Genomic DNA, 139,558 nt, shown 5'->3' on the forward strand with positions numbered 1-139,558 from the left:
ACTTCATTTTAGGACCAAAAAGATCCAACTTCAATCTTGAATCAATTAAAGACACTCACCTATTGGTTGAAACCGTTGAGGACTCTACTATTTTATTTTATTTTTTATTTTGATTGGCAAGCCTGTTTTAAATGAAACCAAGAAAATGATGTTTGGGGTGGGTTCGATCCCAAACCTCTTGTATCATCACTAAGGTTTTACCAACTTTGCTAGTTGGCACCTGCGGAGACTCTCAACTATTAGTTAGGCATGTTGGTGGAATTGACTATGACTCCTTCCTATTGACTGTTTTGTGCATATTGTAGGTAACAAATGACACAATTTTCCAGTCTATACACGGACGATAGAAGTCGCCCTTTTAGATGTTACATCCAACACTTCTGATCCTTAGTTGGATTGGCAAATTGCTTATGTTTATTGCCTAACATTAGTTAGTTGGAAAGTGAGATCCACGAATTCAGCCACTCCATTCGTCTCTCCGTATACATGTAAGAAAAACACAAACACTAAGGAAGAACTTAAACAGGGGTTTAAACAAGATGACCGGGACTCCTCGGTCTTGTTCAAAACTTGAACTTCCCTTAGAGAAATCAGAGTATGTGCAACAGTTGTAGGTCCACACATTTGTTCTGTCTTACCTAAATCACTTTCAAATATTTGAAAAGTGCTGTAGCCCCACCACTAGGACCCTCTCAAATTCATCTCTAATTATTGCACCATGTCCAAAGACTGGATTCGATTTATCCATCGTATTAAGTTTAATATGCTCCAATTCGGTGGACTTGCGATGGTTTTGGTTCCTTGTTCTTGATCTGTAATTGCAACCACGATTTCTAAATAGATCTTCTAGTCACCATACACGCCGGTGACTTCAGTTATTTGGCTTTTAAGTATAGGCCACCACAAGTCCATAACACACAGGAGCGGTTTGTTTTCCAGGCATAAGTGGCTTAAAACATCACCAAGGTTCTCGCAATCCTCCCGTTACATAGAAAAATCTACAGTTGCACATACTGAAGGGCTTGCCGATTTTAAAGCACTCGGTTTTTCTATAAAGCCTTAGTGCAGAGGACATCTCCTATTGGCATTCCTTGTGTCGGTGGTTATAACTATAAAGTGCTTCCTTCCATAAAAAGACTTCTCTCAAGTGAGCTAAAGAAAAAGGTCTTCGAGTTCTCTCTTCTTTGGACAAAGAAAGAGACCTAACTAGTATTTCTTTTGCAACAATCTAAATTGGGAAATGATAGACTATTTAAGAAGACCTTACAACATGTAAAAAGAGTATCTAGGGATAACCAATTTTTCCAAACTAATCTATATCACCTTGTCTTTGCAAACGCATGTTGCCTTGTAGACACTCTTCAAGTGAATTTCTTAGTCTCTAGACAATTAAGTCATCTCACTAAATGTATAATGTCGATAATCTCAGTAAACTGTCTCCTATTTTCTAGACATGGTATCAAAGAGGATCAGATCCATCTCTGCCTTTTCTGTTCCCCAAAATATAGGTGATTACTTAGATGAGATAAAATTTGGTTGTCTCCCGTGTTCGACTCTCTTTGATTGTTGAAGTATCAAAGGCCCATGTATAAGAACTTTGGTTTAAGTACCTAACATGTACGCATAAAATTGACGTACAGACACTATGAAACACAGACACCGAAACAGGACATGGATAAGCCCCGACACGGGTACGCGAATATGACACTTTTCAAACAGTAGGATACGGACACATGAAGGACACGTAAACAGTTAAAGAATATATTTACACAATTGAAAATTAACATTCTCCATCAGATTCAATCTAATCGTCTAGTTCAAAGCATGTCCAATTTTAACAGATTAAGCAATAAGCAGCATAACTTCAGTTGGGTCCAATTCGCCCCTCTTGTTTTGTTTTAAACGAAAGTGAACCCCTATTCTCGAAAAAAATTCAAAAAAGCGAACAAAAAAACACAAATAGTGCCCCCGTTGAATTCGATTCATTCTCTAATATTAAACATCGTAAGTATAACTCACAGTGAAAACAAATTCTCAGAGTCGATCGAAGTTCCCCGAGGAATTTGACCATAGAGTTGATTTTCCTCGACAGTCTCTACAATATAATAGCATGGTTAGATTGGTTCGAAACATTACACATGTATGTTAATGTAATAAAATAGGAAAACTGGAGGTTCCTTACATCTCCATAACACTTCTCGATTTTCCAAACTCTGCTTTAATGTAACCAAATAATCTGTTCTTGCTAAGAATTCTAGTGGATAAACATACACGCCTTTTTCATCTGCCTTCAAAGAAATCTGCCAAAGAAATCATACACTGAATATCACATGCATTATCAAAGTTTCTCTTTGCAAATGTTATGTATTATAGCAAGCAGGGTCACAACTAAAAGTTAAAAATAAAAGATTTATGCGTAATTTAACTATATTGATAGTTCTAGTTTGACCTTAAGGCTCATGCATCGAACAAAGCCTGTTACCCTAAAAATTCAGATTATGCGTAATGATGGAGCCATATTTAAAATTCAGATTAGAAATTTATAAATTATGCCCTAATAATAATTATGTACACTCAAGTCGCATTGCATCATAATTTTTCTACAAAAGAGTAAAACCCGATAGATCTGATTTTCTTCTACCTTCAAACCCTAAATCTAGATTAGAATATAAGTAATGCCTCTCTATTTTCACTATCTCTATCCGTGCATTACGGTGTAAAACCGACATGGCTCTACCCTTCCACCATTTTATGTTGTGGGTGTAAAATGAGACATGGCTATACCCTTGTACCATTTTACATCACTCTCCCCCTCTCTCTCTCTCTCTCTCTATATCTTGCTCTCCTCTCTTGCTATCTCTCTTGTCCATCTTCAATTAGATCAAAACATCAACACTCTTTCTGAATGGTGAATACGTTTCCACACGGATTGACTCGTGAGTTTGGCAAAAAGTTGGGTATACCCACGACACATGCTAAAGGAATATCACACTGGCCCAAGTTCCTAGGTTCAAAGTATTTGTGACTAACACAAAATGAAGATATCCTAGCCTTAATATAAGCAGATAAAGCCCTCTTTTATCATATTAAGCATTGTATTCCTTGTTTACATTCTTCATCGCTAATGGTGATTTCTTATTAATAACAGTTCAATTAACAAAAACAATCAAATCTAAAAATATGGCTGCAATATGAATCCCTTTATCTCCGGAAAATAAACTCTTCAGATACTTTCAAATAAAGTAAACGAGAACAAATCAAGCGAAATTTTGAGAGTGCCTGTCACTCCTATCCTATACATATTAATCCGTATACAGATGATTCATAAGATGTTACCTGTGGTACCCATCTCTTGCCTATTGTCATCAATTCCGAGATATAAACACTTACAACCCTGTAGGATAGAGATGACACCACAAATTTACATCAGAGCAGGCCAACCAAAGTGGTCAAGAAAATGATCATAGATCAACTCTACAGAGGAGAAGAATGCATGCCTTTATGATCTTGCGATATCCATTAGGTCTCCCACGAGCTTTTGTTGTGACCTCTAACAAGGAGATGTCAGAAAGAGAACTTATTGCTTCACCTCGAAAACCAAAGTTTTCAGAAGGCACATCCAGTTCAGCCAAGCAGTGAAATTTTGATGTTGCTTGTTCACATCCAACACAAAACTCATTACAACAAGGAATAGCAAACGAAAAACTAACCACATTGGAATAATCATTGCACTATTCATTCGGTAAAAGAAATTGAAATGTAAACACTCCAACTTGTGGGTGGGTGTCGATGTGTGTGTGTGTGTTTGGGGTGGAGCAGTCTTAAACACGGAGTAGAGGATCAGTTAGAAAGGGGGGAAGAGGAGGAATTTGGTACATTACCACCACACTTCCTTTCATTCTCAAAGAAACCCTTTTCTTCTCATATTCTCCACCTTTGAGACCCAAGCTCTGATTGCTTCCCCGTCTTAACTGAGAAGAACTACACTTGTAATTGGATTATATGAGGGGGATATTGGATTAAGTCAGAGATTCTAATTTAATTTATTATTTTTAATTTAGAAATTTTAATATTCACGATTTATTCACCGAAAATTTTAATTTAGAAATTTTAAATTCTAATTTAGTTATTATTTTTAATGTTATATTTAATATTCACGATTTATTTACGCTTTTTGGTCCAAACAAACAATTTTAAAACGTAACAAATTAATTCTCATATTTGGCAAAATTAAAGTAACACTTTATATATAATTGTAACACTTATAAAACGTTAGGAACCTAGTTACACTTTAAAACCGTTACTAAGCAAAAAACTGGAGCGTTACTAATATCCTGTTTTGGTGTAGTGATGAATGATAAGAGCTCGTGGCCACATGTTTGGTCCATAAGTCGGTCGATTCTTGGTAAGGAGAAGTTGTCCTTAGGAGTTTTCTGATTTAGGTTGGTAAAGTCCACGCAAAGGCGAACTGTGTCATTCTTTTTTAGGACTGCTACTATGATAGCGACCCATTCAGGATAGTTGACCTTCCTAATGAAGCCAACTTTTTTTAGATTTTCGACCTCTTCATTGATTGCTTTTCGAAATCTAAGGGATAACTTTCAAGGTCATTGGCGAACTGGTTTAGCATTTTGGTTAACATTTAGCTTATGACATGTAATATTGGGATCAATTTCATGCACCTCGATATACGACCAAGCAAACACATCTTTATTTAATGATAAAAAGCTTACAAGTTATGCCTTGAGAGTAGGATCAATGTTAGCTCCTACATAAACGAACTTAGGGTCATCATCAGTTCCTAGGTTGACATTTTTCTTCATTTCAGGATGAGCAGCCGCCTCAGTGGGCTGACCGACCTCTGGGGTCTTGGTCTCTTGAGGTGTCTCTTTGATCTGAGAAGGTGGGGCGACCTCTGGGTCATAGCTTTTGAAGCGACTTCCTTGACCAAGCCCCTAGTGTTCTCCCTTGGTAGATCGCTTCAAGGGGTCTTGGCCAAGGTTTTGACCTCAGAGATGAAGTCTTCTGCGAGCTTAGTTTTGGCGATCTCTCATTTGGATCGATCATGGCTGACCTGGGCATGTTCATCTCCTTAAGGGTGCGGTAGAATAGGATGTCGTACGAACTGCCTGGGTCGATCAATATGCGCTTGACAGTCCAGTCACTGATTTTGACGTGGACCTCCAAGGCGTCATTGTGTGGGAGACACACCTTATTGAGGTCGGCCTCAATGAAGGTGATGTCTCCTGAGTTGCGGCCACTTGTGCGTGGGATGGGGGCCGCTTGCGAGGAGAACTGGTAGACTTCTTGGAGGGCGCCTACTCGTCTCCTTTTCTCCCTGGAGGACGTGACAGAGTTGTCCTGGAAGGTAATCATGTTGATGGTTTCGTTATTGTCTCTGTCATAGGAGTGTTGGCAACGCTCATGACGAAATCGCTCACTGGAGCGTCCTCTAGCATGAGAGCGAGCTCTATTGTTATTGCAGGGTAGAGTTCGGCTGTGTTTTCTGTGAGCCATGAGTTTGTGGCACAGGTCGCCATCGACAATATTAGTGTAATGTTTGATATGCCCTACTTCAACGAGGTCTTGTAGGTAGTGCTTGAGCCTGCGACATTCGTTGGTCTCATGACACTTTGATTTGTGGAAAGCGCAGTACGACTTTCCTGGTGTGTCTTCTGGCTGTTTTACCTCAGGTCGGTAATAGGTTGCTGTTTTTATTTTCTCCAGTATGTAGCTCGGAGATCTTGTAAGCACTGCGAACTCTCTTTCGGTGTGGGTTCGGGTGCTGGTCTGCTGACCCTGTTGCCTGGGTTGCTTCTTAGAAGATGGGGAGCTATCTGAGATCGCAGCGGCCTCACCTGCTGCCTCCAGTCTTTCTTTTTTGAGGCCTTCTGCAAGCTTGATGTACTTCTCTACCGCGCGTCGCATTACCGCCAAAGGCGCCGTTGTTTGGTGTTCCTTCATGAGCGACCTGGACATATTAGTGTTCTTCCTGATCGTGTTGGTGAAGGCCACTATAGCGAACGACTCCTTAAGGCCGCTCTCCATGGATAGTAGCTCTGTCTTGAAACGTCCCAGAAAGGTGCGAATTGGTTCGTCACTCTTTTGAGACAATTGGAAGAGTGAATTGAGGTTGGCTGTTTTACGTCTGTTGTGGACGTACTGGATGGTGAATTGGTTAGTTAGTTTTTCGAAGTTGTCGATTGAGTTCGGTCCCAGCGAGTATAACCAATCGAGAGCTCCATCTTTTAAGCTTGCTGGAAACAAGCGACATTGCAGGTGGTCGAACTCCTGCGCACTATAGAGTGCAAGACTCTGAATGTAGCGAAGCGGGTCGACGATGGATACGCGTCTTTGCCATCGTACATTGCGAACTGAGGCTGAATGAAACCTTGGGGGGAGGGTTTATTGAGTACCTCAATTGTGAAGGAGGACGCTCGATACGTCTTCAACATCTTCTGAACGACCTGAGTAGCATCATTTTTGACAGTGCTTTGTTCGATCCGCTGGGAGAGGTTGTTGATTTGTTGGTTGACATCGTTAATTCCATTCTCAGCGGTGATTCCATTCGGGTTCTGGGGCTCGACCTGAGTTTTTAATGTTGCGTTCTCTTGCCAGAGCAAAGTGATGCTACCGTTCATGGCTTCCATCTGGGTGGCCATAATTTTCAGTTGATCCTGGAGGCTTTCTATGCTTCGTGGGCTTGAGATTTGTTTGAAGGTTTTTTGGTTGAAGGGTTGTGAACTCAAGAAATCGAGCCACAGACGCACCAATGTAAAAGTTAAGTTTAGTTAACCTTACTCATGCAGGTAATCTTTGGGAAGAAAGGTGTTTGATGTGGCGCCAAATGTCTTTCCTTTCACACCAAACAACTCATCGTGAAAGTCTTGAATTTCGTTTAGGCAACATCTTTACCGCTTTTCAACTCATAGGTTTGTAAAGATGGACGCAATGGTTACCTAGAAACTACAACAACTATTACAATTATTGTAAATAGAAATAAAATGAAACACAAATGAATAAAAAGAGAAGTGCAAAAAAAAAGTAAAAGAAACTTGAACAAATGTAAGTGAGGATTAGGCCTATAATAAGGTTGTCTTCTTGGGGAAGATGAAGACATCCTTATTCTGGGCCATCAAACAGTCGACAAACCAGTAAAACCTCCCCACAGGACTCCACCAAATAACGCCGCATACGGGACTGAGTCGGTTTCTCAGGCATTGCCACTTGATGGAGGCAGATACAGTGGCAAAGCTGGCTGTTTCTTGTCCCATGCATTAACTTTTTCATTGCGCGCTTGGATTATAGTTTCTGCATTGATGGTGCGAATATTATAATCACTGCTCACAAAATAAAAACATCCATTGCAGAAGACGGCATCATCAAAGGCACATACACCCAGGTAACTTGTTTGCCATACATCAAAACCTGGAGTCCAACATGCAAAGTTTCTACCGGCACTACCAAGGAGTACAATCACACAGTTTGCCGCATTTGGAGATGTTGAGACTACCATTTTTCAATACACATCAAGCACCACTGGCAGTAGGAGTTTGGTTCTCGAAAAAGGATCCCAAAAGGAAATCTCTGGCTTATAAATTATCTTTTTTAACACTATTAGCCAATCTTGGATAGATCCCCAACAGTATCTCCCGAAGGCTTCAGGAACTTTTAGCTCCCAGACTCTATTTACTAGTATACTAAACTAACTAAAGCATGTTCTTACCTCACTGTCATTTTGACCACAAAGCATAAGCCACGGAAGTCCAAGTTTCTTCTGGGTGGGAGGGACTGAGGCAAGTACGCACCTCCATGTTTCACAGGCAGCACCCATGGAAATAGCAGATACTACAGGTACTCGTTTTGAAATGGCGTCGACGAGACCCTCAGGAAGTCCTGCCCAATCACGGACTTTGGCTTTTCGGTCATCTTTTCTCTTTTAAAATAGCTGCTTACACACTCTCTTTCTTTTAGCCATTGTAGCAAATCTACTTCCTGCATGCAAAAAGGCAGAGCACTTTGGAACGGTGTCGACAAGACTCTCAGTAAGTCCTGCTAAATCACGAATATTAGTTTTCCGGACATCTTATCTCTTTTGAAACAACGGCTTACGAGCCATCTTTCTCTTAATTGCCATTGTAGCAAATTTACTTCCTGCATACAAGATGGCAACGCGGGTAAAAGTGGGTAACAAACTAACAAAAGTGGATTTACATTTGTGAAACTGGTTAACGTAGACTTCTCACTTCTGCACTTGGGCAATCAACACTACTGTCACCACTCACCACCATTTCCTTCGGATTACAGACATTGTTAAGAAGGTATGTATAGCTATTTAGATCATGACAATAAACTGAAAGCAGCTAAGCTAGGCTTTTATCCAATCAAATATCAATCTCCGTATTTGTGCTCAACAAGTCAAACCATATAGGGGGCAGCAAAACTAACATAATGCCACTTGCAAGTTGGATGAAGAAACCTCTCAACGCTCTGATCTTCAAAATTAAATATGCCAAAATCATGACACCCGTATCCTTTCTTAAAAAATCCCCAGGAGTGATCAATGAGGTAGATACAGTTGGGCTTGCATCCCGAGTCATCAACATAACGAGATGTAACTGTTGTACCCTAAGAACAGAGAACGATCACCAAGGCTGTTTATTTCCACCCACTTCTTGTTAGGTGTTCCAAAATCTAACTTGAGGACCTTGAATCCAACAGTTATATACAGCTTGTTATTATTTATTTATTTATTAAATTTACTACTGATGTTTGTGTTGTAATGCCTAGTTTTGTTGTTATGGCAGGTTAGATCTTTTGGCATTTCGGGATAAGAAAAATGGGATTAGATGATTTACTGTGTAATAATAAGATTACAATTATTTGTTTTCTATCGGCAACCAATAATATAATTACAATACCTGTTGCAAATATGAAGAGGAGGATTTTGGTATCAACGAGAATCCACAAACACGATCACAAAACTCCCTAACTCCCTCATCTCCAATATAAGTCCGTAAAACGGAAACTGACACTCACTCCAGAAAGGAAACCCCTTGAATTTTTCCTCTAATAGCGGGAAACAAGTTTGATTTGTCAGTCTAGTAGGTTGAACAAATTCTTTATCTGATGAGGAAAAACATTGATTATTCAGGACCTGCTCAAGGCCAAGACAATATTCAGCAATGTCTGAGCAATCATGGAAGAATGCATCCATACAGTACGCTGGTGAAAGACTTGAACGTTCTCATCAGCATTTCAGCTTTAGTTAAGAATCACAGCACAATTATACTTGCATCGATATAAAACTAGTCAACTGAAAACACACGATGATGTGGGTACACAACTACATTACATAAAAGCGAATGAACTAAGACATCTTTGACACGCTACATTAAAAAGCATACAAGCAAACTGCTACACAAAGCTACTTACAACTTAAATATGGCTTACCATATAATTCAGTACAACCCAGCTTTCATAGAATATGATAAAAAAGAACAAAGTAAAACATTTGTGTACAAGTGCAACTTTCATTTCAGTGGGATCATCTCACAAACTGCTCTTTGCCATTATTCCCTTGCCTTGGGTCGGGGATAGAACCATCTCTAAGATTGCATAGCAATGCGTCGCGTCCAGTTAAAACATTCTGGAAAAACCCTTCCACCTCATTCGAAAGAAGATCCAGCCCTTGTGAAAGTCTTTCCATCTTCTGTCCCAAATCCAACACTGAAAACTTCAACGCGTTTCAGCCTCCATAGCATTCCCAACTTTAGTCAGGGACTGCAACTTCTTCACACTAGAGCCAACTGCTTCCACTTCTTTCAACACTGTTGTGTTTCCATCTGCAAACAAACTCCTAATCTCTCCATTTACATTAAACTGCATGTCATTAAAAGCTTTCGCCCACAATAGTTTCTCAGAAACCTCCAAACTCATTAGTGTCCTAGATGACCCAGAAAAAGCTGCTGAAAAAACACTACACACAAATATTGTCACAACCTTAACCCCATACATAGCACGCATCAACACCCTTCCTTTGGCAGAGTCCTTAATTTTGGGATAATAAAGAGACGTAGCAAGTGCATGCAAGACACTAGAAACGCTGTCAAGCGTTGTATTTCTTGAACTGTTCTGTTGCATCCATTCATGAAGAGATGTTTTAGACTGGATAAGCTGCGCCGAGGATGGGGTGGAACTTGAGGAATCTAAGGAATGTTGAACACATTTAAGCAACAGCTGGCCTTGGCTAAGACGGGACATCTCTGAGTTGAAGGCAATACAGATATCAAGAAGCCTCACACTGTTGTCCAGGTATACATCCATCCATTTCTGGTCCCACTCAGAAACAGGGAACTGAAGCTCAGTGATGAGAACTTTGATTTCAGTATGTATCTCGCAAAGAGACTTCATTGCTGAAGTCATCCACGATAAGCTCAGAACATCATTCTTGTCTTTTGGCCTAAGACTAATCAGCTTATCAGCCAAGGTTTCCTCAAATGAATTTAACAGTGCCAATAGACTCGGAGACAGGTAAGACTCCTTGGGAAAAATCATCCGGAAAGGGTTCCCAAAAGGGAAGAAAGCCCTTTGCCCATCATGTGCACGACTCATATCAACTGCACAAATAGACACAGAAAACTTCAACCACCGCTGCAAGTAAAATCCTTCGATAAGTTCTGATACAATCAGATCTATAGTAGACAAAAACCATTTTGGCCTAATATATGAGCAAAATGGAATTAGGAACCTCAAAACCAGCACTAAGTACATACAAGCAGTGATCAATACTAAAAGGATCAATTGACACAGAAGTCTCCAGTATCAAGGCTGTGTTGCATGGGTACAGTATGAGTGCCGGGTTTGGACACGGGTACAGCGATTCGGACACGGCGAGGTCTGCTAACCAGATAAACAAAATAAGACAAATTCTACCGTTCAAAATCAACAAAAACCACCTACCCCTCATTTACAACCCTTAAACTTTTATTCACACAAAATTTCCTAAGAATATATACACTAGACATCTATCGTTTCTTAATTAACAGATCGATCTGCATCGATACATACCAGAACTAAAAAGATTACAAATCAGATGTTACATCAAACTAAACTCTAAGGTACAGATCTAAGTCAACTCTACTTTTCAAGCAAAGATATGAGTTAAGCAACCAATTCAAAACATAATTAAATACATAGATCTAAACAATTTCACCTGGATTTGATTAACAGAAAACAAACAACACCAAATTTCACATATGAAGACTCTAACTACAAATAAAGATGATGAAAAAATTAAAACAGTTATAGAAAGATCGAAATATGGACCTTGGAATTTGTAATGAAAAGATCACCGGATTTTACGAAGAAGAAAGTAAAGGTTTTTGCAAATGCATAAAAATTACTAAACCTAAACCAACCATTTGCTTAAATGATCCAAGGCGTTGAAAACGATTTTTTTATTCTGATGGAAGTTAGTGTACGCGTGTTATGTTACTACGGACAGATGTAGGGTTTATACATGCTTTCACCGAGATATTTCTGCCCATGAGAAATGGATAATAAGATTGGTACATGTTGGAGTAGCAGATACATTTTATAGAATAAAGACCTTTTCTTTCAAACACGTCTGCAGTCTGCTTCAAGGAGCCGACAAGTCTGACAACGGAAGGAAATTTCTTTGCTTCCACATGAGGCGTGAAACGTAATCCACTCGTCCATCGCCATTTTTTAAAGGATAGACTAAAACGCATGGTCCAGCACAAAAAAAACGTCCGAATTCCAAACTTATCGCAACCTTTGATTAATACTTAGAGCATTTTTAGGAGTGATATTTTTCTAGTATCAAACACTAATTTTTTACTAACGTGGTGTTTTTTTTATTTTCAGGAGAGTCACGTGTTAATGAAAACACCAAACCAAACACCAAATCGATCAAAATTTGGTTTCTGTTTTGGTGTTGTATCAAATCTCCGCGGTTTTTCTAACACTGCATGAGCTTCGGCTTCTATGGCGCGGTTTTGCCAAAACTGCGTGAGAGATTTGAAAAGAAAATAAATAAGAAAGTTAATGTACAACACATCGTGCTGTTTTCCCAAAACCGGCGTGGGGTTGGGCCTGTCAGATGGGCTTTATTGGCGATCCAAACCGCATCATTTGATGTCGAAAATTTGATGTTCTCCTAAAAATGGTTGGTGTTTTTTGGGTTTGGTGTTCGGTTTGACTCAAAATTTTAGTGTTTTTTTTGTTTCACTCTTAAAGATACTCTTAGGTTAGATTCAATGTAATGGCTTCGTATTCTCTCAAAATCGGTGAGAGTTGCGGTGGTTTTCTCTCTCTATCTGCATTTAACTCTATATATAAAAGTTATTATCGAAGAGGAATGGAGAGTACAGTCCACGCAAGTTGAAATGGCGTGGTTTGTAAAATTTCATATGGTGTAGAATGTTAAAAACAATTTCATACTACGCCATTTGAAGTGGAGTGGTTTGTGAAGTGTCTCCACCAAACCAATTTTGAAATACAATTTCACTGGTCGAAATGGCGTTGAAAAACAGAGAAACGTCCTCTTTATCTGTATAATACTGTTTTTTAGAGGGATAGAAATGCAGATTACAGAGCCATTGGACTCAGCCTTAGTAAGTTAGTAGACATCCTATCCTGGCCAAATGAGGTCTTACGAGCAAGCACGCTCTTTTCATTCATCAACGGAGATGTAAACAGAATAATATTAATCCCATGTGGAACTATGCCGGCTTGATTATAAAGTTTTAATTAAATGTAATGTAAACAGAATAATATTGTAATGAATCTCAAATCACAATCAAAAGAATCAATATTATGTGTTCTGGCATCCCAAAAGAAGTTTTGATCCCAAGACCCAAATTTAGTCAAGTCTTCAAAGTCTTCAACATGGCTGCTTGCCTGCATCTCTCAAGGGACTACGTAACAGTGTATTTGATACAGCCAATACACTCTGTATTTAGTACCTTGCACTCGGTTTTGTGTTGATACAGCTAAACACAGCTGCTGTAGGCAAATGGCAGTATGGGACAGGGGACCGGGCCACAGGCACCAAGTGGTAGTTGCATTTGAAAAGCTGACAGCAGACAGAATATAATTCTAATCTCCGGCCAACAACCTCAGAAACGTTTGAGATAGATATTGTCTTCTTCTATAATAACTAACCAATTGATGGAGAAGCGTCAAGCATCTAAATTGGCTTACATCCATTATCGAAAAAATCAAAATTGGCTTACATCTTTGCTTTTCGGTTTGACCATTGACATGTATATTTTCTTGTGAAGAAGATGAATAACATGTCATGTAAACACTCGTAAGTTGTAATTGATTACATTTTTATGTCAAGGGGCAAGTAATATTCTGGTTGATATGATCCTAACAAAAATGAATACAATGAAATGAATATAAATATAATTATGAACCCTGAGAACATCAACAGAACTGATAATCAGTCAGCAACATAACATACTTTTATTCATCTCCTTTTTGCTTGAGTATGGTGATTGACACTACTTTGTTCTTGAACTGTAGGAAATTCAGACAGTTCTTTCTCAGCAGTTTTCGGAAGCATATGATCACGCCGGAAAGTGGCAGATTCTTCTGCAATCCGCCGCTCCTGCAATACAAGCAATGAAGCAAAGTTACGTAAGATTGTGATAGATGGGAGCCAGAATAGACTGGGGATACATTAGTAACATCCATAGCATTGATTTTTTGTTATATAAGAAGGGACTGGCTGACTGGGGAATTTGACACTTGTTCTTCAATGTGGACATTTTTAGGTAATTATGTCAAGAACTTGTGTCTCTGTTATGCGTCAAATGTCACGTTTCAGAATAAACTGGACCTATAGATGACTGTGTTGTGTGTGTGTGTATGTGAGGTGATACCGCATGTGTATATATTGGAGACACTTCTTCCTTGATGCACGCCAGACGCAACCAACATAAGCTTTTTATTGCATAGGTCAACTTCGTGTGTGTTTGAGTGTGTAGATCTCTCCAACATAATAACCTGGACATATAGGTGTCTACGTGTGTGTGGTGACAACTTACAGCTCGTACTAGCGAATCATCTGCTTCAAGCATGTGGATGACAAGTCCCATTTTCGGCCTTTTCTGAGCATCAGGGTCGACACAACGAAGAGCGACTAACAGAACCCGTTTAAGTGACTTTGAAGGCGGCATCTCAGGCAGCTTTGGATCCACTACTTCCTCTGATTTGCGGTTTCCAACCATACTCTTCAGCCAATCAACCAAATTGACCTGCAAACAAAGTATTATTTACTTCATTTGTTTTCTAGGAGAAAAAGAAAAGGAAAAGTGGTTACGGAAATGCCACATTGATTAAAGATAAACCTCTTCACGCTGGGTCGACTATGATCAACAGGGTTCCTTCCAGAAATTATCTCCATCATAAGTATGCCAAAGCTATAGACATCACTCTTCTCGTTCAACATACCAGTGCACGATATTCAGGTGCTACATATCTGCAAAATCCAACTACTTGTTATGATTTGCTTTTGTGAAATCAAACAGTTGTTTGAATAACGACAATCACAAAGCCAAGTTAATTATAACAACACATCCATGTGCAAAATGTAAGTCCAAACATCATTAGAACGAAAAAGTAAAAACACAAAAATATACACAAGCAACAGACTAACCCATATGTTCCCATTACACGGGTTGTCACATAGCTATTCTCAGAATTTAAAAGCTTCGCAAGCCCAAAGTCTGAAACCTTGGCATTCCATTGTTGATCAAGTAGAATATTGCTAGATTTTACATCCCGATGTACGACCTTTGGTTCAAGACCCTCATGAAGGTAAGCCAAGCTGCAAAAACATCTGTGTTTAGCACATGTTGAGAGTTTTATTATTAAATAAAAAGAAAACAAACTGTGACTAATTCATTGTACCCTTTAGCTGTTCCAAGGATGATGTTCATCCTAATTTCCCATGTTAGAGGACTGACTAGCCCCACATCACCATGAAGCCACTGGTCGAGATTACCATTGTTTACATACTCGTAAACAAGCATCCTAATAAGTCGAATAAAAAAAAAAAAAAAAAAACTGTAAACTCTCAATTTATGTAACCAACCTTAAATCCAGATGAGCAAGCAAACTTCCTAATAAAATGAACAAATGGTTAATATAATAATGAGAGTGGCAATACCTGTAAGCTCCCTCAACACAATAGCCAAGCAGTCTGACAAGATTTTTGTGTCTAACACGCCCAATTGCATCTACCTCTACTTTAAACTCTTTCTCAGCTTGCCCTCTGATATTTAATCAGTTCATTAAGTAAAATCAAACACCCTTAATCAAAACATAAGGATGCAAAACCAAAAATACAACAACTACTAAACAGTCATTAATGATCACTTGTGCAAAAAAGGAATTGTCTACTATAAATAACTTAAAATTAACCACTACAAGTCCTCACTATAATTATACAATGCCATAAGAAGTAAGTCAAACAATGCATAATGGACTAACAATATAACAAAAATGTCTAATGGCCCAATGGGGTTTCCTAATATACCGAAAACAATAAGACCACCAATTCTACTTACTGAATTCAGTTATCAATTATGGCACAGGTTTCTTTTATTAAAAAAATTGATACCCCACATGCATATATCATCAATTTGTTTTCCTAACCAACAATTATCCCCAAAAAGATCACATCTTTAACAGACTATATAACAAACTGAGCAATTGGGCACCTGTTATTCAATAAATTCTTGACAGCAACAATCATTTTATCAGGCAAAACGCCGCGATAAACAATCCCATAACCACCTTCACCAATAACATTCTCATCAGCTAAACCATTAGTAGCAGCTTCAAGTTCTCTTAAAGTATACCAATGACCCCAACCCAAATGCGAAACTTCAGGTGGTCCACTAGCATTATTCATAGAAGCTGAATCATTATTCCCATTCGTAGTAGATCGACTTTCTCCACTCGAATGCCGATCAGAAAAAACCACTCTATGTTCAGCTTTCCCTATATCAATCTGAATCTCTGGTAAACTGGGTCTTGATTCGAAATGGGAAATTTCTTGTATCTCTTTTGATATAACAGGTGATGGAGAAGGGTGTTGTTGTAAAGATTGTTTTTTTGACTTTGAAGAACGTTTACAGAAAGAAGATATACAGAAAAAAAGAGAGAAGAGCATTAGTACTATGAATGCACCAGCACATATTCCAACTATTACCCATAATTGTAATCCGAATATTGAAGTTTTTTCTGATAGCTCTCTGTTTATAAACGAAGTATCTATCGCAGACATTGTTTTGTTTTTTTTGGTTTAAAGAGAGATGAGTTTTCGATTGAAGATTTGTTGCATGGTTGTTGGTGATGGAAGAATGGAGAGTGAGAAGTGTTGGAGTGAGATCTGTGATCTTTTTTTCTTCTGTGTACTGCTTTCAATATACAATAATAATGGGTGTGGATGTTGTTGGTGGTGTTTGTTTTTTTTCTGAGTTTTGAGTTCAGTGTTAATGACGCGTGTGTGTTGGAGTATGGAGTTATTTACTTCTTTTACGACTTTACCAATACGACTTAATTGCCACTTGTCTTGGAAGGCCCAAAATATCGAATTACCAATACGGTAAATATTTCTGTATTCAAAATCCGATATATATTAGAAATATTGGATATATCTATTTTTTTTGTGACCATTCCAAATTATTTAAAATATCATAAATATCAGTAAAAAAATATCGTAAAATATTGGAAATTTATATTAAAAAATGGTAAAAAAGTCAAACTATATATATCGTAAATATCACATATATCAGTTATATCAGTGATATAAAATTTTATATCGGAAATTCCGATATATATCGAGAAAAAAAAGATTCAGTATTCAGTAGATATATATCGGATATATCAATATTGGTATACAAAAAATGATATATATCGAATATATCGGTGATATTTTGGGCCTTGGTCTTGGATTTCGCTGTAAATATCGGATAACTGAAATTTCATAACACGCCGCTATCCAAATAATACCGGTTAAACTTTGATACTTATTAAGATATCTTTATACAAAATGGGGCTGAGAAGAGAGGGATGAGTGGAGAGGGGAGAAAGAGATATTGAAACGGCGAGGAACAAAGAGAAGAGATGAAGAATGAGGACAGACTAAGAGAAACCAACCAAATGACCTTTTGTTCAAATACCCCCCTCGGCCCAGAACGTTTGCTCCGCTCACTTGAAAATGCTTCAGGAGTTCGGTAGACTTTGTGGATTGAATTTGTTCAAGCTCAAGTGCTCAACTTGTTACTTGAACGATTCAAGCATAGTTCGGAATTTCGGAATTCCGACAAATTCAAAAACCAAAATTCATCAAATTTCGATTGATTTCAGAATAATTAATATTTTGACTCTATATTTGGAATTCCGATTTTTTGAAAAACCAAAATATTGGATGAAATTCCGAAAAAAAATTCGGAATCACAAACACTGGATTCAAGAGATATTTTTAGACTCCATTGAAATTTAGTACCAGCTGTGAATTGTGAAGATTGTGTTTATTTGGTGTAGTTTGCTCCTTTTTTTTTTTTTTTTTAATTTACGGATGCTGTGGATTGTGATTTGGGAGCGGTCATTGTCATGTTATCTGTAACGGTTAGGACGTTAGGTACATCCCCAAATTTGGAGATTTTTCAGTGAATTAGTTCAAAAGATAGTGTACAACAAGCAAATAACGTCGTACCACATGAATCAAAAAGCTTCAGTTGCTTACAGCATTAGTCAATTTTCAACAAATCTAGTTTCAAAGTGGCAGATTCCATAGGTTAAATATTCATTTGTCGTATGAGAATTTGTTCTGCTAATATACAGCTCATACCATTTCCATGGATGCTCCATTTGTAGTGGAATAAAATGACGCTCCATTTAAAAGAAGAAACTTTTAAGGTGAAATTAAATATTGTATTCATCAAGGTAGAACTAGATCAGGTAAATGAAAACCCCTCTTACAGAGAATATTATGTCTGCAATCATGGATGAGTTACCCGTCTCAATCAGATTTGATGTCATGTTTTTTATATTTATCCAAAAACCCAAGCGTAACAGCCGTTCTACCTGCGTGGACTCTAGCGTTCTAGGTAGATAAAAAAAAACTGAAGTACTTGACAAGGTAAATTTTCATGAGAAATCCAAGCAGAGCAGGATATGGGAATGTCTAGAGATCACTTGCAGGTACCTACTAGTTGCATGGCTATTTTAGAGGCATTGAGAAGGCAATTCAGAGAGTTTGGAACTTGGAAGAGACTATGGATCGATTCTGATTCAGAGGCTGCTAAAACAGCTTTTGGATCATCTCAACTCCCTTGGGTTCTGAAGCCAAGATGAGAAAAGTACATGAAGGATCCCCACAAACTAAATCTCAACCACCCCCCAACACACACACGGATGACCAAGTGGGAAGGCATCAGGATTCAGGAGTCTAGTACTTGGCCCTTGTAACTTTTGTTCTTTTCAATTAATAAATTTTGCTAAAGAACAAGGAAAATTTTCACATTCAACAGCAGGATAGGAAGTTAACAATAAAAAGCAACAGGATAGGAAGCAAAAATGATGTCTTATTGCAAATCCCTGCAACAAGAACTCCAAAAAATGAAAATTTCGTCCCTACAACTGTGATAAGATTAACAATAATGTGTAAGGTGGTTAATTGTCTCACAAGGACTATTAACCAGTTGAAGGCTATTTTGCGTTTTATACAGTTTTGTACAGTTAAGATATCTTTGAGGCTAAATAATCCAGCCAATCATCACTGCTCCACGCCAAAATTTGCTGACAGCCAGTCTATGGCTGTGCACTTCCTCGAAGGCATACTTGCTTTATGGAATCATGAAATGGATCCTTTACAGGATGCAGCTTGATCTCAAAAAGCTTTGACCATAGTTTCCCAGTCACTGAACAGAAAAGTTGTAAAAGGTAACTGTATAAGAAATAAAAATGAAAGGTCAATGAAATAGGACTATCCTAATTACGTTTCCTGAGAAAACACACACACACACACAATAGTTAAGTTCCATACCTTCCCTGTACGTATATCATCCTTCCTGACAGATGACTGCAATTAGTGGAAGGGAAGGTAAATCGTCATTTGATGAATTACAATAAAATAAACCAAGGAAGGAAAAAAAAAATGCAGCACAAAAATGCCCCCTCAGAAAAATTACTGAAGAAATTAAGAAAATATAGGTCTCTAAACTCCATTTTCAATTGGCATATGGGTACGAGTGTTGAACTCCATCAGGGAGAACGACTATCCAAAAAACTGGATTTGAGACAGCATGTTCAAGCCCTATCAACATATCCTCTTAAGTATGAATTTGATGTAAATATGTAATGTATTTGTTCAGGGGCGGAAAAGTTGGCTAACCTGAGTCCCCCTATTTTGCTCAAAACCCAAAAGTACACTATTCACTAAAAAAAAAGTGAGAATTACGAACCCCCTTTGTTGAATCTTGCATCCGCCCCTGTATTTGTTAAAAGACCATAAAAACAAATACATACAAATTACATAGTTGTTTTTTTTCGGTAACTTTAAAGTAATAAAGAGAAGTGTGAGTACGGAGAGAAGAAAACAGAGGATGAGAAGAGTGTAGTTTTTTTGGCTCATTAAGAGAGAGGCAGAAGAAGAAGCCATAAAAGAAGAAGAAGAAGTAAGAGTTTTGAAATTATTTCTTCTCCAATGACCCGTATGCCATTGATGGTGATATTCACGTATCAAAACAGATACAAAAGTTAAAGCAAAAATGACATAAAGAGAAGATGGCGTTGTAAGAGATCTATATACAGAGAGGGAGAGAGGCCAACACAAACAGATTTGAAGTGGTAAATATGCATATGCAGAGATGCTCCATTTACACTTTTGATACTTAATAAGACTGGAGCTAGATCTGGTGAAAACCTCTTATATCTGCATTCAAAATGATCTGTCCGGTCTCGTTCTATTTCTATTTGATGTCTTGTCTGGTTATCTTTATCTGGATATCTTGTCTGGAATCTAGTCTTCTAGCTAAATATACAGAACAAAAGCATATGACAAGGTAAACATTCACCATCAGCAACGGGATGGGAAGCAGAAATGATGTCTCATTGCAAGTCACTGAAACAAGAACTCCAAATAATCCTTACAACTGTACTAAGACTTGTAGTATGTAAGGTGGTTAATCATCTCAATACGACTATAACCAAAAAGGCTGTTCAACAATGTTAGTTTCAATCTGATACAATTTAATTGGTATAGTTCAGACCCGCCCAATCATCAGTTCCTCACTGCTTCAGGTCAAAATCTTACAGACAGCTAGCTAGACTATGGTTCTGCAAAACGGAATGCTTGTCCTCGAAGGCATAGTTGTTCAATGGATCCATGAAACGGATCCCCTACAGGATGCAGCTTGATCTCATAAAGCTTTGGCCAGAGTTTCCCAGTCACTGAAGAAAGAACGTGTTTAATATCAACATGACATATGAGATATAAGTGCTCTATCCCTTTCTGCTAAATTTGAAATTTCCTCTTTTGACTCTCAGAAAAATAAGAAGGAAACTTATGACACTCGAAACGAACAAAAGGGTAGTCGATCACCGCCTTGTGTTACATAAAACTAATTCATTTACCGCTAAACAATTACGAGAACAATAGGTAGCAAGCCTCTTAGGCTAAGTCCAATGGTTTGGTGCGCCATCCCGCCAAACCACAATAGCATAGTGTATACAGTTAGCGGCTTAGCGTTTCCCAATCCAATGGTTTTTTTTTTTTGGGACTCTTCAACCGCCATTCCCACAGGCGTGTGGAAAAAAAATAAAAAAAAAAAAAGATTTTTTTTTTTAGGACTCTCAACCGCCAGTGCCTATGGCGGGTAGGATTTTTTTTTTTAGACTCTCCAACCGCCATTCCCACAGGCGTGTGGGGAAAAAAAATTAAATTTTTTTTTTTTTTTTTTTGACTCTCTAGCCGCCATTCCCAAAGGCGTGTGGTTTAGATTTCTTTTACCCGCCACTTTAAGTAGCGTGTAGACTTGATGCTATCCCGTTAAAACTGACGCTATATATAAGTAAATTTATACCGATAGCGTTGGCGGGTTAGCGTTTTGACGCACCATTGGATCAAAATTTCCGTGATATTTGGTGTTTTGCCGCACCATTGGACTTAGCCTTAAGGAGTTGTTTCACGCAACCCTTAACACTTGTAAATAGACCATAAACATTTATGCAGGTCAACCTTTGAGGAACCTTATGGACATTCAGCATAATAAAACAGTACGAGTTAAGTGTGTAGAAAAATTAACTTTTGAGAAAGCATGACTACCCAGTATCTACATGTACAGTAGTAAGGATCAGTGTTTGTAGAGAGTAAACAAGGCTCCCAAACTTGTTATTTTCTCCTCATTAGAAGACCACTGACATTGCTTCGACATATGACGTAGCCTATGGTACAACAAGCTGGATTGCTATGGAGCTTCCTAATGGCTTTGTGCGGCTATGTCACACTAAGTTGCACTGCGTCTTATTTTAATCAATTAGAGTGCCTGAAACATTGCAGGTGCGGGCGTTCTTCCTAATGGTTCAGAACTTTGTAGTATTCAATCTATATCCCCAGAGATTCATGTTATCTAATGATATATCATCTAAAGGTAAAGGGGTAAGGCATACCAAAAGGCGGTTCTTCTCACTGTCCCATGCGATTCCATTTAAAACATCAATCTCCTGGTATGCATGAATTTTTCAATGTCAACATAGAGGTAACAGAGCATAAAAATTGATTTGGTTTTTGCTAAATGCTAACCATATTAGTTAATTATGATTTTTTTTACAATTGCATGATACTTACTCGGTTTCCAGCTTGAAACAACTGCTCCCTGGCGAAAAGCATAAAACCATAGAATAAACAAACAGATAGGTCAACTTCTAGAGTATATGGAAAAAGTTTCTCAAAAATCAACAAGACCCATTCTATAAAACTTGAAGAATATTAGTCATTGATGAGAAAACCAATCAAAACAAACCTTAGAGTGGGTAGGAGAATCCATCCAAGTACAATTCCATCTTTAGGTGAAATTCGAGCAATGCAATCGGTCTGCACCATATAACAGAAAGGTTTCCTTAAGGTACTAATTATCAGACAGGATTAAAACATATTTTTATATCTCCTATATAATAAAACTCAAGGGCAAACCAACTGTGCAAGTTCTGAATTTGGAGCAATGGGAGCATAAAGACAAAAAGATAGTTATGCCTGAAACTAGTATAAACTTTTATTTGCAGAAACTGTAGATATAAAGCTCTTGAAGATAAAATTGAAAGAGAAAGCCAACAAAAGAAGTTGTGGCAGGAAGAGATGGGGGAAAGTGTGGGGATAAATATGAAAATTGTCATTGCCTCGAATGTTTGTTCTTGTTCTTTTTCAAAATTCCAAGACGCCATAACTTTCAAACCTAAGAGTTGTTTTTCCTACAACATAGATGCATTCAAAATGCACTTACCGTAACAAACTTGTTACATGATGGAATGAACAAACGGGTTAAGTATAAAGCACTAGCAAATATAGAAGAGAGAAAAGATGCATACCGACCAAACATTCGCCCAAACTTCACCATTTACATATTCCAATTCATTGAGATTATGAACTTCATAGCCATGGTATTTGACAATTGCTTTCTCTATGACTGCATTTACCAAGCTATTCAGAAAAAAAAGTACAATCAAGATGAAAGCAACTTGTATCATACAAAAGGAAAGGGGGTTGCTATATGCTGGAGGACCTTTAAATGTCTGAGGACTCAGATGATATAGTGTAGAAGATCCATCACTCCCAAATAACACTTTCCCATCAGTTGCTAGACCCCAACCATCCCGCATCTGATGGCTAAATTTTTCAAACTGTTTACATGAACGGGAAAAATATTAAAAAAAAAAATGAAGAGCTCTCAATATGCATGTTCATTCATACACTCTTAAAAATACTGCTTTCTTTTTATTACTAACAAAATAAATGAGTTACTTCACAACCAGAATAGAAACAAATTACGTAAAGGTGAAGCACAAACTTTGCTTAGATTATATCGATCATATATGAAACCATTTTTCTTCTTCCATGTCACTTGAAACAATCTACAAAAGTAAATGAACAAAACTCATTAAGATCGAACATCCGCAGATTCAATAATTTATGAAAGATGAAAGAGTTAATGAAAGGATTAACGCATTGAAAATTTCTCTAAAAGCGCCACTTTACTCTGTTACTTACTTCTAGACCAGAAAAATCACCTTCAGTTCACCAAAGAAAAAGAAAATCTAAATCCCCCCACAAGATGACATCCAAGTGAACATCTAACGAGGTAGAAACCCACCCCCCTCTCCCCCGCAAGATGACATCCAAGTGAACATCTAACGAGGAAAAAAAATCAGGATACTATTATTACATACTATTTATTATTATTTTTATAAATAAAACACTAATGAGCCTACAAAAATTTTAACTATATGATACAAAAGAAAGCTGAACTTTGTTACTGTCTCCGTACAGACCTGTCACCAAGAAGAGTAAGGCCCTCCCCGAAATCAGAGCTATCCATTTCTTGAAGTACTTCAACCTAATCAAGAACAACAGAACATACAATCAAAGGGTAATTAATTTACCAGATACAGATGTATAAAAACAATTGAGACATGTTATTATGTGTTATGAAATAGGGTTATCCTAATTGTATTCTGCACGCTGCACAACTTTATACAAAAGTGTAAGGTCTTTTGTGTGCATCCGGAAAAAAAAACTTTAAAAGTCGAGTTCAATACCTTTCCTGTACGTATAACAACCTTCCTGATAGATGACTGCAATTGACAGAAGGAATGGAAACCGTCATTTAATAAATTAAGATGAACCAAGGAAGAAAAAAAATATACAATGCAGCACGAATATGTCCCCTCAGAAAAATTATTAAAGATATTAAGAAAATATAGGACTCTACACTCCATTCTGTATAGGTATACGGTGAATACATGTGTCGGAAACCATCAAGGAGTGCGATTTGAGACGGGGATATCCAAATCACTGAATTTGAGAGAGCATGTTCAACCCCCTTATCAACATATTCTGTTAAGTACGTATTTGATGTAATGTATTAGTAGAAACTAGAAACTGATTGGCAGAAAAATACATAGTATGTGACCACTTCCTCTATTGTCATCAATTCATCGTGTTTGGTGTTACCTGCACATTCTGATCTTGAAAACTAAGTTTTATCGAGGCACAAGGCATAATAAAATTGATTTCACTACAACTACTTGTCATCTGAAAAATATATATCAAAAAACGTAAAAAGAAATAGGATATACCTGACCATAAAGACCAGTTGATTCGAACAGTGTATCATTTCCAGCATACAAAAGCCCCTGAAAAAAAAACAAGTCATTTCTCAAAAATTTAAAGACTTGAATTGGAAATTGTATTAATACCTGAGTGAAGGCATTTGGATCGTGAGGAAACTGGTTGACGACTTGAATAGAGGAAATATGAGAGGAAGGGAATGGTTGAATACTAGTTGTTTTCTTGGGCAACTTTAAAGTAATAAAGAGAATAAAGAAAACGGATAGAAGAAAACACAGAGAGAGAAGGAAGTATCTTTTGGTCATTGTAGGAGGAGAAGGAGAAGAAGAAGAAGAGTTATGAAGACTCGGTCGCTTATTAGTTCTTCTCTTAGATAAAGAGTTTGCCATTTATGCTGGACTTGACGTACCAAACGGATTCAAAATATAATAATAATAATAATAAAAGATATGTTCAGGAATGAGGCTTCCGCTGATTCTTTGTCTACGTTTGAACCTCATTCCGTTCGTATTTCCAACGTCATTATTTTTTATCTCGGAACTTCTGCTGAATCGGTGAGTTCAAAACGAAATTTCAGTCACGATTTATGTCTAGAAGTCAAACCTCCCCCAGGGAACTAAGGGTGTGTTTGTTAAATTTTAGAGAAAATCTAAAATGTATGTAATGGAATGGCTGTAGGTGTTTGCGCGAAAATGGAAATGAATAATAATGCCACTTTACATCACGAATAATTGTATTTTGGTCAAGGCCCATCTATTTATTTCATTTCCTTTTCTTTCCAAAAAATTTCGGTACCGGTGCGCAGGCATAATTTTGTTTCCATAGAAAAGTCTTTCTAAACTAATAAAACTATGGAAAATGTAGACTATTTTCCTTTTCCTTTCCATAATGTTTTCATCATAACAAACACACCCTAAGTAGCACAAACACATTTGTGCGTTTTTCTTTAAAAAGTAAATAGTTCTATATTTAGAGTGCATGAATATGGGCCTTTGCAAACTACGTCGTGATGCAATACACACGTACCTTTTGCCGTGATGAGTGGGCTTGATTCTTGTGCACACCTACAGCCGGCGTACAGTATATTTTCTCAAAAGTAAAAATAGAGGTAAAATCATCAATATAGTAAAAGAATGGCCTTGATTCTTGCGCACACCTACAATACTGTAGATTTTTTCAAAAGTAAAAATAGGAGTAAAATCATCAATATAGTAAAAGAATTTTTTAAAATAAAAATAGGGGTAAAATCGTCAATATAGTAAAAGAACAAAATAAAACAGTCATAAAAAGTGAGGGATAAAATCTTCAATATATAAAAAGGACATAGGCAAAACTGTCAAAACATGTTTATTAAAGCTAGATGTGATTTGAGTGACATATTTGCCCCTATATCAAATTGTATTACTATTTTTATCAAGTGAGCGGAGGCGAACGTTTTTGGGATAAGTGGGGTACGTGGGACAAAAGATAGTTTGGTAGGTTTATGTCTGTCTGTCCTCACATATTCCTCTCCCTCTCAACCAAACTCTAACTCTCTCTCCCTCTCCACCCACAAACCCATCTCTCCCTCTCTCTTCTCCACCCTCCTTTCACGCCCTCACTGTTTAGTAGTTATCTAGTATAGTTTATTATTATTGGAGATTAAATTATTTATTAGGGGCAAAACAATCATGAAAAAGGTGACCCAAGTCACACATAAAAAAAATAAATGTGTTGTACTGTAGATCAAACTGCGATTTTTAAGTTAGTAGAGATCAAGGCCCAAAATATTGCTGATATATCTGATATATATTATTTTTTTTGTACACCGACATGTATATATTCGATATATATCAACCGAATATTAAAATTTTTTTTCTCCAATATATATATCAATTTCCGATATAACGATATATATGATATATCCGATATAAATTGTTGACTTTGATTGATATATTGATGATATTTTTAATATAATCGATGATATTTCTGATATATCGACATACAAAACAAAATTTTGACTGGTCAATAAAAAAATATATAGATATTTCTTATATATATCGTTTTTTTGGTACATCAAAATATTCACCAAATTTGATATTTTGGGCCTTAAAAAACAGAGACTATTTGCTAAATAAACTCAAAAACATGAGTGGATAAGTAAGACTGACAAATTTATCCTCAAGGGGAAGATCCTGAAATGGCGTCATCAGCAACTCTACATTCATGTTTCTCCTCATTCCACGGTCAATCACCTATACTTTCATCTCCAATTTCAACACGATTTCCAACACCAAGTTCAAGAAACCAATGTGGGTTTTCAGTAAAGGCTTCAAATGTCGTTCTAGTGGAAAAATCTGAAGCAGAAAAGGTTCAACGTCTCAAGACTACTTACTTGGAGAAAATTGTCCCCTTGCTTAAAGAGGAGTTTGCTTACACTAATATGCATCAGGTAAGACACTGCTTTTCCTCATTTTTTGTAAATTTTCACACTTTAGTTGTTTTTGTGGCATTGGTCGTTGAAGATTGTTTTGTTGAATTTTGTGTATAGGTTCCTAAAGTGGAGAAAATTGTAGTGAACTGTGGGATTGGAGAAGCTGCACAGAATTCTAAAGGGTTAGATGCAGCAATGAAAGATTTGTCTATTATTTGTGGTCAAAGGCCAGTGAAGACTCGGGCGAGGGTGTCTATTGCTACATTTAAGCTTAGAGAAGGTCAGCCAATTGGACTTGCAGTCACACTCAGGGGAAATGTGAGTCCTATTATTTATGCACATTGACATGATTTCTTGAAATTAATAGCACAATGGATCATTTTCGTGAATACCCAATTACTTAGATAAACTATATATAAGGTTTCTGAAAGGCGAAGGGCTAGTGAATCATAATGCCACAAAAGTTGACTATCTACCTAAGATTAAAGGCCTGACAACCTGTCCTAGTATACTTACTAATTTATCATAATGGTGTGCAAGTCTGCCAGAAAGAATATTCAAATAAAGGAGAAGCCTAGATGAGGTCCAAACGCGCGAATTCCATGAATAACCCTAAAACATGACACTAAAAGCGACCAAGTGATCAACCTTGTCTTAAACAAGATATAGTAAGGACTTTGGATTTCATCACATAGACTGTGTCAGTCAGTTGGCATGTTCTAACTCTTTGCAGCTTTATAAAAACGTTGTAAATATAACCTGTTTTTGCTAAACGAGTTCAGTTGTGGTTCCTGCCAAACCTTACCATACATATTCAGACAAACAGATGGTTCCTTAAGTCTTTCGCAAATTTGCTTATTGTTGGGTTGGTAAAGCATTTACTTTGATTATTGTCAATCCTCTGCTATATATATCAGCATAGCTCACAGGAGATGACATATTAGGCTTCCCTGAGTATTTCGCAGATTATGTACTCATTTCTGGACCGACTTATAAACTTGGGGCTTCCTAGGACAAGGGATTTTCAGGGTGTCAGCCCAAACAGTTTTGATGGGCATGGAAATTATAGCATTGGTATGCGAGAGCAAGGTGTCTTCCCAGAGATCCGTTATGATGCCCTTGGTAAACCAAGGGGGATGGATGTTTGCATAACTACCACAGCGAAAACTGATAAAGAAGGTCAAAGGCTACTTGCACTCATGGGGATGCCATTCACAGAGGGTGGAAGCCAAACTGTTGTAGTTCGCAAAAAGAAGTTGAAGAAACATCATTTTGATTCCAAATCTAAAGGACGGAGGTAAAAGTGAAGAGTGTTCTGTTGTACTTTTTGTGTATTCTTGAATTTTCCAATGTCATGTTCTTTCAAACAAATTGTGTTAAAAAAGACAAATAGTTATGGTTTCCCCAAGTAGTGAGATTTAAAAGATACTCCAAGCCTTTGGCAGTTTTGCTTTTGTCTTGGTCAGTGTTGTTGTAAGAAGAATTTTAAGTCTTGGAGGTGTTACTTCTACATTGAAATTATAGACAAAAGAGAGAAGGCATCACTACATTAGATGTCAGTATTAATATCTCAGGGTACTGCATGAAATGCTTTTAGTTTCTGCTTCTTGTTGGAGTCCACCCGTGCTTCTTTACACCGTTTGTTATCAACTGAAAGAGCACTCCTCAAGTCCAGTTAAGACTTCAAAGCACTGATCCAATTATGATGTCTGTTGGTTGATTCGTTCTGTAAAAGTGGAGCAAGCAATGGTATATAATCTAGCTGCAGTGCTAATGCTAATAAGACATTGATGTCTCTCCTATGCAGCTCCAGGATGCCAACTTAGCCGACTGAGTTGAAAATGTAGTCTGTTTCTAGAAAAGCCCTAGTCAGTCGCTACAGGTCAGTGAGTTTAGTATACAATACTCCTCTACCTTTAGGATAACAACCGGTCATTAGGCTGGTTTACAGATGTGATTAGCCTGTTTTTGTTCAGTTTGACACAGACATGGATTTAAATTCCAGCTGTTGGTGACTGAGTACTGAGGAATGAGGATGATACCACATTATGTTTAAAAATCAGCTAGATTTGATATTATCTAACCTCTCCAAGTGTAACCTCAACTTTCAATGGATTTGAAATTTTATGGCCGTTAGTTTTGGATAAAATTTGTCATTTCAAGGGAAATTGGAAATTTTGAATAGCTACTATCTTTTAGTATGCTGATCTCATTGAGAATATTCACACAAAAACAAAACAGTAAAATTCAGATTTTAGCCTCATCAGTCATCACTTATGTCATTATTAATTTTTCATTATAATTTTTATTTTATCTGTCTTTCTTTTCTTTTTCCTTGCGACTTAAATACTTGATATTGATAAGTGTCATTTGTGGCGATATATTGGGCACTTTGTGTGACACTCACACCACTATAATTTTCTTTCTGTTTATCACCGAAACAGAAGGGCGTGCTAAGGTCTGACGTGTTATCCACAGAGATATATTAGTGAAGAAGATGAAGAGGAATCCAAAAATTTCTTGTATCAAATTAGCATTTATGTGTGTAGAGTCTAGAATAACTGGTTCTGAAAACTAATATGTTGTTTTTTGTCATTCTTGGACGTAGAATATAGGGAAGAATTCTTATTTGTTAATGGATCAAGCAGGGGAACTATGGAAGCTCTAGTTGGCCAATTTTATTGGACTAATGTTGTAGGCTACTTGATTGTTTAAGTCAAGATCCCTTTTTTATTCTTCTCAAAGTAAATGATATAAATCTTCATCGATACAGTGCTTTAGGCCTACTGCCTACATCACCCAGGCATGAGTTGCTTTCGTAACTTTTGACTTTGGTTCATATATCCAGAGAACTTGAACCGGGATATTGCATGGTACGCCAGAAATTGATGTTTCCAACTTTCCATTGCATGGTCTGAATGATTGGATAGCATAATGGTCTTCTTCTTCTGTTTCGAATCCTTTCAGGGATTGCTTTGTACGTGTTTGTCCTCGGGTGTTTTAGGGATTTTTCATAATGGGTTCCTCTGCAATCAATTACAAATATCTAATATCGGCAAACACTGTAGTCCAGTCCTTGCTGACGTTAGACGGCATTATTATAAAGTGCTGCCGCCGAAGGGTTGTGGATCCCATCTCTGTAACTGGTTGTTGAGGATGCCATTTCTTTTTCAGAAATTTAGTTTAAGAGTCTTTTAAGAATTTTTTGGACTCGTAATACATAGGCATAATATTTTTAGTTTTTACACCCAAGCTGACCATATGTGAAACAACATATTTCCTCTCTCATAATATCTTAAAAAAAAATTCATAAATTTTAAATGTATTTAAGTTACTTTGAAACTCAACATTTTAAAACACATCTATCTATATCTTAATATTAAAGTTCACACGGGGTATTTTTCGAGCTCAATTAAAATTTCAATAATTCCCTATTAAAACGAGAATTTCTCTCTTATTTGAAAAATAGGAATTTCTTTTCTATTATTTCTAACACTTTTAATTAAAACAGGAATCCTTATCCTTATCCTATTAAAATGAGAATTTCTCTCCTATTGAAAATTAAACGAAAATCTATCGTATCTAATTAAAATGGGAATCATTCTCCTATTAAAACAAAATCTCTCTCCCAATTGAAAAAAGTGTGTATGCACGAGCATACAAGCTAGTATTTAAGTTATTTACTCGTGCGCTGGTTTCTAGGCCCTTGTACAGTACTCTGTGGAGTAATACACCAATATTTTTTGTAGTTATGAAGTTATGAGTGGCCTAGGTTTAAATATTCAATACACCGCTCTCTCTCTCTCTCCTGCGCACACTAGCTTTACTTCTTATAAATCTAAATTCTATTCAAACCAAAAATCTATTTTTCTTGTTGTGGTAGTTATCTTATCTACAAGTAGTTATCCTATTCAATCTTATTTTAGTAGTTATCTTACCACAGATATTTATAGTGGAAGGGTAAAAAGATAATAAATTATATTAAAAAATAACAGGTGTGCCTAGTCTTCAGTTAAAAACTTAGATTCTAAATATTTTCTATAAAACTAGCTTTCGAACCCATCCTACGAACGGGTGTCGTTATATTAAATTATTCTAAAAAATATTAACAACTATTCATAGCTATGAGATATGAAAATTATATTAATCACTTGTTTAAATTTCTTGCATCACTCTCTATCGAACGAAAGCACCAAATCTTGGTAAAACCCATCGATTTATTTTGGTTGTTATGTTTAATAATAGAAGTTTGATTGAAATTTGTGAGAATGCTCAATGTGGCAAAGATGATATTGAAGCTACTTAAATAGCAATACATTTCCAATAATAATAAAATAATTATAATAAGCATTACTTAAAATGCAAAACTACACTTGTCGAGATATTATATTATCCCTATATATAATACAACTATGTTTCTAGGTTAGTTCAATGCATTTGCATCAAGTTTTCAATTTTACGTTAATTATTCTTTGAGGCTAGTTCAATGTATGTAGTTGGATCTAGTAGTTTCTGATTTTCCATTAATTATTCTTTGAGGTTAATTCAATGTAGTTGTATCAAGTTTTTGATTTTCCGTTAATTATTATTTGAAGTTAGTTTAGTACAGTTGCACCAAGTTTACGATTTCCCGTTAGTTATTCATTAAAATTAATTCAGTGCAGTTCCATCTAGTTTTCAATGTTTCGTTAATTACTCTTTAAGATTAGTTAATTGCATTTGCATTAAGGTTTCAATTGTCTATTAATTACTCTTTGAGGTTAGTTTAATACATCTGCATCCAGTTTCTGATGCCCCGTTAATTATTTTTCGAAGTTAGTTCGTATCTAGCTTCCAATCAATTTCCGGTTATTTATGCTTTGAGGGTAGTTCGATGTAGTTACATCCGGTTTCGATTTCTAGTTAACTATTCTTTAAGGTTATTTCAATGCATTTGCATCCAGTTTCTAATTTTCCGTTAAATATTCATCAAGGATGTTGCATCCAATTTTTGATTTCCCGGCCTGTTAGTTAATATATGATTTTAGTTTAATGTAGTTACATCCAGTTTTTGATTTTCCGTTAATTATTCTTTGAGGTTAATTCAATGCAGTTGCATCCAATTTCTGATTTTTCATTAATTATTTTTCGAGGTTAGTTTAATGTATTTGCAGCAAGTTTTCGATTTCCCGTTAATTATTTTTTGAGGTTTGTTCAATGCAGTTGCATCAAATTTATGATTTATCGTTAATTATTCATTAAGGTTAGTTCGATTTTGCATCTATTTTTTTATGTTTCTATATTCGTTAATTAGTCTTTAGATTAGTTCATTACATTTGCATACAATTTTCGATTTTTCATTAATAACTCTTTGAGGTTAGTTCAATATATCTGCATCTAGTTTATGATTTATGATTATTTATGCTTTGATGTTTTAATTAGTTCGATGCAATTTCATCCGGTTTCTGATTTCCTATTAACTATTATTTGAGGTTATTTTAATGCATTTGCATGTAGCTTCTGATTTCCTGTCAATTATTCTATGAGGTTAGTTCAATGCAGTTGCATGTAGTTTATGATTTCTTTTAATTATATTTTGAGGTTAGTTCAATACATTTGCATCCAGTTTCTGATTCATCGTTAATTATTATTTGAGGTTTGTTTGATGCATTTTTGCATACCGTTTCCGATTTACTGTTAAATATTTTTCAAGTATTTGCATCCAATTTCTAATTTCCCATTAGTTATTCTCTGACGTTAGTTTAATACAGTTGCATCTAGTTTTCGATTTCTGATTAATTACTTTTTGAGTTTAGTTTATTGCATTTGCATAAAGTTTTTGATTTCCGTTAATTACTCTTTGAGCTCAGTTCAATGTATTTGAATCTAGTTTTCGATTTTCTTTTAATTATCAAATGTGGTGTGTAATACCAACTTTCTACTTATCCATATGTAGTGTCCTTGTAAACATGACATAAAAATAAATTATGTTTGATTTACTATATTGGATCATCAAAGATTAACCAGTTCCCATTTTCCGTTAATTATTATTTAAATTATATACCTGACTCACTATGTGGGATCTTCAAAGATTATCTACGAACGGGTCCTGTCATATTAATTATTCTAAAAAATATATTCAACTATATATGCATAACTATTATATACGATATTATATTATATTGCTCACTCATCCAAATTTCTTATAACATAAAACCTCAATGCACTCTCTATTAAAAAAAATAACTCATCATTGATAAAACCCTTCAACTTCATTTGTTGTTTAATAATATAAGTTTGATTGAAGTTTTGTGAAATTGTCTAATAAGATGAAGTCCATATTGAAGCTACTTGAATAGCAAGGTGTTCCCAATTATATGAAAAAAGTATATGATAAACACCATTTTAAATGCAAAACTATACTTATCGAAACATTCCCACAACATATAACACAACTATATTTTGAGGTTAGTTCAATGCATTTGCATCTAGTTTCTGATTTTCTGTTATTTATTTTTTGAGGTTAGTTCAATGCAGTTGCATCTAATTTTTTATTTCTTGTTAATTATTCTTTGTTGTAGTTTAATGCATTTGCATCCAATTTCCAATTTCCAATTTCCTGCTAATTATTCTTCGAGCTCAGTTCAATGCATTTGCATCCAGTTTTCGATTTCCCGTTAATCATTTTTTGAGATTAGTTTAATACATTTGCATCCGGTCAGTTTCCGATTTCTCGTTTATTATTCTATGAGGTTGTATTTGCATCTAGTTTATGATTTTCCGTTAATTATTGTTTGAGGGTAGTTCAATGAATTTGCATCAAATTTCTGATTTTCCGTTAATTATTTTTTGAGGTTAGTTCAATGCATTTGCATCAATTTTTTTTTTTGAAATTAGTTCAGTGTAGTTGCATCCGGTTTATGATTTCCCGTTAATTATTTGTAAAGATTAGTTTCATGCATTTGCATCCTGTTTTCAATTTATAGTTATTTTTTTAGGTTAGTTAAATATAGTTGCATCTAGTTTCCGATTTTTCAGTAATTTAATTTCTGAGGGTTAGTTCAATGCATTTGCATCCAATTTTCGATTTCCCGACAATTATTTGTTGGTGTTAGTTTGATGTATTTGCATTCAAGTTTTGATTTCTCGATAACTATTATTTGAGGTTAGTTTAATGCAGTTGTATCAATATTCTGATTGTCCATTAATTAATTTTGAAGATTAGTTTAATGCTTGCATGTGCATCCAATTTTTGATTTCCCATTAAATATTATTTGAGGTTAGTTCGATGTATTTGCATATAGTTTTATGTTTCTCGTTAATTATTCTTTGACATTAGTTTTATGCAGTATTATATATATTTGAAAATATTTGTTATTATTGGGGAGGGGGGGGGGGGGTGGTGTTTCCCAGTTGCTATTATATATTTTGTGATGTTATTTTTTGTATAATTTAATTTTCCATATGTAATTTGTTTTGGTTTGGTTTGGTATATAATTTATTTATGCCTAACGTCTATTTTAACTAAATCAATAGTTATATAATTTATTTAAGCCAACGTCCGTTTTAACTGAATCTCGTTATTCCGCTAAAATTGGAAATTATAAAATTCATAAATTTAATTAGAATATGTCATAATTATTGTGGCATGTGGTTTTTAAAATCCTTAACTATGACTAAATTTTACACCTCTCAAATTGATTCAACTTTATTTGTTAGGCCCATATATATAGTGCATACAATACAATTTTATTTGTTTTTGGTGTACACTATTACTTATTTTATGATTAGTTTACTTTTTTTTTTTCCTTTTTTTCCAATCACATGTGTGGTTAACAAATGCATAAAGTAAATGTTCAAGCAACTCAATTCATCTTTTCCTTTGTTTTTTCATAGTTTCATTATCATTTTCTAGAAAGAAACTTTGTTATGTTAAACTTCGTCTGAGATTAGTGTGGAAACTATTCTTTGTGGCGTAAGGGTTTTAGGAAAATCGTTTTTGGTTGAAAATATTATTTTTTGTAATTTTGTTTTTTTTTCCCGTAATTAGCTATATTGTTTATGAAAAGTTGGACACTTTGTGAAACTCTAGATAAGATTGTTTATTTATTTATATCATACTTTTTCACAATTAGTAATAAAGTTTAGAAAAAACTAGAGTTTCTCGAGTGCTCCAAAAAATAGATTGGTGAGGGTATAAATATAATATATATCTAAAAACTCGAATTTTTTGTTTTTCGTAATTAGTATTAGAGTTTAGAAAAAGTTGGAGACTCTGTGAAGCCTTGAAAAATAGAGCCAATAGGACACTTACGCGGATAAAAACAATGTAGAGATATTTAAACCCAAAAAAATTATTGGTCGGGTTTTTGAGTTGTTTTTTTTTAAAAAAAAAAAAAATGAGACTCTCTAGCCCAATTTCTTGATTTCTTTTCATAATGCTGTTGAGAATTTTCCATTAGGTAGCACCAACGCAATACTTAAATTTTGATACAACACTTCAAGTAATGACAATGGCAAGAACATTAGTTTTTTATAAGTTGCGGGAGATGACACGAACAGAGCGAGTCAAATATTAGGCTCAAAATTAATGCTTTAGTGGCCATCAGTGTATGTAAGCTTAAATTATCATATTCACATCCTTTCCAATTTTGCATTGTGACTACTTTTTATTTTTGGTTCGCCATAAGAGCATTCCCAATACAAATCACTATGAGGAGAAATTGAGAGTTTTCACATTTGAATACCAAAAAATCCTTGCTCAATACAAAGGGGACAAAGTTGGTGACTTGTAACTAAGTCACAACGGTGATAACACTTGTTACTGAGATTTTCACTGAGTTGTGAGTTTCGGACGGAATGTTTTATTTCGTCACGTGTGTTTTTTTTTAAATTTTTTCGGATGGAATGTTTCATTCTGTCTCGCGTGTTTTTTCGACTTTTTTTCGTTTTTTTTAAAACTTTAGACGGGATGTTTCATTTTGTCCGGCGCATTTTTTCGATTTTTACATTCAGACGGAATCAAACATTCCATCTAAAGTTTAAAGTCACCTCTGTATTGGGCAACTTTTTTTTGTTTTTCACCACAAAAGTAGCAAAAAAAAGAAATAGTCTTACGTACGAAAAAAAGTTACTTGCATTGGACATGCTCTAAGAGTCATATTGCCGAGTTCGAGAAAGATATAACCTGGTCTTTCAATAAATTATCACAATTCTAGCAAGACAATTTGGACTCTTGCCAAGTATAAATTTGCCATAACTTTTAATCATCATGGAGAAAGCAAAAAGTTCGGCTTACACAAGCTGTCAATTGCCCTTGCTTGTCTTAGCATTCAATTTGCGACAATGGTTTCATTAGGATGATAGTTGTAATGAAGAAAGTTGTTCCAAAATCACATTTAAGCAACTTACATAGCAGAAAACTTGAAACTTGAAACATGCCAAGTTGTGAGATAATCGCTAACGACCATTCCCATTCTCTTAAAAGCATGTACAATGCAACTTGCAAAACACAGTCAATATATACTGCGCGCTTTGGCAATGATACTGAATTTTTAATCGAAGGGCGACAGTACATCTCGTACGTCCTTCCGTTTTACTCAAACAGGCAAGGCGGCCTTACAAGTTTCCTTACAGCTTGCATATTCACTGACAAAATGACAAAATTCTTGTTGTCCCTAGGTCCTAATAATTTGTCAGAATATCGCCTGTATAATTATATTTGCAATTAGCCATGTATACTAAATTTTTAAGTCCAGTGGCAACAGTATATCTCGTCTTTTGGATTCAAGCCTTGCGTGTACTTAAACCCAACCAATAATGATGAGAAATTACCTTGAAACAATTATTCCAAATTCATATGTGCAGCTGAAAGTTTTCACGGAGGTAGTGAAAGAAGATTGTTGTGTCCTGAGTTCCTGACTTATTACGAGCAGGACCACATATGAGGAAAGTGAGATAATTATAGTGGAGGTATTGTATTAGGTCCCATTCATGACTTTGTAATTCAACCAACCAAGCTTTAAAGGAAAAGTTACTAATATTGTATTAGGTCCCAAGCACAGTTGCACAGTTGTTGCTCCTCTCTAAAGTTAAGCATAATCATTTCTCCTTTTCAAACCCTCCTTGAGAAGAATCCTCCTTATTAAATCATGGGAATTTATTTGCTTAATAACTTTCTAAGTAGCCCTTGCTATCCATCTAAGCAAATGTCATAGGTCGTTTCTTTACATCAAATGTGGTGAATGATTTGTATCAATCAGCATCTATCACTCCAGTTTGTCTATCTACGTATATGCAAACATTTTCCTCATTAGACAAAGTACTCGAATTTGTATTCCAAGTTAACTTATCCTCTCATTAACAACTTTCCAAATCCTAGTTTAAGTAACACAATGCAAGGAGGGGGTTAAAGTTTGCATTATTATGGTAAAATTATATACTTCTGATTGGGACGAGATGGTTATAAATTAAACGATAAACAAGTCTTTAATAGGACAAAGGGCCAAAATAACCCATAAAATCACCTTTTTCCATGTTGGGACTTGGGACAATGGCTGGGTGATCAAAATTTTAAGTATCATATCTATCAAAGTATGGCGATGTTCTGTACTGTGACTCTGTGAGTCATCAACATCATATCCATTTCTATTGATGAGAAAAGAATGTCTTTTGGTTATCGAAAAAAAATAAATAAATAAAAGAATGTCTTTAGCAAATAAGGTAATCCACAGGGACCACAATTAAAGTAATTCCATCTATAATCTCTATGTGCAGCTAAATAAGTACTTCGATATGATTGAGATAACCGGCCATATATATAATTGAAAAGGCTTGATAACTTTGTTGATATGAATACAAAAGTTTAGTAGAATTCAGGTTGAAGGTTTACAGACTTCAATTAGATTTACCAGTTATAGAACATACATTCTTCTTTTTTTTTTTTCGATTAGGAATTTGAAAATGTCCAAATATATACAATATTCTGAAACAAGTTTTTGATGGGTCTCACCTAGATATTGTAGGCTAACAATCATGCTCAACCTATGCACATCAGTTATTTTTCTTGTGAATAAAGCATTATTTATGTTTCCAAATGGAAATAATTATTTCTTTAAAACTGATGACGATAGAGATGCATTTACCAGAAAAGAAATAAAGAAACGAAGAAAACATTGTTCTTACCTCTTTTTTAACTTGTCGGTAAAACAGACATGGCCAATAGGCCTGGCTAATGTTAGTGGAAGGACTAATAGAGTCTATAATAGTCTATAGTCATGTCCGGGGTTATGGGAGATGCAAATAATACAAAAGTTTCATTTTGATTAGAATCAGGTTTCTCATAAATAGACGATGCATCATGTTGATCGATGTACATACGTTCACCCTGGTTTGAACTTTAAACCATGCAACACCTACGCGTCTATTAGTTTCACGACATCCAATTTAAGCCCATGCCCGGGACTCAGGGAGTAGGAGCGAGACTTGTACTAGGAATATGTCATGTGCCTTCTAGATTGTAAATTGGTGTCTCTAAGACGCGTCTCTTCAGCATTGCTTGTTAATGTTGCTATAATGAATGATCATAGTTGTGTTATGCATTCGACGTGTTTGTCTTATTGTTTGTGGTCACATCAAGGAACTAAATTTCAGAAGTTTTCGTTAAATTTTTACGATATTTTTCTTTTTCGATGGCCATTGAAACATTTCGAACTCTATATTTTCTGTTTGTAAATTTTCAAAGTAATTTTACGAAAATTTCAATCATGTTTTGGATTTCATTTAGTAATATGTAGTTTTTCATGAAATTTACAGAAAATTTTGAATTGTACAAAGTGCAATAAATAATTTAAATAGAAGTTACTTTTGTCAATGAGTTCGTCTACCGCGAGGATATCCTCATATAGACGAGATCCAAGAATAAAAAACAAACTCACATTCTCTCTCTTCTTTTTTGTTTTTGATTTTCGGACTGTTGGATCACACATCTAACGGTCTCGGAACCCTTATCCCTATAAAGATATTCTCGTAGTAGCCCGGGCCTTTGTCAATTTAACATTTAACATTTAATATTTACTAGTTACTAAACATTAAATACCTAATTTTCTCAAACAAACACTTAGCTTCACCTTACCATCAATCATTTTTGCATTTTCCTTTTAATTTTTTAATTTTATTTTTTTATGGGAGGACATTTGATTATTGAAATATATCATATATGTCTTATTTTGGTCATTTTTTGTGTATAAATATTTAAATTTGAAATAATAGTTGTTATCCATACTTTTTATTTTTGTTGATATATTCGCATATTTTTTTTTTACTTTTCGCAAAAAATTATCGAAAATTTATATATTTTCGTTTTCTGTGTTCACCGAAACAATAACCGAAAATGAAATTTAAATCCTGGGGCACAATGTCACGTCGAAGCCTTTTACACACGAGGTCAAAATCCAGTTTTATCGATATGTTTAATAGAGTTTTGTATAAAATGGCATGTGTTGAGAGGCCCGCACAATGAGTCAAGTTGCAACTGAAAATACTCCTATATAACAATATAAGCAGTCGAGTAGAGAGGTACAGTAAAGTGTGTACTTGGACACTTGGTTAGTAGTCTTAGCATGGGTTGTTGGGGGTACGTGTGAAGAAGTTGGTTATGTAGTAATACAGTGTAGAACGTAGAAAACATGGAATGAAGTTGATGCCATGTCGTTTTAAGGTTAGATGGAATGTTGGGACCTATTAAGAGAATGGGACCATCCGGTACCAGTGTCGGACCCCTTAAACATTTTTAAAAGGAAAGAGAAGCCCAACGTTTCCAAACCATACAACAAACAGCAACGATACAAAGAAATCAACAAGAAGAATTGAAGAAGATTGAGAGGGATTAGCATAGAGAAGTTTGAATTGAAGTCATGGGCCATCATTCTTGCTGCAATCAACAGAAAGTTAAAAGAGGCCTTTGGTCACCCGAAGAAGACGAAAAGCTCATTCGATATATCACCACCAATGGCTATGGTTGTTGGAGTGAAGTTCCTGAGAAAGCAGGTAAACCCCCATATACACCATGTACTCTGGTACACTTATCAACTTCATTTTGGTCTTCTTGAGATGAGAAAACACCTGGTTTTTTTTCAATGCTCTCTTGGATATGTGAATGGATCACAATCTAGTATTGTATTCCATAAGAAAATTAATGGCGGAACCTAGTAATGCAATGGTTATTAATTATGGTTCAATGCCTTCATGAACTTGGAATGTTAATTAATGTATGTTAAGAAGAATCAGGATTCAGGATTATGAGCTAGGGGCTGTCCGTTCATTGTGGAATTTGGTGTACGTTGATGCGAGTGCTTTTAGCTTATTCGGTAACGTACTATATATGTGTTGCCAGTGAAAGTTGCACCTTTCACACTTTTGTACGGTGACGACACCATTATTGAATCCATACAGGCACTACTGTTGCACCTCTTTTATCACAAACTTCAACTGCCTTTTGGCGAAAATGAAGCAAAATTAGAACACATTTTTTTTTTGTGAACTTTTGCAAGATTCATTACTGTACATGTTTATCATAATTCTTTTGTCAGTGTAGGCCTTCAAAGATGTGGTAAAAGTTGTAGATTGAGATGGATCAACTATTTGAGACCTGATATCAGAAGAGGAAGGTTCACACCAGAGGAGGAGAAGTTGATAATCAGCCTTCATGGTGTTGTCGGTAACAGGTTATGTAATTCTTGCCATTTCTTCAGCTTATATATAGTATCTCGCTCTCGGCCCTCTCTCTTTCTGTATATATGATGCTGTAAATAATAATAAATTTATATGTGACTTGGCTGTGGCCATGAAATTATGATCGATGTTGTGTTTTTTTTTTTTTTGATAAAAATTATGTTGTGGATCTTGAAGGCTGGTTGATTGTACTGTACTTAGTTACTTACATACTGACGTTCACAAGGGATTTGCAGGTGGGCTCATATAGCAACTCACCTGCCAGGGAGAACAGACAATGAGATAAAAAACTACTGGAATTCATGGATTAAGAAGAAGATCAGAAAGAGTACTTCAGCCCCTTCCATGACAGGGGTATCAAATATTGAGTCTATTCAATCAAGCTATGGTGTGAATAATCAAGTAGATGTAATGCATCAAGATTTGGTAGCAAAGCTACCAGTTCAAGAAATCATGCTTAGTTCTTCTCCTCAGTTCATGTTTGACACTGGCTCAGTCCATGGGATCGTTAACAGTGGGAACACACGATCCGAAATTTTAAATGAAGCTGCATGCCTAATTAATGATTCTTGGCACATAAATCAACATCAAGTTCAAGCTTCACTTCCTCCTCCAACATATGCTACTTGCATGGATTCAAATTATTTGCCACCATTGTTGAACATGGAAAATATGGTGCCAATGGAACTGCATTCATGTAGCTTGGGTGGCGAAGACGAAATGACGACGACCATGGAGTGCTTACAGAGACAAGAATTTAATGATTGGGTAGAGTCTCATCAATGCACAGGGTTATCTATTTGGGACCAAGTTGAAGCTCAGTTGGGCGGAGGAGTTGCATTACCAGCTGCTTCATCAAATATGGGAGCTATGCTATCATCATACCCTTCTTCCTTTTAAGGCTTAATACCCTTGATCGAGAATGCTTGAAATGTGAGCCTCACTTAACTTAATTATTTAAAACCAAGTGTGTATATATATATATATTTTTTTTTTTGGGATGGAGATGTAATTTGACGACTGAAGAGTGAAATGAAAGCATGCATGAATGTCCATGCATGTTGTATGTAAATTTGGATACAAATGGAAAATTTTAAAATAATGACAACTAAACATTCCACTATAAGCCTCTGAAGATATATAGTGTTAGTTAGTTGCAACCTCACATAGCAAATGTTTCCTTTTTATTTTCCTCAAATCTAATTTATCTATGTCCGTTACTATGTGAGAACTTTGGATATCTAGTATCTAAGGCTTCTAAGCAACCATAAAAATATAAAACACATGTAAAAATATTATTTTTTGGTAAGATATATATATAAAACACATGTGAAAATCTAGATGTCTTGGAGAAGAAAGTTGGAGAAAAGGATTGATCAGAACTTCAGATCGATTTCAAACTATTAACTCCTTTGTGCTATGTGCCTATTCTGCAGATCGACCAACATTATTAGCCTTTTATTAATGAATGCATTATGACTTTTGTCGAATAAGAGGACGAAAAAGAAAGGGACAAGTGACGTGGGATAAGGTTTTGGACTATCTCCAATAGCTACTATGATGAAGTCCTGCATCCGCACGTACAACAGTGTATGCAGATGCATGTTTGTGCTTTTGGACTCCTCAAGTGTTCCAGTTTCTTACACGTACAACTTACCCTGGGGCCCTAATATAATTGACCTACGATTTATGCTTCTCGTCATCGAAAACAAACAACTAAGCTTAAAGACATGGGTGTTTCTCTTATTTTCCCTGCATATACAACAAGCCAACAAGGGACCGCGCCCTTTGGCCAAAGGGTAGAAGAATCCGGACCCACGGTATTGCAAATGTATTCACTTGAACAACCTCCCTCAATTTGGGGAATACAATTTAAGAACTGCTGACCTATTCAACCTTATTTGCTACTAAGGTTTCCCGGGTGGCTATGACCCGGGGATGAACAGACGATGAACAGGCAAGGTTAGCTAACCATCACACTATTACATGAGTTCACTTGAGAGTGTCATGTCATAATTTGTGAAATACAATGTTAACTAAATTTAACATTGTTTTTGTGATGATATATTCTTGTTATAGACTATTGCACTTAAGTTTTATGTGCTGGATTTAATCAAGTATCTACAGTGAAAGTGTGTAAAAAACTAATTTTTTTTAAAATTATATCTCTCTATATTCGATTGTCTTTCTCTTTTCAATTTTTCACCCCACCAATATGCAATTGTTTATTATTCTGAACGGAATGTAAAAATTCCGCTGAATATTTTAGTTTTTCAAAAAAACAACAACAACATAGAATCGAAATATTGATGATTCTAAAATTAGTCAAAATCAAAATATGACATAGATCGAAATATTATCAATTTCAAATTTTTGAATCTCGAAATCCCAAACTATGCCAGTATAACACTAAATAACCAAAAACTATAATTGATGATTCTTAAAATGATTTATATACACTAGTAGTTAATGTAGATATTTACATGTATACACATACTGAATTTGGCTTCTCGATAAATTAAAGAAAAAAAAAAAAAAAGGAAAATTCAGTTTTAATATATAGAGAACTCAGGCCTAAAATGATTTTTGCAATTAATTGTTCTTCTGCTATTCAAACCAAGAACTAATTACTTCGATCAAGTAATTGCCATGGGCTTTATGGTTCTCTTAAATAAAATTGAGATCGAATAAGGCTAGCTAAGCCATTTGTCAAAGTCAACTTCTCGACATTGATAAATCATATCCTAGTGTGATGATGTGATCAAAATCAGACCATTTAAAAAAAAAAAGAAAAAAAAAGTGGGCCCACAGTCCAAATCTCATTGAAAAAAAAACCAAATCTCGTTGGTCATATCCGTTGATAAAAAAATCGGAATAATAATAATAATAATAAAAATAAAAATCCAACAAACACGAAAGAAAAAAAAAAAACAAATCACTCTCTCTTTGAGAAACGTCATTCTCATCTCTCCTTTTTTTTTTATTTCACCCTAGAAATAAATTTCACAATTGACGGATAACATTTTACAGATGAATTAATCTCACCGATTCAGGTAGTTTCCAATCGAAACCCTAGATTTCAGCTCAATTCAAACGTGTTTTTATCAATATATAAATAAATATCGTTTAATGTTTAGTGAAGAATGTGATATTTAGGTATTCTTGTAATTAGTAAGAAAGTGATCACTTGTGGCATGAGGCTAATTGTGTAATTTTGATGATTGGTGATCATTGTTAAGTACACTAGGGTTTTAAATTTTAGACAGTTTTACAGAATTTGATGATGGTCTTGATTTAGGATGAACTGGATTGGCTGAGATATTTGGACACACTCATTTTCTCCGGTTGTGAGAGATACTAGTTTTTGAGAGGTTTGCTGCTGTACTTTGTTGTCTTTGTAGTGCAATTTTGTATAAGCTCTTTTATTGTATTTGTAAAAAAAAAAAAAAATCGATTGTATTGGAATGAGGAGTGAGAATGATGATCAACTTTTACCAGCACAGCTGGGGGACGTTATGCCGGAAGGTCCAAAGTAATATCTCGTTACCTTCATCGCTTATATTACAGTGTTATGGGTTTTTGTTGTTTTATTACTGGAATGTTTGTAATGGATTCCGTTAAACTAATGAAAACAGGAAGTCTAAGACAAGGTACATGAGGGAGCTACTTCTGTCTTTAAGTGAGTTGGATGTTTGTAGCAAGTTACCTGGCGGGTTTGACTCTTCGATTTTGAGGTATCATACTGCTTTGTTTCCTTATGTATTGTGTTAACCATTTCTTCTTCTTCTTTTTCAAAAACAAAGGTATTTGGGTGTTAGTTATTCCCGTGTTTTAAATACTTGGTGTATTGTATCTTTTGCAACAGTGAATTTGAGGATATTTCCAGTACCATACCTGAGAGGTCCAGAATTCCTGGAACTTTATCTTCTCAGAATTTCAGACGTGGTGAATATAGTTCGTCTCCACCCAACAATTATACTCGAACAACCCAGGGAAGGTGGGATACTCGTTCTTCTGGGTCCAATGATAGAGATGCAGACTCACAGCTGGATTCAGAGTCAGGTACCCATTGCTTATTCTAATATTAGTTGATTTTATATGTCCAATGAATTTTTCTCTTACGTATGTAGTTCTGTTTTGGGATAATCATGTGAAACGATGATCTATCCGAATAAAATATCCACGAGTGGCACTTACATAGATAGATATAATTGAATTCATATGATCAACAATAAAATGTTGTTTAAGTGGTTAGAACTGCTCTCATACTTATGCTTGTGATGCTCATTTTTTTATCTTTGCATTTCAAATGATTTTACTTCATTTTATTTCCAAAAAATTCAGATGATAGTGCTTCGATTAGAAGTCATTATAGTCTTGTGCTGGATAGGGGAGAATTTAATTGGACTAACAAATGACATCTTAAATGTCTAAATTTTCAATGCAGATTCTGGAAGGCGTTATGTGAATCAATCTCGCCGTCCTTGGCAAAATCCTGAGCATGATGGTCTTCTAGGAAGTGGTTCTTTTCCAAAACCAACTGGATATATAAGTGCTTCTGCGGTCACAAAAGTTCGAGGGAGTGGTCAGTATCAGTTGAATAGGAGTAATGAACCATATCAACCTCCACGTCCTTATAAGGTATAATTAGAGCGTAATTGTCATACATGCATTTGACAAGCAAAAATGTTGAGTTTCTATGGTTTACTGGTCAAGCAAAGGTCTTGGGAACTATTCCTAAGTTCTCTGGAGAAGTGGGGTTAATAATATTAAAAAGAAAAAAGATAAAAGATAAAAACTTTTTTGATTTCCGTCTATTTTGGGTCTCCTGATGTAGATTTGGTATTCAACCAAGGTTAAATACCAATAAATTTTGACGATGTCATATGTACTATCCATTTTTAAGTATTTACCATTTTTAAGTATTTAAAAGTCTGGTCTTGTTACTTTAATCTGTGCCCGTTTTGGTCTTCTCCTTATCTAATGGGTCACATTTCACCTGCTCCTAGTGGCAATGCTTCATATTATTAACTATTTCATTATCAGTATTATTTATGCTAATTTTATGGTCCAGATTTGTTTTTAGAATCATATAAATTGGTCATAATAATTTCATTTGAAATAACTTTCTCAAAAATGTGAATTGACACTTCTTGTTTCATGGTGTGGATGCATTTCCCCAAGATACCTCTGCCTCTTTGATTTACTTTGTTGTTTTTTGAGTCAAGGAAAACTTGCAATGTAACCTAAAAATCGCATTCAATAAATTTTCTCCTGCCCCCGACATGGGTAGAAAAAACTGAAGCATACTGAAATTAAAATGGCCACCTACACGTTAGCCGCTTGACTTTGACCAGTTTGACCTAGTTGTTGGGGTGGTTGTAGTAGTAGGGTTGCTCATGCTTACTGCTTCATTTTTGGTGGTGAAGTAGATGCTTTGATCGTTTTGTTGGCGTGACCATTCAGGTCGTGTTGGGAATATTGGTTGTCGTGATTGTGATTGTCGACTTGCAATGACGATGTGGGTGGAGTTGGTAGGGCTAAAAGTTGTGTCGAAAACAGCAACTATGGTGGAGGTGGAGATGGATGATCGTGGTGGTTGTAGTGGCGTTGGAGGCGTTGGTGGTGGTTGTAATGCCATTGACTCATTGTGGCTGAGGTTTTAGTAGGGCCACTGGGTTTTCTTATATCGTTTGTGTTGAACAACAATACTGAATAATAATTTTTTCATGCATCAAGCACATAGTTAATATGCCCGATGTGGCCATTTGTCATGGAAGAACACATGGTGTGTATATTTGTGTTTTTCCAACCAAGATACTGGATGTTAGAATTTGAAATACTTAACTCTAAGGTCATTTTACTGAATATCTGACCCAATGCTCCATCTTAAACTTTTTGATTCTTCTTTTCAGGCAGCACCTCACTCACGAAACGCTACTGACTCGATTAATGATGAGACATTTGGTTCGTCTGAATGTTCAAGCCAGGATAGAGAGGAAGAGGAGAGGAAGAGACGAGGTAAATATTTAAAGTTATTTTTTTTTTGGTCAGTCTTTCAAGATCTTTTTTTTTTTTTTTGATTGGCAAGCCTGCTTTTAATGAGATCAGTAACTCTTTGATGCTGGCGGGGTTCGAGCCCCAGACCTCTGGTATCATCTCCCAAAGGTTTTTCCGACTTTGCTAGTCAGCACCTGCCAAGATCCTTTCTTTGCATCTGTTTCAGCTTCTTTTTGCATGTGGAACTTCTCACTTTTTTGTGTATTTGGGCATGGGGCATTAAAGACAATGCCGCTGATTCTGCACAATATAATATGGGTTTGTTTGCTTCTCAGCTTCCTTTGAGCAGTTCAGGAAGGAGCAAAAAGCAAATCAGGAGAAGCAGAAGCAGTTTCCAGACAAACACAAAGAAAATGTTGATCCAGATGTTGCTGCACACTTGGTGGAACCTGAAGATGAGAAGAAGCTTTGGGACAAAAACATTGGATTGGAGGACATTGCACCATTTAATGCACATGGAGATTCTGCCAAGTGTTTATCTGCTGCACAAACATCTGCATCCAGACCGCTAGTACCGCCTGGTTTTACAGGCATGGTTCTGGAGAAGAACATGGGGACAAAATCTCTTATTCCTCAAACGGTATTTTTATTCTTTATATTTATTTTATATAGTCAATAACATTTTATTTATGAAACTTTAAGCCGGCAAGCCAAAATTGGTGCTGGGTTAGACTTTTGGGACATGGATAGATATGACTTCGAAATAACTTTTTTTTCCCCCTTGCAAGGTTGGAAATGCTGGTGGTGACATAAATGTTGGCCAAACCGAAGGTCATCTCGAGGAAAATGGGACTCCTAAGAATCGAAGAGATGAAAAATCTGTGTCACATGCACACACCACTGACCAGCAGTATGGAATTAAGACTGCTCATGCACCCTTTACAGACATCAGCGTGAAGTCTGTGACATTGTCATCGGATGTAGCAGTATATGAGAGTCCGGTTATTGTTGCGAATCCATCGGGTATAAATTCTAACCTACCAGAAGTGTATGGGGGTCTCCGGAATGATGAAGGCACAGACTTTTATGCTGCGAAAGTTCCAGGACATGGCATTATGGGTATAGCCAGCCAAGAGCATTCAACATCAATCCTGGAAAAGCTGTTTGGCAAGGCCTCAGTAGGAGATGGTGTAGTCTCTAGTTTCACCGAGGTAATGACTCTGTCAAGTTCTTGAAAAGAGTTCCTTCTTGTGTGCTTATTTTGTCTAGGATTTCTACGCCATGCTTTTTGCAGATGATGAATTTGGTCATACTGCGTGTTGTTTCTGTTATCCCTAAACTGTAGTTTCATAGAGCCATAAATCGTTCTGCTGACCAGTATTTGTTGGTCCGAGATATGGGTGTCATTCCTCTTCTCCATTCTAAGGTTTGCTCATGCTAGAAACTAATTGCATTATATGACGTCAGGCCGTAATTGTCTTATTTATTAATAATTTACACCAGAAACTATGAATTTGTCTGTGGCTGTTTATTTCCATGATGTGGAGCATTTGTGTCGATCCCCATGCCCAAAATGATCCAACGCCATAAATTTTCAGCTCAACACAAAACAATAACTCTTTATTTGTCTTAGAAACAACTTGCATCTTGTGGTTGCGATTGTTTACCATGCAATGGCACAAGTGTAAATGTGTTGGCGTGGGAAGGCAAAGACATATTGAGAGAAAAATTACCAGAACATGTGGCTAGGAATGAGTGGTACTTGTGGCGAAGAGAGAGTGTTGTTGGTACTTTGGGGTTGTAAAAACTCAAAATGCTATAGCTTGTGATCTACAAGTCTGTTTTCAACAAACTTTGTATATTTGGAACACTCTCGATCAGACCTATCGAGTGACACCAGATTGTTTTTATGCAATTACATGTCTTTGTGGGTGTGCCGAGTCATTGTTCCGATCGTGTGGCCTTCGTGGGCGAGCTGAATAGGCGCAGCCTGCATGACCTTTGTAGGCAAATTCTATATATCCTGGCACTTTTACATTTTTCGACACTGTACTCCATGAATCAATGTTTCATGCAGGTCCTATTGCATACCACTTGGGGGAATTATAAAAGTTTTAGAAAAGCAAGCAGAATCCTGAAAGGACTTTGATTTAGGTGATAGTTGAAGTTATAAAACTAAGAGGCCAAATATGCCAGGCCTATATTTCAGTATTGGTAAAATATGAACCAAATATGAATGAGCCTGAGTTGATAACCCGGTCGTCTAATAGACCCTTCAGTTGACACCCAAATAATGATACCTGCTATGCCGAATGTACCGCTCTAGATGGACTTGCCTGGCAATTACTGGGAAGTGTATTTGCCAAACCTCGTTATCTGGAGAGATGCATTCTTGATGATTATGGTTGTATATGTATAACATGGGATGAAAATAAAGCAATAAGTGATGGTGTTGAAAAGAAATAATGATAAGGATTATGGATGTACTTATCGAACAAGATAGAATATGATAAAATGGATTGTGGATGTACTTGTCTGACAATTAAATCAAGGACTTTGGCTGGTGCTATCTAAATTGAGGTAATTATCTAGAAAATAAAATAAAATCTAAATTGAGGTGGCAGATATATGCTGAATTTCCATCATATAACTTGGAGTTGTGTGGTATGGGTCAATTATTGGTAATAGTGTCTTTGACGTCATGTGAACTTGAGTGATAAATTTTCTGAACTTTCATTGTGGCTGGACTACCTAAATATTCTGCTCCTACTAAAATTGTTTTTCTTACAGATTTCAGATGGGCCTCAACTGAAAATGAATTGTTTTTCTTACAGACTGTACACGCTTTTAGTTTAGACTCAAACATGCTTGATATCAATAATCTGACATCAATAATTTTCCTCTATTACCAGCCCGGTGATGTTAATACAGATGCAAGGAGTGATGTAAATGCAGATACAAGGAGCCACATTCCCTTCCAGTCCTCCAAGTTTACTCATTGGTTTGTGGAAGAAGGTAAGGAAGGCTACGGTCTCTCTTTCATAAATATATATTCATTATTTTAATATATATACTCCATCATATGTTACAGAAAAGAAACCCGAAGATGACCTCTCATCTGGCAAACCTGAAAGTTTACTGTCATTGATTGTAAATGGTGAAAAAGATGGGCCTCTACTGTCTAGAGTTTCAGATCAGAAACCAGCAATATTTCCTTCTGGAAGCAATGAACTTAATGACAAGTCTGTAACTCCTACTACAGCTTCTGCTACAATTGAGCCTCCCTATCAATGCAGTAATCAAGGGAATAATCTGGGAGTACTAACTTGTGAAGACCTTGAACAGTCTATTCTATCAGAGTTCTGTGAAAAGAGACCAAGTCCCAGCCACTCGTCCCAAGCCTGGGGGGCCTCAGCTGCCAAAACGGAGCTGAGACCTGACTTTAACAATCTTGCATCTCAACACCTTTTTTCTTTATTGCAGAAGGGAACAAGTGTAAATGATATCAACCAGGTCCCTAATCGTGAAGCTTCTGAAAATCTCTTTGTTTATGATGCGGGAACTGTTAGCAGTGTTCTCAGTAATGCAAGTGCAGGGGATGTCGGAAAGGTTCCTAACTCCGAAAATAATGTGACTCTTGAAACACTCTTCGGGACAGCCTTTATGAAGGAATTGCAGTCATTCAAAGCACCAGTCTCTGTGCAAAGAGGTTCAGTTAGCGGGGTCACAAAAAATGACGTTTTGGACTCTCAGAAAGTTGCATTTCCAGTCACAGATGAGGGTTTCCCTCCCAATACACCGCAAATATCTACTCTTGAAGGTGTTAGTCATGTTTCAAATCATATACAGCAAAACAAATCGAATAAGAATGAGGAGCGTTGGTTAGACGTGGATGCTCCTCAAAGTAAAAAGGGGTCCACCCTCAATAACATTGGTGCCTTTGATAGATCTCTTGAGGCATTAGATATTCAACTGCCTGAAGAGGAGAGTTTGATTACACTTGGTGATCATGTTATTCCCCAACATGCCATGGGTATGCCAGCAGGAAATGCAAGTGATGCCGATTTATTGTCTTCCTCAAGCATGCCAGTTGATATTGTTGATAGGCTAGCAGCTTTTAGTGCTGTCTTCCAAAAGGAAAGATCTATGATACCGAGTCCTGATAGGGCGCCTTTCCATCGCGGCCCTTATAATCATCCAGAGTCTGAACTTCCATACCAGAATCACCAAGGGCGACCAACTTCACAGTTTGATCGTGTGGAGATGAATCATGGGAGGCCCTTGTTTCCCCCATTAGATTCTCATCCCTCTCATATGAATCCCCCCATAAACATTATAGGCCCAGAAAATGGTGTACGTCCTGAATTTGCTCAGCATCATTTTCCAGCAAATACTGTCCATCCCAACTCTTTTCAACATGCCCCTAATGGTCCCACCAGGTTCAGTCCTCCTGCCCATCATCCTTTGTTACAGCAAATGCACATGCAAGGTAATCTGCTGCCACCACACCTACTTCGGGGAGTACCCAGAGGTCTGCCTTTGTCACCGTATTCTATCAATCACATGCCTGGTTATGCTCCTGAGCCAAACCCAATGCAGAATATTCCGTTTGGTCATCATCAACCGAGCTACAGAAGCCTTGACTTGCCTATGCAAGGTAATAATGCTCGGAATGCTTTTATGTTCAGTTTGCTTTGGTGTATAGTGTTATTACGTAAATTCCGTTTCATATTGTGTGTGAATCCTTTCTGACTTGACAGTGCACAAGTCATGTCTTGAGAAAATCTCCAACCTCGCATATATATGTTATATTTGACTCTATCTTCAAATTTGGCCCTCCTATTTTACATTACTTTTCTTTTTGAACTTATTTTCACTTCTTGTATTGCAGCTCTCGGTGTTAATGGTGGTGGGAATAATCATCCAGAAGCATTGGAAAAGATGATTGAGATGGATCTTAGAGTTAATCTAAAACAAAATCATCCTGTTCCTGGCACTGCCCATAATTTGGGTAGTCATGTTCATGGAATAGATATGGGTTTCAGGTATAGACAGTAGCTGGTGGTGCTGGTCATGATGAAATTATTGTTGGATAGATGCTTCTTCAGAAGTCATTTCGTGCACAGAACTGACACCACATTTTGCATGTTTCACGAGGAATTTTATGTTGTTAGTGTATCATATGAACTCGATTTTGTTTTTGTTTTTCGTACAAATGAATTTCAGTTTTATTTGCATATAGTCTAGATATTTGTGACTCTGTACATGGAAAGAGGGGAAGGGAAAAAAAGATAATACCATCAACATTAGACGAAGAGACTGCCGATGTGTCGTAGAGAGGAAAATTAACACCCTTAGAAGTCCTCAAGTTAAGTTTTCCATGGACTTGCTGATGACAGTTAAAATAGTTTTGATGTGAACCTTCGAGTCTTAGACCAATAGTCACATTTTGAAATTTCAGAATCTCCAGCAACTCTGAAACCGTGAGTGAGGTACAAGAAGCGGGATTCTACAGTAGGGTGAACTAGCGTTACCCCCACTAGATGAGCCAATTAGGATTTCCCTCCATCTAGTTGGGGGAAATTTTAATTGGCTCATCTAGTGGGTGGTAATAGGCTCATCTAGTGGGGGGTAATATTGGTTAACTCTTTACAGTATATTTTACAGTATATGGAGATAAATCCAACTTCAAGACCAAAAGATGAGGCTGGTTCTGAAACTCTGGGTAACATCATCTTCAACAACCTTCACCGTATTTATAGCTGATGACTAAATGTAAGTGCACTGTTTTTCCAAAGTCTTAAAAAAAGAGTTAATATAAGAGCAAGTCAAATTTGGCACCCCAAAATTAAAAAACCAATTACTAAAAGCTAAAAATATAACTAATTACTTGATTTTACGGCAAAAGAGAGAGATAGCTAGAAAGATAAGTGGAGAGTTAACCTACTCATGTTCATAATCAAGAAATTTAATGGAGATTTATATGAAGTAGCAAAAAAATATAGAATTCTAATTTATACTTATAAAAGATTTTTATTATCAACTTCGAACGTTTATGCGAAGGGGCGGAGCTTTGATTTGCAACCTTCGAATTTATTACTAGTCGCCATCGATATTGAATTTCAGATAAACTACTTGCATAAATTTAAACTCTAACAATGCTAACTGACTGCGCAATATTAAGATCACACCATTGTGTTCTTCGTAACTGACTCTAAGGCGGGAAACCTTATATAAACATTGTACCAAACATATACAAAAATCTTAATAATAAACTTGTAAATTATGGTGTAAAATTGCAAATAAGTTACTTTGATATTAAATTTAAGACTTGTAGCTAATTACATAGAAAATACTTCTATAAAATTAAATTCTAAAAACGCCAACAAACGGCGCAACATTAGAGCCTACCAAGAACAGGCCATTGCGTTCTTCGAGTTCGGTAACCGACTCCAAAATCCCATTGCCGTGGAGGCCCTCAAGGATTCTGCCTTCTTTGTCAAGTCGAACACCAATGATTTCACTAGCATTGTAAGAGGGAATTGATCTCCCATTGTTTATTGCGACCCAAAATTCATCATTAGCAGTTCTCTTTATATTATCAGGTGCTCCTGGAAGTTCAGCAATGATTTCGGTTGTGTTTGATTTTGTCCCTTCGAGCCAAAATCTTATAATTCGTGCAGCACCGGTTTCAGCAACTAGAAGAAAGTCATTGTTCTCGCTTAGAGCAACCCCGTTCGCAAACTTCAGACCACTCTTCAGCACCATCACTTTTCCACTCACAGGATCATATTCCATGAGTCTTCCCGTGCTGTCACCAGTTAAGGTGACGCGCAAGTGGTCCTTTCTTGTGAATATGGTGCTGCTATCTGTGAAGTACACCACTCCAGTCTCTGGGTGAATGTCTATATTATTCGTAAAGTGGAATGGCACACCCCCAGCCGTAGAAGCAAGTAACGTAGCCTGTCCTCCGTTCTGTCCAACCCTCATAAGCCCTAAGTAGGCGTCTGCAATATATAGGTCACAAGTTTTCTTGTTGAATTTTAATCCTAAAGGTCTACCACATCGCCTCTCACGGTTAGGATCACGGTTGCCATCGCAGAAAGCCCTACTTCTTGTGTACCTCGGCACAGTCGTTGCAAACTCCCTCCAACGCCCGACGCCGGCTTCCCACTTAAGAATACGACCATCGGACACACTGGTGTATGGACCTTGTCCGTTGCAGTCGAAATCAAAAGCTTCTGGTCCAACCACACCACTTGGTAGTCGGAGGTATTGGTAAGAAGAAGGAATGGGTCGGGTTGTTGGATAGGCTGAAACGGTGGACAAGGGAAACAAGACTAGTATTGAAGTAGCAACAATTAATAACAATGCGAGATTTCTTAGTGATGATAATGATGAAGAGGAGGAGAGTAAATTTTCCATGGTTGGTTTAATGTTCTAGAATTGAATGTCTTGTTCTGTGTATTTCGTCTCTATTTATAAGCTCACGAACTCTCACCACATCCAAGTTCGAGTACTTCAAGTTTTACTTGTTCATCTTGAACTTTGTATTTGTTTTCATTCATTCATGCCAATTTACGGCATCAGATTATGACTTTCCTCAAATCCTAATCCGACTAGAACACAGAAAACACAGAAAACATCCCACAATGTAGAAAGAACGAACTCAAAAGGAGATACAATAAAATTTCGGTAGTCCCCAAGTTCACCTTACAAAAAATGCTGAGCATAGTCCCAAAGTTCACCTTATCACCACTATTCCGAAAAAACTCAACCTATTTCCACTCTCAACGGGACCATAAGCACTTTGTTTTAACTCTCTGCTCCCGTTGGACAAGAAACATCATCGCCATGGCTGATACACCCAAAACCAGTTCAGAACACAATATTGGGCAGTGGTATTCCGTTCCGGAACTGCGTTTACGTGATCACAGATTCAGTGTTCCTCTGGATTACTCTACCAGTAGTTGTTCTACTAAGATCTCCGTCTTTGCTCGCGAGGTCGTTTCAGGTATTATCTCCCTAGGCCTAAAGTTGATTTTAGTGTATACGCACATTAAGTTATAGATTGTATTATGTTATTACAGTGGGAAAGGAAGATCAGTTGCTGCCTTACTTATTATACCTTGAAGGTGGACCTGGTTTCGAGAGTCCTCGCCCTACTGAAGCCAGTGGATGGATAAAGAGAGCATGCGAAGAATATCGTCTTATTTTATTGGATCAGGCATGATTTTGTTGCTAATATTTTTAGAATCTGACCCCCGAATGTCTAATGAGTTGGTATATTGCAGAGAGGAACAGGATTGTCGACTCCATTAACTGTATCATCTCTTTCACAATTTACATCACCAGAGAAGCTGGTTGACTATTTGAAACATTTTCGAGCAGATAATATTGTGAATGATGCTGAATTTACCCGTGTGCGTCTTGTACCAGATGCTGGCTCTTGGACCGTCTTGGGGCAGGTATGTAGAACGAATTCAAAAATGTTAAAATATATAAGAATTGTTAAAGAGGACTTTGCATAGATAGATAGATAGAAGAATAGATTGGAGTAAATGTGGCTATATACTCCTCTCCTCCCAATAATCAAGTCATACCTTTAGCACTCTACTAGTGGAGTGTAAGGAAGCCCAAACCTAAATGGAAGATCGAATATTACTAATCAAGTCTTCAAAAATATGAGATAGCTTGCAGAGTTGCAGGAACCTGTATTGCATTTACACAAAATCCAAGCTATATGTTTGTATGGATTTTTCAACTGAAAAAGCTGGTAGCATAATGTAGTTAACTGAAGTTATTAATTGGCAAAGAAAAATTGAAGTACCTGAAATTAGTTAATACTTACAATTGATATAAATTGCGGAGTGGTGGAATCTATCCAGATACTTCCATGTTGAAGAATTGAAGCAACCTAGGATGAAACGAAGTTTATCATGAGATGTTTCATTTTATCTTTAGTATCACATTATCCATTTATTTATATTCTTTCTTTTAGAGCTATGGTGGTTTCTGTGCTGTTACATATTTGAGCTTTGCCCCGCAAGGACTGAAACAAGTTCTCTTAACCGGTGGTACCCCTCCAGTTGGACATGGAAGCCCGGCAGATGCTAATTATCGGGTATGCTTTGAAAAAGTTTCAATTCAGAATGAAAAGTACTACAGAAGATATCCCCAGGACGTTGAAGTTGTTCGTGAAGTTGTAAACTACCTGGCAAATTCTGAAGGAGGAGGAGTGAGCATCCTTCTTATCTTTTCGGGAACGTAATATGTTCTTTCGTTGCTGAAAATGAGAAAATCACTGCTAATTTCTTGTATTTACCATCTTCCTGTAGGTGCCGCTTCCATCTGGGGGCATATTAACTCCAAGGGGACTGCAAACTATTGGTCTATCAGGTTTAGGTTCAAGAACTGGTTTTGAGCGCTTGCACTACATGTAAATCATAATATATATATCTTTTTAACAGAGAATTCTAGTTTTGGCATTACTTGCATTCATCTAGTGGCTACTACTTATTGTAGGTTTGAGAGGGTCTGGGATCCCATTCTAGTTCCAGGTGCAAAGAAGAGTATTAGCTACTTCTTCTTGAAAGCTGTAAGACTTTCTATCTTCTCTTGGCTTTATTCAATGATTAGTGGTTGTTGCCACAGTTTTTTGGTTAAAATTCAACTGTAGAATCCAAATTTGACCACCTGTTAGTGTGGTCCGACATGACCTGTGATCATGAATTCTTTGGCACTGGATTGATATACAAAGTGAATACAATCTCCATTTCGAAAATTAGCACAAAAAGTACTACATTCCTCATTTCTCGATAATCTCTTCCCCCGATGTATGCATATTGTTTTTTGTGCTTCTTCTTCTGGTTTTATATAACACCATTATTCGCATCTTCTTAACCTTGCTTTTCAAATTGATTTAGACTGTCAGTTCCATGTAGACAGACATTGAAGTTAAATTCTGACCTCCCTCTTCCTATGAGTAAATCACACTGTGATGTTTTATTCAGTACATGTTGTAACTAAAACGCCAATTTATTGGCTGATTTTTACTGTATAAGACAGTTTTTAAAGACTCCGTTGGAAGTATGTAAGTACTTGCAAAGCGGTACTTTGAAGTTATCATATGAGACTTCCCAAAGTGGAAGTTTTGTGAAAGTCAGTTCTATTTATTTCATTTTTAGTTTCCTTTGGAACTAGAAATGAAAATAATTGGAAAGTATAATTCTTGAAATTGCCCAGTGGCCTAATGGTCAAGACTTGGGAGGTTGGGGGGGGGGGCAAAGCGCACACACACACGCAAATACAAATAAAACAAATGTAAGATGTTGATAGCAAGAAATTACAAATGTGAAATAGAACATGATATTGGATATTTGGATCAAACAAAATAGATTATTTGATAATAATATTAATGAACATCAATAAATTTTGACACTTTGAAAGTGATTTGTATGGCATAGAATCACTCCATGAGATGTTAGTTGAAGTATAAAATGTTTTAATTCTAGTTCTTGATTATCATGGCAGTGTATAAGATAGTTGTCTCCTTTATTATATTTGTCAATGTCAATGTCATATAGTATTTTACTTCAGGCATTTGTTAGCTTGACCTACTAGATCCAATTGCTTCTGAACTAAATATGCTTTTCTTTCTACAGTTTGAGAACTTCATGGCATTCGACACAAATCCACTCTATGCTCTGCTTCATGAAGCTATATACTGCCAAGTAATCTACCCTACCCTCATATGCTATAATTGTTGCCTACTTTTTTTTTCCTAATAACGACTACTTGAAAGCTTCCTCTAAATAGTCCATTGATTTATATGAAGGGAGCTTCATCAAGGTGGTCTGCGCACAGAATCAGGTCTGAGCATGAAAGTAGGTTTGATGCAATTAAGGCGGCAAAGGAAGGGCGTCCTGTACTGTTCACAGGAGAGGTGGGTGCAAGAAATTAGCCTGCATACAAAAATGACAGCAAACTCAAAATTATTTCTTCCCAGTTTTTGTTAATTTCAAGAAAAAATGAAAAATAATAAATTCGGCATGTCAAAAGGTTCCAGCCTAGAGCATTTTACCTTTTCCAGGCTGATCAGATAGTTCTTGGCTGAAACCTTTAATGTGAAATCTGATTGACCTATGGTTTGAACTTCAAAGTAAGGATGGTGACCTTATTTGGGTAAAGCATTTATACTACTGTTTCGAGATCTAGAATAGCTAAATGCACTGGCATGAGTGCAGCCTGTTGAACAGAGGCTTGCTACTATTGTTCTACTACCTGGCAGGCTCACGGTACTAGTGCAACTTTAGTACTTCTAAATTAACTTGCACTTGCAATGTTCAAAGATTTGGGTAAATGTGTATTCAGAATAAATGAGAGATGGATATGAAAAGATCAAGACAAGATTATATACTGAATAGGCTGTTGATTTTAGATATTTAGAATTTGCATTAAGAAAAGAAAGGAAGACTAGAATTAACGTAACCTTAGAAACAAACTAGAACACTATAAGTTAAAATTAAGCAGTGATAGTGGCAGGTAGACCTAGAATAGAAGCATGTGGTCATTTGGTGATACTTTTAAGAGGTTCTGTCACATTAGATTATCTCCATTAATGAAACTATTATATGCATTTTACATGGGAGCTAACAGAAGCAGCTGGACATGCTATTAGGTAGAAATCACAACCTTTACATAAAAAGTAGTTTTTCTGTTTACCCAAAGGCATCATGTTCTCTTTTTTCTTTTCTTTTTGTATAATTTCTGCCGCCTCAAAGACATACTATTAGGTGTTTACTGTATTTACTGGATTCATCTTATTGACATCTTGGTTTACTACTACAGATGATATTCCCATGGATGTTTGATGAGATTCACGCCTTGAAACATTTTAAAGATGCTGCTCATTTGTTGGCTGAGAAGGAGGATTGGCCTCCGCTATATGACATTTCTTCGTTGAACAGTAACAGGGTATGTTCCTTTGCTTATTCATCATGGGTTTTGACTAATGAAACAAGTCAATTAAAATCCTAATATTTGATTGTGCAGTTTCCTTGTAGTCACTGATTCTATTCTGGAGACTGATGGTGTGAATGTGTGATCACCTAACCCGCTAAGTAACTATATCAATCTTAACTTTCATTTTGTGTGGGAGCAGGTACCTGTTGCAGCTGCAGTTTACTATGATGATATGTATGTTAACTTCAAGGTGGCGACGGAGACAGCTTCAGAGATAGCTGGAATTAGGCTATGGATAACTAATGAATATATGCATTCTGGTCTGCGTGATGGAGGGGGGTTAGTTTTGGATCACTTACTGGGATTGCTAAATGGAAAGAAGCCTTTGTTTTGACGTGTAACTGCCGTTTTCCCATGTATACATGCTTGGCAGCAGGTCACAGCCTAATTCAGATTTTGGATGCCTCGCAAACGGACTGGAATTGAAAATAAGAGGCATGTATTGATGTATTGATGGATTAGTAATGGATGGTGTTATGGTATTAGAAGTTACTTGAGTGAAATCTGTTAGGGCATCTCCCTCGTATGTCTTTCTTTTTCCCTCTAGAAGTATTTATTTACTTAGAATGTAAGCTTGCGAAGATTATTGCATTGAATTCAGAGCTTATATTGCATCCAACAACTGGTAAATGATAAGCCTTTGGACATTGTCCATAAACGTATTTAATCTGCTGATTACTAATTTACTATGTTGTGCAAGTAGATTGATTCCATATTTAACGTTTCCTCGCTCTTGATCATTTGAAACCCACAGTTTTTTGTCTTTTTTTCTTTCCTTTCATTTTTGGTAGTAACTACACAAGTACCGGAATATTGCGAAGCTCAAAAACTTGAAGCCATCTTAATAAAATCAAACTAATCGGCCTCTGTTATTTTATCCTTTTTATTTGGGCAGCTATAAAATGGGACTAGCACCTCTTTAGATAATATAGGTCACGAAATAAACTATTCGAGACACTAAATAATATGTGTCAATACACTATATAACATCCAAAAGTGTTAGTTCTATTTTACTATTTTATGGGGTGCCAATACGGTGGTTTTTTGTTTTTTTTTTTTTTTGGTGAGTGAGAGCCATCGTTAATACTAGCTTTCGAACCCGTCCTACGAACGGATGCCGTTATATTAAATTATTGTAAAAAATATTAGCAACTATACATAGCTATGAGATATGAAAATTATATTAATCAGTCATTCAAATTTTTTGTACCACTCTCTATAAAAATGAAGCATCAAACCTTGATAAAACTCATTGACTTCTTTTTGTTGTTAGGTTTAATAATAGAAGTTTGATTAAAATTTTGTAAGAATGTCTAATGTGACGAAGATAATATTGAAGCTACTTGAATAACATTACATTCTTAATCATAATAAAAAAATTATGATAAATACTACTTAAAATGAAAAACTATATTTGTCGAGACATTTATTCCCTCTACTTATAATACAAACATGTTTTAGGGTTATTAGTTCAATGCATTTGCATTAAGTTTATGATTTTCATTCATTAATTATTCTTTGAAGTTAGTTCAATGTAGTACATTGCATTTTTCGATTCGTTAATTAATTTATCATTAATTATTCTTTGATTGTTAGTTCATTAAGGTTAATTTAGTCAAGTTTTTTTATGATTTTAGTCTTTGGTTAATTATTATTTGAAGTTAGTTAGTTGAATGTAATTGCATCCACTTTATAATTTCCGTTTGTTATTCATTAAGGTTAATTTATCCAATATTTTTAACAAATCCATCCTATTGCATCCAATTTTTTATATGTTTAATTAATTAGTCTTTGAGATTAGTTTTAATGTATTTGCAATTGCATTTTTTAGCATCAAGGTTCCATTTTATTATTTGAGGTTAGTTCCCATCCAATTAATTTTCCGTTAATTATTTTTTGAGGTTAATTCAATGAGATTTATGCTTTTAAGGTTAGTTCGATACATCCATCCAGTTTTTGATTTTCCGTTATTTATATTTTGAGGTTAGTTGAATGTAATTGCATCCATTTTCGATTCCGTATATTTTTCTTTTTTAGGTTTAGTTTTATATTATTAAAAAATGTACGGTCTATCCAAAGTTAACCATTTCTCATTAATTATTATTTGTGGTTAGTTCAATTTGTTCATCCTCAGCTCAAACCTCCAATTTTTTAACAAAATTTCATAAATAATTAATTATTTTTAAAGGAAGAGGTCAATTCAATTATGCATTTGCATCAAACTATTTGTTTCATAAATTTTTCTATAATAATTATTATAATATTAGATTAATTTAAAAGTATTTGCATTCGAAAAATTCGATTTGTCGTTTATTATTTGATAAAAATTATTTTTCATTTGGATCTAGTTCAAATTCCGCTCAGATTAAATTATTTAGTTTGAGGTTAGTTCAAAAGTGAATTTGCATCCAATTTCTGATTTTCCGTTAATTTTATTTTTTGAGGTTAGTTCGAATGCATTTGCATCCAATTTATTATTTATGCTTTAAGGTTTTTTATTAGTTATGCAAATACATCCGGTTTGGAGTTTAAGTGATAAATTACAAACATGACTAACTATTCTTTAAGGTTATTTGAATTCCCACATATTTGCATTTCCGTTTTAGATTTCCCACCAATTTATTTCAACCAGCTATTTGATTTAGTTTCCGTTTCCCAGTTAAATGTAGTTGTTCATTTGGTTTTTTTGATTTTATGTTAATTATTTTTTGAGTTTAGTTCAATGCATTTGCATCCAGTTTCTGGTTTTCCCATTAATTATTATTTGAGGTTTGTTTAATGTTTAATGCATACCGTTTACGATTTCCCATTAAATATTTTTCAAGGATTTGCATCCATTTTCTAATTTTCCGTTAGTTGTTCTCTGGCGTTAGTTTAATGCAATTGCATCCAGTTTTTAATTTCTAGTTAATTACTTTTTGAGTTTAGTTTATTGCATTTGCATAAAGTTTTCGATTTCCCGTAATTACTCTTTGAGCTTAGTTATGTATTTGAATCCAGTTTTCGATTTTCTTTTAATTATCCAATGTGGTGTGTAATACCAACTTCTACTGATCTATCTATAGTGTCTTTCCAAACATGACAAAAACAAAATTATGTTTGATTTACTATGTTGGATCATCAAAGATTATTTAGTTCCCAATTTCCTGTTAATTATTCTTTAAATTATGCATGACTCACTATATGGAATCTGTAAAGATTATCTACGAACGGGTGTTGTTATATTAATTATTCTAAAAAATATTTGCAAATATGCAGAACTATTATATATTAATATTATATTGATCACTCATCCAAAGTTCTTATAACGTGAAAACCTCACTCTCCATTAAAAAAAACTCACGTTTGATAAAACCTTTCAATTTCATTTTGTTGTTTAATAATAGAAGTTTGATTGAAGTTTTGTGAGATTGCCTAATAAGGCGAAGTTCATATATATTGAAGCTACTTGAATAGCAATAAGTTACCAATCATACAGAAACAGATAAGATAAACACAATTTTAAATGCAAAACTATACTTATCGAGACATTCTCACAACATATAATCCAACTATGTTTTGAGGTTAGTTCAATGCATTTGTATCCAGTTTCTGATTTTCCGTTATTTATATTTTGAGGTTAGTTCAATGCAGTTGAATCTAATTTATGATTCCCATTATTATTATTTTTTAGGTTAGTTCAATGCGGTTGCATCTAGTTTTCGATTTCTCGTTAATTATTCTTTGCAGTTAGTTCAATATATATTTGCATCCAATTTTCAATTCCCTGTTAATTGTTCTTTGAGGTCAGCTCAATGCATTTGCATCAAATTTCTGATTTCCAATTAATTATTCTGTGAGATTAGTTTAATTCATTTGCATACAATTTTTGATTTCTCGTTTATTATTTGATAAGGTTGCATTTGCATCTAGTTTCCGATTTTCCGTTAATTATTGTTTGATATTAATTCAATGAATTTGCATCTAGTTTCCAATTTCCTGTTAATTATTTCTTGAGGTTAGTTCAATGCATTTGCATCCAGTTTATTTTTTAAGATTAATTCAAGTTGCAGTCGGTTTCCGATTTCCGTTAATTATTCTTTAAGATTAGTTCCACGCATTTGCATAATGTTTCCAATTTATAATTAATTTTTCTTTGAGGTTAGTTCAATGCAGTTGCATATAGTTTTCGATTTCCCATTAATTTAATCTTTAAGGGTTAGTTCAATGCATTTGCATCGAGATCCGATTTCCCGATAATTATTTTTTTATATTAGTTTGATGTATTTGCATCCAAGTTTTAATTTATCGTTAATTATTCTTTGAGATTAGTTTAATGCAGTTGTATTCATATTCTGATTTTCTATTAATTACTTTTTAAGATTAGTTTAATGCTTGCATTTGTATCCAGTTTTCGATTTCCCGTTAATTATTTTTTGAGGTTAGTTCAATGCGATTCACAAATTTACATCAAATATATATATATATATATATATATATATATATATATATATATATATATATATATATAAATTGAAAATTTATAAAATTATAAATTTAATTGGAATATGTACGTAATTATTATAGTCAATTATGATTTTTGGAATCCTTAACTATGAATAAATGTTTAAATCCATTGTGGATGGTAACATCAAATCAAATCGAAAATGTTTTAGGAAAATTGTTTTAGCAATTTAGTTTTTGTCTCAATATATATATATATTATATATATATATATATATTTATATATATATATATATATATATTTTATTTATTTATTTATTATTTTTTTTTTTGTAATTAAAATATTGTTTAGGAAAAGAAATGTGTGACACTCTAGATGGGATTATTTTTTCATAATTAGTTATAGTGTTTAGAAAAAGTTAGAGACTCTCCAAAACTTTATATGAGATTGTTTTCTTATTTATATCCTACTTTTTTATAAATAGTAATAGAGTTTAGAAAAAACTGGAGTCTCTGCAAGTGTTCTAAAAAAATAGATTGGTGAGGGTATAACTATAATATATATCTAAGGAATTGGAATATGTCGTAATTATTGTGGCCGTAATTGTGATTTTTTGAATCCTTAACTGAATAAATGTCTAAATCACATAGTGGATGACACATCAAATCGAAAGGGTTTTAGAAAAATCGTTTTCCGTGGAAATTATTGTTTTTAGCAATTTAGTTTTTTGTCTCCTATTTTTTTTTTTGTAATTAGCTATATTGTTTAGAAAAAGTTTGAGATTCTGTGAAACTCTAGATGAGATTGTTTTTTTAGGAATTAGCTATAGTGTTTAAGAAAAAGTTGGAGATTCAATTGTAAAAACTCTAGATGAGATTGTTTTTTTTACATTAAACTAACCTCAAAGTAATTAGCTATAGTGTGTTTTAGGAAAAATTGGAGAGTCTGTGAAACTCTAAATGGAATTGTTTCTTTATTTATATCTTACTTTTTTATATTTAGTAATAGAGTTTAGGAAAAACGGGAGTCTCTATGAGGATATATCTAAGTATAAAGATAAATATTTGTTTCCTATTTTATCTCCTACTTTTTCTTAATTAGCCATGACAAGTGTACACCCACACTTCCTCAATTGAAGAGGGTAGAGCTCTAATATATATATAAATCCTATTTTATTTTCTATTTTTTCTTAATTAGCCATGACATGGACACTATAGAAATGCTTTCTCAATTGAAGAGAGTAGAACTATAATATATATATAAAGATGAGTTACACGGGCAAAACAAAATCGGGTGGATTAAGAATCTTGTTTAAAGTTTAAACTTTAAAGCAAGTGAATGGATCACAGGTGACTTAAATATAAAGAATCTGATTTGTTGGTCCAACACCTAACCAAATTATAGCACCTGGCGTAAAGTCTGACTATCTTACCAATGAGATCATACACCTGGAAGTTCCTGAAATAAAACAGTTTTGCCTACTAGCATGACCTTGTTAGAACATAGATGCCAATGCTCAAAGCTAATTTTTATTTTCATAAAAATGAATCGAGGGGATATACGGATACGCCTCACTTTCACTTCCATTCCCCAAAACCAATACTTCCAGCACTGCAGACGTTAAAGTTGTTCCATGATGATAGAGAATTAGAGACTACCAATTACGATGTTCAAGAAAATATTATTAGTTGAATTAAGGATGACCAACTGATTATTTTAGTCGCTTATGTTGATTGAGTATACAATTAACTGCTTCTTACTTTCTTGGCATTCTTCTATGGGAAGTTCCTCAAAACGGGCTTGAAATAGTACACGACTAGCTAAGCTACCAAATTATTTTAGTGTTACTCACTTTCTTTATGAGTAATTCATAAAACTAAAGTAATTTTCATACAAAATATATAGGGAGTATATATTCTTTTCTTTTGGTAAAAATATTACATCCTTCCTATGGGGAGAAAAACATACATCTTCATGACAAATTTAAAATAGGGTTTTAATTTCATAAAAGCACCACCTATTTTACCAAGGGGTGCCCACTGCCCACACTCAAAACAAAACCACACATACTCTAAATTCCAAACATGTACCATTTGAAAATTGAATAGACACCATTTAAGATTTATAACTTTACATGAAAGAAATTGTTTAATTTTGATAGGTTTGATTTTTATGTTACATTGAATTGAATCTATCAGCCGGCCTTTCCAAACATTGATAAATTTATAATTTTAACCATCTTCCATAAAATTAAACGAATGGGTGTCTTCAAATACTTGATAAATTTTATCAAAATGTTTTGCTTTGACTTCAACATTGATAAGGTGGATAAAAGACTTTTTCTTTAATTTGTAACTTAATACTGCGATTCGTTTGTTTTCGTGTTGGGTTCCTTCAAATTTTGATAAATTCTATAATTCATTCATCTTTTAAAACAATAATAAGAAAAAAAAATCATTGTTGGTAATAAATTTTATAAATCTTTTGAATATTGTTAAATTTCGTATAAAAAAAAGTGTTTTGATTTCAATTAATATAAAATTCTAGGACTCGTTTGTTTTGTGTTTAGTGTGTGGCGTCTATATGACGAAAAAAATGGTGTTTAGTGTCTATATAATAAGTAGGTTTTATTTTCTTATCGAAAAAATGGTTGCTCGGGTAATTAAGCTAAATCATAGTGATTATTAGTTAATTCTTATTTACTCATTCATAACTAGTTAATTGTTATATGTATAAATAATTATGTTTTTAAAATCAATTCTAACATATAAATAGTTTTTCGATAAACCCTTATGGTAGAAATAATACCAAATAACAACCAAATACAAATTAATTTTGGATTTACTGACCAACCCAAAAATAGAAAGAGAAATTACCAAGAGTTAAAATATGGTAAGTCATTTCAAGAGGAAAACTCCATAAATTTTGTTTCTCATTCTTTAAGCTATTTTCTTTTGTTTATGTTTTAACGGGGTCATCTCATTTTCACAATGAGTTAATGGCTTTTTAAATTTTTTACTAAAAACAAAATCAATTATGGGACTCATAATAGATTATTTGTCATAAAATGGATTATCATAATGGCCTCTAATTACTATGCATATATGCTAATAAATGCGAAAAACATGGATTCAAACATAAGTATGATTGATGTGATTTTTCAATAGTTTTTTCTAACTTTGAGATTCATCGATGAAGTACTAATATTTAAGATTGTGGATGCAAGCATGATAGATAGATAATAGAACGTTTTGTTTTCCGGATAATCGGTAATCGAACGTTAGAAGTCCCTGCATATATATATGCTTTGGTGATAACGATATATGTTATATGGGCACGTCGTCTCGGTTCAATAGGGCAGTTGAACAGAAGTAGGTAAGATGTAGTTGGTTTTAGCTTTGGGTGTAAGAGTGAAACAAAGACTGAGTTTAAATTATAAGAGTAACCTCACCATTCTCCCTTCCCACTCTCTATTTCTTCTCACCATCCGGCCACCATACGTAAACTCAAATTTCTTCTTTCGTTTCATCTTATTTTGGATACGAAGTTAATAAACATTTCATGCCTATGGAAGGAAGAGGACATATTCCTCCTCAAAATCCTTCTTATATCTTCACATCATGCTCTCTTCCATTGCCAGCCCTCCCTCCTTCCTTACTGCATGTTGAACAACAACAACAACCATGCCAACAACCCCAACAAGAACCTCATGAACTAGTTGGTGAGATTGACTGGGTTAGCCTCCTCTGTGGGACTAACTTAAACATGCTAGGAGATCCAAACGCGCAAATGGCAAGTGCATCGAATTTAAATATTGGATGCGGAGGAGATGAAGAGTTGAAGGATGGTATTAAGGACAAGGGAAAGGTGAGCAAGAGCAGAACCAAGAAGGTCTGTCGACCGAGGTTTGCATTTCAGACCAGGAGTGCAGATGATATCCTCGATGATGGCTACAGATGGAGGAAATATGGGCAGAAATCTGTGAAGAACAGTCAACATCCCAGGTGTGCTAGCTAATGCTTGCATTATCCTTGCAAAATATCTCTGTATGCGGGTGATCTCCAAAACAGTTTATGCACCATGCATAGATTTATACAACCAAAAATTTACACATTCGAAAATACTATTAACCATGTGTTTGTATGTGTGGTGGTAAGCTCTTCCAGAGAAACTAAAATCGACTCAATATAATGCTTGTTATTACATGTTGTCTTTCAGAAAAATAGATTTCCCAGCACTCGTTTTTCGTCACAGAAACCCTAGAACAGCAAAAAAAAATCGGAAAATTAATGGTTTGCCTCAGTTTTGTTTTTCGCAAAAACAACGTACACCTCTAAAATTAGTAGAAGATCTAGATCTACGTTTATTCCCACCAACAAAAGGAACCACAAATTAGTAAAACAAAAGCTAGCTATCTTCCTTCAATTCATATATATATGTGTCAAAACCATTCGAGACCTTCATATAAAAGATTTCATTTCTTCTTCTTTTTTGTTTCCTGTTAATTAAGTAGTTAATTTTCTTCATAGTCCATATAAACATACTCGTATTCAAGCATTTATATTAATTACCGGCCATTTTTTCCATTAAATATACACACCTATAATTAATCCATAGTTATTTTTTGTTTTACTGACATGGTTTTTTTTTCAAGCATTGTTGACATTATTTATCTTTGTTTGTTCCAACATACGCGACTTGAAGAAGCTATTATCGCTGCACGCATCATACATGTAACGTCAAGAAACAAGTTCAACGCCTATCCAAGGATACAAGCATCGTTGTGACAACATATGAAGGCATTCACAACCATCCATGTGAGAAGCTTATGGAGAGCTTGAGTCCTTTGCTCAAACAAATGCAATTTCTTTCTAGATTTTAGTCTACTGATGTGTATTACAGGACGACCAGGCTAAAATGTGTCTTGTCCTCATATTCCACACTGTTTGATTAACATAAGAATATATGGAACTCTCTGTGTAGCAGTATTGTACATGACATACTGTGATACTGAACTTGATATATACAACTCTCACACCGACATCTCTATGTTTTATCTCAGCTCTAAAGTGTCATATATATAGTAGCTATTTTTCAATTTCAGACTGTCAAAACTAAGAATATATGCAAAATTAAACATATGACTATATATTACTATTTTTTTTATGGTGTATGACTATATATAACATGGACAACAAATGTGTGCAATTATTTATGAATAATAATTACAATAGTTACACATACGGAGATCTTCAAGTGACGTGCATTAGGTGCATATCATATACCCGTATATGATCTGCTTTCTTCTTATCAATGATTTTTCAACATACACCCATCTAAAATGAAAGTTTCTGACAATTATATTGTTTCCATTGTTGACCTACAATAAGAAAGCCAAAGTGACGGTAACAACTATTCATGAGACATTATTGTGCGTACAATAATGTGGGGGTTTTCTGTTGTGCCAACGTACATTGGATTGCAGGTGTCGACTAGCAAAGTTCGGTAAAACCTTTGGGTGATGATACTAGAGGTCTGGAGCTCGAACCCCCAGCATCAAAGAATTACTGATCTCATTTTAAAATAGGCTTGCCAATCAAAAAAAAAAATCATAATCTATTTCTTCTAATTAAGTTCTAAATATAGCATTTCTTCAATCTGAACGTTGAATTGCTATATATAACTCGTAGGTTGTTGTTATAACTTATTACTCAAAACCTCTTTTGCAGGTCTTAAGAAGAACATCCATAGTCCATACTGAATACTGGATTGACACATATATATTTATCCATAAACACCACTAATTGGATAACGTTTCGATCGAAGCCAACAAGAAATGAGTTCGTTGTCCAATTGTTTTTTTCTTTGTGATAATCCCACCACGGCATGTTCATGTTTTAGTTCAGTATACGGGCCTCGGCCCATGACGTCATTTAGGGCCCACGTAAAACAAGTTGAAATTCAAACGGGTCGGGTTAGACCGTAATAGTAGCACCACGTGCTATTTCCCTTGAAAGGGAGGTTATAAATTTTGTATCTACTTGTACGCGCAATGATGAAGGAAAATGTATTAATAAACAACTGGAGTTGGCCATATGACGGACTAGATTACTAGAATACTGAGAAGCATCGAATCGTGGGTATAAAAATCTACAGTATCGTCTCAAACGATCTCACAATTACATGTAGTATTTACAATTTAATGCAACAAATTACTGGCATAGCAGATTAGGTACCGAACCTATCTATCTAATAAGATAGGGTTTTTTTTCCCCCTACAGAACAAAATTATAATAAAGGACGGTACAGATCATTTCTAGCATGATCTAACAGTCGATATGTGCACTAATTTTAATTGTTAGAATCGGGACACTGACAGGAACAACTCCTACTTGGTTTTTCTGGGATTTGTTTTCATCAGGTCACGAGTTCGACTCACCATATCAATTGATCTTCGAAGAAACACAAATCTTCCGATTTTACATTCTCATCAGTTCAATCAATGACGGAACAACTCCCACTTGGTGTTATTGGGTTTTTGTTCACGTCAGGTCGCGGGTTCAACTCACCGTATCTCGATTTTTATATTTTTATTTTTTTTGGGAATTAACTCTACCAACTCAACCAATTACCTTTCCTAAAAACCCTAACCTTTGTCACTTCTAAAGAAACAGTTTTAAACCATCAGTTCTTCCCAAATTGGCGCTGCCCCAAATCTCATCTCCTGAAAATTAAACGATATAATCTCATCTCTCTCGAAAATCAAAAGGAAAGCACTTGAAACCATTATTTTAATTTTGATTTTAACCTTGGTCAGATTCAAATTGTTTCAAGTTGAATATGCAATTGAAGCAATCAAGGTATATATAACGCACTTTAATTTCATTGTTTAAGAAATGGGGTTGTGTCAAATTATGATTTGTATGTGTCTTTTGTGTAGTTGGGTTCCATTGCAATTGGTTTGAAGAAGGTGTTGTGCTTGCTGTCGAAAAACGCATTATTTCGCCATTACTGGTAAAGTTAATTCATTGGAATGGTTTTCCTTCCTTATTGAGCTATAGGTTAAATTATATAATTTTAAGTGAGATTGGGGATCTCTGTGTATGTATGATATGGTTATGGACTAATAAGTTTGGAAAGTTTTTGAGTATAAAAATAAGTTGATTGTTTCATTCAAAAAGCACGAAGATTGAATTTGTTTCATCAGTCTGGTCTTATGGGAATCCCCATGATTCTAGGAGTTACTGTTGTTTGCCACACCCTTTAATAGTGAAGAAATAGTCGAGTCCTACCACACCTAGGACTCACTGATCTTATAAGCTTTAAGCTTTATGTGATTTAACCACGGGTTGGGAGATTGCAGTCCAAATTTTATTTTGCTGAGATTTCCATTAAAATTTATGATGAAACATCACTTTTATTATTTGTGTAAGTTGATTTATAGTCTTCTTCAGATCATTGGTGTTGAATATATTGTATTTTATCCCAAGTGCTAACATAAGTTGATTTATATTATTGGTGTTGAATATATTGTGTTGATTATATTGAGTTTTATCCCAAGTGATTGATGTCATTGAATGTTTTCTTTTCTACCTTTTTAGTAAGCTTGAGAGTGATGTATTGAGAGAATGTATCACCCATATCGTGACTGCTTTAAAGGTAAAAAAAATGAAAATTTGTGGAAACAGTTGAACTTCAAATTAGACTGAAAAACTATAACCCACAGAAAGACAACCGTTTCAGTGGTTTTGTAAGCTTCCCCATATCCCTCAGCGTAAGATGAAGGTCTGCATGCTTGGTGATGCTCAACATGTTGAAGAAGTAAGTATTGGTGTACTTGAACAGATAATTTTTTATACAAAAGTAAATTGCTCATGTGTGTGTTATGACTTATGACAAATTGTTTGAGATGCGGTTCCATTAATTATATGTTCGAGACAATTTTATTTATTTTTTTTTTTTTTTAATGACAACTACTCTAAAGTGAAATTTTTGTGTAGAACTAGAATTGTGCCAATATATGTTCTATGGATATATGCTATGCACACATTTCTATCACATAAATCACATTTGTTATAGTTTTGGTTTGGGAATGACGGTACTGGGTTAGGTATGTTAAAGAGGATGTGAAGCCTCATTTTATTTTTGGTTTGTGATTGAGGTTGAACTAAATAAGGCGTGGGAGGCTCACATGTAATATGCAGAACATTTAGAATTTTGTTAAAGTTATTTGACTTGGGGCCACGTATACTTTTGATTCACAAAATGGGTTGGATACGAAGGTGGAGAAGTCAAGAACGCAATTGAAGGAGAGGAAGAGCAGGGCTAAGGAGCTGTGGAGTTATTATAATTTCAAATATGTGGTTGTACAAGACTCCCTATTTCACCTTTGGCATAATTCTTATGTCTTTTCCTGTTTTGCTAACCAAGGCTGAGGATTCTACCAAGAAGAAGTAAAGGGGATGATCAAGATGTGTCTATGGCGCCTGTTTTTGTTGCATTTGGTTTCATTTTATTTATGAATAGGAAAGACACGAAATTATAGTTTTGGTAGTAGAGCCCATTTGTTAATTCTTAATTTTAAGGTTTTGCATAACCATACCATCTCAATACTTCCAAGTAAGTTTACTCTTCTGAATTCTATTTTGAATCGCATTATTTTTTAACTTCAATAAGAATTCAGTTATGTTTGTTTTAATTTACAGGGTTTGATTGATTGAAATTTGTACGTAATTGATTGGAGATGAGGTTTTGTTTGAAGGTGTAGTAGAGATCGTGTACAATGAATATAAGTAAATGAAATGCTCATGGAAGCTACATTTGAAAACCTCATTACATATTTGTATATTACTATAATTTTTTCTATTGTTGTCAGGTTTCAAGTGAAACCTAAATTGAGGTCTAAAACTAGAGTTTCCTTTTGTTGTCAGGTTTCTTCTGATTACAACTCAAGAGTGTAGTGTTATCGTCTAATGTAGATATTAGATACCCAGTCAGGTTTGGATATAGTAGGCTTGCATGAGATGGAAACTGGTCTAAGCCTACGTGACATTCTAAAAGACACGATTAATATCAACCTGATGAAACCTGATGGACTAGATTGTATGTTCACAAGACCTATGCGCCACAATTTGGCTCCTGCTTTAATCTTGAGCTACCAATGCCTTATAACTGGAAGGTGCCTTAAAGCGAACGACAATGCTCATAATGCATTTTAGGAAAAAAATTATATTTGTACATTTATTTGACACGTACTTACTATATATCCTCACTTTATCATACAACAAATGCAACTACTGGACAATGCAATTGCACAAAAATGTGTCGAACTGTTAACCACTTAACATAATACAGCACTCCCTATACTAAAATCGACCATAAGGGAGAAAATTAATTAGTTTTATTGGAGCTTAAAACCGAAAGAAACCCTACTCAATATACATATGATTTAGTGAAAAAACCATAACAACCATGCGACATGATCCAAGCTTGATAGGATCTGCTATTTCATTGAAATTGGGTCCCGGCAATCCTTCAAGTGCGAAATCCATTGTCAAAATTAAGAATTGGGATATTTTCCTTTTGAGAACTAGCCCTTTTGTAAACAAAATGCTAAAGGTACTAAGTCTGGAAAAATCATATTTATGTGGTTTGCTTTCATGTACCAAGTTAAATTGCTAAAAGTTTTCAACAACACGTTAGGAAGTTCGTATAGTCATTGTTATGTGTTATGTGGCGCATTTATCCATAGGGGAGGACAATAGTGTGCAATCATATGAAGTTGTTCTAGGACTTCCATATCAATATCAAGTTAGTATCAAGTGAGACGCATGAAATGATTATGAAATATAAAACTATTAGAAATGGTTATACCATTGATCCATTGCTACATGGAGATAGTCTTTTGAAGAGTTATTTAAACGCAATGTATCTTGAGTGCCGACTGGCACGGGCATCAATGTTGAGAATGTGCATACGAGGCTATTTCACATAGTGTCTTTGGCAGCAACTATTGCACCACGGTCTGCATCCATCTTCTTCCAATCGTCCAGAAATGCCAGAATGGAACTTCCCTATTTGATGAATCCAAAGAACCCTACCAAAAGTCATATTACTATAACTGCGAACTCCTTTGCAATGCAGTAATCTCTTGACTTAATCTAGATTCAGCAAATAAGAGTATTAAATAATAAGGATTTAGCGGAAGTTAGGTTTTTAATTGAGAAGGGATGGTTTTGTTATTGAAAATTTGGGAAGCTGTTTATTTGAGGAGTCGAGCCGTATAGAGAAAGGTCAGAATACAATAAAAATATTTATGCCGGTTTTATTCCGGTTTTAGCCTTCACCCATTTTTTCTTCTTTTTGCAGATGGACAATCTACGCTCCAAATCACTACACATTGAGTTGCATTTGAAGCGCATTGTAGATTTGGTAATTTTACAATGAGATTTTTTTAATTCTTTTTCTTTTTATTTATTTATATTTTTAGTTGGAGCAAATCAGAAAGTTTGTTACAAGGAAGGAATTTGGTAACTATCAATCTCTTTTTAGTAGGCACGTGACTGTTCCTGTTTCAATTCGCTTGAGCAAAAAAATCCCGCAAATCCCGCTGGAGCAAAAAAATCACTCCTTAAAAAGGAAAGAAAAAAAAAAAAGAAACTTTTTAAAACCCGCCTCCTCTACTCGTTCTCACACTCTCTTCTATCTCTTTACATATATTTTAATCGGCATCTCTTTCGTAGGTTTTCACCGTGAGATAATAATGGAAATAAATAAGTTGGAATTCGGGAATGACAATAAATCTCGTCTCTATTTTGGGATGATAACTAATGTCTTTAGTCAACCTTAGTCAAGTTTAGTTCAATTTGATATTTTAGTTTCCAAGTACTTATGCTCCATAATCGTTGCTCATTAACGTATTTCGGTTTATTTTCAATAAAAATACATTCTGATTCAAAAATTTGCCGCTAAATCACTATAAATCTAAGAAAACAATTATACAAGCTAGATCGAGTTTAAGATAATTCTATTTGAAAATTACAGATTAATATCCTAAACCACAAAGTGAAGAGGCTATCTCAATTTGATCCCTTAGTTCTCAAGTACTTATACACCATAATCGTTGCTTATTAACGTATTTCGGTTTATTTTCAATAAAAATATATTCTGATTCGAAAATTTGTATGAGACATTTTGTAAAACCTTTTCAACACACAAAAAATTTAATATTGGTCCAAAATCTAGTTAATTACTACAACACTACCATAGGTCCCTTTATATTCTGTAAGAGTAGATTAATAATAAAATAATTGGGTTTGATATGATGCTCTTACATCTATTATAAAAAGATTATGTTGTGGCTTCACGTTTAAAAAACATAGTCAAAAAGTTTAAGGGTTTAAAAAACGGTATTAAAATATTTGAACTTATTTTGAGGGGCGAACCTTTATGTAATCAGAAAATTTTCTTACTGATAATATAGATAATACCGAATATAATGATTATTCAAAACCCTGTCTCCATCTATGCTCAAGACCCACTACAAAACTTACTCAAAACCCAAACATATGCCATCTGTCCAATGGAATTTGTATTTATAAAGATTTTTATTTTAACTTTGTAGGTCGCAATGTAGAACCCCTCGTTTAGAGTTCTTTCATATCGAGGGTTTGCATGCATTGAGATTGAGATAGTGGGCCTGCATGGGTGATGCCCTAATATTGGAGCCATCGTAAATGGGGTCGTTCCCGCTTTTCCCCAAACACAAAACCTCGAACTTAAAAGCAGGAAAGTTAAAAAAAAACCTTTTTAAACCCTATTCGTAGCCACCGCCTCCTTTCGACTCTCTCTTCGCAACTTGTCAGTGTGTAAGTTATGGTTTATTCTTTTCGCTTCCCTTATTTCTATCTCTTTACATATATTTTAATCGGCTTCATATCTCTTTTGTAGGTTTTTCACCGTGAGATAATAATGGAAATAAATAAGTTGGAATGCAAAAAGGAGATACGTTTGACAAAGAAGCCTAGGATTGATGTTCCTCCAAAATCAATGGAGGTAGGTTGTATCTATTTTTTATTTTCTTTTTATTCATCAAAATAGTCCTTACATTTTCTTATTTCACGGATCAGAATAAGGTTTACATTTTCTTATTTTTTATTTTCTTCTCCTATTTGTTTCTAGGCACTTGCAGAGCGCTTTGCGTTAAACAAATCCAGCGGTGATTACGTGATAAGGCCCCCCTCGTCTGGACTCTCCAAAGCCACCATTGACTGCCTTCGTCCTTTCTTCTCTAACCTTGAAGGCGACCATATCTCCATTAAATATGGGGAGTTTCTGAATTCTCGCTGTACTACCCTTATCATCCACTCATTATACTTTCAATCTCTCTTGTACTCTTGCTAGTATGTCTCACATGCTCTATCTTTTGTATAAAAGGTTCCTATGTACTAAGATGTGTTTATGGGATTTTACTACAGTTTTAATAAGTTTTGTTGACATGGATATGTGTCTGATACTAAGTATTCGCATCTGCCACTGTAAAATTTCAAAAATTGAGGTATATCACATACAATAAGAGTGTGTATGTCCTGTCGGAGTATTTTTAATTAAAATATGGCATGTCCTTGTAACATAGGTTTATATGTTCCTCTCATCTGCTGTTGGTTCTTATTATCTGCTATGCGTTTAGCATTTGTCTATGTTATCACATGGACACACCATATGTTAAAAATAATCTGTGTCAGATTTTCATGTAAACACAACGGAGGCACATGGATATACCTCACATTTGAATAGTTTGCCGTGTCAGTCTCTTTGGATCTGTGTCAGATATGGACACATCTATCCGTGTCAATGTATCTTGGGTATCCTTTTTTCCTTCAAAATAAAAACATGAAAATATCCCTTCTCTTCAGTGGTGCTGTTTTCTCAGCCATCAAATGAGATCTGATATTTTATTTTTATTTTTTTGAATGTGGGCTGAGTAAAGTGACTTTTATGTTTTTGACTTGCCTTTTCAGTCTAGATTTTTCGTATTCTAATGAAAAATGCCATTTTCGTGCGCAGATAAGGTTCTCACAGAAGCAAATGTAGGTCAGTTATTTATGAACTTTTTTTTGTTCTTATGCACGATTCAGGTCTATTTTTCTACTATTCATGACTAATTGTGATTGTGACATTTTCCATTAATGATATGATTTCGTAGTAATTTTGCAAGTTATCGTTGCTTATTCCAGTAAAAAAAACTTGTATTTCAATAAACCTATCTGTTTTATTTGCTCCTATCACTCTTCAGGTGAGCATGCGAAGGTGCTAAAGTGCGTGGACACACTGGGGCAAAATCTGGTTGCCATCAAAGTTTTTCGCGGTAATAAAGGTAGTCACGCCGTGGGCGTGGTTGATATGCTCACTCTCCTAAAGCTTTCTATGCATGACAAAGGGGGAGTGAAGTGAGTGTCTTTTCCAAAATCTCAGAGAGCCTTTATTTAGTTTTATGTGGTGTTTCTTTGTGATGTTTCTTAATTTTTTCCAAAAGTGCTGAAGTTGGTCAATATTATTTTTGCAGTTTCGTGCAGATACAAAACTCATTTATGCATTCTAAGCATTTTTGTATTGTAAGTCTTTCGCCACTTTTTGACGGATTAGTTTCTCAAATTATTAAGACTAACGTTGCTTTGGTTTGTTTAAATAGGTATATGAGTGTCTTGGACCAAGCTTATACGAGTTTCAATGCCAAAGCAAGAATGAGCAACTTCCTATTGAGTACATTCGCGAGCTCGGCAGAGAATTGTTGCAATCCATTGCATGTATGTAGTAATTTGTAGCTTCTGGCATTTGTTGCTTATCGCGACAGTCTGTACTCCATTAATTTTTAAACTACTGCCTTAACGCTACTGCTTTTTGTGTTTGGAACTATTTGTTATGGGTAACTTAAAATTGGGGGTACCCTGAGATCTGACAAGCCTGTTCAAATTTTCAGTAATGCATGATCTGCATTTCGTACATGCTAGTTTGAGTCCCGCACATGTACTTTTTGCTTCATATTACAAGGAGAATATCTCCGCCTTCAAGGTCAGTTTATATTTTTCTTACTATTCTGGGTTGTGAGATACTACCGGCTGTAAGGTTTGCTAATAGGAAATATTGGCTGCTTCCCTGTCGAAAGCGTTCTGGTGTATTTGCCCATTATAAAAGTCCAGCTGCTGTGAAACTGATAGATTTTGCGTCCTCGTTTTATGAGTACACCGATATTCCTTGTATAAAATCAAGACGTCCCTACCGTGCCCCTGAGGTCATCCTCGGTATGTCTGTTTTTGTAGTTTCCTTGCTAATATTTGACATAATCTGTTTGACAAGAATTTGCTGTCTGTTTCTGACAATGACATAACTATTGCTTTTTTTCCCTGACAGGTCTCCGCTTGTCCTGTGCTTGTGATGTATGGAGTGTTGGCTGTATTTTGGTTGAGCTTTGCTTGGTGCGATTTTTTATTCTTGGCCGACAGTTTTCCATTTTCGTAACGACATTTGTCAGTCAATTATTAATTCATTGTAATAAATACATGATACTCTTTTTCTTTTGAAAGGGGAAGCAATTGTTTAGGACTGCTGAGGACTTGGACCATCTTGCCATGATGGAGTGTGTGTTTGGGAAGTTGCCACAGTACATGTTACAGAAAGCTGCGTACGTTTTGTTTTGTTAGTTAGGTTTTCCGTTATTTGCCTCACAGTAAGATTTATTCTTATCCATATTGTCGTCTTTGTTGTATAGTTCTAATGCAGAGAGATGCATAAAAAAAAAGAGATGCATAAAAAACAGTGAACTGGAATGCTCAGGTAGTACTTTGGAGGGGAGTATTGAAACAGTAGAGAAGTTGCCGAAACTTAACGTATGTAGTCTTGTTTGTACTTTAAAAGAGTTGGTTCTTTTTGCTAATTCTTTTGCTGAGCTCATCTTTCTTGAAACGTTCTGCAGGAACTGGTACCTGGGAATTTTAAAGATGAGAAAGGGAACTTTATAGGCCTCTTGGAAGGTCTCTTAAAATATGATCCATCTGTCAGACTGACAGCTCGACAGGCCCTTGGGCACCCCTTTTTTAGTGACTTCATTTTGGAAGCTGAAAGAGGGCTTGAGTGGCCCAAAATTTTGGAAGGGCCTTGAATGCCTCTCTTGTTATATTGAGAACCATTCTTGGTTCCTTAAGAAGCTGGGAAGACTCTTTTTCTGTTCGTTCAGTTGTCGATTGTTTCCAGTTTTATGTTTTAACGTGTTCTATTCTGGAATTTTTTTTGAAGTTTTAGACCAATTATATTTGTTGCAGTGGCATGTGGGTATGTATATACCAAGCACACAAATTATCTATGAATGTAAATAGATAATTGAAGGCTTGTTATTCAACTATATAACACGACCAGTATGCCCGTGTCAGCCAATCATGTCAGCACTAGTATATATAGATCCATATAGCTAGAAGAAGGATAGAACTAACACACATGGTCACATGCCCAGTACAAAAAAAAAAGAATCTCCCTTGAATCGATTCTAATTGGCTGTTTGCAATAAAATAACGAGTCTTTCTCTTTTTTTTTTTTTTTTTTTAACCAGCCAATTAAAGTGATTTTTTGTACTGGGCCATGTTGTAGTCGTCCTCACATATTAAAGGGGTAATATTAAATCATACTAGCAAAAGGCACGTGCTGCGCACGTATTCAATTGTGGGCAGCCTTATTTAACTTTCTCATGTGATGAGGTGACCCACCAATGAAGACAAATCACAAAGTTTTGATATTTAAAAAAAAGGAAAGTTACAATTATACCCTTATAACATATGTAAAAAAGACTATTTTATCCCTATTTGTTTGACTTTTCCAAACATAAGAGCATCTCTAATGAGAGGTGTAAACCGTATAGAGTGGAAATTTTACACCCCAAATGTCAAAAAACTCTTTCCAATGGGAGTGTTATATCGTAAGTAATAGAGTACTAGTTGATAGAGAGGGTGGGAAATTCTCCATCTCGTTATCAACTAATAAAAATCCCGGGCGACACTAGAACAGACGTCTGAGTAAAAAAAATTCGGACGTCACTTGAAGTGTCGTCCCTATCTATTTCTAAAGTCACAATTTGAAAATTTTAAATTCAGACGACACTTGAAGTGACGTCCCACTTTAATTTAAAGAAGGACGTCACTTTAAGTGTGATTCGAATTTAAAATTGAACTTTTTTACATTTTTCCATTGGGAACAATAGAGAGTGGATATTTATAGACTCTACAATAATTTACAATTGGAGATGTAAAATCCTAATGGCACTTAGGTGGCGCCTATATGGAGGTGTAATTTTACACCCCCATTGGAGATGCCCTAAGGCCCATTATGATTATAAATTAATTTAAAAAATTATAAAACTACAATTTTGCCCCTACAAAATGACAAAAATATTGCGAAAAAAAAAAAAGAGAAAAAAACTGTGAAATTACCAAAAAAAGCGTAAAAAGCGTGCCGGGTTTAAAACGGTAAAACGGGGTTTAAAGCGTAATAATCCCACGTAAAAAGGATAAGGAGTTTGATTTTCTATAAAAGTGGGAAAAAAAAAAATAGACACATAAAATAAAACACTATTCATCATACCCCATATTTTTTCTATATGGTAAGATATTTAATAACTTTAAAATTTTTAATTAATTATTAATAGTCTAAAGCAAAATAGATGACGTGGAAAAATGGTAATCAAAACACTTTTCTAGCATTTTCTTTAAAAAAAAAAAGTTTTAAACGGGAGATTTTCAAAATCTCCGGTTTTTAAACGCTTTAAAACGCTTAAAACGGGTTTAAATCGTTTAAAAAAGCGGGTTTAAAACCATGGCAAAAAACAGAGCGCCTATAAGAACCAAACCCCGTATTTGGTGAAATGGTTACGATTACAAGAACATAATGAAGACTATAGTAGCTTGTGAAAACTGAAACAGAAAAGATAGAAAATAAATTGCAACAAGAAAGTTGCAAACATCTATCTAATAAGATAGGTATTTTTTTTCTGCACTAAAGGACAAAATTATAATAAAGAACGGTCCAGATCTGTTTGAGCAAGATCGAACGGCTGTTGAGTGCGGAAAAATTATTTTGTTCAAAACTAATCTTCGAGCACTCGAACTCCCAACTCTCCTCACTCCTTTCTTCATCTTCACTTTTCTTCTCATCCTTCACTAAAACACTAACCCCACTTTTCAATTTCCCTTTTCACTTCCTCATCTACGCGTATCATTCGTTTTATCTCCATCTTCACCGCCCACATTCTAAGAAGATAGAAAAACAAAAAGAAACAGTATTTATACATTCATGAAGGAATAATGGGATAGCAATGATTATCAAGGGAATAAGGAATAATGGTGTGACTGTGAGAGCTCTTGGATAAGACAGTATTTATACATTCATGAAGGAATAATGGGATAGCAATACAATCATCAAAGGAATAAGGAATAATGCTGTGACTGTGAGAGCTCTTGGATAAGATAGATCGGACATCATTATGGCAACACGGTAACTCAACTTCAATTGGATCGTCCAACCCAAAAAATATTTTGCTTTGAATGGCCTATGAAAGATCGATAATCCTACCAAGTTACAGTAGAATGACCTCTCACAGGACTATTTACATACGCCAGGTTACACACTCATAGAGCCACGCTTTTCAAGCAACTCTCACTTGGAGAATGTAACTCCTCGCTACCGCTTTTGTTTGTTTGTTTGTTTCGGTCTTGCCAGATTCTTTCAAAGGTAATAATTTTATTTTAAGGTTTTGGATTGTTGAAATTTTGGTGATGGGTTTGTTTGTTTGTTTGTAGATTATATTGAGGTTGCCAGATTCATGTTAAACACCTTATATGATTAATTATGGCTGTCGTTATTTTTTTAGGTATATTACAAGTTTATAACTGTTACCCCAAATCACATTTAGTCATGTTTTTCTATTAACTTGAAAGCCTACAATATACCATTATGTTGTTTAACTGTCATCAGAGTTTTCGATTAATCTTTCAGAAAATTTATGTCTTCCGAGTTGCATTAGTGTGTAGAAACCACAAACTTTTCCATTACTTTCATACTAACCCTAATCACCTCCTTCATTCGATGAGCCGATTGGTGTTTTGAAATATGTTAGCATATTTTCTACATTCAATCGACCCTTTTACAATATTCTTCAGTGATTAAAATGCATGTTTTTAATATTTATTCTCTTTTTTTTTTTTCCAATGTTTAAACTCCTGTAACTGTGGCGAGATTACAGTTACATTGTCACTGTCACTGTAACACAAAGTCAATGTATACTAAAGCTGAATAATAGACTTAATTAAATTATAATTTTCTATGTTAATTCCTAAATATATATGAAAGTCAATGTATTTCAGTGCTTTTCAATTAGGTGTTCTACTATTTACTACTTTGAGTCTTCGGCGTGCTCTTTGATTAGAGCTCCATTTTGATTCTTTAATTTTGCGTGTTTCCAAATTTTTGTGAATTGACACTTCCTAGGCAATCATGGTACATTTCAGTGCTTTTCAATTAGGTGTTCTACTATTTACTACTTTGAGTCTTTGTCGTGCTCTTTGATTAGAGCTCCATTTTGATTCTTTAATTTTGCGTGTTTCCAAATTTTTGTGAATTGACACTTCCTAGGCAATCATGGTTAAAGAGCGCATGGAAGAGAGAGGAAGGGAATCGTTAGTTCACCTAGTCAATTCCATATCACGTCATCCTATTGAACCTCCCAATCTGGTATATGTGCCTCCACATCGAAGAAATGTTGTGCCTCCGGATTTGGTATATGTGCCTCCTAATCGAAGACCAACTGCGACTCCCAATATTTTATTTGTTGTGCCTCCTAATCGAAGATCTAATGCGGCTCCTAATAGGTTATCTGTTGTGCCTCCTAATCGAAAATCTCCCGCGGCTCTTAATAGGTTATCTATCGTGCCTCCTAATCAAACATCTCCCGCGGCTCTTAATAGGTTATCTGTTGTGCCTCCTAATCGACGATCTCCCGCAACTCCTAATGTGTTTTCTGTTATTTCTCATAATCGAAGATCTACTGCGCCTCCCAATCTCTTATCTATTGTGCCTCCCAGTCAAAGCTCTATTGCACCTCCTAATCGGAGATCTATTGCACAACGTCTTCGAAGAGAAAAAAATATCAATCAAAGGATTATAACACAACAAAATCGAAGACGAAGGGAAAAAGACGTTATGTCTGATTACATATCAGATTCCTTTAAGAAGACGAGGTCAACGTACGAAGTTGGGTCCTCTTCATCTATCACGGAAGATGTCACAATGCAAAGTTGTGAGGATAACACTATGTAAGCTAAGTCAAGTGCTTAAATTCTCACTCTTTTGTTAGGTTTCAACATATCGTAAAGCGTGATATATCATAGGTCTATTTTTGCAGTGATCATGATATATATGACTGGATTTGATGAAAGTGAAGAAGAAATTCTTAATCCTCATAGAGGTCATGTGCTTCCAGTTCCAAATCGCCGTCACTTTTTGGGAAAGATGGATGTTCTTTGTCCATTTTGTTCGGCCCTTCATTGGAAAGATGAACAGTTATCGAAATCAAGGCGCAACCGACCTTTATTTGGAACTTGCTGTTTACAAGGAAAAGTTAAGCTACCGCTTATTTCTCCACTGCCTCCGGCACTTAAATCTTTATTTGAAGGATCTAATAAACATGCAAGATCATTCCATGAGCAGATTCGGCAATACAATGTGTGTAATGCCTTTACCAGTCTTAGTTGCAAATTTAACGATCGTGTGTTACATGGGCGTGGTCCAACCTCATTCATCATCCATGGGGAGTTGCGGCACCAAATCGGTTCATTGTTGCCTGATCCGGGGATGGAACCTAAGTTTTCGCAAATTTATATTTATGATCCCCTAGCTGCTTTGGATCACCGCCACAATCGCAATCCAAATTTGTCAAGGGAAGTGTTGAAAACTGTACAAGAAACTCTTCTGCAGACCCACAAGTTTTGTGATATCTATAAGCAAGCATTTGAGGCTTTAACTGAAAATGCTTCTGAGAATAACAATGTTCCGGTCCATCTACACTATGATCCGCGTTCGGATAGACGAAGGTACAATCTTCCGACAACTGATGAGATCGCAGTGATATTGCCTGGAGATGGTAGTAAAGTTGATGACATGCGTGATATTGTACTTCGCTTGAGAGGAGGGCATGAGTTGGAACGGATAAGCGAATGTCATCCCGCTTATTTGCCTTTGCATTATGTTCTTCTGTTTTCTTATGGGGATTTGGGTTGGTCACCTGATTTGAAGTTGTGGGACGTCAAGAGAAATGCTCCAAGCAATGCAAGACTCACCCAATTATTGTATTACGCCTACCGTTTGTTTGAACGACCCACGGAGTACTCATCTATCTTGTTAGGGTGTAAATTGTTGCATGAATTTTTGGTTGATGTTTGGGCTGCATATGAACAGAACCGACTACGATACATTAGACTAAATCAAGACACCATCTGTTCGGATGTGTACAAGTGCTTGACAAATGTTGCACTTGAGGGATTAAGTCCTGATCAAATTGGCCAACGGTTTATTTTGCCTTCCTCGCATGTTGGAAGTCCAAGGCACATGTACGAGATTTTTCAGGATTCAATGGCTATCACCCGGCACTATAAGCACCCAGATATTTTTCTTACGGTGACTGCAAACCCTAATTGGCAGGAAATTAAAGATGCGCTCAAGGAACACCAAACTTCGACACTTCGGCCTGAAATAGTTGCACGGGTATTCGAGCTGAAACAAAAAGCAATTATGAAAGAAATTTTGAAGAATGATATCTTCGGTCGGGTGGTTACATTTGTCTATACCATTGAATTTCAAAAGCGCGGTCTTCCACACATGCATTGCCTTTTATTTCTTGCGCATGATGACAAGATCCGAAACAGTGAGCAAGTTGATAAATTTGTATGTGCTGAATTCCCAGACCCCGACACCCCCGCATTGTTTGAAATGTGAAGAAGTGCATGGTTCATGGCCCCCGGTGGTGATCGAGATCCGAAAGTGCTTCATGTATGGAAAATGGTCGATGCACTAAAAGGTATCCAAAAGAGTTTGTGGAGGAAACAATTATGGATAAAAAGGGTACTCCATTTACCGAAGAAGCGCCGACAACGGCAAGAAATATTTTGTGAAGAGGAAGAATAAAATGGTTAAAGTTGATAATGGAGATGTTGTTCCCTACAATGCATATCCGTCTCGAAATGTTTGATTGCCATATCAATGTTGAAGTTTGTGCATCGTGTCAAGCTGTTAAATATATTAACAAGTACATCTACAAAGGCTATGACAAAACAACTTAACGATGGTGGCGGCAGGAAACAAATGATGAGATTCAAAGAATATATCGATGCAAGGTACATTGGACCAACGTAAGGTGATGACATCTATTTCAGAATCCAATGCATAAAGAGTTTCCAAGTGTCCAACGATTGGCTTCATTTGGAAGGTATGCATAGGGTTGTTTTCAATAGCAAAGAGCCCATGGATGCAATTCTTGCCCGAGCGAGGAGACCAAACTTCAACACCGATAGCTTTCTTTAAAGCGTTGTCTTTGAAGATCCGGATGCTGCGTGCATATACCTATCAAGAGTTTTCACGACACTATGTTTTCCACAAAGACTCTCAAGAGTGGACTCCTAGGACTCGGGGACCTTCCATTGGTAGGATGTATTTTGCAAGCCCCAATGCCGGGAGCCGGTTTTATCTACGCTTGCTACTTCTCATTGTAAAGGGCCTACCTCCTTTGCATACCTTTATGAAGTCGGTGATACCGTGTAGAACACATACAAAGAAGCATGTATTGCTCGTGGGCTGTTGGAAGCTGATGATGAGTGGATACAATGCCTAGAAGAGGCGACGATAATGAAAACTGGAGATCAACTGCGAAGGTTGTTTTGTGTAATTCTTTTAGAGTGTCATCCGTTACGACCAGATCTACTTTGGAGCAAATTTGCATCGAATATATGTGATGATCTTGGACACTGGCTTCGAATAAAGCACGACATCCCAGATCCAACTGATGAGCAAATAACAGATTACGGCTTATATCTGGTGGAACAAGTCCTTTTAGAATCTGGGATCCGGAGGACATTGGAAAATTTTCCACCCATGCCAAAGCCAAAAGAGGATTGGAGCAAAATTGTTGGCAATAAGCTTATTTGGGAGCAACGCCAACTTCAGCATGAAGGCATAGGAGAAGAGGCTGCAGTTGATGTGAGTCGTCTTAATGACGAACAACTTCATGCTTACAATCTAACGGATCGATTCAAGATTTGGTGACAAGGGCAAACTTTTCTTTTTGAATGGAGCAGCTGGTACAGGGAAAACTTTTTTGTATAATACAATTGCAAAGGCCTGTCACAGCATGGGTCTTATTGTCATCATGGTGGCATCATCAGGAATTGCATCTCTGTTATTGTTTGGTGGGCGCACTACTCATTCTACATTTAAAATTCCAATTGATATGATGGATACCACTTTTTGCGGCTTCAATAAACAATCTGACCTTGCTGACCTATTTAAAGAAACAAAACTAATTGTTTGGGACGAGGTGCCCATGCAACATAGATACTGTGTTGAGGCTGTGGATAGAACATTTCAAGATATTTGTAGAAACAAGAAGATATTTGGTGGTATCACTACAGTTCTTGGTGGTGATTTTCGACAAACACTGCCTGTTATACCGTTAGGCCAGAGAGAGAAATTTGTTGGTGCATCACTATGGCGCTATTTCCTTTGGAGTTATTTAGAAGTTTTGCACTTGGTACAGAACATGCGGCTTGAAATGGCAGAGTCCGAGAATGTCGAATTCGCCGATTTTTTGTTGGAGGTGTGCTACTAATGCCTTCTAATTAGAATGTTTTTTTCTCCATTAGTTCCATAGATAAACGAACTATTTTAGAAACTAATGAATTCATTTTTTGCTTTGATTCATTTAGATTGGTTCGAATCCCAAAGAATGCGTACAATTGCCGAATGGAATACGCAAGTGTACCAATATCCAAGAACTCATCTTCTCTGTCTATACCCAGTTGGATGTTATGGACACACCGTCTCCAAATTTCTTAACTAATCGCACTATTCTTGCTGCCCGTAATGATGATGTGAGTGCAATTAATGAGGTTGCACTAAATTTGTTTCCTGGTGAAGCGCTTGAGTATTTGGCTGCAGATAAAATCATCGAAGATGATATTGATAATCCAAGTGGGGCTCACTATCCCATCGAGTTTCTGAACTCCCTCGACCCTTCTAGCTTACCACTTTTCAATCTTAAGTTAAAACTAGATGCCCTATAATGTTGCTCAGGAACATAGCACCTAAAGATGGGCTTTGCAATGGGACACGACTTATGGTGCTTCAATGTGCGAGTAAAGTCCTTCAAGCCAAAATTTTGACTGGAGAGAAAGCTGGAAATCCGGTACTCATCCCAAGAATATCTCTGGCTCCCTCAAATGCAGAGTTGCCTTTCAAACTATCAAGACGACAATTCCCTGTTCGACTAGCTTATGCCATGACAATTAATAAGTCGCAAGGTCAGTCAGTGAAATATGTTGGCATTGATTTGAGGACACCGGTTTTCAGTCATGGGCAACTCTATGTGGCCATGTCCAGATGTACTTCTTCAAAAAAAATATCCGTTTTTCTTCCACCTAATGCAAGAAATTGTACTACAAATGTCGTATACCCAGAAGTTCTTCTCTAAGGACATCGATACCAATGAGAAAAGGCCGGTGAGAAATTAAAGAATGTTACTTTTATTGATTTAGAAAATAAAGAATATATTGTATCCATATATATGCTATGAAAGTTTTTATGATAGTTTTTTTTTGTTGATGATAGCGTGGATACTTAAAAATAAGAATAGAGATTATTTTATTTTGAGAACCATCTCTTTTGTAAACAATATGCTAAATGTATCAAGTCTAAAAAAATCATGTGTATGTGGTTTGTTTGCAGGTACCAAGTTAAATTGCCATAATTTTTCAAATGACATGATTGTAGTCTTTGCTCCATAAGCGGATTTATCCATATGGTAGCGTAATGGTGTGAACAAGATGCATAGAGGGGAGAATGAGAGAAATGAGGAACTTCGATAAGTGGGCGGGAGTATTTATTTTATTTTATTTTTCCCTTCGTTACTAGAATTAGCCCCGTGAAAAATTATGCAAAAAGTCTTTTTAATGTTTAATGAGTTGTCTTTTTTAGTTTTAGAAGTAATTTGTGTTATGTATAAATATGAAGTTATATATTTTGGTATGGTTGATCTATGAGAATTGTATTGTTTGATTTTCGGGTTATGACAGATTTAAGTTTTGAAATGTTGAAAATACAAAGGAGACTCCTGTCTGGATTTTTTTTTTTTTTAAAAAAAAATGATGATGCTCTTAATTGAAGACTCTCTCCCTTTATTTTCATCATTCTCATTCTGATATGTATTAAATTAATGAATGTATAAGAGTATGTGTAATGAGTTGGTTTGTGAGAAATGAAATGCATAGAATTGCAATAATTAAACTCACTTGAGTATGCGTATGAAATGATTATGAAGTATAAAACTGTTGGAAATGGTTATATCATCGATCCAATGCTACCATAGAGATGGTCTCTCTTGGGGTGTTGTTCAAAAGCAATGTGTCTAGAGTGCCGACTGGCACGGGCATTCACTAGTAGGAAATAAGGAGTGATTTTGGGTTGTCAGAGTAGAACTACCGAATTCCACCAATTTGAATAACTACATGGTAGTATGGTACAATTAGCTCCCACACAATATCATGATACAAAACAGGAAATTCCACCAACTTGAATAACTACATGGTACAATTGGCGCCCACAGAATATCTATCTTCTTTTTCATTCTATCTAACAAAATAGGAAAGTGTGGGACTCAAAAGACTTAATCCAATGGTAGATAATCATTCTCACCAAAATATGACTTGGCAGATCAAAGTATTTGGACGGTTTGTGCAATTTTGTTAAGTGCAAACAATACTATAGGAACTATTCAGAAATCAACTAAAAGTCAACATTTGTGGCTGGGCTTATAAACTATTGGGCTAGCCTATAAACTGTTGAACCTTCAAATTTGATATGGTACTGCACAATTGGCTGACCCAATTGATACTATTGGATTTATGGATAATGGGCAATTGGACTGGCCTTACATCCAAAGCGCGCTTACGCCTTGTGCCGAAGGCGCGACGAATTGTTTCACACCGAAGGCGCAACTGACCTTGCATTGAAGGCACGATGAGGTCTCGGGCCTACCCTAGTCAAGATACAAAACAAGAAAATAAGAGAACGAATTTGTAGATAGGTACTCAAATTCTGTCCACTTCAACCAATAATCCCAGTCACCCTTTTTGTTTCTAAAAGAGAAAAAGTTAATGAAAAACAAAGAGTTTAACAAAAGAAAATAAAAATGGAAAATGCAAGGACATTCTTCTCCACCCAGCCACCAAAATTCCGGTCGGAGCTCAGGCCATTTTCTTTATTCAGTTGGAATCGGAACTATCTCACTCCTTCGGCAATTTTTTTATGGTGGGTTTTCTTTTAATATTTGTGGTATGGGTTCCTTAGTTCTTCACTTAAATAGGGAGAATACTTGTAAAAATATCAAAATTGGGTGTGGGTATCTATATCATTTGCGAGATTGGGTTTTGATTTCCTCTTCTTTCTGTCTGGAATCTTTAATTTTCACTAAATTTTGAAATTTTAGATGAATTCGGTCCTTTCATTTACACTACAACTACATATTTTAGTAGTTATTATTTGTGTGTAAAAGTAGCTTTCTCAAATGATTATATGGTACTCTGTATTGAAGAAAGATTTCTCAAATGATTATATGGTACTTTATTGAAGAAAGAAAAAAAGCTCACTTTTGTGAATCCAAAAGAACCGAGGTCCTGCCGTGAACCTTATCCAAAAATAGCTCCAGTTTGGTGACCATGTTAGAAATAAGAAATAGTTACTAATCTATCTAAGAGAAAAGTAAGTTGGAAGAGAACTTGGAAAAAAGAAAATCCTAACAATGCTTAAACATATACTTAGGTGGTGGTCTCAGATATTCATAGTGTAAATAACTGATAAGGATACGGTTGTCCGCTTCTTTCCCTCACCATTTTTTTAATCAATAAGGAGCACACTTACATTGTTAAGGAATGATCACGAGGGTATGATATAATCACAGCATTTAACAAAAGAGTAATTGTTCTCAATAGACATGAGGATGTGTCAAAATTGACAAAATATTTTATTTTCATCATTACATTGTGAAAGGTTGGTTATGACACCGACTTTGTGATTAAGATTTAGTTACAAGAATTGGCTACAGAAGTTCAGATTTTATTGTCAATTGGGCTCACTTTTTAATAGCTAGCTACTAAATTGCCCCATGTTGTCTTAAGCATTGGTTGTGGGTTGTATTTAGCTTCTTACGCAGAAGTGTTGGTTGCATATATGCTTGATTTAGCAATGATCCATTTTGTTTTTACTTATTAATGGATCTATGACTTTCACTATTATTATATTTATGCAGGAACTATCCAATGAAGGAAATAGAGACGATAATATTTTGGCACCTGACAGATTCCCCACCCATTGAAGTTTGCAAATTGAATATTAGAGGCATTAAGAGCAAATTTTGGAGGTTCATTTGAGTAGCAAACCTATTCCCAGTGGTATCTTTGAGTGGCAGATCGAACTATTCCCAGTATAGTAGTATCTTTGAGTAGTAGACTTATAAATCATTTACAATAACCATGTTTTAATTGGGCCTATTTGAAGCTCCATGGGTTCTATATTGGTCATTTGAAATATATTTGTTTGTTCAATGTAATGACACAATTTGTAGTGCATCTTACGGATGATCTCTTATGCATTTTTTGTAGTAATTGTGTAATGGATGTGATTAATTATATGTATTGAATTCATTTAGCTAATGTCTTGAACTTTTGATGTTGACAAAATCAATAAAACTTGAGAACTTTTGTTACTTCAGCCAGTTCATATTAGTTCGCTTTTGTTGTTAGTCGTTGACAATTCGTTTGGTAGTCCATTGGATTGCGGACTGACTTGCGGACATGTCATTTAGAAGTAAAAACATTTGATATCAATTTAGGATCTTAGTTGCTTGATCCAAGCATGTTATAATCAGTAGGACTATTTGCAGAACTATTGATGATAATAATTATGTGCTCATGATCGAATAAGCTAATCTAGCTATGTACTTAGCAAGATTAAAACAAGTAAGCCAAAAGACCCACAAAATTTCTCTCAAGAAGATTGTCATTGGCTTAAAATTGCATTTGCTTTGCTTAACGACGCCGGATGAAGTGTGTTTCAATGTTCATCCTAAGTATACACATGTGTGACAAGTTCTCACTAAGAGCCTAATAGTGCTCCAACAGTGTTTGTATAACCTTTGAGCTTTAGGTTCTTATTGATAGCAATATATACTTTGGATTATAGGAGTTTGCTATTGACTTTTTATTTATTTTTCTAATTCTTATAAAGGGACTTAACAACTATTTAGGTTTTGTTGGCATAAGACATATTTACTCATGGGATTCGAAGCATTTGTGGGTGCATTACTTTTATGGGCATATTGCCGTGTGAAATTGAGTATGTATGATGCACAAAAGTTCAATTTAAATATAAAATAATAATAGAAACATTCTTGATTTTTTTCCAATAAAATTGGGGTTAAAATAATAAATTGACACGATTTTATTTTGCTAAATTTACCCATAATGACTCGAGCATGAGCCACTGGTTAAATCTAGTCTATAATACAAAATGTACTCAGTTTTTTAAGCAAGTTATAAGGGCTTAAGTGGTGGTCCCGATTTCTCGGGATATGTGTTAATGCTTGAAGAGTCCTATTTACCTAATACTAAAGAGTTTTGAAGAGTCCTATTTACCTAATACTCTAAAATAGACAAAACCTTCAAAACCTATTTACCTAATACTAAAGTATCTGCTTGAAAAGTCTTATTTACCTAATACTCTAAAATAGATAAAAACCTCCAAAACCCCAACTAAAAACCACCAAAACCTCTTTTCTTCACGCAAACTCCCATTTTCTTCACGCAAACAGGTGTAGTTATTTCACATATTAAATTATATAATTATTTCATTGTTTAAATACCCCTGTAGTTTCTCCTACTGTTTGAGAAACGTGTATAAATTGAATATGGATTACACAAGGAATGAACAGTCTATAATACAAAACAACTCAGTTTAAGTGGTGGTCCCGATTTTCTGGGATATGTGCTAATGCTTGGAGAGTCCTATTTACTTAATACTAAAGAGTATGCTTAAAGAGTCCTATTTACCTAATACTCTAAAAATAGACAAAACATCCAAAACCTATTTACCTAATACTAAAGCGTCTGTTTGAAGAATCCTATTTATCTAATACTCTAAAATAGACAAAAATCTCCAAAACCCCGACTAAAAACCTCCAAAACACCTTTTCTTCATGCAAACTCCCATTTTATTCACGCAAACAGGTGTAGTTATTTCACATATTAAATTATATAATTGTTTCATTGTTTAAATACCCCTATAGCTTCACCTACCGTTTGAGAAACGTGTATAAATTGAATATGGATTACACAAGGAATGAACATTTAAAGTTGTCTACGTACACTCCACTTCTGGATAAACAAATTGTTCTCAATACATTTACTCGGCTAACATGATTTTCTAAGGCATATTCAGTTAAGTTAAGGGTATCACAATGATACTAACAGGTTCAATTTAAATGTCAAAGAAAAAAAATATGGTAATTCTACTTTGTAAAAGTTAAATTTACGTGTATTCATTTAATTATGACTCGAAAGTGCATGAGCTACGGGTTAAATTCTATTTACATAATACTCTAATGCTTAAAGAGTTCTATTTACCTAATACTCTAAATTACCTAATATGCTTGAAGAATCCTATCTACCTAATACTCTAATACTTGAAGGGTCCTATTTACCTAATACTCTAAATAGACAAAAACCCTAACTAAACCTTCAAAAACCTTTTTCTTCACACAAAAAAACCTTCACTTAAAATCTTCAAGCCAAAAAAATTTCTCATTTTCTTCCATAAAATCTTGAGAACCGTAAACTCAACAAGGGTGCTTCTTCTCCACCGGGCTCCAAGCCTCTTCAACGAGATATAGTTATTTCACATATTAAATTATATAATTGTTTTATTGTTTACAAAATAAACATTACATGAGGGTCAACTTTTCAACTTTTGAAATTGAGTTTAAATAGACACTTTTAATTGTTTTGCAGTTGCGTATAAGTATTTAGTTACTGTGTACTTCAGACGATTGTGTACTCCAAGCCTCTAATATTTTGCTATATTAGCGGCAATATGTTATGTTCCGTTTTTCAGTTAATAGTTATAAGGTCGAGTCTAAAATAGTTATAAGCTAAGGTTTTGAAAACATTTCCCTACATTTAAAGTGGAACAAATACAAAAGCCATTCAAGTCTTCGACAGAAAGCTATAATAATAATAATAAAAAAAAAAAAATCTGAAAATGCACGCATCCCTTAAAACCCCCGATTCTCCAACCTATCAGCCGTCCTTCCCATCTTCCAAATCAACACTTCCCAATATCAAATAAAGAAACAAAAGCATCAACACAAGCATAACTAATTTGAAGAGCCTAAAACCCCCAATTCTCCAACCCTTTTTCACATCTCCCCAAATCAAACGTTTCCCAATCTCAAACGAAACAAAAGCATCATATCTACATAATACTCTAATGCTTGAAGAGTCCTATTTACCTAATACTATAAATTACCTAATATGCTTGAAGAATCCTATCTACCTAATACTCTAATACTTGAAGAGTCCTATTTACCTAATACTCTAAAGTAGACAAAACCCCGACTAAACCTTCAAAACCCTTTTTTTTTCACACCAAAAAAACCTTAACGAAAATCTTTAAGCCAAAAAAAAAAATCTCATTTTCTTCACGCAAAATCTTCAGAGAACCAGAAACTCAACAAGGGTGCTTCTTCTCCACCGCTCCAAGCCTCTTCAACAAGTGTAGTTATTTCACATATTAAATTATATAATTGTTTCATTATTTACGAAATAAACATTACATGAGGGTCAACTTTTTAACTTTTGAAATTGAGATTAAATAGACACTTTTAATTGTTATGCAGTTGCGTACAAGTATTTAGTTACTTTGTAATTCAGACGATTGTTGGTTTGTGAGAATGGTCTTGGCCACTAAATTGCCTCTAATGTTTTGCTGTGCTAGCTGTAATCAGTTATTCAGTTATCACCTATTTTTTGTAGTATAATTTGTCTTGTGAATTGTAAAATATGAGCTACTGCACAATCTTCATTACATTCTCTTATAGATTTGAATTTTTTTTCTTTTCGAATATTTAAATTTGTTGATTATGAAACTCTATCCTTACGATCATATAGAATATGATTGATTACAAAAGGTCTGTTTCACCAAGCAATTTGAATGAGGGTAAACCCGAGAAAAAGATGTAATGACCAAATGACCCTATCACCGGTTGTATCCGGGCTACGAGGCTCTTCTCCGTCATAGGCTCCAAAACAAGGGTGGGGCAATATTAGTTCTGCCTTTGCGCCTTATACTACTTTGAACCTTTGAGGTATCTACCAAGTGTTCCCACTTCTCGAACTGGTTTTGATCTCTTTCGAAGTCATCCACATGCAATCTTGTTGCAAGGTAATCGAGACCGTTAAAATTGCTTTTTTATCTCCACCATACTCGCCGATGCGAAGGAGGAGTCTTACTATCATTTCCTTCTGTGAGTTTTAATTTGGGAAATTGATACTCATGCATTGGACATGAATTAGCATCAAGGGACGATAGGAATTTGACACCATGATCATCGAGGGAAGCAAACATCGAATTGGGCCAAAAATCCATAATAACAAAGTAACAAAGAAAGTAAAGAGCTCCAAGTCCAAGTGACCAAAAATTACTTCTCCTTATCACATTCATTTGCATGTACACAACCGCACCGGTGTTTGGTGTGCTTATTAAGAAGGTAGAATGAACGAAGTACCTTGCCGACTGAATGAAAGAGGCAAAAGCGACAAGAAAATAGGATGCTAACGTACTTGATGGTCACAATTGTTGAACTTCTATCGCCGTATACATTTAGGTGCTATTATTGATGAAGTTTTGGTCTGAGCTTGCAACTTGTGCACCAATGTATGAGCTTAGAGTAATGGAGTATAGTAATGGAGTATGTAACGAAAAGAGGTCGCTGCACCAGTGTTGCTTGAGATTACAGAAATAGCAATACTAATCTCTTTCTGATCAGTCTGGGAATAAGGGTGGAATTTGAGCCGAGGGCTCGGAGCTCGGCTTGGGCTCGACTCGTTTAAGCTCGGCTCGAGCTCGCTCGTTTACTATATGAGCCGAGCTCGAGCTCAAATAAAAGCTCGTGTAACAAATGAGCTTGATGAAGCTCGGCTCGTTTAGTTCAAATAGCATATTTATAGTGTAAAATAACAAAGGGCTCGAGTTTCGGGTTTGGGCTTGGCTCGTTTAATTTCGGCTCGAGCTCTCTCGTTTACTATATGAGCCGAGCTCGAGCTCAATTTAAAGCTCGTGTAATTAGCGAGCCGAGCTTGAGCATGGTAAAGCTCGGCTTGTTTAGCTCGAATTCCACCCTTATCTGGGAAAGATCCATTCAAGTTGTGAGAAAATTTGGCTAAGTTAACAACATTATTAGCATACACAAAAGACGATAAAAATCCTAGTCTTACCTGCATCATCACCCTCTTTACCCAAGCTCTCTTGCTATGATTCTCATAACCTATAGCCGCATACACGGGGATGTTATATGATTCTGTAGAGAAGGAAGAAATGGTATCCTAACATGATTAACAAACAACTTGGAACCAACACCATATCGAGGTATTTCTTGTGCCACTCCATTTTCACTCTTAATTAACTAGCTAAACGAATGCTCTAGGGTTGTTTTCGAAACCGTTGCAACTCTTTTTGGAGGTTTAGGCTATCTTTCAACTTTAAAGAAGCCAAATCCAACTCAAATTCTTTCTCTCAACTCCATACTTCTAAGACTTTAAACTTATTAATTATGATCTGAGAAAGCCCTTAGGAGTGTATTAGCTCGATTTAGAGACACTGTTTACTATTTGTTTAAACAAAGTTTGTCTTAAACTTGATGAAAGCCACCAAGAATAGCTTAAAGTCAGATGGTTTTCTTGTACGGTAAATAATAACCAATTTGCCCACATATATGATAGTTGAAGTGTTGAACTAACTATTTAATATATATAAAAAAGGAGAACCAAATAAATGATATACTACGCTCACGCCTCACTGCAATGCAGTATACTAGTAGTTATAAGGTGGAGTACAAAATAGTTATAAGCTAAGATTTAAAAAAAAATGGAAAAAAATAGTTTCAAAATTTGAAAACATTTCCCTACATTTAAAGTGGAACAAATACAAAAGGCATTCAAGTCTTCGACAGAAAACTATAATAATAATAAATAAAAAAAGAAAATCTGAAATTGCAGGCATCCCTTAAAACCCCCGATTCTCCAACCCATCAGTCGTCCATCCCATCTTCCAAATCAATTCCCAATATCAAATAAAGAAACAAAAGCATCAACAAAAGCATAACTAATTTGAAGATCCTAAAACCCCCAATTCTCCAACCCTTTTTCACATCTCCCCAAATCAAACGTTTCCCAATCTCAAACGAAACAAAAGCATCAACACAAGCATAACTAATCTGATCATCAGACAACCACTCATCATCCCACGTACTCCACGAAATCTCCGACTTCTCGATCACCAAACCCACAACTTCCCTAGCCAAAGATTTCAACCCCTTTCCTACAAACCCCTTTCCCACAGCCAGACTCCTCAAATCAACAGCATTCGCAACACCCAATTTATAATATAACAACAACTTCTCCACATCTTTCTCAATTTCAACACCCACAAATGTATACATGGGATTGTTCAAGAAATTAATCAAAGACAGTGGGACATGAGGCATGTACAAGAATTGGAATATTAAACATTTATGTCCAACACATAGTTGTAACGTTGCGACAGGGTTTTGGGGACGCCATTCGGTATCGAGACCGACGACTAGACGGTTGAGACGAGAACGATGGGTGTAGAGAAGATCATTGATGTATTGGTCAACAACTGATGGAGTGGAGGTGACAGTGGTGTGGATTATATTAGTGTCGATTTGGACTCTGTAGGTTGAATGGGTTTCTGATGAGATGTCAAGATCTTGGATGGTTAGGTTGCTCATGGCTGCTGAGAGGGATTGTAGTCGAGAGAGTGTGGAGAGAGTAGAGTTAGTTTTTTTTTTTTTTTAGAGTGGAGAGTAAAGTTGTTTATGAAGACTTTACTTGTAGGAGAAGTTTAATAAAGGCAAGAGATTCTTTCTTCTCTTTTGATTCTTTCTTTATCTGTTTTTTTAATAAATTTGTTTAGTAAAGTTGTTAAAGTTAGGGTTAACTAGTATTACCCCTGAGCCAATTAGGACTTCGCTCCTACTGGGAAATTAGGGTCTCTCCCTAAACACACGGTCAATTTAGTTTGACTGTTAACTTTCAAGTCAAACAAGTGAAAATTACACAAATGTTCTCATTGTTTTTAAAAATAAAATATTCAATTTTAATTAGGTGGGGGCATTTATGTCATTTTCAGTTGTTTGACTTGAAAGTTAACGGTCAAACCAAATTGACCGTGTGTTTAGGGAAGAGACCTCCTAATTGGCTTATCTAGTGGGGGGTAACACTAGTTCACATTTAAAGTTATACACACACTTTAGAGCATCTCCAATGGGGAGTATAAACCATATAGAGTGTAAAATTTACACCCCAAACATAAAAAAACTTTTTCTAATGGGGGATGGGGGTGGTATATCGTAGGTAATAGAATATTAACTAATAGAAGGGGTGGAGAATTTCCTATCTAGCTATTAGTTGATAAATAGATCGAACAACACTCAAAACAACGTTTGAAAAAAAAAACAATCAGACGTCACTTATAGTGACGTCCCACTCTAAATTTCGTTTTCTTCGAGTGCTTTTGTTTCTTGTATACGTTTTTATGTAAAGAAGTCTCTCTCCACCATGACTGATCTTGCAAAGCAAATCCATGCATGTGGTTGGAATTTATTTGTTGGACTTTAAAAACGCATATTGTTTTCTTTGCTTTTAGTCCTTCTGATAAGAACATTTTCTCTTTTTCTTCTAGTTATGATTCTAGGTGTGGATCTCAATTATTGTTTTTTGTTTTTTTTTCAAATTCATCTGTACCCATGTTAGATAACAAGCTGAACATCACTAGATCTTTGAATAATATTTCTGAATTACAAAAACAAGCACGTATCCCCTTCAAATCATATTGATTTGCATTCTTAGAAATTCTATGATTGATAAATCCAAGGTGTTTAAAGGTTGGGGTAGACGCGAATTCATAGTAGAACGTTCTTACTTGTTTGTTTTCAAAGACTATAATTGCATTGCTGAATCTTTTCGATTGCCATTCCTAGTTCAAGAATGGGAATTGCCTGAAACAGATAGATCGAAGAAGGAAACCATTTGTTTATGTTATTTCTTTTTTATTTTTTATTTTTTCAATTAAACGTTACTTTAATCAACGTTTCTCTTCGTCGAAAAGTCGGGACGTCTTGTTAAGCTAAGTGACGTTTCAATACATTTTTTCTTAGACGACACTCAAACTAACGTCCTTGTTTTAGAATACACTATGTTCTATTTTTCTCCATTGGAGACTATCCAATGTGTATATTTTGGTTCAATACATGAGAGTGTAGTAGGAGGGCTAAAATCCTAGTGGCACCTATATGGAGCCTATGTGGAAGTGTAAAATTACACCCCCCATTAGAGATGCCCTTACAGTGTATATTAAATGTAATTTGATCTTAATATATTTGATTTGGATGTGTTAAACTAGCCAATAGTATAATTTGGATGGCTTTCTAGTGCAGTGATTTAGCACTTGTAATATTTGCAGCCTTTGGGTCGGTTTCTATGGAGGTTGAGGACCTAGATTCAAGTATCTGAGAGACTGGAGAGATGGCGGTATGGGTGGCACAATATATTAGTGACAGATATCAAGCAAATATAGTACACTAGCTTATAGGCCCGTGCATACCGACTCTTTTGAAATTATTTAGATTTTTTTTAGAAAATTGGGACTACTGTTTTAGTCGCTAGCCTGTTTTAGGGTGTGTTTGTTAAATTTTAACTCATGGAAAGGAAAGGAAATAAAATGGGTGGTCCACTATGGAATGGAATGGAATGGAATGGAAAAGAAATAATTTTAAATGGTATGTGTTTGTAAACCTGGGGAAAGGAAAGAAAAAACTGGGGAAAGGAATAATCGTGTTTGTTTGCAAAAGCTATGAAAATGAATAATCAGATTGTCGAGTGGAGTGTATTAGTAGTAAGTCCCTATTTATCTATTTCCTTTCTTTTCCTTTCCACAAAATTTTCGAGTGAGTTAATTTAAAGACACAAAACCTTTTCCATTTGTTTCCATATGGAAAAGCCCATTTCCTTTCTACTTTGGGTAAACAAACGCCTTAAAAACTATGGAAAAAGTGGACCACTCTTATTTTTCTTTCTTTTCCATAGTGTTTCCTTTCCTTTCCATCATAACAAATGCACCCTTAATTTTCTAACAAATTATTTTAATTAAGTTTTAAAAACCCGTTTTTTTTCAATTGGGAGAGAGATCATGTTTTAATAGGAGAATAATTTCCGTTTTAATTAGATGTGTTAGATTTTTCCTTTTCAATAGGAGAGAAATTCCCATTTTAATAGGAGAATGATTCCCGTTTTAATTAGAAGTGCTAGAATTTGTTTTAATAGGAAAATAATTCCCGTTATAATAGGAGAGAAATTCCCGTTGTAAAAAAAAAATTCCGTTTTTCAAATAATGAGAGAAATTCCCGTTTTAATAAGAAATGACGTGGAATTTTAATAGAGCAAAAATATTCCTTGTGGGATATTAAGATATAGATGGAAGCCCAAAAAAAAAACAATACAATTATCGGAAATTCGGAATGTAAAATTTGAGCAATTTGAAGGTTTACTAGTATATAAATATAACGGGATCGATTGGACAAGAGCGTTGTATTATGTATGCCCGCATGTTGGAATCACAGTAAGAAAGAGTGAAAGAAAAAACAGGCCCAGTCCAGAAAAATAGAGATGAGTTAATAATGGGCACACGAGTCTGCTCGTTTTCTTGTATGTATAAAGGATTAAAGGTAATCTAATCACCTGTTTTTCTTTACCTTCACTTTTGTGGTTTTCTGTAAAAGTTTATTATTTAACTTCACTTTTGTATGTTTGGATTCTCATTATTTGTCGACAACAAAACAAAGTTGGACCCTTTAATTTGAATTACAATTTATCTGTATGCGTTCTTAAAGATCGACATTGCTTTTTCTTATTATTCATATAATTGAGTCATCATCTATATCTAAACTGCCTGGATGAGTCAATAAGTAATACATCCAACCAGATATTGTTTCATGTTTATGGAGATATTGCAAAGGTTTATATAGCATTTGTTTTTGGTACTGATTGCTACATATTATTAATTTACCATTTCTAGTAGCAGACATGCATGCCTTTCCTACTACTAGTACTAAACCAATACTGTTCATAGTTGGATCAATCATGGTCCTAACATGTACTGTACACTCACTGTGTTTCGCAAGGCATGCTCTTTTGTTTGTCATAAACTTTGATCGGATAGTACTAGGATACAAGACATTGATTAGAAGGAACTCCGCATTTGTGAAAAAGTCATGAAAGCACCCACATGAGGTCAGTATTGTTTAACATTTGCTTCATCTTTTACAGACGCTAATTAGGAATAAATTTTTACAACTTGCATGTTATAAACTTAAACTTTTCTTTCCGTTTCTCAGTCATCCCAAATTTCAGCAAGATTTTAGGTAGGGCGGTTTCTGTTGAGTGTTCCCTGCGTCCTGCGGGGTGATGGTACAGGTAGTGCTAGGCCTGACTGTCCTAGAAGAGGTTTTGGGGTTGTGTTGATAGTTTGTATTGCCATTCTAGTAGTCGAGTGCGCTGCAGGAGCTGACCATGTCCGGGTTATGGTCGTGCTCGTAGTCCTGTTTGTGGTTGTGGTAGGAGTGTCGCTTATGAGAAATATAATACACCGGCTCATCATACAGCACCTGATTACACTATATTTAAGGTAAGTAAAATTAAAACTGCATCTTGTCTTGTATATGTTCCTGAATACAGCCCAGGGTTTGTAACCCCTCTTTGAAATTTGAACTAACGCCTTTCAATTCATGCACTAGTCTGAGTTTTAATGACTTCAGAAATTTCCATTTGGTTAACACAGTTTTGGTATTTGTATTGTTTTTTATATCTTTGGGGACGGTAATAAAGACTTGAGGAAATAGATATGGGGTTAACTAGATATGGACTGAAGAATGAAGTCTTGGGGATAGGATAAGGTCCTCAAGGAGGAAGGGATTTAGCAGGTTTTCTTTGGATTTTTTAAATAGTGTTGGCTACTTTTCTTCATCTTGTTTGTTGCTGCCTCTTTAGATCCAGTGTTTGTGGTCTGCGACTGGCACCTAAAGAAGTAAGAACAATCTGGAACAAACAGATTGTCATCGTGAAAGGTTATTATTATTATTTATTTATTTATTTATTTTGTTTTATTATTTATTTCCTTAGTCCTTTGGAGACGGTGAATAACATTTGATTTCGAAACCTATTTTTGTTATTGTATTTTCATGTTATCTTTCAAAATAACGTCTCATTGGTTATTTACCCTTTTTCTTAATGAAAACTGTCTTTTGGGAATGATAGATTATAGGTAAGGACCTACGGGAATGTCATAGACGTGCTGGGGTTTGCTTTGTACCTAAGTGGGGGTAGGCGCCGAAGAGAGGCTAAGGACCCAAATGAGGAAGAGGGAATCAATGAGCCATCCTTATGGTTACTTAAGCCTTAGATGGACCAACTTTATATAGTCCTTGTGTTTGTGGCTTGGGACTGTCACCTTAAAAAGGTTACAACACTTTCTACTTCGGCGTCGTTGGAACCTCCAGACCACATGCTCTAGCATTAACCCGTAATGCCTTGTCTGCCTCACCTATTTTGATATTGTTTATATTAAGTTTTTGGAACTTTTAAAAAAGAAAAGATCTTTGGGGATTATCAATTTCAGCGTAATTTTCTTGATGTCATTGTGATTTATCCTTTTTAATTATATAATGTGCAATATTTGTGCTGCTAAAAGTATTTATTTATTTTAAGATGAAAAGTTAAAAAATGAATACTAATTTTTACATGGTTAGACATATCCAAATATTATAATTTTTTGTGAGAATGATTTTTCATGGTGGGGAGATCATATCTACAAAAATTCAGCCTTTAATTCAACTTTTAAGTCCAGGATTTTGCTTGGATTCGTTTACAATGTGGCTCTATCCCTCCCCTTATTTAAATTCTTACTAATCTTATTTTATGTTTGCGAAAAAATTATTTGTATTTTGATTTTGGTAGAGGACTAGAGGGTTTATGTGTTAATTATCTTTATAAGCCTTTTTTCTTTTCATTAACCTGTTTCATTTATTTTCTTAATTCTCAGTTTATTTTCTTTATTCTCGGTTTTTCCTTATTATGTTGTTAATGTTTCAAGTTTTTATTTGCAAAATTAGATTTGAGCTATTTATATAACCGTGCGTCCGTGCATCCTTTTTTTTTTGTAATGTTTTTCTTTTTTTAGTTTCTTATTTATGTTTGTAATGTTTTTTCTGGGATGGTCGATATGATATGGACTTGTTCGTATGGCTAACATATTGTGGGTACAATTGAGAAGGTGCCTTGAGGAAGGGAAAGTTGCCGAAGTGAGGATACCTCCCGAAAGAGGGAGGAGGTGGATAACTAAATTTTGTGGAAGGGACTGAATGAAGGAAAGGACATTGTATTATGCCACATTCTCAGACATTGTGTTTGCAGTTAGTTTGGATCTTGCACTTATGGCTTGGCGCGTCTAGAAAAGACGAAAGGTAAGGTTACTCCTCTAATTGTAGTCTCTAGTATGCTTGATAGATCATCCTTGAAAAATTGTTGTTTATACTTGTCCATTTTTGAGAAAATATGTTTACCTGAAAAAATGCTGGACTGACACCTAGCCTGAGGGATGACGGGTTCTGCCTGGTGGTTAGACCGAAATAGGGTAGAGATGGGCAGGCTGTCACTCTCCACCATCCCCAAGATAGTGAACTGACAAATAATCAAACAAAAGAAAATGAAATACACACAAGATACAAAACGTTTTCTAAGGTGTATAATCTATGGTTTTTGTCCAGAGGATATTTGGTGAGAGTAAATTAATTGATTAGAAGATTGAGTTGAATATAGGGCATCCTTGTATATAATTTAATGGTTTAGGTTTGTTTACCTCAGTTGACGACACTTAAAGGGTTATATCTGGAAAAGACCATCATAATTAGTTCAAGATTCAGAGATGCAGTGTTGTTTAATATAGTGAGTATAAGGATAAGCTGGGTGACCTTTTCGGCAAGCCATTACGTAGTGCTTCCATTACTGCTTTGTATTTCTACATGCTCCATCTTGTGGATGTTCTTTTGGTCTAGTTATTGCATGTAGGTGTAGTGGCTGGACTTGGTCAGACCACATTATAAATTTATAATACAAGGGAAAAGACACTTGTGCCCATTCTTTCTCTCTCTCTGGTATTTATGACATCAGTCAGGGCCATGGTCCCTAGGTACCTTAGGTACCTTTTGTTATAGGCACATTGAACAGTGCCCTTCTGCAGTTTTGTTGCGTTAATTCACATCAACAAAGGTAATTCATCATCTAATTTTCTTTAGATAGATTTTCTTTATTTTTGTAGGAGAAATTTCTTATTTTTCTCTTCTTATTGGCATTCTTCTAAAAGGTTAATTATGTTGAAAAGAGTGGCAACTCTCTGATTCACTGATGATGTTACAATTATCAATCTAACCTTATTCTCGGTTGTGTCTTGAGTTACATTAACTTGAACCATGCGGAATTTACATAGCGATAAATTTTGACTATAAGGTATGCATGTATATATGTATTTATTAATAAAAATGCTTTGTCCCTAAAAATAATCCTGTATAAGAAACCCATTTGCCAAATTAATGAGTTCTTCCCTCAATTGATCTTATATTTAGTGAGAGAATTTGTTTTCCAATGTTGATTGCTGTTCCTTTCTTCCTTGCAAATACTTTATATTTGTAAGATTATTCTCATTGAGCCAGAGGAATCTTACACACCTCTGTAGATTGTGCATGATGCATTTTTTGATAACATATGTTTTCGTATACTTTCATGCTATGATTAAGTTGCCTGTTTAGAAAAAAAAAATTATACTCTTAAGCTCATTCATGAAATTTGATTTGTTAAGTCTTATATTCTGAGTGTGTTGTCATGCACTTATCATACACAGTTTATGGAAGTCATTTTAATTTGTCTGGGATCATCTAATATAATTATATAATGCTGCCTTGGGATATTACATGTCTGTAGATTGTGCTGGATGCCATGTTTAAAATGCAATGTCTTCGTGTTAGTGCTGAAATTCATTGTGCGTGTTTTCATTCCCAATATCCATAGATGACAGAAATCATTACTGACGAGCCTGATAGGTCATCTGCAAACCATAATTGCGCTGCCGCCGAGGGATCATCTACAAATTAAAATTGTGTGGCCTAATGGATCATCTGACCACAGTTTCTTCCCGTGGGATCATGCAAACTATGATTGTGCCACAGTTGCTATCTGTGGGATCATAGAAGCTATAAAGGTGTGGCTCAAGGGATCATCTGACTACAATTGTGCCTGAGGGGTCCTCAGCTGATCAGAATTGTGCTGCTTGAAGGTTCATCTTATGTTTTTGTATATTGTGCTTTGAAAGCATGGTAATATCTTCTATGTTAGCTTTTACTTGATCTCTTGTATCATAAATATTGGTGTTTGTGTGTTTTTCTTTTTGCACATCATACATTGATGATGAAAATTATTACTGTTCAGTTCGAGGGTTCATCATACTGATGTACCTGCCTAAGGGATCATGTCATGTTTTTGTAGACTTTGCTCGAATGCATGTTCCAAGGGGTATTTTTTTTCTTATCTAACTGTGAATTAATCTGTGCAAATTGTTACTTTATTTGGCCCTTTCTTTTTAAAGTTTTTTTTTTTCCCTTAACATTTGCTAGGGACACTGATAGTCATTATTATTGAGTTTGAAGGATCTTCAACAATCGGCTGCCTAGGGGGTCATCTCTGTCCTTTTAGATTTTTCTTGAAGGCTTGTTAGCAGGAAATGTTTTCTACAAATTTTAATTGTTTTCCTGTTAGATGTTTGCCCCCCCTTCTTTTTTTACCAGTATGTCTGCCATGAACATCAAACAGAGACTATGAAGGTCATGACATTTGTGTGAGAGGGATCATTAACAATTGTGCTACCGAGGGATTTTCTTGTTCAGATTGTTCTTGAGAGCATGCTCAAGCTCTCGTTGGCTTATTAAAAAAGTTTTACTTGATTTTATATCTCATCTTTTTAGCATGTTTTCATGCACATCCTACTTAGACAATGAAAGTCTACTGTGCCTGGGGGTTCACCTACGACTGTGCTACTTGAAGGTTCATCTCATCTTTTCATGTCTTTGTCGATTGTGTTTGAAAACATCTTTCTTTTGGACTTTTGAAAAAAAACTGTTTGTGAATTTTGTTTTCTTGCACATTACACATAGACGTTGAGTTTGAGGGATCATCTAATTTGTGCTGCCTGAGGAATCTTATGACGTCTCTGTATATTGTGCTTGAAAGCAATTTTTTTTATAAAATGAGTGTTCTACGGATTTTATGAATTCATTTACGTATTTCCCCTCGTTTTCTACTTTAAGCGTGTTTTCTTGGTATCCTACATAGACGATGATATTGTCATCTAGTCTGGATCATCTACAACTGTGCTGCCTGAGAGGGGTCTTAGTAGATTTTGCACGAAAGCATGTTTATATAGGGTCTTCTTAGGGATTATTGGATCTGCCTAAGGGACCATCGTATGTCTTTGTAGATTGCGGGATTTTTTTTAATTTGAAAACACAAGTGTTTCTTTAGATTTTATGACTTCATTTATGTATGCTAACTGCTTTTTCCACCGTTTCCCCTTTGAACGTATTTTCTTGCACATCCTACATAGACGATGAAACGATCATTGTGTCTGAGGGATCATCTACAAATGTGCTACCTGAGGGATCATCTTACGTCTTTGTAGATTGTGCATGAAAGCATGTTTTCAGAAAATTATTATTTTTTGATGGGTTGCATTATTTCATTTTTGTAAGTTTTTATTTGACAGTTTGACTTCTTTCTAACTTTTTTCTGAGTGTGGTCTTCGACATGTTGACTTTTTAGTATGTGGGTTGTCTAAAACTCTGCTACCTGAGGGACCACTATACCACAGCAGCACTTAAAGCTGTCATCTTTGTACCAGTGCTTGGAGTCCTCAACGTCAAGTCGATTTTATTGACACTTGATGATGCATCCCCAACTCCATTTATTTATTTGTAATGAATTACTGAATTTTGTTTTATACAATTTCTTTAGTGTATTTTCATGCTCATCATACAAATATGATTATAAAATTGACTATTGAGCCTGTTCCATCTTCTACAGCTAGCTGCTTGAAGGATTGTAATTCGCTTGATTGCATGTTTATAGTAAACAATTTTTCTGTATATATTGTGAGTTTGGAACTTAATTGCAATGTGTGACTGTCTATGGGATGATGGTTTCATGCACGATATATGTAGACGGTGAAATTCATTAGTTTTATGAGCTGCCAGTGGGATCAGCTTATGAGAGTGCTGCCTGATGGCTCATCTCACAGAGTCACATATCAGTTTGTTGTGCTTGAAGGTATCATTTCACACTTTGTTGATTGGGCTTATAATGTATGTTTACAAAGAATAGATTTCTCTTCTTATTTTTATAACCAATTATATTTGACAGTGTTTCTTTTACCTTAGTTGCTTAATGATTTCAGCCGCGCAATATACATAGTTGATGAAATTTTTTAGTTTGAGCCTGTGGGATCAGCTGTGGGTGTGTGCTGCATGGGGTATCATCTAATCTAACGTCCGAGAAGATTGTGCTTGCATGGTCATCTCACTCTTGGATGGTGCTTGGATGAGACCTATTTGGTTCCTAGAGAAGCTTGGGATTGCATACGTTGGGTTGGTGGAACCTGAGGTTTATTTTGTGGTAACGTCCTTAGTAGCCAAACGGCTGGAGCCGTGGAGAGAACAAGAAAAAGAGCGAGAATGTTAACGCACCTAAAATTGAGAAGCTCCTAATGTTCAGATGCATGGGATGCCTAATCTGTTGGATGGGCTGAGAGCTGTATCTAAAATAAACCATTCGACTTCTAGCGTGGAATTTAAACCAACTCAATGCGGATTGCTTGGTACAATGTGAGAATTGCTTGTTTGCGCATTTACTTGCTATTCGAGTTATACTGCTGGTGATTCCAGTCTTATCTCCTCAAAACTAGTTAGAGTCCCCCGCTAATCCTAGTTAGAGTAAGTTTATCTCTTAAAACACCAGAATATGTCATTGCTCTATAATGTCATTACTCATTAATGTGTGTCCTTGAGAAGGTGACTTGCAACCATTACAGGGTTTTAATGGTCGACGTAGTTCTCATCAGGCAGTTGAATCCAATGGAAGGGAAAGTGTTTTCAGTACTGGCCATTTGACACTCTTGATATAATATACTGAAATTCGATACTAAAATTTTTGACATCATAAAATTTAGAAAATTTAAAAGCTGAAAAAATAGTAGAATTCTTTCCATGAAGAGGGGGAAAGAGACATAGGCAGATGCAACTATACACGTTTTATTTTTTGGTAAAGAACTATACAAGTTGTGAAGTAGTAGATTCACTGATACATATAGGGAGTCTTTGAATTGAAAATTTGTAATAGAACCTTTGTTGAAAATGTAGATATATATCACTGAAAGCTTCTAAGAAATCACGGTAAAATATTTCCTGGCGTTATGTAATGTGGTCCAACAGTCCAACAGTCCAACCTACTTGAAAACAAACATCAAGATCAAACCCACGACCCGATAGAAGTGTAACCCGGCCCTTCAATCAGACACGTGGCGGTGGGTCCCACCCAACAGCAACAAGAAAAAAAAAAATGCATGTCCTCATTTCCCACTTCACCAACCTCTATATAAACTCCTTCACTATCCCACCTTTCCTCACACTCTCTTCATTTCATTCTAACAAACTTTCAAATTTCAAATCTCTTCTCCTCAAAACCCTAAAAACAAATTTTCTCTTTTTTCAGTACTTGTTCGAAAAAACGATGAGCAACATAAAGTAATCAGCTCGATTCTTCTTCTTCTTTATTATCTGTTAACCTTATTAGTTGTTATTGTTGTTGTTGTTGTTTGTTTATCGATTTGAATTGAAATAACTTGTTGTGTGTGTGTGATGGTGATTAGAACTAAAGACGTGAGCCATAAAAAGCTCATTGAACATGAAGATGAGAGCCATAATAAGAAGGTCATTGAACGTGAAAACAGTGCTGACCCTGATGTTTTGGTGGCCTAAAGCAAGACAGTAGAATGTGGCACTATATGTGTTAATGTTATTAATTTTTTTTTTTAAACTTGTGTTATTCAATATAATCTAAGAGAGAGCGAGTGAAGTGATTTTGTTATTTGACAGAAGAGTTTTATTTGTTTTTTTAGATATATATAAAAATTTGGGTTTTTAAATTGTGAGTTGGTTTAATGTTTTTTGTTTTTTTTAATTGTTTGTAACGAGTGGGGTAAGTATTGTCAAAGAGTTTAATAAGGAGTTGAGTTCTCGGGGATTGTGAATAATTTTGTTATTTGACAGAGGAGTTTTATTTGTTTTTTTAGATATAGATAAAAGTTTAGATTTTTTTAATTGTGAGTTGGTTAAGTGTTTTTTGTATTTTTTTTATTGTTTGTAACGAGTGGGAGTGGGGTAAGTATTGCCAAAGAGTTTAATAAAGAGTTGGGTTCTGTGAGTGATTTTGTTATTTGGTAGATGAGTTTTATTTGTTTTTTTTAGATATAGATAACAGTTTTTGTTTTTTAACTGTGAGTTGGTTTAGTGTTATTTGTTTTTTTTTTTATTGGGGTAAGTATTGTCAAAGAGTTTAATAAAGAGTTGAGATTGTGAGTGATTTTGTTATTTTGACATAAGAGTTTTATTTGTTTTTTTAGATATAGATAAAAGTTTGGGTTTTTTAATTGTGAGTTGATTTAGTGTTTTTTGTTTTTTTTAATTGTTTGTAACGAGTGGAGTAAATATTGCCAAAGAGTTTAATATAAGGAGTTGGATTCTTAGGCATTGATGGATTAATTGAAATCGTGTGTTTATTTTTTTTCTTAAATATGGTTGGTTTATTTTTGTGAAAGAGGGCCCAAATATTAAAAAATTATGTGAAAGTTTTGGAATTGCACTCGAGATTGTACATGGAGAAGTGAAAGAAATTATATTCTTTGATGAGTTTAGTGTTGAATATTTGAGTAGTGGGCGCGGCCGTGAAGTATCATTATGTGGTGAAAAGGAACCAGGATCCCGTCATTTTCAGCTTGCTTCGGGGCCATGAATTGAAATATACTGAGATTCTCTGAGAAAACAGTGAATAATTGTTGTTTGTTACTTTAAGCGAGTAACAGACAACAATTTGGAATATATTATAGCTCTGGGTGGGTACAGCTATAATATATATCTAAAGATATCTAAGGATTTGGATTTTTTTTTTTTTTTTTTGTAATTAGTATTAGAGTTTACAACAAATTAGAGACTCTATGTAGCTTTGAAAAATAGAGCCAAGAGAATATAACTATAATATATATCTAAGGAAGTAAGTGAAATATTCAGAAAGGTGAAAAGAAGGTTTGGTTTCACAACTTTAAGCGAGTTTAAATATCTGATCAATCGTTAATTTTAGTCTTAATAAAATTCAATCTTGTTTGATAGAACACGTTTTCTTTTCTTCGATTGTAAGGTATCAAACAAAATGTCCGAACAAGTCTTAAGATTTTAGATCGAAGTTAGCCGTCTTAATTGTATTTATAAAACAAAATTTTCTCATGGCGACTCACCTACTCGTCTGCAATAGAGGTGTTTAGCCGCTTTCTAGATTATCCTTCTCGTATTTGGAATTGTTTTAGATCATCATTTTCCAAACCGCAAACAAATATGAAGCTAACTGAGTTTTGTAGCAAACCTGACTCTTTCCCACAGAAACCTTCTCACGTTGGTAGCATTTCTCATTAGATACTTAGCAGTACCTCAAAGTGTTTTACCAACGTCGAGTGTTTTAACAGAGGTTCATTTCCGATAGAGGTACATAGCCACCTTCTTAGATGAAAAGTGTGTATAGCAAAATATGCACTTCTGTATATTGTTAAAATTTGAATACTCACACACACTCTTGCTGCATGTAGAAGAAGAAGTTTTTTCCTTGTCTTCATCAACCTACAAAGAAAAACTCAAAAGGAATTAGAAATTAGAAAGGAAAAAAGAAAATGAAGAAGATATGTAATTGGTGATGTTTCAAAGAAAGACAATAACGCCAGTGATTCCTTTAGAATTTTATAAGAACGTAAATTGTAATAGAAAAAGAGATGATAAAAAAAAAATGAATAAAAAACTTGAAGTGCTGAACTAGTGACACTTCTTTCAAACTAAAAAAAATAAAAAAAATCTTTAGCTAATGATGAGAAGAACTCCTATATATTTGGGTGATCTTGGACATACCCATAAAAATACTCCCGTACCCCATAACTAACTCAGTTTTTGCCATACCCCAATAACCGTTTCAATCCAATAATATCTTCCAAATTAATTTGAGATATTTTCAATAGGGGTAAAGAAAGAGAAAAAACAAAAAGACCGAGAGACTCATTCCAAAAGGAAACAACAAATAAAAATAATTGAAAATAATACTCTGGACCTTGAAGAATCTTTGTGTTACTACAGCACACTACACAATAAGAGAACTTTTAATAAAGGTAAAAGAATGCCCAAAAAACAAATTGTTTTTTTCCTCTTCTAGAAGTTGTTTCAAATTTGATTTTTTTTTCTTATTGCAATTACTTCTTCTTCATCATTGTAGAAGGGTTAAAATAGTTTAGTAGAAATATATCAAATTGAAAATTTCTCAAACGGAAAATGAGAAAGACAGCAAGGAACTGCAATGAGGAAAAAATACATTAATGGCTGATGAGTGAGAGGAGGAGGATGACTAAATTCTACAATTTTATCTCTTTCTAATTCCTTTCGTAAAGGAGAAAAAAAATGGGGTAATGACAGAAAAAAAAGGAAAATAATAAGTGCGAAGAAAAGTTTGTGTTTGCTGGAAGGATAAACACTTGTTTTGTTTTGTCTTTGATATACTTAATAAAAGAAAGGGTAATTTAGGAACCTAAATGTGTCTTAAACAATCTTATTTATTTATTTCAAAGTTGGGGTATGAGAGTGTTTTTATGGGTATGTCCAAGATCACCCATATATTTTACAATGAGATTTTTTTAATTTTTTTTCTTTTTATTTATCTCTATTTTTAGTGGGGGCAAATCAGTAAGTTTGTTCTAAGAAGGAATTTGATAACTGTCAATCTCTTTTTAGTGGACACGTGGCTGGTTCTGTTTCGCATGGAGCAAATCCCGCTGGGAGCAAAAAATCACTCTGAATATACATCATGTGCAGTAGCACTTCACTGAACAATTACATTAAAGTGGAAATTTCTGTTGTTGAATTAGGAATCTTATACTCACAGTCTAGATCATAATTTAGGGAATACATATGAAATTGATGAAAACACAGGATGCCCGTTCTAACTGACTTTCTTTCTAAACGGATGACATTAGTGCTGGTTTAATAACAATATGCCTATTCTATAGTCCCCGAAATGCAATTTGACTAATAGACTAATACAACCTTTGATGAATTTTTTTAGGTTCACAACTACGCTTTAGAGAACCTATAAAGGCATCTCGTGCCATAGATCCTCAGAAACTCTTCATCATTGCCATTTCAGGAAGCTAGTTCAAGGATTGTTTAAAGCCGTCTCTCACAGTTAATACGTTGAATTTTGACACGTGATAGGATTCCACATAATGTCCATTTTTTCTATAAACATTTTCTTTTTCATCTCAGAATTCCTAATATGTAACTGTGGCAAATGTAGTGTCTGATGTAGTGGGACATCTACCTCGAAACTCAAAATGAGATATATTTGTTTCTTCCACCATAAATGACAAGTAAGCCACAGTTCTGCTGGACACATTAACTTGGTCTTCTAAGAAACTTAATTAAATACAGGTTTATCATGCCTAGAACACAGTAAACATAATTTTTAAAATTAACAAAATGAAATTGCGACAAATAAGTTTACACTTGATTACATGTTTTTTTCTCTTTTTGATTAATAAAAATCAATATTAATACTATCATATCTTGTTATGCACATACATGTTCACTGACAGAAAAGTCAAACCTGGTATTCTCTGTTGTAGCAGTTCCTTAAATTTAAATTGGAAATTGAAAGCAATTCAAACAAAACCATATTTTAGGAGACAGATTTAATGTTCAGTCTTGATAATAGATGGTTTCCTTATTATCACCTGTCACTTCCGATCAGACTGGAAGCACATAGACTAGTTTAATACTGAGATCCGATAAGGAGAGATCATTCTCTCTAAATTTTGGAGAGATCAAGGCAAATAGCCGTTGGATGGAGAAATTTCTTCGAGATCGAGGTTGTTGCATGGCCCACAACTGACAAACCACACCAAACTGTATGATCATGTCATCCAACGGCCGATATGAAGTGCGCACTAAATTTAGAGGGAATGATCTCTCCTTATCATTTGCCTTTAATACTGTATCAAACTGCAAATCTACAAAAAATAGCAATATATCAGAGTTCACAAAACAACAGATGCTGATGAACTTATTGAAAATTGCAGTATCTAGTGATGGAAAACATGACTTGCACTCGCATTTTGACAACACAAACATACTCCCCCAACAGACAAGATCAGACATACATGTATACAGAGTCAAGCACTGAATGATTGTACTTCTTTGCTAATTTAGGCATACTGTAGATACAGTTGTAAGTTGTATTCACCCTTGGGAAGCTTTGCTGCATTTGGATAGACATCCCCCATGGCATGTACGCGCTGTATTTGAAATTGAGGACGGAATCAGATTTGCAATGACAAGTGGATAAACTCCATCAGTCATTCAAGACTATGAGAGTTCTATATAGTTGTATAATTACAGTAGGGGTTTGTATCTTTCATATGGAACTATTTCAAAAAACAACTCACTACATGCAAATATATATTAACAAACCAAATCAGATATTGGTATTCCATTCATTGATATTAATCATGTGGCTGCGTAACAAGGGGACAATATGCTCGAGGCCAAAAAGAAAGCTCCCACTACAGAGTGCTTTTGGAGCACACATATTGCTGAAAGTAACTCACCAATGTTTATTTTCAAAACAAATTTGGGTAAAAATTAAAGAAAATAAGATGTACGGATCAAACTGAGAGTAGAATTTGCATTGTATTTGCAGTTGCGATATAGTCAGACATATATGAGAAGTTTGAGTTATTGAATTCATGCGTACTTTGAATATCCCTCAAGACAAACTAGAATACAGTACTTATCACGTACCTTATTCGAATCAGTGATCATATAAAACTGGGACTCAAATTTTGTGTCGTATATGCGATTGTTCAATAATGGGAAACGAGGCTTTATTTTAGCTCCATCTTCCAATTTGAACTTGTAACTGCAGGTAACCAATAATAGAAGTACATTATGATATGGCTAATGGGCAATAAACTGATGTATGAAATCAAATATGAATCACTGATCAGGAATGAAAAGGAAGATAAATCAAACACATGTATCACGATGTAGGAACCCACGTTAATGTTAGAGCTAGAATTTGTTTTCCAGAGGGTAATTTGTCACGATCTGCTGGAAGAGCGCTTAGTTTACTCTCACTAGGCAGATATGGAACCCTTACCTGCAAAGCAAAGAAGCCAGAGGTGGCAAAAGTAAGCAACAAATGATCCATATCAGTTGGGTCCAATAAACCTGATGTGAGTGCAAGACCAGAGACATCTGTTGCTATGAAGACCAAGTATACCTTGTTAAGAGTAGCAGAAGGAACGAGTTTTTCAGATGATAATAGAGCTTTGGCTTCAATCCTCACAGGGGCGTCGCTTCCATCAAGCACTACTGTTTCTTTATTGATGTTTATCCCATGAAAAACAATCTAAGAAAGTCATACAAAAACCAAAATTACAGGTGCCCAGGACAAATCTATTATATCTCTCGTATTAAGGAAATCCAAAAGTCCTTGTTCTTTCAGTCTAAGATCTCCAATGAAAGTTAATGAAGGAATATTAACGCCATACACAATCAATTGTACACTACAAGACAAGTTTCAACAATAATGTTATCCAGAAAGAGGGTTAAATGCTCGCAAAGCATTCCAAACAACATTAATTTTAGGTCAAACAACAACCATCTGATTCAATTCCATAACAATAACCACTAGCACATATAATTTGTACTTTCCAAGGATAATTAGAGGCAACAGAAGCAGATAAAAGTTTCCTACTGCAAGAATAAAATGATAAACCGTTTCAATGATTAACCTAAAAAGAAGGAAAATGAGAGAACCCACAGCAAACAAATACCTGAAAATCCACATTAGTTGTTTCACGGCTACCTATACCACTTGACCAAAACTGAGCTAAAGCCAATTCGATCGTACGACCACCTTCAACTGGGAAAGCAAAGCTGCTAGCTGAAGGAGATGAGAATGTTACAACACTCTCCCACTTAATAGGCCTCTTCAAAGGACAAATCTGGAAGGCAATCATGTTAAGGAACCTCCAAATATGAAAAAAAAAACTATGATTTGAGGGCATTCTGTACCTGAACAGTGTCTACAAAGAATCTTCTAGCAGTATCAAACCCTGATGTCCGCATGGTTGCCTCAACCCAATTAGCACCAAGCGGCACCTGAACAAATCTCCTTTCAATGTGACCTGGTCCAAAATTACAATCAATAAATTCTATATAGAAAAGGAAACCTCAAAATGTCTTTAGGAAGAAAATTATTTTACTTCTTGCGTGTATAAATCAGTTGCATCATAATCAATTTACAACAAATACAAAACCTTGGAGCTTGAGACTTCTACAAAGCGGGTTCCCAGCCACCCAATCAAACAAATTACTATCCTACCATAATTGTGAAAATAGCTTTGAGATGTGGGCATTTAATAAATAGAGAGGTTGGAGAAGGTACTTTTCTTAGGTCAAACTGCCCATTTAAGAGCAAATTATATTTACTTCCAACCAATTATCTTCCACTCTCCACTACAACTCAGATCTATACTTACCATGCTGAGATCTTGCACAGAAAAGGAAAGTGATGAGTAATATTATTGGTTTTCATGATAATAAAGTTCTCAACATTGTAGAAGTAATATGGAAGTTCTATTGTTACAGCCAACACCATTCACTTCTAAACTACTACACCAACAAACAGAAGAACAACATCTAAATTAGACAAGAATCATGAACTAGTAATTCTCTTACCAAAGAGTACATGGAGGCCTAACTAGAATATTTGACAGGAATGGCACTGAGATTCTGAGAATCACCTGGTAAAAATGACATCCCTGAAAATGTAATTAGAGGAGAGCAGTCCTTCAAAAGTATAGGTTTTGTTATGGTAATTGGCACCCTAAAAAGTGGGCCACGCCATGGTGCCCTGCAATCTATTCCATAGACGTCATAGTAATGCAGATCATCCCTAAGACTGGTTGGATCCACAATGATGCTGCAACAGAAAGAAACAAAATTAAGAATCAGCTGAAAATGAACAACATTACGTTTATGCTTGAATATACAGATTACAGACTAGTTGGGATCAAAGAAATTCAAAGTTGCGAACTAACTTGAAAGTACGTCCATTATGTGTGAGAAACAAAGAATCAGGAGCCCTAACAACAGCATTTTCGGTGCAATGTAACTGTATGCATTCCTCAAAGGGAACTAGTTGTTCCATATTGTTTGCATTGTCATGGAATTTCGGTTCAACTTGCACAGTCCACTGCCAAGAGGGAACAGTTAGCTTCTCAAGAGAATCAAGAAAGGGATCATTAACATCCACTGTTGAGATGATAATTGCTAAAGAAAAATATGTTAAGAATGCCAGAACAGTAGCTCCAACTTTTTACAAAGTTATGCAAGAGTACCATGTTAACAATTGTGAGCAAAGTCCATCATCATTCATTCTTCAACAGAGAGAACAAAAGGACAGTGTCTGCTTACAAATGGCAGACAATACAATATCCATGAAAATTACATAACTGTATGTGCGATTGTGCGTGCTGGCTCGGGCGTGTGCATGGGTGTTTGTATGTATTTGTTTTACCAACATAAAAAACAAAATATTTCAATTGCGTTAAAAAATGACATCCTTTGATAGTTTTATGTATAAATTAGATTTTAAATTTGTAGTCAACATTTGTTGCTTCATGGGCTGTTCGAAACAATTATGGACTAATCTCTAGGCATAACATTGACCTCTTTGGGATAGGTGCCACTCAGTAATATTCCTAAGGTATATTCAAGCATAAACATAATGTTGGGATTAAACTACTGGAGCAACCTTCACACATTAAGACACACCTCCTAAACATACCCTTGAGGTATCACATATGGTATAAACATCATGCACTTTACACTTTACAGTAGTTGTGCATATTTGTCAAATGACACAGATTTCTCTCCTTAACCATCCCTTAATCGCAATGTCACCATCTTCAATCCTCAGAACGGTGCTTATGCACATGATATTGTTGGGAATTTCAAAAGGACATTTACAAATGCATCAATATTAATGCTTACCACATAAAGATTGCAAGTATTTCATGATCTTCGCTCATGTCCATCTGGTCATGTAAATTTTACAAAAAACTGACTTTCTATAATCTATATTCAAAATCCCACGACTTCCACTCCAAAAATCGGATTAGGATAAGATTGGTACTTTGTAAGGATACCTCTAAAAAAATTGAAAATCTTAATATCAAGTTCTTTGGTAAGAGAAAAATTGCAATAAATTTTTATACCACCTTTAGAAAAAAAATAAAAAATAAAAAATCATGAGGATATTCTCATTAGAATACTGGGTGTTTATTTTATTTATCCCATTAGATATCATCCTGATAAATGATTATTAGCCATCAAACTTTTGTGAAGGTCTATCAAACAGATGGCCCCTGAGTCCATGTCATTATCAATTAAGGAACACGTTCAGCCTACTATGCACATGTGGCAATATTACCGCTAAAATCTTCAAATGGACCAAAATTCATAGCGATCCAAAACTTGAATTGCTCCTAATTAATATCACATATCATGAATTTCATCATAATGTTAAAAAAAGAAAATCAATAAAAGGAGAAATCAAATTCTACCGGATCTAAGAAGTCAGTTTACCTAGGTTGTTTGTTCTTAAACATTGGGGCATCCAACTCAAAACCAATTGGTGATAAGTGGAGAGGCCCAGGAACATTTTACTATAGGTCTATACTGCAAGGCTTCACACATCCCATGTGGGACTACATTTGTGAAAATAAATTAATACTGAGGGACTATGTAACCAACCTCAGTTGTTTGGTGGCAAGCGCAATGATCCCTCAGATAGATGCCTCGTGATGTAGGATCTGCAATAAATAAGGCGTGATTCTCATGAACTGACAATCTCAACTTACAGAAAATAAAACAGTATCAGGAAACACACAGCAACAGTTCAAAACAGGAAAGATACTAAGGAGCCTTATTCATGTCTTGAAGATGAGAATAAACATTTTAACTTGAGGATCAGTTTCTTGAAATTTTCAAGAAGCCTTTGGCTCGTGGTTCTTTCTTAGTTGTGCTCCAAGCTGGGCAGATGTGATTTGTATGCTCCAGCTTAAGGGAGATTGTGGTAGGAGCTTTGGCGTTTTTCTCTGTGATTATGTGTAATGGCATTGGTATAACTAGTGGCACAATAACTTTACATGGGTAAGTGGAATTGTAATGTGGGTGGAAAAAAAATTAATAAAACAAAAGAACAAGAGCACAAATTAAAAGGGACTTGTTATTTGAACAAAAATCTCTAGACCTTTAGTGAGGGTTTAACTGTCCCTAGGAAGCTTACTAAAACAATTAATGTCATTATATTGAAAGGCCTGCTAGCATTGATTGATTGAACACTAGAGACAAACAAAAGGCATTTTCATCCTAAGAAGACTACTAGAAATATGGGCTACTAATCAACAAATAAATTGTATGTTTTCATATTAAAGGTGGGAGCTTCTAATAGCAGAAGTTATAGAGCTAGATGCCATAAAAAGCAAAAAAAAACAACTTACTAGCTTTGCCAGCTTGATTAATTGTTATTTTGTACCAAACACATGGCGAATTTCTACACTGCTGAATATACTCGTATGCCCTGCCATACAATCATTGTAGCTAGTCATTAATCAATTAAGGACTCAATTTGCATGAAGGACCGAATACACATACATATAAGATAAAATAAAATTTACTTGTCAACTTGCATAAGCCCATGTCCATTTGATAATTTATCTTCTGGAAGAGCACCTATTGGAACTGTTGTATTTTCAAGAGCCGTTCTAACATTGTATGGACTCACAGGTATACCTTCAGCCTGCATAGAAATAAGGCATTTGCTAGAAGTCTCTTCCATCTACACAGGCTGACAGGCAAGCATATAAAAACATAAGGAAACATAGAGTGTTTCATGAGAACCTTCATTGCGCTAATCAACAAAGCAACGCCTCCACAAGCAGATGGAGATGACATTGAAGTTCCATTCATAAGCATATGCCGCTGAAGAGTCCATGTAGGTACAGGAGCAACCGCTCCACCAGGAGCACTGATAGAAACGCCAAGATCCCCATCAGCTGTTGGACCTCTACTAGACCTGTATCCAGTATTTCAAGTAAATGCCTAAACAAAAACCCCAAATAAGCCAAGAATGGTTTTCTCCATCCACATGAATCAATTCTTACACAAAAAGTTCATGAATTCATAAATAAAAAGATGTACCAAGTGTATTCCAATCCTTCCGAAGGAGGTTCAACAACACAATGAGCTCCAGCAGCCATGGCAGGAGAGACATAAGCACCAATCCCTACTATGCTTGATGTGGTCCCACCAGGTGCACCAACAGTGGTCAAGGCTGGCCCGCTATTACCAGCACTACTGATAAATATCACTCGGTATTTGTCAACCACCTAATTAATATCACCAATGGTATCACTGAGATAGCTATACCATAAATAATTTTTTAAAAGTCAAGAAACAGGTGTAAACTATTACTTCGTTCACGAGGTCGACAAATCGACCATAATCTGGTAGCATTGCAGGCTCTCCGTAGCTCATGTTTATGAGATCACACTTGTGCTGCAGACAAGATATAATGGACATTACATGAGGAAAAAATCTTTCTCTGAGCTGATTCTTTCGTATTGACTTATTCCATTACATGCTCGTGGAAAACATTCTCTGAGCTCATTATAGAGCACAAAGGCTTTGAAACATATCAAGAATCATGTAAGGACTGAGAACTTTGAGAGAAAAAGACTAATTTAGAAACAACAACCAAAAAAAAAACACTCCAGCATGGAAAACAAGTTACAGTGCTTGGACCCAGTGCATTACCGTAAGAAAGGATTTTATCTAGGTTTAAGGGCAAGATGATATTTTAAAAGAAATACCAGGAAACATAGATGTGGATAAAATATATTAATGAAGATATGGTTCAAAAATCCTTAAAATTTAGAACATAGATTATTAGATGACCAGAAGATCTACCTCCACTACAGCGATCAATGCTCTAGTTAAACCAGTTCCAGTTTCCATTGAACCTAAGCATGAATATCCAATTTTACAAGATATAACCTGTGCTCCTGGTGCGATTCCATTTAGCAAGGGTTCCTTTCGAACAACAGAAAACAAAAACAAAATGATGAGGCAACCATATGGGCACCAAAGGAAATAGCTTTTGGTCAAAACGATACTCTCCCATACCTTTGGATGGAAAGCAGTAGCGATACCAGCAACATGAGTGCCATGAGGGGAGGAATCTGTTACAATGCTTAAAATGTTTCCCTTGTCAAATATGTTTGTAACAAAGGAGCAAGCATCTAATTTGCTAAATATTCCATATTTCTGTTCAATCCTGCATGATTATAGGAAACAAGTAAGCATAAAATCAAACTTATCCCTTACTTTCTTTATAAGAAGTTTACTATCAGACATTCACACTCAATTAAGGGAATATACACTATTTATTAACATACAATATAATGCTTTCCTTGAGCTATGTGCATCTCTTTAAAAATAACATAATACTTATCGTTCAGACCTATAGTTGGTTAGCGGAATGAAGTCAGCCAGTTTCCCACACTCAGAGTCATCCTCAAGGCTGTGTGTCAAGAGCAACCCTCCACACATCACCATCGTTCCATACAACAGCATCTATAACAGGTCCTCTATCATCGTAATTCTGAAACATTGAAACAAGTTCATTACCTCAAAACCACCACAAATTCAAGGTCAATTTGAAAAAAGATTAAGCTTAATCCACTTACAACAGCTTGCTTTCGAAGATAATCAACCCTGCTTTGAAGGTCTGCACGGATCCCTTTCAAACCGATATCCTCCACTTTTTTATGTTTCTGAACAGGCAAGTTATCACAAATCAGAATTGATTCTGTTGAAAATAAATAGTTACCTAAGAATTGAGATAACTTTTTAAGTTTTAAACTTTTAAGAAGTGGCAATACTTGCAAATACATATACATACATATTCGCCTATAAATATACTTCTGTCAAAATAAACATAATGTTAATGAAGTCAAAGGATAGACTTGTTCTTAATAACCATCTCCATCTTGTTGTAGTGTATCATTTGTCACATAATACCTATAACTATTAACATTTATATCCTTCTTCGCTTTTTCCTTCACAAAATTGCATCTAAACTGGAAGCAGTTGACGCCTTTCTGAAACTCTACTTCTCCAGTGTGTTTCTCTATATGATGTGCCTAGGCTATCTTTTCTATCTAGACAAACCTCGGCATCAATTGTCAACTCTTCTAACCTATATGATTTTTCTAATAACAATGAAAGTGGAGAAACATCATCCGTAGGAAGTACCAAGTCAGATCTAATCATGAGATTGAAAATGAAAATGAAAAAAGTGAAACATACGTACGACAGAGACAACTAAAACCAGTTAATGCTAATAACCTGGTTTTTGTCATCCCACTTTTTCTTCCTTTCTTTCTGTTCACATACCATGATTAGTCATAATTGAGAACTAAGACATAGAGTTCAATTCAGCAAGTCAAGATGTTTCCAAAGAAAGACTTGTTGAATAGAGTACACAAAAATCCAATGACAATGACGCATAATCCTACCTTTAAACGGGAAGTCAAACTGCTCATAGACCAATTTACATCCTACTAACGTTGTTGTTCAACTTTTTGATATTCAAATGACATAAAAACCTCAACGTAAAATAATGATCTAACATTCATCCAAATAAACCGCCATTTTATAAGTTTTTTTTTATAGGTTGTGTACTGCTAACACTAACTTGAAACTCCATTAGTGGCCAACCATTTCATCCAGCGTTAATTATAGTGCGAGTCTATCAATAGTGGGCAGTTGGGTATTGAAATTCAACAACAATTTTTGATGATTAATATAAAACAAAGATACAATCAAGGTCATGGAAACTATATGTAATGAATTTTCAGTTAATGTTTAGAAACTTTTGGAGCCCAAATCAGTGGATTGATTATGGATAAATTCTTCGGTCCTTAGCGCTTAAGACCGAGGTGCGTACAAAGCATAGTTCGTGATTCCGAACGAAACTCTGGAATTCCGCCTGGAATTTCGTTTTGAGGCCAAAACGGGCTAAAAAAATCGGAATTCCGAATATAGAGTCGAAATATTGAAAAATTATTAGAGAAGGGAATTTGAAATTCGAATATAATAAGGGTCGAAATTTAATAGATTTTTTTTGAATTTATCAAATCTTTGGAGAAAAACTATCAATCTTCATTCAATATTGAAATCTTGATTTTATCCCATACTAAATACAAACACACATAAAAAATCAACAAAAAACAAAATATGTGGTGTGTTTAATGTTTGGGATCCAACCATATAAAATGAGAAACAAATACATAATTTTCTTGATTAGTGGTTTATGACTTTATGACCCAAATCATGACTAAGTGGGAACCCGATTCTATCAATCATGAAGAACTGAACCACCTATAGAGTGACCTAAGACAATATAAATTTGTTATAAATCTTATTTGGTTGGTTTAGACATCATTTGTTCTCATAAGATCAGGAAAATGAGCGCCCCTATATAATTAAAATGAAATGAAAATATGGTTCCCTCTCCTCCTTTCTCCAATTTCTAAAAGGGCATAGGTATATAATATGTATTTGCCATGTTTTACAATCAAAAAAAAATTTTGATATGTAATCAATTTTCAACTAAGAATCAATTATACGGGCCCAAATCAGTCTTACTACAAATAGGGCAGGGAATCGGGTCGGGTAGGCCCGATTCCGACCCGACTCGATTACCAAATACATTAGATTCGGGTTGATTTTAATATCCGCTTATGTATTCAGGTTCGGATTCGGATATATTTTATGGGCTTTTTTTTTGAATATTTAGTATTATCCGATCGGTTCGGTCGGGCGGAGGGCCGAGGGATGTTTGCCCTAAGCACAAACATTGATCATCCTTTCCATTTTCAATAATAGTTTCTCACTTCTCCACTACACATTACACAAGGCAAAGACGCTCTCATAGGTCATGGGCACGCGACAGCTTTTACGGTCCGCAAATGTTGCCTCACGTGCTCTTCTTCAGCACTCCATTGCACCCATCACCGAACCGTAAGTCATTCATGTACTAATTTGGCACCAGACATTCTACTGTTATGCAACTAGAGATTAGTGACCAATGTGTTTGTGCAACTAAATTTTCACACTCAATAAGACCAAATTCGTGTAATTGTAGGCAAACTTTGGTTACTGGTATTTGCGGAGCCAATGTGCAGTCAAGAAGAGGTATAAGGAGTGCTAACGTGATGTATCTTAAAGAACTTGCACTAGGCGAAGCTAAAGACAAGAACTTCGTTTTCTCACCCGCGTTCGTTCAACTAATACCTGTGAGTTTCACTCTTTCTGACAAGTTCTTACACCGTTAAATAATTGTGTGTTTGTCGGGGTTTTCATAATTTAGGATGTGTTTGATTGCATTGCACAAGGGAATCCAATGCTTGCAATGTGAATGCTCTTACTCTACCTAGGATCAGTTTGCCTGTGGTGAAGACTGAAGAGTATGTCTATTTGACTAAACGTCTAAACGTCATCATAGTTATAGCAGTTTTGGCGTTTGGGGTCTTTGTGAGTCTGTGCTATTGCCTTAATAATGGCCTCGATACATACATTTGGTAAATGTTTCAGTGTGCTTGCACAGGGAGTTATTATATATACAAACCTGAGGTTTCGTCGGAAGGCCCCAGGCTTTCAGTAGCTAGAATCAAGAGGATATAATCGAAAATCAATAGTTAACATATGTCTTTTGCTATTCCTTCATTTGTTTCTTTATATTTTTTTCACTTTTGTTTACAGCTGTATATTTCAGTAACATATTTTATGGTTATAATGAAGGCAACAGGGGAAGACCATGATGGGTTCCTCAGCAAATGGATTCAAAAGGTTACGAATGCACTAATGCCATGGAAGGGATATCTGATTTGGCAGATGGCCCAGCTCACTGAACACTGGACTGGACAGAATGTGAAAATGGATATCAAGGACTCGCAATTCTATCTCCTTGAAGGAGACTCTGTTGAAGTTCCCTACGTGACTAGCACCACATCACAACTCATCAATACTTTCGAAGATTTGAAAGTGCTAAGGATTCCTTTTCGCCTTAAAACCTTATCTATGTACATTCTTCTTCCCAACAACGGAGACAAGCTCTGGTCTCTTATTGAGAGGGTGGATTCTGATCCATGGTTCTTGGAAAGATGTCTTTGTCCAAATACAGATGCAATTAGTATGGGGAAGTTCATGGTACCAAAATTCAAGATCGGATATGCGGTGGCATCTCCTATGATTCTTTGTGGCTTAAAATTAAAACCGCGCTCTACTCTGATAGCAGATTTGAATGTGTTCTTTGAAGAACTAAATATTGAGGGAGCTAATGAGGTTGAAGCTCCTGATGCTACTGCTACAGCTGTGGAATCCACATCTGTGCCCAAGCTGCATGTGGATGAGGTCGATTTTGTGGCAGATCATCCCTTTATGTTCATGATTAGGCACGAGAAAAGTGGGAAGGTAGTGCTTATGGGACATGTCCTAAATCCTTTAGAGAAACAAGAGCCGCTCCCATGGATGACACCACATGAATGGGACAAGAATGCTATCTCCGTAAGAATTTTCTAACCTTGGATATGATGCAAGCAATGTGGCAGTATGCGCTCGACATTCCCCTTTCATATGCATGTATGCCTGCAAATGACATCTAGCTCACCAATTGTTTCTTTTGATCTTGAGGTGCAAGCAGTACTCAATCATCCTGAATTGATGGAAGTGTTAAATCAAAATCCCAGTTTTGCTGCTTCTACCGACCAGTGGTTTTGAATGACTGAATGATTCATGTTTGTTTATCTGCCATTTGTTTTTTTACTTAGATTCCTGACTTTGTATGGAACTCGTTTGTGTTCCATTTTTGCACATTGACAAAATTCTGAACTTAAATTAGTGAAATGTCGTAGTTCTTGATTTGCTAAGGTGGGTGTATGCCCTCCCCATTACACCTGTAAGTGACGTCTTGTTTTCACTTCTAGCTCGGACTGCATTTGGCATTCACCCTAGATAAATTAATTTTGCAACCTCCTTTCCACAATTTGAGAAGTCTATGTCTACAGAGCAAAGATAGTGCGAGTATCTATAAGTGGTCTTGCCTTGGCAAAAGTTTTCTATCAGTTCTCAAGGTTGATCTTAACTCCCCAAGGGAACTAAAGTTTGCCTGCTGAAAACTCTTGTTTATGCTGGAAGGACTGATTTTGTCAGCACTTGTATACCTGGAATGACCATAAAGCACGTCAAAAGTTACAAAGTGGGAGTAGACTCCAAAGTTTTGGTATGTCAGTTGTGAGGAATGTAAACAATGATCAACAAGAACCAAGTCTAAGCCAGGCTTCCCACAGGAATGCCGCCTCGCCCTGCAGTGACTTGCATTTGAAAGAATTTGTCAGTAGGCACTCTGTAGTGAAAAATTTATCAGCGAAAGATTCAATGGATAACTCCAGAATTCCAACATGCTTACATACAGCTGTAGAAGACGCATATGAAGTATGAACTGTGTGGTCATATTTGCTATGCATATAATAAGAGCTATCATCTTGATCTCTTTCTCATTGTTCAATAGATGCATTTAATCCTGAAACCATCAAGTTTTTTTTATGGTGTTGCTAATTTGGTGTTCTAATTTCAGGATCATTCTTATTGTCGGAGGAACAAAAAAAGGCAATATGGGAATTTACAGTAAGACTCGCAACAGTATATACGAAGATTAAACGTTTTAACTTGGATGGTTTGTTTCTTTTCAACTTGAAAGTTTGAGCAGCTTGGTGTAGGACAACGGACGAGCAAGCAAAGTGTTGTATTTGGGTGGAGTTCTATGGACTCAAAATCGTAAGACATTTTTATAAGTTTTAGATTATCCTAATTTTTTATAGATATAATCTCCTAACTTTAAACATTGACACAAAAAATTAATCAAATCTAAAACTTGTAACCCCATCAAATATACTGGACAAATTAAGAATTGTTAATTTTGGGGTAATCACTAATTATTTTGAAAATGGAGGGTTACAAATTTGTGCTAAGATTATTATTTTCAAATTAGAATTATTATTTATTAAGAATTTGGAATATTTAGTATTTTCTATTTTGAGTTTAATTAGCTTTAGAAGTGTAGGTTAGATTTATAAGTTTAGGTTTCTTGGTTATCAAGTATGGCTTATCTATATAAGGAGGCATTGTAGTTTAGTTCATTAAGTCAATTATCAATTATCAAATCTCCAAAACCTATTATATTTTTCTCTCTCAACATCAACAATTCTTCGGTCTATTCAATTTTCTTTCTCTTTAAATATATTCCTTCTTTTGAAGATCTCCACATTTTTTCTTCTAAATAAATCTTTTTTACTTCCGCATCAATTGGTATAAAGAGCCACATTTTTTAGATTCTCATCTAGAAAACAAACCACCACCACCACTTCCACAAACCACCCAAAACTTTTTAAAATGACTGAATTTGTTACAAAGGAAGAATTTAACAAGTTCGGATTAAACTTTGATTCAAAATTTGAAGTTTTTGATGTAAAACTTGAAGCTTTGGAGACGAGACTCATGATTATGTTCAAAGAAGTATTCCTTAACTCTAGCGTTTTGCAAAACCCAACCCTAGCTCCATCACACACTCTAACACCACCACTTTCACAAATACTAAAGCCACTTCTATAACTTCCACCACAACTTATACAAACCATAGCATCTCCCCGCAAGCCATGAGATCGTCGACTTTAAATCTACAACAAAAGATTTCCTCCCAAACCCAATATTAACCCCTATATTGTCTACACCACGTCCCAAAATTTCCAACTTGGAAACCCCAATTACACGTCCAACCAACTTCCACCAACACCCACCTATAATCCTCAAGAAGTTGAAATTGTGAGAAAAAAATGTTGTTACGTATGTTAATTCTCCATTACAGGTTACCAAAAATGCTCCACATATTATGTATGAAGATCCCAACTTTCGAAGTCTACAACTTGAACAAAAATGTGAGATTTTTCAAAAGATAGAGTTTTTTTTTTTATATATTGAAGGGGAGTGCACACCAACTTTTATTTTTCCAACTTATGAAGATTTATTTGCATTGTTCTCTTCCCCAATGGTTACATCTTATTCGAATAAGCGCAAGAAATATTATAAGAAGTGTCGTCGAAATAAATTCGTTGAAAGTTCGTTTGAAGCTTCTTTTGGACGTGTGTTTACTTCAAACAAAATACTGCAAAAATTTCACCCAAAAAGTCGAAAAAAAAAGTTTGAAAGATTGTGAAAATATTGTTTTTGACAAAACAATGTTATTTTTTTTTCTCCTATCATCAACTCGAGGTCGAGTTTTTCAAAAGAATGGAAGAATGATGTAGGATTACTAGCCCCTCTTTCTTACCATAATTCCTTCTTTTGTACTAAATGAACTGCCCGGATGTTTTAGACTTTAGTACTTTATGCGAAATATATTGAGAAATATAGTGCGAAATATAGTTGGATAAAATAGTTTTTAAGAAAAATCACAACCAAACATGTTTATTTAAAAATTGAAATGTTTTTTTTTAATTATTTTTTGAAAAAATAAGAACCAAACACGAAACACCTACTAATCGTTACAATTTTAACTGAATTTGCAAATTTATGTTGTTTGTAGTGATTTCAAAAGAAATCACTGTTGTAGATGTTAAGAAGCTTAATGATGCATATCTCCACACCTACAAGGTCTTGCTGCGGACTAATAAGGTGAAACTATTTCACAACTCGACTTTGTTGTATATTTGAAGTTTTGTTACTAAGAAGGTGAAACTACTTCACAACTCACATTTGTTGTATGTATATATGAAGTTTTGTTCCTTTTTATAACAAATTTGTCTCTATTTGTAGAGAATAACTCGTCTTCTTACGGCATTATCTGAAGCTAAAGTTGATAAAATCCTCGAAGCTGCAAAAGAACTAGTGGTTAGAAGCGTTGATACTCAATTATCAGGTTCGCTATTTCTTATTTGTGTTTGTTTCTAGCTCATTTTGGTTTTGTATTTGTCAGAATTCAACTACTGTTGAATCAGAAAAGGAGGAGGAGAAGAATAAAAGGGAAGGTACTATTATTAGAATTTTGGGTTGATATGGGGTTCTAATGTTATTTAAAATCTGTTTTCATTCAGTATAATGTTGAGGAGATTACTGAGGAGAAGATTAGTGAGGTGAAGAAGAAGAGGAAGAAAGTGATCTAGTTTTTATGCTTCAAAACCAAGCAAACCCTTAAAGGAGGGCATCTTGATCTAGTTTTTATGCTTGAAAACCAAGAAGAGTGCCCAAATATTATAAAAATTTTGTCAAAGTTTTGGAATTCCACTCGTGCCTGTACATGGAGAAGTGAAAGAAATCACATCCTTGGATCACTTTGTTGTTGAATATCTATGTTGTGGGCCTAAGATCAGGGACGGAGACAGGATTCTAAACCAGAGGGTGCGAGATTATGTGCACACCCCACCCCTAAAAAAATAATATGCAATTTTTATTATTATTTTTTTGTTATAAGGTCTAAACAATAAAAATCAATAAAATTATGCATTTATTTTAATTCACAAAACTAGAGTGTGTTGACTACTAAGAATTTAATATAGACTGATAAAGTTAACTACTTAAACACTTAAGTCATTAATTTATACTATTATGTCTATATATATCTACATAATTTAGTCCACAAGTCTACAACAATTTAACAAATTGTTAACTTTCTATGATGTTATAAGTCTATATAATCTTACTATCATGTGGAGAAAACTATAAAAGATTAACATTAAAAGTAAAAAATTACCTTGTCTTGTTTTATTTTTTATTTTTTAAGTGGAAATTTTATTAATAATGACAACGAGTTTTACAAATAATTAGGACAACAAGCTGCACCGCAAGTCCTTCATGAATTTGTTATTTTTTTTTTGTTTTTTGTTTTTTGTTTTGGGTTGAGGTCTAACATTTATTTAAGAATTGAGAGTGAAATAAATGAGAGAGAGCTTACGGGTTTGTTATGGATGATTAGAATTATAAAAAATGACCGGTTGGGCTATGGGCAAAGGTTATTTGTTTTAGTGTCATCAACCCATCAACACATTTAAAAACACATTTGTCTCTCTTTAATGGTTTTGGACTTCAAATAAATGATAAATTATAATTTTGTAAGGGGTAAAAAAATTTGGTTTATTGGAATGTTTTTTATTAGTTTTTTTTTTTTCATACTATTTTTTTGTTGATTATATTATCACTATAGTTGTAAAAGTTTTAGGAGTGCGGATAGTGGAAGTTTGTTAGAAATATTAGGGGGTGTGAGTTTTTATATGTAACTAGCTAAAATGCACGTGCTCGCACGTGGATGGAAAATAAAAGTGTAGGATGAATTTTGAGTATTTACATATGTCAAATATAATATAAAAGCAACATGCATCAACATTAGATTACAAAATTTAGGCTTTCATGCCTATACAACAGCAATAAAGCTCAGTCCAAAATTACAAAATTGTTTATACTACTAATTTGTCAACCTCTTGCAAGGTTTGATATTTTTATATGAGTTTTTTTTCAACTTAGTTGCCAATGATGTTCCAAAGTTGTTTGCAATACTCACGCAACTTGTTCTTGACCAACCCTGCAAAAAAAAAAGGAGTCCAAATTCAATCTGATATGAGAAGGATGAGCATATATAGTAAAAAAAAAATAGAGATGGAAGACCTTACCAAAAGTGTAATGCAATTAAATTAGTCTACCTAAAGATAAATGTATGAAACAACCTCATTCACGTCACCGTCCATAATTTTAAACCTTTTAATAATGATTTGTAGCAACTCACCGCATGTAGTGGCATGACTGGAAAAAATAATAAAATTGTCGTTAGCTATAAACTAAACATTGTGCTCGTCGTCTCATATGGAAATAAAGCTATGGAAAGAGATTTAGTTTGCAGAAGAAAAGCGTAATCAGATATACCAACACATGATGATTAAGGATAAAGTGAGAACTTAAATTTTTTGAAAGAGCACTACCTAAAAAGAAAAAATTGATACATGAACCGCTAGGAATTTTTGACAGTGCAGAGCTTTGTCAGATTGTAACAGTATGTGTATAAATGGTTCTCTTGGTATATAATGCCTGAATATCTTGATCACCTGCATGGTAGTGGAGCCTTTTAAATTAGCTTGCAAAATGCACATATAATATATTCAACCAATTGGATATTCAAACAATACCAAAATCCCTAACATTTTTTCCCTTTTAAACTGATGAAACATGAACATGATGATTAAGAGAACTTGATACTTTATATGATCCTCAAGTCCCCAAACTAAAATTTGTGGACTCAGTTACAAAACCATGCGTGGAAGGGAATCTAAAGTGCTTGAAGTGTCACAATAGTACATAATATCTTTAGAAGTCTGAGCCTTTGCTAATCCCAGTTGAATTGTAGATGTAATAATGGTGTCTTTGAAGGAGAGCTTCTATGGGATCGCAGAATCATTAGGAGGGATTAACAACTGGCCGGCAAAGCCATCCAAGGGAAGAATCCAAGTCTATCTCGTAGGGGACTTCAAGATGAAGTTCAAGTACTGATCCCATTGAGAGGTCCCTGCCCATCTCAATTTGAGCTCAATCAAGGAACACAATTTGTCGTGGTATCTTATCTTGTAAATTAATGAAGGTGAGACGGTTTCTAGCTTAGATTTTGCATTCAATATTACTATAGATGCTATAGTATTCCAATAACACGTCAAGAACTTTCATATCAAAAAGGTTCAAACCATTTTATACTCTTTTAATTCCACTAAACAGCAAACCAATCCTTACTCCTTTCTCCAATCCCCGTGAACCGAATTCTGCCTTCCCCAGTGCTAACACCACAATGACCAATCCATCGAAAAATCATTCAAGAATATCAAAGTTGCACTTAATTGGAATTTACATTGCACTTAGCAGTATTGTGGCAGGTCTAAGTGTTGCGGCTTTTGCAGTGATTTTGATATCTCGATTTTTGCAAGTCTAGAGATGTTGAGTTGCAACATCTGAGTATAAGAACTCAAAGTAAAATTAAGACTATTTTAGAGGATTCTCTAGATCCTTTTGACACTCAGACGATTGATACACCACCTCACAAGATAGTGGTGGAGACATTACGGAGTTGAGGAGTTGAAAAAAGCCACTAAAGATTTAAGTTCAAGTAATCTCATCAAAGGGTCAGGTTTCAATAGCAGACTCAAATCTGCTCTCATTGCTCAAAATATAATCTTACTAAAAATTATAGTGTCACTTGTCAAGAAATCGTGTTAAACTGTTAAATGGTTAAGGTATAGAAGTCTTATGGTAGCTAGTCAAATGTGGGATAGAATCAAATTGGTAATTTGAAGTACCATGATATGCTCAGTGGTTATTAAGTCACACTTGTACAGTTTGACACCTGGGTCTAAAGGTGAAATAATCAAAGCTCTCTATAATAGAATGAAAACAAGAAATGAAGAAATAGAAAATTTTCATTAGTTTGTTCTGTCTAATTACAAGTATTTATAGGATACCTTCTTACATTGACACCTGTCCTTACAACCTTGATTTACAATGACTGAGTCAATATTTAAACTAAGGCATTAAGCATTACAGAGTTAGAGTTAATACTCTATTACACCCCCTAAGCTTTTGGTTGAGCAGCAACAGAAAGCTTGGACTTCAGGAAATTAAACCTTGTACTGGAAAGACCTTTGGTGAAGACATCTGCCACTTGGCCTTGAGTGCATGTGTACTTGAGTTGAAGAGTGCCGCTAGTTACCAATTCCCTTGTGTAATGGTAGTCAACTTCAATGTGTTTTGTGCGCGCATGGAAGACAGGATTGGAAGCCAAAGCAAGTGCCCCAATATTATCACACCATAGAATAGGTGCAGTATGTAATGGAATACCAAGATCTTGCAAGATTTTACAGAGCCAATACAACTCAGCAGCAGTGTGAGCTAAAGCTCTGTACTCTGACTCAGTAGAAGACCGTGAGACAGTATTTTGCTTTTTAGCACTCCAACTAATAGGATTTGTACCAGAGAAGATGATAAAGCCATTAGTAGACCCATCATTGGACGACTGCCCGATCTGCATCCGAGAGAATCACGTAATGAGTTGAGCAGGAGATCCTTTTGTAAATTTGAGACCATGATCAATAGTCCCTTTCAAATATCTTATGATTCTCTTCACTGCAGCAAGATGAATAGTTCTTGGACTGTGAAGAAATTGACAAACTTGATTTACAGAAAAAGTGATGTCAGGTCTTGTCCAACAGAGATACTAAAGAGCACCAACCAATGACCTATATTCAGTTACATTTTGTAATGGATCACCATCAGAATTATTGAGCTTTTGGCCTGTAGAGACTGGTGTAGAGCATGGTTTAGCTCCCTCCATGTTTGCTTTCTTCAACAGGTCAAGGATGTACTTTGACTGAGTAAGAAACATTGCTTGAGAGGCTCTCTTTACTTCCAAGCCTAAGAAGTAATGTAGCTGTCCTAGATCTTTCATTGGGAATTTCAAACTTAACTGTTGAATTATTTCAGAGATTACTGAAGAAGAACTGCCAGTTATTAAAATGTCATCTACATAGGTGAGGACATAAGTAGTACACTTGGAATCCCTCCTTGTGAACAATGAGGTGTCAGCTTGAGAAGCAATGAATCCAAGTTCCAATAATGCAGAGAAAAGTTCTTGGTACCAAGCTCGAGGAGCTTGTTTTAAGCCATACAAGGATTTTTGTAGTTTACAGACATAGGAAGGTTTTTGAGGATCAACAAAACATGGGGGTTGAATCATATAAACTTGCTCTTTTAAAGAACCATGAAGAAAAGCATTACTTACATCCAATTGTTTGATTGACCAATCATTATTTAGGGCAATTGAGAGAATGAGTCTGATTGTGGCAGGCTTGGCTACTGGGCTGAAAGTGTCAAGATAATCAAAGCCATACTGCTGGTGATAACCTTTTGCCACTAGCCTAGCTTTAAGTTTATCAATAGCACCAGTTGGCTTGTATTTGACTCTAAAAATCCATTTTGCTCCAACAGGATTCATGGAAGGATCATATGGTACAAGAATCCAAGTGTTGTTATTTTGTAAAGCACTAAACTCCTTGGCCATAACATTTCTCCAGTTTGGGTCTTTGATGGCTTGTGTATAACAAGTTGGAGTTGAGATAGTAGTGAGAGTGGTGTTCATCACATAATGACTGAGAGGGTATTTTGTAGTTGGTTTGATAATATTATTTTTAGCTTGTGTTTGCATGGTGTGAGCAACAGATTGAACTAAATTGTTGTTTGAATGACTTGAGTTGGAGTTTGAAGTTAATGCATTTGATGCGGAGGAGGGGTTTAATGAAGATTGGGGACTGTTATTAAGAATAGGTTAGTTGGTCTGAAATTTGAGGAATAATAGGTTGTAATACTTCAACGGGAATAGAATGTGTAGTAGGAACCATGGGTGCAGGAGGAGTGGTGACGTGTTAAAAAATAGGAACAACAACAGGGACTGAAGTAGAAGAATTTGGAACTGTAGAAGGACTTGAAGAAGTGTGACAGGGAAAATTATTTTCATGAAAGACTACATGTCTTGAGATGTAGACTTTGCCAGTTTTAAGGTCAAGACACCTATATCCCTTATGGTTATGGCTATATTCAATGAAAATACAATGTAGACTTCTGTTTTGGAGTTTATTTGAAATGTATGGTTTAATCCATGGATAACAAGAGCAGCCAAAAGATTTGAGAAAACTGTAATCAGGTTTTTGGTTAAAGAGTTTTTCAAAAGGAGAAGAATTTGAAAGAACTTTAGAGGGAAGTCTGTTAATGAGAAAGATTGAAGTGTAAAAGACTTCAACCCAGTACACAAAAGGGACATTGCTTTGTGCAAAAAAGTGTTACCTTAGATCAAGGATGTGTCTATGTTTTCTTTCAACAATGGAGTTTTGCTCACGGAGTATGAGGGCAGGAAAAATGTGAAAAAATGCCTTTAGATTTCAAGAAATTTCTAAAGACATGACTAATGAATTCACCCCCAAGAGTTCTCTCTTTGTTTTGATGGTGGTGCTTAACATGTTTTCAACCAAAGAAGTAAAAACCAGAAAAGCATTATAAAATTGAGATTTAGCTGTAAGAGGGTAAATCCAAGTATACTTGGTATAGTCATCAACAAGACTGACATAGTATCTATATCCAGAAATGGAATAGTAAGGTGCAGGACCCCATAAATCAATGTGTATAAGTTGAAGAGGAGCAGTAGAATGACATGTATTAGATTTAAAAGGAAGCTTTGCACTTTTACCAAGTTTACATGATTGACATAAGAAATGAGATACATCAGTCTTACATGAAACAGGTAAATTGCATTTATTCAAAACAAAAGACAAAGTTGAAAGAGAGGGATGTCCCAATCTTTGATGCCAGAGAGCTGGGGTTGTTCTCTCTCCAATGAATGCAGTAGAATATAAAGTGGAAGCTTGAACAAAAGGTGAGAGACCATGAGGATGTTGAGATGAATGATGTGATGAAGATGCTTTAGGATGAAAAGGGTACAAACCATTCTCAGGATGTCCTTGGAAAAGAATCCTCCCTGAGAAGTTGTCCTTTACAAAAAAGGAATTTGATGTAAAAGTTAATGAGCAATTATTATCTGTTGCGAATTTATGAGGAACATGTAAGATATTTTTCAACTGGAAAATAGTAGATGGAGTTAAGAGGGCAGAGTTACCAGTGTGAGCTATATTGAGACCTTGGCCATTGCCAACAGAAATCTTCTCATTGCCATCATAGTCAGAATAAGTGTTGAGATTCAAACATGAGGAGTTACATGATTTGTAGCCCCAGATCAGCAATCCAAGGTGAAGATGAGTTGTGATAAGAAGTAGAGTCAGCATCATAATGATTAGAGCCATTGTAATCGGTAAAAGCCATGATAACCATTGTAATCGAAAGATCAAGATCATAATGATTATAACCAGTGTGACCAAGTGATGAAGTGTTGGTGTAGCCATCTGAGAAAGAGGATTTATTTGCAACCATTGCTTGTAGTTTGGCTGGAGGATGCCTTCCAATGTATGCATGATTCATTCTTTGAAAGCAATCAATAGCCAGATGTCCAGGCTTATTACATATCTGACAGATAGGTCTTGAAGAACTTGCAGAATATTGAGTTGAACTTTGACCATTTGAACTTGCAGAACCATTTGTATGAAAACCATTAGAACCTCTGTAGAATGATCTGCCACGACCTCTTCCACGAAATGGAGCTCTTCCTCCTCTGTTAGAATTAGAATATAATTGATTTGAGGTAGCAGCAAAGGCTTGAGCTGGACTAGATGAATCAGCTTGAAACATACTTGAAACTTCTTCATTTGTAGTAAGTTCTTCACTCATGAGTAGACTATAAAGCTCATCAGGTACAATAGGTGGCTCTCTAATACGAATTGATGTTGCAAAAGGCTTGTACTCATTTGGTAATCCTTTTAAAGTATAGTAGATGATATCACTATCATAAACTATTTCTCCAGAAGTAGCAAGTAAATCACAGGTCTCTTTAATAGTTTGAAGATACTTTGCCATAGTAGAAGAACCCTTTTTGATGTTGTGAAGTGTGTTTTAAGGCTGCAACACATGAGTTATGGCAGAGAAACGCCTTTCCAAAACACTCCATAGTTCAAAAGATGATCTTATACCCACAACATAAGGTAAAAGAGACTCTGAAATGGTAGCATTCAACCAAATTAACACCTGTTGATCCTTCTTCTTCCAATCGAGATACTTATCATTAACAGCTCGAGTTGTATTGTTTTCAGTGGTTGTCTCAATATACTGAGCAGGACAAACATTAGATCCATCGATAAAACCGAGCATATCAAAGCTAGAAAGGACTGGAATGAATAATGACTTCCATACAATGTAATTGTCTTTGGTTAATTTGATAGAGATGAAGTTATTGATGTTGTGGAAAGTGATGTTTTGAGCCATGATAATAAAAAAAAATTGATGATGATGAAAAATTAGGGTTTATGAATCAAGAAATTGAAAAGAAATCTATAATCGATCAAATTTATCAACAACAACATATGAACAACAATCAAGTGTAACAAATCAATCAAGTAATTGAAGAAAATAGGATGGATCTAAAAAAAAAATCTTATCTCTGATGATGAAGGATCGCTTTCGTCGTGAGACTAAAAAGGCTCCGATACCATAATAGAATGAAAACAAGAAATGAAGAAATAGAAAATTTTCATTAGTTTGTTCTGTCTAATTACAAGTATTTATATGATACCTTCTTACATTGACACCTATCCTTACAACCTTGATTTACAATGACTGAGTCAATATTTAAACTAAGGCATTAAGCATTACAGAGTTAAAGTTAATACTCTATTATTCTATGCATGTCTATAATTAGAAAAGCTATTTCAATTGAGTCCATGATGACTTACAGATGAGGGAAGCATAATTTATTCTCATAAAGTTTAATATGAAAGACACAGTAGTTACATATTTACAATACATGGGAAAGAATCGAATAACTAAGGATTTATACACAATAAGAAAGCTAGGAGTGGACTTGAGTTAATTGTCTGACACTGCATCACTTCAAATGACCTACAACACTTATTGAGGTTGAATTAGATACTTATCATCTTACTATTTTACTGGTAATCGAAAGTACACCAATATACCCCAAAATGAATAATTCCTCGAGTGAACCAAAGTGGACACATGCATATCTTAGATAGGTATAGGCTAGGAGGAGGGGCCTCATTCAATTCTGAATGATCACATTAATTTAATGCCTAATCGATAATAAGATTCAATAGTAACTAATCTTACACAGTAGTATCTAAACCATGGCCACCAACACTTCCATATTACTTCTAAATAGTATACCAAGTAATCAAGGAAATCTTACAGCACTAACTTAATATACAGAGCATATTATATAAACTGCCAGGTACCAACCAAAATGGACTTAATTTCACCAGTTATGTTTATTCAAGCTAACAATGCAATAATATCATGAAAATCACGTGTAGCATCATTGACGGTGTTTATATACATTACAAAGGAATCACAACAAAAACAATACTAATGAGAATGGTGTAAGAGATATTTGTTTATGCCAATAGTGTATAAATTATTTGTAAACAGCAAAAGCTACATATACACAAATGAATTCCAAGGAACAAAACATGTAACCTAAACGAAAGTGTGATAGTATACTATAATAGATACAAAGACAGAGACACATGAACATGAACATGAATGGTGTATCACTATATATAACATCGTTTAACATGATAGAGGAGATGTCTTCAAATTTCCTTGAAGAGGAGAAACTTCACATCTCGAGATAGATCTGATGAAACTGCTAAAAGGGCATAACAAAAAAAATTCATAAAGTGTCTCTAGTTTTATCTTCTTTTTCTCACTTGAAGTAGGACAAATTGAGTCCTTGGCCTTGAATGTCCTTCTCTTGATGTTCTTTTTGTCAATTAATCATAGTAGTTGCATTGAACCTCTTGCACTACTGGAAGATCGGTCTATACGTGAGTGGCACTTCCTAGTTCTTGGTGAAAATTGCGTTGATTTTATTGGTTCCATTGAAAATTGCAAGGAAAGGCTATCAATTATTAAGGAATGGTTAAGTCGATCTCGTCTTGGTCTTCTTGCAAATTGTAAGAGAGAAAAGGATTCAATTGTAAGTTTAATCTTTCTAAGAAATTAATAGAGGTACAGGTTTGCCTAATCCAAACTTTAATCGAAAAAGAAAAAGAAAAATGGATACAGCAAACTGGGGGAATGAGTAAAGAGAGAAAGAGAAAGAAATAGGTCTGTAATGAGGCAATTGCATTTTCACTATCCATGAGCTTCTTCTCTGCTCATTCACCAAGACAGACTTGGGCTCCAAAAAGAAACTTGGGCATCATAGAAAAAGAAGAAAAACATTTAAGGTGTTTATGTATGTTATCAGAACCAATAATCAAGAAGCAGCAGTGATGATCTTTCTTCAGAGACAGAGAGAGTGATTTCAATCAGAGAGATAGGAATACTGCACTTACGTTCTCCCTGTAAAACATTAAAAAAAATGTTAAAAAAACACGAAAACAAACTCAAAATCGTAAGGCATTTATAAGTTTTAGATTATCCTAATTTTTTGTAGATATAATCTCCTAACTTTAAACATTGACACAAAAAAATAATCAAATCTAAAACTTGTAACCCCATCAAATATATTGGACAAATTAAGAATTGTTAATTTTGGGGTAATCACTAATGATTTTGAAATTGGAGGGTTACAAATTTGTGCTAAGATTATTATTTTTAAATTAGAATTATTATTTATTAGGAATTTAGAATATTTAGTATTTTCTATGTTGAGTTTAATTAGCTTTAGAAGTGTAGGTTAGATTTATAAGTTTAGGTTTCTTGGTTATCAAGTACGACTTATCTATATAAGGAGGCATTGTACTTTAGTTCATTAAGTCAATTATCAATTATCAAATCTCCAAAACCTATTATATTTTTCTCTCTCAACATCAACAATTCTTCGGTCTATTCAATCTTCTTCCTCTTTAAATCTATTTCTTCTTTTGAAGATCTCCACGTACATTTTCTCTTCTAAATAAATATTTTTTACTTCCGCATCAATTGGTATAAAGAGCCACATTTTTTAGATTCTCATCTAGAAAGCGATCCACCACCACCACTTTCGCAAACCACCCAAAACTTTTTAAAATGACTGAATTTGTTACAAAGGAATAATTTAACAAGTTCGGATTAAACTTTGATTCAAAGTTTGAAGCTTTTGATGCAAAATTTGAAGCTTTGGAGACGAGACTCATGATTATGTTCAAAGAAGTATTCCTTAACTCTAGCGTTTTGCAAAACCCAACCCTAACGCCATCACACACCCTAACACCACCATTTTCACAAATACTAAAGCCACTTCTGTAACTTCCACCACAACTTATACAAACTATAACATCTCCCCGCAAGCTATGAGATCGTCGACTCTAAATCTACAACAAAAGATTTCCTCGGCTCCCAAACCCAATATTAGCCCCTATATCGTCTACACCACCTCCCAAAATTTCCAACTTGGAAACCCCAATTACATGTCCAACCCAACTTCCACCAACACCCACCTATAATCCTCAAGAAGTTGAAATTGTGAGAAAAAAAATGTTGTTACGTATGTTAATTCTCCATTACGTGTGTTTGGAGGTTTCAAATAATGCTTAACAGGATTGCTTCAGTATCAGCAAAAAAAAACCTTCATTTTCCTCTCAGTAAAACTCATTTATTTTCTTTCTGTATCCAAAGTATTTTCTAGGTGAGACCATCATAGGCTCTAGCAACTATATATAATGAAAATCTTATCAACTTGCATGTTAGCTCTTCCCTTCACAATACCTCGTAACTTGGCTATGCCAGTTTAACACCATGCCAGAAATAAATAAGTCAGTGCCACAACCCCAACAATAAGAGGATGTAGGTAACACATCAGCAAGTACAGAAAAAAAAAACAACTTACAGCCGCAATAGTAGGGCTAGAATCTACCTCAGGACTGGGGGTGAGTAACATCATCACCAAAAATAATCGTTGGTTTCTCATAAACAATTGCCATTCTTCCGAGAGAGATCCATCGTAAGGCTGTGTTCCTTCCAGGCCTACACCCCGGATTGTTAACCATGAGAGACCAACACACTATTACACATAAATCTAGTTAGAAATTTATCGTTTGTCGCTATTTATCGTTCTACCAAACCCCACCTAATACACACAAAAAAAAAACACAGTCAATCCAAATTGACTTTTTTGTGTGTGTGATTAGCGGGGAGCCTAATTTCCCCGAGAAATCCTAATTTGGCTCATCTTGTGGGGTGGTAATATTCGTTGACCCTTATTTTTTTGGTAAAGAACTATACAAGTTGTGAAGTAGTAGATGCACTGATACATATAGTTAGGGGTTGTTTGTTTTTATGAGCCTCTGAATGCTGGATGCTAAATAGCCTTGAATGTTGATTGCTGAACTCTGAAAAATATGTTTGTTTTTTATTAGAATAACCTGGCTCTGAATGCTGAATATAAACCATTCAGACAATTTTAGCCATGCTACCTAATTTAAACACTAATTTAATTTATTGTAAAACAAAATATATATTAGATTTGAGTATGGGAGATGGATTACCGAAGAAAAGAAATGATAAATAAACTTATTTTAAAATATGCTTTCACAAATATATTTTAACGGATTATTTTAATATTTTATTTACTTTCAAAAAATATATATGTAATTCTATTTT

The 139,558-nt window shown here is 35.2% G+C and overlaps 10 protein-coding genes, 3 long non-coding RNA genes and 4 pseudogenes across 23 annotated transcripts; 11 read left to right on the plus strand and 6 right to left on the minus strand.

Annotated features, from left to right (window-relative positions):
• Positions 1 to 9,406: 9,406 nt before the first annotated feature.
• LOC147513491 (protein BPS1, chloroplastic pseudogene) lies at positions 9,407 to 11,488 on the minus strand (annotated as a pseudogene). Its single transcript, XR_015215485.1, has 2 exons — positions 11,329 to 11,488; positions 9,407 to 10,619 (listed from the first exon to the last, which is right to left on the minus strand). The product of XR_015215485.1 is annotated as a protein BPS1, chloroplastic pseudogene (transcript).
• A 1,280-nt stretch (positions 11,489 to 12,768) lies between these two features.
• On the minus strand, positions 12,769 to 16,527 carry LOC147513492 (putative serine/threonine-protein kinase At1g01540; annotated as a pseudogene). Its single transcript, XR_015215484.1, has 6 exons — positions 15,756 to 16,527; positions 15,203 to 15,307; positions 14,944 to 15,066; positions 14,690 to 14,860; positions 14,079 to 14,512; positions 12,769 to 13,639 (listed from the first exon to the last, which is right to left on the minus strand). The product of XR_015215484.1 is annotated as a putative serine/threonine-protein kinase At1g01540 (transcript).
• Positions 16,528 to 18,255: 1,728 nt separating this feature from the next.
• On the minus strand, positions 18,256 to 19,409 carry LOC147513493 (uncharacterized). The gene is made up of 2 exons (XR_015217387.1): positions 19,091 to 19,409; positions 18,256 to 18,965 (listed from the first exon to the last, which is right to left on the minus strand). It is a non-coding gene; the product is annotated as an uncharacterized LOC147513493 (long non-coding RNA).
• Positions 19,410 to 20,101: 692 nt separating this feature from the next.
• LOC147513494 (glutaminyl-peptide cyclotransferase-like) lies at positions 20,102 to 24,922 on the minus strand. Of its 2 annotated transcripts, XM_086596557.1 has the most exons (11): positions 24,517 to 24,922; positions 24,397 to 24,453; positions 23,857 to 23,892; positions 23,590 to 23,654; positions 23,109 to 23,172; positions 22,824 to 22,941; positions 22,630 to 22,727; positions 22,068 to 22,138; positions 21,893 to 21,920; positions 21,715 to 21,768; positions 20,102 to 20,496 (listed from the first exon to the last, which is right to left on the minus strand). In XM_086596557.1, the coding sequence occupies exons 1-11, from the start codon at positions 24,775 to 24,777 to the stop codon at positions 20,494 to 20,496; spliced, it is 855 nt and encodes a 284-aa protein (XP_086452683.1). In that variant the 5' UTR covers positions 24,778 to 24,922; the 3' UTR covers positions 20,102 to 20,493. The 2 variants fall into 2 exon arrangements, with proteins under 2 accessions (XP_086452683.1, XP_086452684.1); XM_086596558.1 differs by lacking the exon at positions 21,715 to 21,768 and having other exon boundaries at positions 20,357 to 20,496; positions 24,517 to 24,865.
• A 1,528-nt stretch (positions 24,923 to 26,450) lies between these two features.
• Positions 26,451 to 28,367, plus strand: LOC147513495 (Ribosomal L5P family protein). The gene is made up of 3 exons (XM_086596559.1): positions 26,451 to 26,819; positions 26,919 to 27,119; positions 27,767 to 28,367. The coding sequence occupies exons 1-3, from the start codon at positions 26,568 to 26,570 to the stop codon at positions 28,100 to 28,102; spliced, it is 789 nt and encodes a 262-aa protein (XP_086452685.1). The 5' UTR covers positions 26,451 to 26,567; the 3' UTR covers positions 28,103 to 28,367.
• An 11,222-nt stretch (positions 28,368 to 39,589) lies between these two features.
• Positions 39,590 to 41,637, plus strand: LOC147513496 (transcription repressor MYB6-like). The gene is made up of 3 exons (XM_086599543.1): positions 39,590 to 39,827; positions 40,375 to 40,504; positions 40,748 to 41,637. The coding sequence occupies exons 1-3, from the start codon at positions 39,695 to 39,697 to the stop codon at positions 41,409 to 41,411; spliced, it is 927 nt and encodes a 308-aa protein (XP_086455669.1). The 5' UTR covers positions 39,590 to 39,694; the 3' UTR covers positions 41,412 to 41,637.
• A 1,743-nt stretch (positions 41,638 to 43,380) lies between these two features.
• Positions 43,381 to 51,748, plus strand: LOC147513497 (chorismate synthase). Of its 2 annotated transcripts, XM_086596563.1 has the most exons (12): positions 43,427 to 43,564; positions 43,810 to 43,882; positions 44,015 to 44,043; positions 44,147 to 44,245; positions 44,377 to 44,573; positions 44,959 to 45,152; positions 46,427 to 46,532; positions 46,847 to 47,151; positions 47,300 to 47,722; positions 49,424 to 49,526; positions 49,603 to 51,168; positions 51,403 to 51,748. In XM_086596563.1, the coding sequence occupies exons 3-12, from the start codon at positions 44,027 to 44,029 to the stop codon at positions 51,567 to 51,569; spliced, it is 3,177 nt and encodes a 1,058-aa protein (XP_086452689.1). In that variant the 5' UTR covers positions 43,427 to 43,564; positions 43,810 to 43,882; positions 44,015 to 44,026; the 3' UTR covers positions 51,570 to 51,748. The 2 variants fall into 2 exon arrangements, with proteins under 2 accessions (XP_086452688.1, XP_086452689.1); XM_086596562.1 differs by having other exon boundaries at positions 43,381 to 43,564; positions 43,810 to 44,043.
• Positions 51,749 to 52,877: 1,129 nt separating this feature from the next.
• LOC147513498 (protein STRICTOSIDINE SYNTHASE-LIKE 2 pseudogene) lies at positions 52,878 to 53,936 on the minus strand (annotated as a pseudogene).
• Positions 53,937 to 54,181: 245 nt separating this feature from the next.
• LOC147513499 (alpha/beta-Hydrolases superfamily protein) lies at positions 54,182 to 59,221 on the plus strand. The gene is made up of 10 exons (XM_086596564.1): positions 54,182 to 54,525; positions 54,602 to 54,738; positions 54,806 to 54,979; positions 55,513 to 55,749; positions 55,850 to 55,950; positions 56,037 to 56,109; positions 57,176 to 57,244; positions 57,349 to 57,456; positions 58,362 to 58,487; positions 58,675 to 59,221. Exons 1-10 carry the CDS (start codon positions 54,234 to 54,236, stop codon positions 58,867 to 58,869), a joined length of 1,512 nt encoding a protein of 503 aa, XP_086452690.1. The 5' UTR covers positions 54,182 to 54,233; the 3' UTR covers positions 58,870 to 59,221.
• Positions 59,222 to 66,440: 7,219 nt separating this feature from the next.
• On the plus strand, positions 66,441 to 68,020 carry LOC147513500 (putative WRKY transcription factor 43). Its single transcript, XM_086599544.1, has 2 exons — positions 66,441 to 66,983; positions 67,684 to 68,020. The coding sequence occupies exons 1-2, from the start codon at positions 66,541 to 66,543 to the stop codon at positions 67,859 to 67,861; spliced, it is 621 nt and encodes a 206-aa protein (XP_086455670.1). The 5' UTR covers positions 66,441 to 66,540; the 3' UTR covers positions 67,862 to 68,020.
• A 5,312-nt stretch (positions 68,021 to 73,332) lies between these two features.
• On the plus strand, positions 73,333 to 78,376 carry LOC147513501 (serine/threonine-protein kinase AFC2-like). The gene is made up of 13 exons (XM_086596565.1): positions 73,333 to 73,410; positions 74,929 to 75,033; positions 75,160 to 75,325; positions 76,045 to 76,071; positions 76,274 to 76,427; positions 76,544 to 76,592; positions 76,670 to 76,784; positions 76,958 to 77,049; positions 77,144 to 77,279; positions 77,389 to 77,453; positions 77,562 to 77,659; positions 77,747 to 77,864; positions 77,951 to 78,376. The coding sequence occupies exons 1-13, from the start codon at positions 73,348 to 73,350 to the stop codon at positions 78,134 to 78,136; spliced, it is 1,374 nt and encodes a 457-aa protein (XP_086452691.1). The 5' UTR covers positions 73,333 to 73,347; the 3' UTR covers positions 78,137 to 78,376.
• Positions 78,377 to 82,434: 4,058 nt separating this feature from the next.
• LOC147513502 (uncharacterized) lies at positions 82,435 to 84,009 on the plus strand. The gene has a single exon (XM_086598924.1). The coding sequence runs from the start codon at positions 82,435 to 82,437 to the stop codon at positions 84,007 to 84,009; it is 1,575 nt and encodes a 524-aa protein (XP_086455050.1).
• Positions 84,010 to 85,825: 1,816 nt separating this feature from the next.
• LOC147513503 (uncharacterized) lies at positions 85,826 to 86,774 on the plus strand (annotated as a pseudogene).
• A 5,640-nt stretch (positions 86,775 to 92,414) lies between these two features.
• LOC147513504 (uncharacterized) lies at positions 92,415 to 96,517 on the plus strand. Its single transcript, XR_015215487.1, has 2 exons — positions 92,415 to 92,459; positions 95,436 to 96,517. It is a non-coding gene; the product is annotated as an uncharacterized LOC147513504 (long non-coding RNA).
• Positions 96,518 to 99,099: 2,582 nt separating this feature from the next.
• LOC147513505 (uncharacterized) lies at positions 99,100 to 106,711 on the plus strand. 7 transcript variants are annotated; one of them, XR_015215492.1, is made up of 6 exons: positions 99,471 to 99,920; positions 100,025 to 100,314; positions 100,677 to 100,753; positions 101,959 to 102,148; positions 103,749 to 106,055; positions 106,166 to 106,711. It is a non-coding gene; the product is annotated as an uncharacterized LOC147513505 (long non-coding RNA). The 7 variants fall into 7 exon arrangements; XR_015215490.1 differs by lacking the exons at positions 99,471 to 99,920; positions 100,025 to 100,314; positions 106,166 to 106,711 and adding an exon at positions 99,100 to 99,355 and having other exon boundaries at positions 103,749 to 105,036; XR_015215489.1 differs by lacking the exons at positions 100,677 to 100,753; positions 106,166 to 106,711 and having other exon boundaries at positions 103,749 to 105,036.
• A 5,410-nt stretch (positions 106,712 to 112,121) lies between these two features.
• On the minus strand, positions 112,122 to 120,804 carry LOC147513506 (tripeptidyl-peptidase 2-like). Its single transcript, XM_086596569.1, is given in 21 exon segments — positions 112,122 to 112,380; positions 112,886 to 113,003; positions 113,143 to 113,243; positions 113,367 to 113,495; positions 113,923 to 114,093; positions 114,164 to 114,276; positions 114,895 to 115,073; positions 115,192 to 115,346; positions 116,909 to 116,967; positions 117,658 to 117,737; positions 117,835 to 117,956; positions 118,058 to 118,232; positions 118,358 to 118,545; positions 118,631 to 118,714; positions 119,126 to 119,248; positions 119,342 to 119,492; positions 119,679 to 119,738; positions 119,740 to 119,819; positions 119,905 to 119,991; positions 120,566 to 120,601; positions 120,736 to 120,804. Coding segments are annotated over 21 exon segments (2,328 nt in total). The 5' UTR covers positions 120,763 to 120,804; the 3' UTR covers positions 112,122 to 112,290.
• Positions 120,805 to 122,085: 1,281 nt separating this feature from the next.
• On the plus strand, positions 122,086 to 124,141 carry LOC147513507 (serpin-ZX-like). Its single transcript, XM_086596570.1, has 3 exons — positions 122,086 to 122,242; positions 122,367 to 122,517; positions 123,023 to 124,141. The coding sequence occupies exons 1-3, from the start codon at positions 122,160 to 122,162 to the stop codon at positions 123,800 to 123,802; spliced, it is 1,014 nt and encodes a 337-aa protein (XP_086452696.1). The 5' UTR covers positions 122,086 to 122,159; the 3' UTR covers positions 123,803 to 124,141.
• The last annotated feature ends 15,417 nt before the right edge of the window (positions 124,142 to 139,558 follow it).

The sequence above is a fragment of the Coptis chinensis genome, chromosome 3 (genome assembly GCF_015680905.1).
Source record: "Coptis chinensis isolate HL-2020 chromosome 3, ASM1568090v1, whole genome shotgun sequence".
Taxonomy (NCBI): domain Eukaryota; kingdom Viridiplantae; phylum Streptophyta; class Magnoliopsida; order Ranunculales; family Ranunculaceae; genus Coptis; species Coptis chinensis.

Coding starts and splice junctions, on each gene's coding strand:
- LOC147513494 (XM_086596557.1), bottom strand. CDS start 24,777: ATGGCAAACTCTTTATCTAAGAGAAGAACTAATAAGCGACCGAGTCTT. Junction 23,173..23,589: donor CTTACTCTTCTTGGTGACAG/GTCTGTACGGAG, acceptor TTACTTTTGTAG/ATTGTTTCAAGTGACATGGA. Junction 22,728..22,823: donor GAGTCCTCAGACATTTAAAG/GTCCTCCAGCAT, acceptor TGGTAAATGCAG/TCATAGAGAAAGCAATTGTC.
- LOC147513495 (XM_086596559.1), top strand. CDS start 26,568: ATGGCGTCATCAGCAACTCTACATTCATGTTTCTCCTCATTCCACGGT. Junction 26,820..26,918: donor CTTACACTAATATGCATCAG/GTAAGACACTGC, acceptor TTTTGTGTATAG/GTTCCTAAAGTGGAGAAAAT. Junction 27,120..27,766: donor CAGTCACACTCAGGGGAAAT/GTGAGTCCTATT, acceptor AGTATTTCGCAG/ATTATGTACTCATTTCTGGA.
- LOC147513496 (XM_086599543.1), top strand. CDS start 39,695: ATGGGCCATCATTCTTGCTGCAATCAACAGAAAGTTAAAAGAGGCCTT. Junction 39,828..40,374: donor TGAAGTTCCTGAGAAAGCAG/GTAAACCCCCAT, acceptor TTGTCAGTGTAG/GCCTTCAAAGATGTGGTAAA. Junction 40,505..40,747: donor CATGGTGTTGTCGGTAACAG/GTTATGTAATTC, acceptor AGGGATTTGCAG/GTGGGCTCATATAGCAACTC.
- LOC147513497 (XM_086596562.1), top strand. CDS start 43,976: ATGAGGAGTGAGAATGATGATCAACTTTTACCAGCACAGCTGGGGGAC. Junction 45,153..46,426: donor AACCTCCACGTCCTTATAAG/GTATAATTAGAG, acceptor TCTTCTTTTCAG/GCAGCACCTCACTCACGAAA. Junction 47,152..47,299: donor AATCTCTTATTCCTCAAACG/GTATTTTTATTC, acceptor CCCCCTTGCAAG/GTTGGAAATGCTGGTGGTGA.
- LOC147513499 (XM_086596564.1), top strand. CDS start 54,234: ATGCTGAGCATAGTCCCAAAGTTCACCTTATCACCACTATTCCGAAAA. Junction 54,739..54,805: donor GTCTTATTTTATTGGATCAG/GCATGATTTTGT, acceptor GGTATATTGCAG/AGAGGAACAGGATTGTCGAC. Junction 58,488..58,674: donor CTTCGTTGAACAGTAACAGG/GTATGTTCCTTT, acceptor GTGTGGGAGCAG/GTACCTGTTGCAGCTGCAGT.
- LOC147513500 (XM_086599544.1), top strand. CDS start 66,541: ATGCCTATGGAAGGAAGAGGACATATTCCTCCTCAAAATCCTTCTTAT. Junction 66,984..67,683: donor AAGAACAGTCAACATCCCAG/GTGTGCTAGCTA, acceptor CGCGACTTGAAG/AAGCTATTATCGCTGCACGC.
- LOC147513501 (XM_086596565.1), top strand. CDS start 73,348: ATGGACAATCTACGCTCCAAATCACTACACATTGAGTTGCATTTGAAG. Junction 75,326..76,044: donor GGAGTTTCTGAATTCTCGCT/GTACTACCCTTA, acceptor TTTCGTGCGCAG/ATAAGGTTCTCACAGAAGCA. Junction 76,593..76,669: donor ATTCTAAGCATTTTTGTATT/GTAAGTCTTTCG, acceptor TTGTTTAAATAG/GTATATGAGTGTCTTGGACC.
- LOC147513502 (XM_086598924.1), top strand. CDS start 82,435: ATGACTGGATTTGATGAAAGTGAAGAAGAAATTCTTAATCCTCATAGA.
- LOC147513507 (XM_086596570.1), top strand. CDS start 122,160: ATGGGCACGCGACAGCTTTTACGGTCCGCAAATGTTGCCTCACGTGCT. Junction 122,243..122,366: donor ATTGCACCCATCACCGAACC/GTAAGTCATTCA, acceptor GTGTAATTGTAG/GCAAACTTTGGTTACTGGTA. Junction 122,518..123,022: donor CGTTCGTTCAACTAATACCT/GTGAGTTTCACT, acceptor GTTATAATGAAG/GCAACAGGGGAAGACCATGA.